General features: G+C 38.9%; 1 protein-coding gene across 2 annotated transcripts; it reads right to left on the minus strand.

Moving 5' to 3' along the window:
- Nucleotides 1-52249: 52249 nt before the first annotated feature.
- LOC136875102 (gastrula zinc finger protein XlCGF7.1) lies at nucleotides 52250-118172 on the minus strand. 2 transcript variants are annotated; one of them, XM_067148832.2, is made up of 5 exons: nucleotides 118043-118172; nucleotides 108375-108474; nucleotides 96700-96780; nucleotides 88798-88880; nucleotides 52250-52968 (listed from the first exon to the last, which is right to left on the minus strand). In XM_067148832.2, the coding sequence occupies exons 2-5, from the start codon at nucleotides 108423-108425 to the stop codon at nucleotides 52497-52499; spliced, it is 687 nt and encodes a 228-aa protein (XP_067004933.2). In that variant the 5' UTR covers nucleotides 108426-108474; nucleotides 118043-118172; the 3' UTR covers nucleotides 52250-52496. The 2 variants fall into 2 exon arrangements, with proteins under 2 accessions (XP_067004933.2, XP_068084087.1); XM_068227986.1 differs by lacking the exon at nucleotides 118043-118172 and having other exon boundaries at nucleotides 108375-108510.
- Between the last annotated feature and the right edge of the window lie 26007 nt (nucleotides 118173-144179).

The following is a 144179-nucleotide window of genomic DNA, read 5'->3' on the forward strand; positions in this document are numbered from 1 at the left end:
ATGTCATTATCTACAATCAGCTCACTAGCTTGTGATGTCATTATCTACAATCAGCTCACTAGCTTGTGATGTCATTATCTACAATCTGCTCACTACCTTGTGATGTCATTATCTACAATCAGCTCACTAGCTTGTGATGTCATTATCTACAATCAGCTCACTAGCTTGTGATGTCATTATCTACAATCAGCTCACTAGCTTGTGATGTCATTATCTACAATCAGCTCACTAGCTTGTGATGTCATTATCTACAATCTGCTCACTAGCTTGTGATGTCATTATCTACAATCAGCTCACTACCTTGTGATGTCATTATCTACAATCAGCTCACTACCTTGTAGAGTCATTATCTACAATCAGCTCACTACCTTGTGATGTCATTATCCACAATCAGCTCACTAGCTTGTGAGGTCATTATCTACAATCTGCTCACTAGCTTGTGATGTCATTATCTACAATCAGGTCACTAGCTTGTGATGTCATTATCTACAATCTGCTCACTTGCTTGTAGAGTCATTATCTACAATCTGCTCACTAGCTTGTCATGTCATTATCTACAATCAGCTCACTACCTTGTGATGTCATTATCTACAATCAGCTCACTAGCTTGTGATGTCATTATCTACAATCAGCTCACTAGCTTGTGATGTCATTATCTACAATCAGCTCACGACCTTGTGATGTCATTATCTACAATCAGCTCACTAGCTTGTGATGTCATTATGTACAATCTGCTCACTAGCTTGTAGAGTCATTATCTACAATCTGCTCACTAGCTTGTCATGTAATTATCTACAATCAGCTCACTACCTTGTGATGTCATTATCTACAATCAGCTCACTACCTTGTGATGTCATTATCTACAATCAGCTCACTAGCTAGTGATGTCATTATCTACAATCAGCTCACTACATTGTGATGTCATTATCTACAATCTGCTCACTAGCTTGTAGAGTCATTATCTACAATCTGCTCACTAGCTTGTCATGTCATTATCTACAATCAGCTCACTAGCTTGTGATGTCATTATCTACAATCAGCTCACTAGCTTGTGATGTCATTATCTACAATCAGCTCACTAGCTTGTGATGTCATTATCTACAATCAGCTCACTACCTAGTGATGTCATTATCTACAATCAGCTCACTAGCTTGTGATGTCATTATCTACAATCTGCTCACTAGCTTGTAGAGTCATTATCTACAATCAGCTCACTAGTTTGTGACGTCATTATCTACAATCAGCTCACTACCTTGTGATGTCATTATCTACAATCTGCTCACTAGTTTGTGATGTCATCATCTACAATCAGCTCACTAGCTTGTGATGTCATTATCTACAATCAGCTCACTACCTTGTGATGTCATTATCTACAATCTGTTCACTAGCTTGTGATGTCATTATCTACAATCAGCTCACTAGCTTGTGATGTCATGATCTACAATCTGCTCACTAGCTTGTGATGTCATTATCTACAATCAGCTCACTACCTTGTGATGTCATTATCTACAATCAGCTCACTACCTTGTGATGTCATTATCTACAATCAGTTCACTAGCTTGTGATGTCATTATCTACAATCAGCTCACTAGCTTGTAGAGTCATTATCTACAATCTGCTCACTACCTTGTGATGTCATTATCTACAATCAGCTCACTAGCTTGTAGAGTCATTATCTACAATCAGCTCACTACCTTGTCATGTCATTAACTACAGTCAGCTCACTACCTTGTCATGTCATTATCTACAATCAGCTCACTAGCTTGTGATGTCATGATCTACAATCAGCTCACTAGCTTGTGATGTCATTATCTACAATCAGCTCACTAGCTTGTGATGTCATTATCTACAATCTGCTCACTAGCTTGTGATGTCATTATCTACAATCAGCTCACTACCTTGTGATGTCATTATCTACAATCAGCTCACTACCTTGTGATGTCATTATCTACAATCAGCTCACTACCTTGTGATGTCATTATCTACAATCAGCGCACTATCTTGTGATGTCATTATCTACAATCAGCTCACTAGCTTGTGATATCATTATCTACAATCAGCTCACTAGCTTGTAGAGTCATTATCTACAATCTGCTCACTAGCTTGTGATGTCATTATCTACAATCAGCTCACTAGCTTGTGATGTCATTATCTACAATCAGCTCACTACCTTGCGATGTCATTATCTACAATCAGCTCACTAGCTTGTGATCTCATTATCTACAATCTGCTCACTAGCTTGTAGAGTCATTATCTACAATCTGCTCACTAGCTTGTCATGTCATTATCTACAATCAGCTCACTACCTTGTGTTGTCATTATCTACAATCAGCTCACTACCTTGTGATGTCATTATCTACAATCAGCTCACTAGCTTGTGATGTCATTATCTACAATCAGCTCACTACCTAGTGATGTCACTATCTACAAACAGCTCACTAGCTTGTGATGTCATTATCTACAATCTGCTCACTAGCTTGTAGAGTCATTATCTACAATCAGCTCACTAGTTTGTGATGTCATTATCTACAATCAGCTCACTAGCTTGTGATGTCATTATCTACAATCTGCTCACTAGTTTGTGATGTCATCATCTACAATCAGCTCACTAGCTTGTGATGTCATTATCTACAATCAGCTCACTACCTTGTGATGTCATTATCTACAATCTGCTCACTAGCTTGTGATGTCATTATCTACAATCAGCTCACTAGCTTGTGATGTCATTATCTACAATCGGCTCACTAGCTTGTGATGTCATTATCTACAATCAGCTCACTACCTTGTGATGTCATTATCTACAATCAGCTCACTACCTTGTGATGTCACTATCTACAATCAGCTCACTAGCTTGTGATGTCGTTATCTACAATCAGCTCACTAGCTTGTAGAGTCATTATCTACAATCTGCTCACTAGCTTGTGATGTCATTATCTACAATCAGCTCACTAGCTTGTGATGTCATTATCTACAATCAGCTCACTAGTTTGTGATGTCATTATCTACAATGTGCTCACTAGTCTGTGATGTCATTATCTACAATCAGCTCACTAGCTTGTGATGTCATTATCTACAATCTGCTCACTAGCTTGTAGAGTCATTATCTACAATCTGCTCACTAGCTTGTCATGTCATTATCTACAATCAGCTCACTACCTTGTGATGTCATTATCTTCAATCACCTCACTAGCTTGTGATGTCATTATCTACAATCAGCTCACTAGCTTGTGATGTCATTATCTACAATCAGCTCACTACCTTGTGATGTCATTATCTACAATCAGCTCACTAGCTTGTGATGTCATTATCTACAATCTGCTCACTAGCTTGTAGAGTCATTATCTAAAATCTGCTCACTAGCTTGTCATGTCATTATCTACAATCAGCTCACTACCTTGTGATGTCATTATCTACAATCAGCTCACTAGCTTGTGATGTCATTATCTACAATCAGCTCACTAGCTTGTGATGTCATTATCTACAATCAGCTCACTACCTTGTGATGTCATTATCTACAATCTGCTCACTAGCTTGTAGAGTCATTATCTACAATCTGCTCACTAGCTTGTGATGTCATTATCTACAATCTGCTCACTTGCTTGTAGAGTCATTATCTACAATCTGCTCACTAGCTTGTCATGTCATTATCTACAATCAGCTCACTACCTTGTGATGTCATTATCTACAATCAGCTCACTAGCTTGTGATGTCATTATCTACAATCAGCTCACTAGCTTGTGATGTCATTATCTACAATCAGCTCACTAGCTTGTGATGTCATTATCTACAATCTGCTCACTAGCTTGTAGAGTCATTATCTACAATCTGCTCACTAGCTTGTCATGTAATTATCTACAATCAGCTCACTACCTTGTGATGTCATTATCTACAATCAGCTCACTACCTTGTGATGTCATTATCTACAATCTGCTCACTAGTTTGTGATGTCATCATCTACAATCAGCTCACTAGCTTGTGATGTCATTATCTACAATCAGCTCACTACCTTGTGATGTCATTATCTACAATCTGCTCACTAGCTTGTGATGTCATTATCTACAATCAGCTCACTAGCTTGTGATGTCATGATCTACAATCTGCTCACTAGCTTGTGATGTCATTATCTACAATCAGCTCACTACCTTGTGATGTCATTATCTACAATCAGCTCACTACCTTGTGATGTCATTATCTACAATCAGTTCACTAGCTTGTGATGTCATTATCTACAATCAGCTCACTAGCTTGTAGAGTCATTATCTACAATCTGCTCACTACCTTGTGATGTCATTATCTACAATCAGCTCACTAGCTTGTAGAGTCATTATCTACAATCAGCTCACTACCTTGTCATGTCATTTACTACAGTAAGCTCACTACCTTGTCATGTCATTATCTACAATCAGCTCACTAGCTTGTGATGTCATGATCTACAATCAGCTCACTAGCTTGTGATGTCATTATCTACAATCAGCTCACTAGCTTGTGATGTCATTATCTACAATCTGCTCACTAGCTTGTGATGTCATTATCTACAATCAGCTCACTACCTTGTGATGTCATTATCTACAATCAGCTCACTAGCTTGTGATGTCATTATCTACAATCAGCTCACTAGTTTGTGATGTCATTATCTACAATCAGCTCACTACCTTGTGATGTCATTATCTAAAATCAGCTCACTAGCTTGTGATGTCATTATCTACAATCAGCTCACTACCTTGTGATGTCATTATCTACAATCTGCTCACTAGCTTGTGATGTCATTATCTACAATCTGCTCACTAGTTTGTGATGTCATTATCTACAATCAGCTCACTACCTTGTGATGTCATTATCTACAATCAGCTCACTAGCTTGTGATGTCATTATCTACAATCAGCTCACTAGCTTGTGATGTCACTATCTACAATCAGCTCACTAGCTTGTGAGGTCATTATCTACAATCTGCTCACTAGCTTGTCATGTCATTATCTACAATAAGCTCACTAACTTGTGATGTCATTATCTACAATCTGCTCACTACCTTGTGATGTCATTATCTACAATCAGCTCACTAGCATGTGATGTCATTATCTACAATCAGCTCACTACCTTGTGATGTCATTATCTACAATCAGCTCACTACCTTGTGATGTCATTATCTACAATCAGCTCACTAGCTTGTGATGTCATTATCTACAATCAGCTCACTAGCTTGTGATGTCATTATCTACAATCAGCTCACTAGCTTGTGATGTCATTATCTACAATCTGCTCACTACCTTGTGATGTCATTATCTACAATCAGCTCACTAGCTTGTGATGTCATTATCTACAATCAGCTCACTACCTTGTGATGTCATTATCTACAATCAGCTCACTAGCTTGTGATGTCATTATCTACAATCAGCTCACTACCTTGTGATGTCATTATCTACAATCAGCTCACTAGCTTGTGATGTCATTATCTACAATCAGCTCACTAGCTTGTAGAGTCACTATCTACAATCAGCTCACTACCTTGTGATGTCATTATCTACAATCAGCTCACTAGCTTGTGATGTCATTATCTACAATCAGCTCACTACCTTGTGATGTCATTATCTACAATCAGCTCACCACCTTGTGATATCATTATCTACAATCAGCTCACTACCTTGTGATGTCATTATCTACAATCAGCTCACTAGCTTGTGATGTCATTATCTACAATCAGCTCACTACCTTGTCATGTCATTATCTACAATCAGCTCACTAGCTTGTGATGTCATTATCTACAATCAGCTCACTAGCTTGTGATGTCATTATCTACAATCACATCACTAGCTTGTGATGTCATTATCTACAATCTGCTCACTAGCTTGTGATGTCATTATCTACAATCAGCTCACTACCTTGTGATGTCATTATCTACAATCAGCTCACTAGCTTGTAGAGTCATTATCTACAATCAGCTCACTACCTTGTGATGTCATTATCTACAATCAGCTCACTAGCTTGTGAGGTCATTATCTACAATCTGCTCACTAGCTTGTCATGTCATTATCTACAATCAGCTCACTAGCTTGTGATGTCATTATCTACAATCTGCTCACTACTTTGTGATGTCATTATCTACAATCAGCTCACTAGCTTGTGAAGTCATTATCTACAATCAGCTCACTAAATTGTGATGTCATTATCTACAATCAGCTCACTAGCTTGTGATGTCATAATCTACAATCAGCTCACTAGCTTGTGATGTCATTAACCACAATCAGCTCACTAGCTTGTGATGTCATTATCTACAATCTGCTCACTAGCTTGTGATGTCATTATCTACAATCTGCTCACTAGTTTGTGATGTCATTATCTACAATCAGCTCACTACCTTGTGATGTCATTATCTACAATCTGCTCACTACCTTGTGATGTCATTATCTACAATCAGCTCACTACCTTGTGATGTCATTATCTACAATCTGCTCACTAGTTTGTGATGTCATTATCTACAATCTGCTCACTAGTTTGTGATGTCATTATCTACAATCTGCTCACTAGTCTGTGATGTCATTATCTACAATCAGCTCACTACCTTGTGATGTCATTATCTACAATCTGCTCACTAGCTTGTGATGTCATTATCTACAATCAGCTCACTAGCTTGTCATGTCATTATCTACAATCTGCTCGCTAGCTTGTGATGTCATTATCTACAATCTGCTCACTAGCTTGTGATGTCATTATCTACAATCAGCTCACTAGCTTGTCATGTCATTATCTACAATCAGCTCACTAGCTTGTGATGTCATTATCTACAATCTGCTCACTAGCTTGTGATGTCATTATCTACAATCTGCTCACTAGCTTGTAGAGTCATTATCTACAATCTGCTCACTAGCTTGTCATGTCATTATCTACAATCAGCTCACTACCTTGTGATGTCATTATCTACAATCAGCTCACTACCTTGTGATGTCATTATCTACAATCAGCTCACTAGCTTGTCATGTCATTATCTACAATCAGCTCACTAGCTTGTGATATCATTATCTACAATCAGCTCACTAGCTTGTAGAGTCATTATCTACAATCAGCTCACTACCTTGTGATGTCATTATCTACAATCAGCTCACTAGCTTGTGATATCATTATCTACAATCAGCTCACTAGCTTGTGATGTCATTATCTACAATCAGCTCACTATCTTGTGATGTCATTATCTACAATCAGCTCACTAGCTTGTGATGTCATTATCTACAATCAGCTCACTACCTTGTGATGTCATTATCTACAATCAGCTCACTACCTTGTGATGTCATTATCTACAATCAGCTCACTATCTTGTGATGTCATTATCTACAATCAGCTCACTAGCTTGTGATATCATTATCTACAATCAGCTCACTAGCTTGTAGAGTCATTATCTACAATCTGCTCACTAGCTTGTGATGTCATTATCTACAATCAGCTCACTAGCTTGTGATGTCATTAACTACAATCAGCTCACTACCTTGTGATGTCATTATCTACAATCAGCTCACTAGCTTGTGATCTCATTATCTACAATCTGCTCACTAGCTTGTAGAGTCATTATCTACAATCTGCTCACTAGCTTGTCATGTCATTATCTACAATCAGCTCACTACCTTGTGTTGTCATTATCTACAATCAGCTCACTACCTTGTGATGTCATTATCTACAATCAGCTCACTAGCTTGTGATGTCATTATCTACAATGAGCTCACTACCTAGTGATGTCATTATCTACAAACAGCTCACTAGCTTGTGATGTCATTATCTACAATCTGCTCACTAGCTTGTAGAGTCATTATCTACAATCAGCTCACTAGTTTGTGATGTCATTATCTACAATCAGCTCACTAGCTTGTGATGTCATTATCTACAATCTGCTCACTAGTTTGTGATGTCATCATCTACAATCAGCTCACTAGCTTGTGATGTCATTATCTACAATCAGCTCACTACCTTGTGATGTCATTATCTACAATCTGCTCACTAGCTTGTGATGTCATTATCTACAATCAGCTCACTAGCTTGTGATGTCATTATCTACAATCTGCTCACTAGCTTGTGATGTCATTATCTACAATCAGCTCACTACCTTGTGATGTCATTATCTACAATCAGCTCACTACCTTGTGATGTCACTATCTACAATCAGCTCACTAGCTTGTGATGTCGTTATCTACAATCAGCTCACTAGCTTGTAGAGTCATTATCTACAATCTGCTCACTACCTTGTGATGTCATTATCTACAATCAGCTCACTAGCTTGTAGAGTCATTATCTACAATCAGCTCACTACCTTGTCATGTCACTATCTACAATCAGCTCACTACCTTGTCATGTCATTATCTACAATCAGCTCACTAGCTTGTGATGTCATTATCTACAATCAGCTCACTAGCTTGTGATGTCATTATCTACAATGTGCTCACTAGTCTGTGATGTCATTATCTACAATCAGCTCACTAGCTTGTGATGTCATTATCTACAATCTGCTCACTAGCTTGTAGAGTCATTATCTACAATCTGCTCACTAGCTTGTGATGTCATTATCTACAATCAGCTCACTAGCTTGTGATGTCATTATCTACAATCAGCTCACTACCTTGTGATGTCATTATCTACAATCAGCTCACTAGCTTGTGATCTCATTATCTACAATCTGCTCACTAGCTTGTAGAGTCATTATCTACAATCTGCTCACTAGCTTGTCATGTCATTATCTACAATCAGCTCACTACCTTGTGTTGTCATTATCTACAATCAGCTCACTACCTTGTGATGTCATTATCTACAATCAGCTCACTAGCTTGTGATGTCATTATCTACAATCAGCTCACTACCTAGTGATGTCATTATCTACAAACAGCTCACTAGCTTGTGATGTCATTATCTACAATCTGCTCACTAGCTTGTAGAGTCATTATCTACAATCAGCTCACTAGTTTGTGATGTCATTATCTACAATCAGCTCACTAGCTTGTGATGTCATTATCTACAATCTGCTCACTAGTTTGTGATGTCATCATCTACAATCAGCTCACTAGCTTGTGATGTCATTATCTACAATCAGCTCACTACCTTGTGATGTCATTATCTACAATCTGCTCACTAGCTTGTGATGTCATTATCTACAATCAGCTCACTAGCTTGTGATGTCATTATCTACAATCTGCTCACTAGCTTGTGATGTCATTATCTACAATCAGCTCACTACCTTGTGATGTCATTATCTACAATCAGCTCACTACCTTGTGATGTCACTATCTACAATCAGCTCACTAGCTTGTGATGTCGTTATCTACAATCAGCTCACTAGCTTGTAGAGTCATTATCTACAATCTGCTCACTAGCTTGTGATGTCATTATCTACAATCAGCTCACTAGCTTGTGATGTCATTATCTACAATCAGCTCACTAGTTTGTGATGTCATTATCTACAATGTGCTCACTAGTCTGTGATGTCATTATCTACAATCAGCTCACTAGCTTGTGATGTCATTATCTACAATCTGCTCACTAGCTTGTAGAGTCATTATCTACAATCTGCTCACTAGCTTGTCATGTCATTATCTACAATCAGCTCACTACCTTGTGATGTCATTATCTTCAATCACCTCACTAGCTTGTGATGTCATTATCTACAATCAGCTCACTAGCTTGTGATGTCATTATCTACAATCAGCTCACTACCTTGTGATGTCATTATCTACAATCAGCTCACTAGCTTGTGATGTCATTATCTACAATCTGCTCACTAGCTTGTAGAGTCATTATCTAAAATCTGCTCACTAGCTTGTCATGTCATTATCTACAATCAGCTCACTACCTTGTGATGTCATTATCTACAATCAGCTCACTAGCTTGTGATGTCATTATCTACAATCAGCTCACTAGCTTGTGATGTCATTATCTACAATCAGCTCACTACCTTGTGATGTCATTATCTACAATCTGCTCACTAGCTTGTAGAGTCATTATCTACAATCTGCTCACTAGCTTGTGATGTCATTATCTACAATCTGCTCACTTGCTTGTAGAGTCATTATCTACAATCTGCTCACTAGCTTGTCATGTCATTATCTACAATCAGCTCACTACCTTGTGATGTCATTATCTACAATCAGCTCACTAGCTTGTGATGTCATTATCTACAATCAGCTCACTAGCTTGTGATGTCATTATCTACAATCAGCTCACTAGCTTGTGATGTCATTATCTACAATCTGCTCACTAGCTTGTAGAGTCATTATCTACAATCTGCTCACTAGCTTGTCATGTAATTATCTACAATAAGCTCACTACCTTGTGATGTCATTATCTACAATCAGCTCACTACCTTGTGATGTCATTATCTACAATCTGCTCACTAGTTTGTGATGTCATCATCTACAATCAGCTCACTAGCTTGTGATGTCATTATCTACAATCAGCTCACTACCTTGTGATGTCATTATCTACAATCTGCTCACTAGCTTGTGATGTCATTATCTACAATCAGCTCACTAGCTTGTGATGTCATGATCTACAATCTGCTCACTAGCTTGTGATGTCATTATCTACAATCAGCTCACTACCTTGTGATGTCATTATCTACAATCAGCTCACTACCTTGTGATGTCATTATCTACAATCAGTTCACTAGCTTGTGATGTCATTATCTACAATCAGCTCACTAGCTTGTAGAGTCATTATCTACAATCTGCTCACTACCTTGTGATGTCATTATCTACAATCAGCTCACTAGCTTGTAGAGTCATTATCTACAATCAGCTCACTACCTTGTCATGTCATTTACTACAGTCAGCTCACTACCTTGTCATGTCATTATCTACAATCAGCTCACTAGCTTGTGATGTCATGATCTACAATCAGCTCACTAGCTTGTGATGTCATTATCTACAATCAGCTCACTAGCTTGTGATGTCATTATCTACAATCTGCTCACTAGCTTGTGATGTCATTATCTACAATCAGCTCACTACCTTGTGATGTCATTATCTACAATCAGCTCACTAGCTTGTGATGTCATTATCTACAATCAGCTCACTAGTTTGTGATGTCATTATCTACAATCAGCTCACTACCTTGTGATGTCATTATCTAAAATCAGCTCACTAGCTTGTGATGTCATTATCTACAATCAGCTCACTACCTTGTGATGTCATTATCTACAATCTGCTCACTAGCTTGTGATGTCATTATCTACAATCTGCTCACTAGTTTGTGATGTCATTATCTACAATCAGCTCACTACCTTGTGATGTCATTATCTACAATCAGCTCACTAGCTTGTGATGTCATTATCTACAATCAGCTCACTAGCTTGTGATGTCACTATCTACAATCAGCTCACTAGCTTGTGAGGTCATTATCTACAATCTGCTCACTAGCTTGTCATGTCATTATCTACAATCAGCTCACTAACTTGTGATGTCATTATCTACAATCTGCTCACTACCTTGTGATGTCATTATCTACAATCAGCTCACTAGCTTGTGATGTCATTATCTACAATCAGCTCACTACCTTGTGATGTCATTATCTACAATCAGCTCACTACCTTGTGATGTCATTATCTACAATCAGCTCACTAGCTTGTGATGTCATTATCTACAATCAGCTCACTAGCTTGTGATGTCATTATCTACAATCAGCTCACTAGCTTGTGATGTCATTATCTACAATCTGCTCACTACCTTGTGATGTCATTATCTACAATCAGCTCACTAGCTTGTGATGTCATTATCTACAATCAGCTCACTACCTTGTGATGTCATTATCGACAATCAGCTCACTAGCTTGTGATGTCATTATCTACAATCAGCTCACTACCTTGTGATGTCATTATCTACAATCAGCTCACTAGCTTGTGATGTCATTATCTACAATCAGCTCACTAGCTTGTAGAGTCACTATCTACAATCAGCTCACTACCTTGTGATGTCATTATCTACAATCAGCTCACTACCTTTGATGTCATTATCTACAATCAGCTCACTAGCTTGTGATGTCATTATCTACAATCAGCTCACTACCTTGTGATGTCATTATCTACAATCAGCTCACCACCTTGTGATATCATTATCTACAATCAGCTCACTAGCTTGTGATGTCATTATCTACAATCAGCTCACTAGCTTGTGATGTCATTATCTACAATCAGCTAACTACCTTGTCATGTCATTATCTACAATCAGCTCACTAGCTTGTGATGTCATTATCTACAATCAGCTCACTAGCTTGTGATGTCATTATCTACAATCACATCACTAGCTTGTGATGTCATTATCTACAATCTGCTCACTAGCTTGTGATGTCATTATCTACAATCAGCTCACTACCTTGTGATGTCATTATCTACAATCAGCTCACTAGCTTGTAGAGTCATTATCTACAATCAGCTCACTACCTTGTGATGTCATTATCTACAATCAGCTCACTAGCTTGTGAGGTCATTATCTACAATCTGCTCACTAGCTTGTCATGTCATTATCTACAATCAGCTCACTAGCTTGTGATGTCATTATCTACAATCTGCTCACTACTTTGTGATGTCATTATCTACAATCAGCTCACTAGCTTGTGAAGTCATTATCTACAATCAGCTCACTAAATTGTGATGTCATTATCTACAATCAGCTCACTAGCTTGTGATGTCATAATCTACAATCAGCTCACTAGCTTGTGATGTCATTAACCACAATCAGCTCACTAGCTTGTGATGTCATTATCTACAATCTGCTCACTAGCTTGTGATGTCATTATCTACAATCTGCTCACTAGTTTGTGATGTCATTATCTACAATCAGCTCACTACCTTGTGATGTCATTATCTACAATCTGCTCACTACCTTGTGATGTCATTATCTACAATCAGCTCACTACCTTGTGATGTCATTATCTACAATCTGCTCACTAGTTTGTGATGTCATTATATACAATCTGCTCACTAGTTTGTGATGTCATTATCTACAATCTGCTCACTAGTCTGTGATGTCATTATCTACAATCAGCTCACTACCTTGTGATGTCATTATCTACAATCTGCTCACTAGCTTGTGATGTCATTATCTACAATCAACTCACTAGCTTGTCATGTCATTATCTACAATCTGCTCGCTAGCTTGTGATGTCATTATCTACAATCTGCTCACTAGCTTGTGATGTCATTATCTACAATCAGCTCACTAGCTTGTCATGTCATTATCTACAATCAGCTCACTAGCTTGTGATGTCATTATCTACAATCTGCTCACTAGCTTGTAGAGTAATTATCTACAATCTGCTCACTAGCTTGTGATGTCATTATCTACAATCAACTCACTAGCTTGTCATGTCATTATCTACAATCTGCTCGCTAGCTTGTGATGTCATTATCTACAATCTGCTCACTAGCTTGTGATGTCATTATCTACAATCTGCTCACTAGTTTGTGATATCATTATCTACAATCAGCTCACTACCTTGTGATGTCATTATCTACAATCTGCTCACTACCTTGTGATGTCATTATCTACAATCAGCTCACTACCTTGTGATGTCATTATCTACAATCTGCTCACTAGTTTGTGATGTCATTATATACAATCTGCTCACTAGTTTGTGATGTCATTATCTACAATCTGCTCACTAGTCTGTGATGTCATTATCTACAATCAGCTCACTACCTTGTGATGTCATTATCTACAATCTGCTCACTAGCTTGTGATGTCATTATCTACAATCAACTCACTAGCTTGTCATGTCATTATCTACAATCTGCTCGCTAGCTTGTGATGTCATTATCTACAATCTGCTCACTAGCTTGTAGAGTCATTATCTACAATCTGCTCACTAGCTTGTGATGTCATTATCTACAATCAGCTCACTAGCTTGTGATGTCATTATCTACAATCTGCTCACTAGCTTGTAGAGTAATTATCTACAATCAGCTCACTAGCTTGTGATGTCATTATCTACAATCAGCTCACTAGCTTGTGATATCATTATCTACAATCAGCTCACTAGCTTGTGATGTCATTATCTACAATCAGCTCACTATCTTGTGATGTCATTATCTACAATCAGCTCACTAGCTTGTGATGTCATTATCTACAATCAGCTCACTACCTTGTGATGTCATTATCTACAATCAGCTCACTACCTTGTGATGTCATTATCTACAATCAGCTCACTATCTTGTGATGTCATTATCTACAATCAGCTCACTAGCTTGTGATATCATTATCTACAATCAGCTCACTAGCTTGTAGAGTCATTATCTACAATCTGCTCACTAGCTTGTGATGTCATTATCTACAATCAGCTCACTAGCTTGTGATGTCATTATCTACAATCAGCTCACTACCTTGTGATGTCATTATCTACAATCAGCTCACTAGCTTGTGATCTCATTATCTACAATCTGCTCACTAGCTTGTAGAGTCATTATCTACAATCTGCTCACTAGCTTGTCATGTCATTATCTACAATCAGCTCACTACCTTGTGTTGTCATTATCTACAATCAGCTCACTACCTTGTGATGTCATTATCTACAATCAGCTCACTAGCTTGTGATGTCATTATCTACAATGAGCTCACTACCTAGTGATGTCATTATCTACAAACAGCTCACTAGCTTGTGATGTCATTATCTACAATCTGCTCACTACCTTGTAGAGTCATTATCTACAATCAGCTCACTAGTTTGTGATGTCATTATCTACAATCAGCTCACTAGCTTGTGATGTCATTATCTACAATCAGCTCACTAGCTTGTGATGTCATTATCTACAATCTGCTCACTAGTTTGTGATGTCATCATCTACAATCAGCTCACTAGCTTGTGATGTCATTATCTACAATCAGCTCACTACCTTGTGATGTCATTACCTACAATCTGCTCACTAGCTTGTGATGTCATTATCTACAATCAGCTCACTAGCTTGTGATGTCATTATCTACAATCTGCTCACTAGCTTGTGATGTCATTATCTACAATCAGCTCACTACCTTGTGATGTCATTATCTACAATCAGCTCACTACCTTGTGATGTCACTATCTACAATCAGCTCACTAGCTTGTGATGTCGTTATCTACAATCAGCTCACTAGCTTGTAGAGTCATTATCTACAATCTGCTCACTACCTTGTGATGTCATTATCTACAATCAGCTCACTAGCTTGTAGAGTCATTATCTACAATCAGCTCACTACCTTGTCATGTCACTATCTACAATCAGCTCACTACCTTGTCATGTCATTATCTACAATCAGCTCACTAGCTTGTGATGTCATTATCTACAATCAGCTCACTAGCTTGTGATGTCATTATCTACAATCAGCTCACTAGCTTGTGATGTCATTATCTACAATCTGCTCACTAGCTTGTGATGTCATTATCTACAATCAGCTCACTACCTTGTGATGTCATTATCTACAATCAGCTCACTAGCTTGTGATGTCATTATCTACAATCAGCTCACTAGCTTGTGATGTCATTATCTACAATCAGCTCACTAGTTTGTGATGTCATTATCTACAATCAGCTCACTACCTTGTGATGTCATTATCTAAAATCAGCTCACTAGCTTGTGATGTCATTATCTACAATCTGCTCACTAGCTTGTAGAGTCATTATCTACAATCTGCTCACTAGCTTGTGATGTCATTATCTAAATCAGCTCACTACCTTGTGATGTCATTATCTACAATCAGCTCACTAGCTTGTGATGTCATTATCTACAATCAGCTCACTAGCTTGTGATGTCATTATCTACAATCTGCTCACTAGCTTGTGATGTCATTATCTACAATCTGCTCACTAGCTTGTGATGTCATTATCTACAATCTGCTCACCAGTTTGTGATGTCATTATCTACAATCAGCTCACTAGCTTGTGATGTCATTATCTACAATCAGCTCACTACCTTGTGATGTCATTATCTACAATCAGCTCACTAGCTTGTGATGTCATTATCTACAATCAGCTCACTAGCTTGTGATGTCATTTTCTACAATCTGCTCACTAGCTTGTGATGTCATTATCTACAATCAGCTCACTACCTTGTGATGTCATTATCTACAATCAGCTCACTAGCTTGTAGAGTCATTATCTACAATCAGCTCACTACCTTGTGATGTCATTATCTACAATCAGCTCACTAGCTTGTGAGGTCATTATCTACAATCTGCTCACTAGCTTGTCATGTCATTATCTACAATCAGCTCACTAGCTTGTGATGTCATTATCTACAATCTGCTCACTACCTTGTGATGTCATTATCTACAATCAGCTCACTAGCTTGTGATGTCATTATCTACAATCAGCTCACTACCTTGTGATGTCATTATCTACAATCAGCTCACTAGCTTGTGATGTCATTATCTACAATCAGCTCACTAGCTTGTGATGTCATTATCTACAATCAGCTCACTAGCTTGTGATGTCATTATCTACAATCTGCTCACTACCTTGTGATGTCATTACCTACAATCAGCTCACTAGCTTGTGATGTCATTATCTACAATCAGCTCACTACCTTGTGATATCATTATCTACAATCAGCTCACTAGCTTGTGATGTCATTATCTACAATCAGCTAACTACCTTGTGATGTCATTATCTACAATCAGCTCACTAGCTTGTGATGTCATTATCTACAATCTGCTCACTACCTTGTGATGTCATTATCTACAATCAGCTCACTAGCTTGTAGAGTCATTATCTACAATCTGCTCACTAGCTTGCAGAGTCATTATCTACAATCTGCTCACTAGCTTGTGATGTCATTATCTACAATCAGCTCACTAGCTTGTGATGTCATTATCTACAATCTGCTCACTAGCTTGTAGAGTAATTATCTACAATCAGCTCACTAGCTTGTGATGTCATTATCTACAATCTGCTCGCTAGCTTGTGATGTCATTATCTACAATCAGCTCACTACCTTGTGATGTCATTATCTACAATCAGCTCACTAGCTTGTGATGTCATTATCTACAATCTGCTCACTTGCTTGTAGAGTCATTATCTACAATCTGCTCACTAGCTTGTCATGTCATTATCTACAATCAGCTCACTACCTTGTGATGTCATTATCTACAATCAGCTCACTACCTTGTGATGTCATTATCTACAATCAGCTCACTAGCTTGTCATGTCATTATCTACAATCAGCTCACTAGCTTGTGATATCATTATCTACAATCAGCTCACTAGCTTGTAGAGTCATTATCTACAATCAGCTCACTACCTTGTGATGTCATTATCTACAATCAGCTCACTAGCTTGTGATATCATTATCTACAATCAGCTCACTAGCTTGTGATGTCATTATCTACAATCAGCTCACTATCTTGTGATGTCATTATCTACAATCAGCTCACTAGCTTGTGATGTCATTTCTACATTCAGCTCACTACCTTGTGATGTCATTATCTACAATCAGCTCACTACCTTGTGATGTCATTATCTACAATCAGCGCACTATCTTGTGATGTCATTATCTACAATCAGCTCACTAGCTTGTGATATCATTATCTACAATCAGCTCACTAGCTTGTAGAGTCATTATCTACAATCTGCTCACTAGCTTGTGATGTCATTATCTACAATCAGCTCACTAGCTTGTGATGTCATTATCTACAATCAGCTCACTACCTTGTGATGTCATTATCTACAATCAGCTCACTAGCTTGTGATCTCATTATCTACAATCTGCTCACTAGCTTGTAGAGTCATTATCTACAATCTGCTCACTAGCTTGTCATGTCATTATCTACAATCAGCTCACTACCTTGTGTTGTCATTATCTACAATCAGCTCACTACCTTGTGATGTCATTATCTACAATCAGCTCACTAGCTTGTGATGTCATTATCTACAATCAGCTCACTACCTAGTGATGTCATTATCTACAAACAGCTCACTAGCTTGTGATGTCATTATCTACAATCTGCTCATTAGCTTGTAGAGTCATTATCTACAATCAGCTCACTAGTTTGTGATGTCATTATCTACAATCAGCTCACTAGCTTGTGATGTCATTATCTACAATCTGCTCACTAGTTTGTGATGTCATCATCTACAATCAGCTCACTAGCTTGTGATGTCATTATCTACAATCAGCTCACTACCTTGTGATGTCATTATCTACAATCTGCTCACTAGCTTGTGATGTCATTATCTACAATCAGCTCACTAGCTTGTGATGTCATTATCTACAATCTGCTCACTAGCTTGTGATGTCATTATCTACAATCAGCTCACTACCTTGTGATGTCATTATCTACAATCAGCTCACTACCTTGTGATGTCACTATCTACAATCAGCTCACTAGCTTGTGATGTCGTTATCTACAATCAGCTCACTAGCTTGTAGAGTCATTATCTACAATCTGCTCACTACCTTGTGATGTCATTATCTACAATCAGCTCACTAGCTTGTAGAGTCATTATCTACAATCAGCTCACTACCTTGTCATGTCACTATCTACAATCAGCTCACTACCTTGTCATGTCATTATCTACAATCAGCTCACTAGCTTGTGATGTCATTATCTACAATCAGCTCACTAGCTTGTGATGTCATTATCTACAATCAGCTCACTAGCTTGTGATGTCATTATCTACAATCTGCTCACTAGCTTGTGATGTCATTATCTACAATCAGCTCACTACCTTGTGATGTCATTATCTACAATCAGCTCACTAGCTTGTGATGTCATTATCTACAATCAGCTCACTAGCTTGTGATGTCATTATCTACAATCAGCTCACTAGTTTGTGATGTCATTATCTACAATCAGCTCACTACCTTGTGATGTCATTATCTAAAATCAGCTCACTAGCTTGTGATGTCATTATCTACAATCTGCTCACTAGCTTGTAGAGTCATTATCTACAATCTGCTCACTAGCTTGTGATGTCATTATCTAAATCAGCTCACTACCTTGTGATGTCATTATCTACAACCTGCTCACTAGCTTGTGATGTCATTATCTACAATCTGCTCACCAGTTTGCGATGTCATTATCTACAATCAGCTCACTAGCTTGTGATGTCATTATCTACAATCAGCTCACTAGCTTGTGATGTCATTATCTACAATCAGCTCACTAGCTTGTGATGTCATTTTCTACAATCTGCTCACTAGCTTGTGATGTCATTATCTACAATCAGCTCACTACCTTGTGATGTCATTATCTACAATCAGCTCACTAGCTTGTAGAGTCATTATCTACAATCAGCTCACTACCTTGTGATGTCATTATCTACAATCAGCTCACTAGCTTGTGAGGTCATTATCTACAATCTGCTCACTAGCTTGTCATGTCATTATCTACAATCAGCTCACTAGCTTGTGATGTCATTATCTACAATCAGCTCACTACCTTGTGATGTCATTATCTACAATCAGCTCACTAGCTTGTGATGTCATTATCTACAATCAGCTCACTAGCTTGTGATGTCATTATCTACAATCAGCTCACTACCTTGTGATGTCATTATCTACAATCAGCTCACTAGCTTGTGATGTCATTATCTACAATCTGCTCACTACCTTGTGATGTCATTATCTACAATCAGCTCACTAGCTTGTAGAGTCATTATCTACAATCAGCTCACTACCTTGTGATGTCATTATCTACAATCAGCTCACTAGCTTGTGATGTCATTATCTACAATCAGCTCACTAGCTTGTGATGTCATTATCTACAATCAGCTCACTAGCTTGTGATGTCATTATCTACAATCTGCTCACTACCTTGTGATGTCATTATCTACAATCAGCTCACTACCTTGTGATGTCATTATCTACAATCAGCTCACTAGCTTGTAGAGTCATTATCTACAATCAGCTCACTACCTTGTGATGTCATTATCTACAATCAGCTCACTAGCTTGTGAGGTCATTATCTACAATCTGCTCACTAGCTTGTCATATCATTATCTACAATCAGCTCACTACCTTGTGATGTCATTATCTACAATCAGCTCACTAGCTTGTGATGTCATTATCTACAATCAGCTCACTAGCTTGTGATGTCATTATCTACAATCAGCTCATTAGCTTGTAGAGTCATTATCTACAATCAGCTCACTACCTTGTGATGTCATTATCTACAATCAGCTCACTACCTTGTGATGTCATTATCTACAATCAGCTCACTACCTTGTGATGTCATTATCTACAATCAGCTCACTACCTTGTGATGTCATTATCTACAATCAGCTCACTAGCTTGTGATGTCATTATCTACAATCAGCTCACTAGCTTGTGATGTCATTATCTACAATCAGCTCACTAGCTTGTGATGTCATTATCTACAATCAGCTCACTAGCTTGTGATGTCATTATCTACAATCAGCTCACTAGCTTGTGATGTCATTATCTACAATCAGCTCACTAGCTTGTGATGTCATTATCTACAATCTGCTCACTAGCTTGTGATGTCATTATCTACAATCAGCTCACTACCTTGTGATGTCATTATCTACAATCAGCTCACTAGCTTGTAGAGTCATTATCTACAATCAGCTCACTACCTTGTGATGTCATTATCTACAATCAGCTCACTAGCTTGTGAGGTCATTATCTACAATCTGCTCACTAGCTTGTGATGTCATTATCTACAATCAGGTCACTAGCTTGTGATGTCATTATCTACAATCTGCTCACTTGCTCGTAGAGTCATTATCTACAATCTGCTCACTAGCTTGTCATGTCATTATCTACAATCAGCTCACTACCTTGTGATGTCATTATCTACAATCAGCTCACTAGCTTGTGATGTCATTATCTACAATCAGCTCACTAGCTTGTGATGTCATTATCTACAATCAGCTCACTACCTTGTGATGTCATTATCTACAATCAGCTCACTAGCTTGTGATGTCATTATCTACAATCTGCTCACTAGCTTGTAGAGTCATTATCTACAATCAGCTCACTAGCTTGTAGAGTCACTATCTACAATCAGCTCACTACGTAGTGATGTCATTATCTACAATCTGCTCACTAGTTTGTGATGTCATCATCTACAATCAGCTCACTACCTTGTGATGTCATTATCTACAATCAGCTCACTAGCTTGTGATGTCATTATCTACAATCAGCTCACTAGCTTGTGATGTCACTATCTACAATCAGCTCACTAGCTTGTGAGGTCATTATCTACAATCTGCTCACTAGCTTGTCATGTCATTATCTACAATCAGCTCACTAACTTGTGCTGTCATTATCTACAATCTGCTCACTACCTTGTGATGTCATTATCTACAATCAGCTCACTAGCTTGTGATGTCATTATCTACAATCAGCTCACTACCTTGTGATGTCATTATCTACAATCAGCTCACTAGCTTGTGATGTCATTATCTACAATCAGCTCACTAGCTTGTAGAGTCACTATCTACAATCAGCTCACTACCTTGTGATGTCATTATCTACAATCAGCTCACTACCTTTGATGTCATTATCTACAATCAGCTCACTAGCTTGTGATGTCATTATCTACAATCAGCTCACTACCTTGTGATGTCATTATCTACAATCAGCTCACCACCTTGTGATATCATTATCTACAATCAGCTCACTAGCTTGTGATGTCATTATCTACAATCAGCTCACTAGCTTGTGATGTCATTATCTACAATCAGCTCACTACCTTGTCATGTCATTATCTACAATCAGCTCACTAGCTTGTGATGTCATTATCTACAATCAGCTCACTAGCTTGTGATGTCATTATCTACAATCACATCACTAGCTTGTGATGTCATTATCTACAATCTGCTCACTAGCTTGTGATGTCATTATCTACAATCAGCTCACTACCTTGTGATGTCATTATCTACAATCAGCTCACTAGCTTGTAGAGTCATTATCTACAATCAGCTCACTACCTTGTGATGTCATTATCTACAATCAGCTCACTAGCTTGTGAGGTCATTATCTACAATCTGCTCACTAGCTTGTCATGTCATTATCTACAATCAGCTCACTAGCTTGTGATGTCATTATCTACAATCTGCTCACTACCTTGTGATGTCATTATCTACAATCAGCTCACTAGCTTGTGAAGTCATTATCTACAATCAGCTCACTAAATTGTGATGTCATTATCTACAATCAGCTCACTAGCTTGTGATGTCATAATCTACAATCAGCTCACTAGCTTGTGATGTCATTAACCACAATCAGCTCACTAGCTTGTGATGTCATTATCTACAATCTGCTCACTAGCTTGTGATGTCATTATCTACAATCTGCTCACTAGTTTGTGATGTCATTATCTACAATCAGCTCACTACCTTGTGATGTCATTATCTACAATCTGCTCACTACCTTGTGATGTCATTATCTACAATCAGCTCACTACCTTGTGATGTCATTATCTACAATCTGCTCACTAGTTTGTGATGTCATTATCTACAATCTGCTCACTAGTTTGTGATGTCATTATCTACAATCTGCTCACTAGTCTGTGATGTCATTATCTACAATCAGCTCACTACCTTGTGACGTCATTATCTACAATCTGCTCACTAGCTTGTGATGTCATTATCTACAATCAGCTCACTAGCTTGTCATGTCATTATCTACAATCTGCTCGCTAGCTTGTGATGTCATTATCTACAATCTGCTCACTAGCTTGTGATGTCATTATCTACAATCAGCTCACTAGCTTGTCATGTCATTATCTACAATCAGCTCACTAGCTTGTGATGTCATTATCTACAATCTGCTCACTAGCTTGTGATGTCATTATCTACAATCTGCTCACTAGCTTGTAGAGTCATTATCTACAATCTGCTCACTAGCTTGTGATGTCATTATCTACAATCAGCTCACTAGCTTGTGATGTCATTATCTACAATCTGCTCACTAGCTTGTAGAGTAATTATCTACAATCAGCTCACTAGCTTGTGATGTCATTATCTACAATCTGCTCGCTATCTTGTGATGTCATTATCTACAATCAGCTCACTACCTTGTGATGTCATTATCTACAATCAGCTCACTAGCTTGTGATGTCATTATCTACAATCTGCTCACTTGCTTGTAGAGTCATTATCTACAATCTGCTCACTAGCTTGTCATGTCATTATCTACAAACAGCTCACTACCTTGTGATGTCATTATCTACAATCAGCTCACTACCTTGTGATGTCATTATCTACAATCAGCTCACTAGCTTGTCATGTCATTATCTACAATCAGCTCACTAGCTTGTGATATCATTATCTACAATCAGCTCACTAGCTTGTAGAGTCATTATCTACAATCAGCTCACTACCTTGTGATGTCATTATCTACAATCAGCTCACTAGCTTGTGATATCATTATCTACAATCAGCTCACTAGCTTGTGATGTCATTATCTACAATCAGCTCACTATCTTGTGATGTCATTATCTACAATCAGCTCACTAGCTTGTGATGTCATTATCTACAATCAGCTCACTACCTTGTGACGTCATTATCTACAATCAGCTCACTACCTTGTGATGTCATTATCTACAATCAGCGCACTATCTTGTGATGTCATTATCTACAATCAGCTCACTAGCTTGTGATATCATTATCTACAATCAGCTCACTAGCTTGTAGAGTCATTATCTACAATCTGCTCACTAGCTTGTGATGTCATTATCTACAATCAGCTCACTAGCTTGTGATGTCATTATCTACAATCAGCTCACTACCTTGTGATGTCATTATCTACAATCAGCTCACTAGCTTGTGATCTCATTATCTACAATCTGCTCACTAGCTTGTAGAGTCATTATCTACAATCTGCTCACTAGCTTGTCATGTCATTATCTACAATCAGCTCACTACCTTGTGTTGTCATTATCTACAATCAGCTCACTACCTTGTGATGTCATTATCTACAATCAGCTCACTAGCTTGTGATGTCATTATCTACAATCAGCTCACTACCTAGTGATGTCATTATCTACAAACAGCTCACTAGCTTGTGATGTCATTATCTACAATCTGCTCACTAGCTTGTAGAGTCATTATCTACAATCAGCTCACTAGTTTGTGATGTCATTATCTACAATCAGCTCACTAGCTTGTGATGTCATTATCTACAATCTGCTCACTAGTTTGTGACGTCATCATCTACAATCAGCTCACTAGCTTGTGATGTCATTATCTACAATCAGCTCACTACCTTGTGATGTCATTATCTACAATCTGCTCACTAGCTTGTGATGTCATTATCTACAATCAGCTCACTAGCTTGTGATGTCATTATCTACAATCTGCTCACTAGCTTGTGATGTCATTATCTACAATCAGCTCACTACCTTGTGATGTCATTATCTACAATTAGCTCACTACCTTGTGATGTCACTATCTACAATCAGCTCACTAGCTTGTGATGTCGTTATCTACAATCAGCTCACTAGCTTGTAGAGTCATTATCTACAATCTGCTCACTACCTTGTGATGTCATTATCTACAATCAGCTCACTAGCTTGTAGAGTCATTATCTACAATCAGCTCACTACCTTGTCATGTCACTATCTACAATCAGCTCACTACCTTGTCATGTCATTATCTACAATCAGCTCACTAGCTTGTGATGTCATTATCTACAATCAGCTCACTAGTTTGTGATGTCATTATCTACAATCAGCTCACTACCTTGTGATGTCATTATCTAAAATCAGCTCACTAGCTTGTGATGTCATTATCTACAATCTGCTCACTAGCTTGTAGAGTCATTATCTACAATCTGCTCACTAGCTTGTGATGTCATTATCTAAATCAGCTCACTACCTTGTGATGTCATTATCTACAATCAGCTCACTAGCTTGTGATGTCATTATCTACAATCAGCTCACTAGCTTGTGATGTCATTATCTACAATCTGCTCACTAGCTTGTGATGTCATTATCTACAATCTGCTCACTAGCTTGTGATGTCATTATCTACAATCTGCTCACCAGTTTGTGATGTCATTATCTACAATCAGCTCACTAGCTTGTGATGTCATTATCTACAATCAGCTCACTACCTTGTGATGTCATTCTCTACAATCAGCTCACTAGCTTGTGATGTCATTATCTACAATCAGCTCACTAGCTTGTGATGTCATTTTCTACAATCTGCTCACTAGCTTGTGATGTCATTATCTACAATCAGCTCACTACCTTGTGATGTCATTATCTACAATCAGCTCACTAGCTTGTAGAGTCATTATCTACAATCAGCTCACTACCTTGTGATGTCATTATCTACAATCAGCTCACTAGCTTGTGAGGTCATTATCTACAATCTGCTCACTAGCTTGTCATGTCATTATCTACAATCAGCTCACTAGCTTGTGATGTCATTATCTACAATCTGCTCACTACCTTGTGATGTCATTATCTACAATCAGCTCACTAGCTTGTGATGTCATTATCTACAATCAGCTCACTACCTTGTGATGTCATTATCTACAATCAGCTCACTAGCTTGTGATGTCATTATCTACAATCAGCTCACTAGCTTGTGATGTCATTATCTACAATCAGCTCACTAGCTTGTGATGTCATTATCTACAATCTGCTCACTACCTTGTGATGTCATTATCTACAATCAGCTCACTAGCTTGTGATGTCATTATCTACAATCAGCTCACTACCTTGTGATGTCATTATCTACAATCAGCTCACTAGCTTGTGATGTCATTATCTACAATCAGCTAACTACCTTGTGATGTCATTATCTACAATCAGCTCACTAGCTAGTGATGTCATTATCTACAATCTGCTCACTACCTTGTGATGTCATTATCTACAATCAGCTCACTAGCTTGTAGAGTCATTATCTACAATCAGCTCACTACCTTGTGATGTCATTATCTACAATCAGCTCACTAGCGTGTGATGTCATTATCTACAATCAGCTCACTAGCTTGTGATGTCATTATCTACAATCAGCTCACTAGCTTGTGATGTCATTATCTACAATCTGCTCACTACCTTGTGATGTCATTATCTACAATCAGCTCACTAGCTTGTGATGTCATTATCTACAATCAGCTCACTAGCTTGTGATGTCATTATCTACAATCAGCTCACTAGCTTGTGATGTCATTATCTACAATCAGCTCACTAGCTTGTGATGTCATTATCTACAATCTGCTCACTAGCTTGTGATGTCATTATCTACAATCAGCTCACTACCTTGTGATGTCATTATCTACAATCAGCTCACTAGCTTGTAGAGTCATTATCTACAATCAGCTCACTACCTTGTGATGTCATTATCCACAATCAGCTCACTAGCTTGTGAGGTCATTATCTACAATCTGCTCACTAGCTTGTGATGTCATTATCTACAATCAGGTCACTAGCTTGTGATGTCATTATCTACAATCTGCTCACTTGCTTGTAGAGTCATTATCTACAATCTGCTCACTAGCTTGTCATGTCATTATCTACAATCAGCTCACTACCTTGTGATGTCATTATCTACAATCAGCTCACTAGCTTGTGATGTCATTATCTACAATCAGCTCACTAGCTTGTGATGTCATTATCTACAATCAGCTCACGACCTTGTGATGTCATTATCTACAATCAGCTCACTAGCTTGTGATGTCATTATGTACAATCTGCTCACTAGCTTGTAGAGTCATTATCTACAATCTGCTCACTAGCTTGTCATGTAATTATCTACAATCAGCTCACTACCTTGTGATGTCATTATCTACAATCAGCTCACTACCTTGTGATGTCATTATCTACAATCAGCTCACTAGCTAGTGATGTCATTATCTACAATCAGCTCACTACATTGTGATGTCATTATCTACAATCTGCTCACTAGCTTGTAGAGTCATTATCTACAATCTGCTCACTAGCTTGTCATGTCATTATCTACAATCAGCTCACTAGCTTGTGATGTCATTATCTACAATCAGCTCACTAGCTTGTGATGTCATTATCTACAATCAGCTCACTAGCTTGTGATGTCATTATCTACAATCAGCTCACTACCTAGTGATGTCATTATCTACAATCAGCTCACTAGCTTGTGATGTCATTATCTACAATCTGCTCACTAGCTTGTAGAGTCATTATCTACAATCAGCTCACTAGTTTGTGACGTCATTATCTACAATCAGCTCACTACCTTGTGATGTCATTATCTACAATCTGCTCACTAGTTTGTGATGTCATCATCTACAATCAGCTCACTAGCTTGTGATGTCATTATCTACAATCAGCTCACTACCTTGTGATGTCATTATCTACAATCTGCTCACTAGTTTGTGATGTCATTATCTACAATCAGCTCACTAGCTTGTGATGTCATGATCTACAATCTGCTCACTAGCTTGTGATGTCATTATCTACAATCAGCTCACTACCTTGTGATGTCATTATCTACAATCAGCTCACTACCTTGTGATGTCATTATCTACAATCAGTTCACTAGCTTGTGATGTCATTATCTACAATCAGCTCACTAGCTTGTAGAGTCATTATCTACAATCTGCTCACTACCTTGTGATGTCATTATCTACAATCAGCTCACTAGCTTGTAGAGTCATTATCTACAATCAGCTCACTACCTTGTCATGTCATTAACTACAGTCAGCTCACTACCTTGTCATGTCATTATCTACAATCAGCTCACTAGCTTGTGATGTCATGATCTACAATCAGCTCACTAGCTTGTGATGTCATTATCTACAATCAGCTCACTAGCTTGTGATGTCATTATCTACAATCTGCTCACTAGCTTGTGATGTCATTATCTACAATCAGCTCACTACCTTGTGATGTCATTATCTACAATCAGCTCACTAGCTTGTGATGTCATTATCTACAATCAGCTCACTAGTTTGTGATGTCATTATCTACAATCAGCTCACTACCTTGTGATGTCATTATCTAAAATCAGCTCACTAGCTTGTGATGTCATTATCTACAATCAGCTCACTACCTTGTGATGTCATTATCTACAATCTGCTCACTAGCTAGTGATGTCATTATCTACAATCTGCTCACTAGTTTGTGATGTCATTATCTACAATCAGCTCACTACCTTGTGATGTCATTATCTACAATCAGCTCACTAGCTTGTGATATCATTATCTACAATCAGCTCACTAGCTTGTGATGTCACTATCTACAATCAGCTCACTAGCTTGTGAGGTCATTATCTACAATCTGCTCACTAGCTTGTCATGTCATTATCTACAATCAGCTCACTAACTTGTGATGTCATTATCTACAATCTGCTCACTACCTTGTGATGTCATTATCTACAATCAGCTCACTAGCTTGTGATGTCATTATCTACAATCAGCTCACTACCTTGTGATGTCATTATCTACAATCAGCTCACTACCTTGTGATGTCATTATCTACAATCAGCTCACTAGCTTGTGATGTCATTATCTACAATCAGCTCACTAGCTTGTGATGTCATTATCTACAATCAGCTCACTAGCTTGTGATGTCATTATCTACAATCTGCTCACTACCTTGTGATGTCATTATCTACAATCAGCTCACTAGCTTGTGATGTCATTATCTACAATCAGCTCACTACCTTGTGATGTCATTATCTACAATCAGCTCACTAGCTTGTGATGTCATTATCTACAATCAGCTCACTACCTTGTGATGTCATTATCTACAATCAGCTCACTAGCTTGTGATGTCATTATCTACAATCAGCTCACTAGCTTGTAGAGTCACTATCTACAATCAGCTCACTACCTTGTGATGTCATTATCTACAATCAGCTCACTACCTTTGATGTCATTATCTACAATCAGCTCACTAGCTTGTGATGTCATTATCTACAATCAGCTCACTACCTTGTGATGTCATTATCTACAATCAGCTCACCACCTTGTGATATCATTATCTACAATCAGCTCACTAGCTTGTGATGTCATTATCTACAATCAGCTCACTACCTTGTCATGTCATTATCTACAATCAGCTCACTAGCTTGTGATGTCATTATCTACAATCAGCTCACTAGCTTGTGATGTCATTATCTACAATCACATCACTAGCTTGTGATGTCATTATCTACAATCTGCTCACTAGCTTGTGATGTCATTATCTACAATCAGCTCACTACCTTGTGATGTCATTATCTACAATCAGCTCACTAGCTTGTAGAGTCATTATCTACAATCAGCTCACTACCTTGTGATGTCATTATCTACAATCAGCTCACTAGCTTGTGAGGTCATTATCTACAATCTGCTCACTAGCTTGTCATGTCATTATCTACAATCAGCTCACTAGCTTGTGATGTCATTATCTACAATCTGCTCACTACCTTGTGATGTCATTATCTACAATCAGTTTCACTAGCTTGTGAAGTCATTATCTACAATCAGCTCACTAAATTGTGATGTCATTATCTACAATCAGCTCACTAGCTTGTGATGTCATAATCTACAATCAGCTCACTAGCTTGTGATGTCATTAACCACAATCAGCTCACTAGCTTGTGATGTCATTATCTACAATCTGCTCACTAGCTTGTGATGTCATTATCTACAATCTGCTCACTAGTTTGTGATGTCATTATCTACAATCAGCTCACTACCTTGTGATGTCATTATCTACAATCTGCTCACTACCTTGTGATGTCATTATCTACAATCAGCTCACTACCTTGTGATGTCATTATCTACAATCTGCTCACTAGTTTGTGATGTCATTATCTACAATCTGCTCACTAGTTTGTGATGTCATTATCTACAATCTGCTCACTAGTCTGTGATGTCATTATCTACAATCAGCTCACTACCTTGTGATGTCATTATCTACAATCTGCTCACTAGCTTGTGATGTTATTATCTACAATCAGCTCACTAGCTTGTCATGTCATTATCTACAATCTGCTCGCTAGCTTGTGATGTCATTATCTACAATCTGCTCACTAGCTTGTGATGTCATTATCTACAATCAGCTCACTAGCTTGTCATGTCATTATCTACAATCAGCTCACTAGCTTGTGATGTCATTATCTACAATCTGCTCACTAGCTTGTGATGTCATTATCTACAATCTGCTCACTAGCTTGTAGAGTCATTATCTACAATCTGCTCACTAGCTTGTGATGTCATTATCTACAATCAGCTCACTAGCTTGTGATGTCATTATCTACAATCTGCTCACTAGCTTGTAGAGTAATTATCTACAATCAGCTCACTAGCTTGTGATGTCATTATCTACAATCTGCTCGCTAGCTTGTGATGTCATTATCTACAATCAGCTCACTACCTTGTGATGTCATTATCTACAATCAGCTCACTAGCTTGTGATGTCATTATCTACAATCTGCTCACTTGCTTGTAGAGTCATTATCTACAATCTGCTCACTAGCTTGTCATGTCATTATCTACAATCAGCTCACTACCTTGTGATGTCATTATCTACAATCAGCTCACTACCTTGTGATGTCATTATCTACAATCAGCTCACTAGCTTGTCATGTCATTATCTACAATCAGCTCACTAGCTTGTGATATCATTATCTACAATCAGCTCACTAGCTTGTAGAGTCATTATCTACAATCAGCTCACTACCTTGTGATGTCATTATCTACAATCAGCTCACTAGCTTGTGATATCATTATCTACAATCAGCTCACTAGCTTGTGATGTCATTATCTACAATCAGCTCACTATCTTGTGATGTCATTATCTACAATCAGCTCACTAGCTTGTGATGTCATTATCTACAATCAGCTCACTACCTTGTGATGTCATTATCTACAATCAGCTCACTACCTTGTGATGTCATTATCTACAATCAGCTCACTATCTTGTGATGTCATTATCTACAATCAGCTCACTAGCTTGTGATATCATTATCTACAATCAGCTCACTAGCTTGTAGAGTCATTATCTACAATCTGCTCACTAGCTTGTGATGTCATTATCTACAATCAGCTCACTAGCTTGTGATGTCATTATCTACAATCAGCTCACTACCTTGTGATGTCATTATCTACAATCAGCTCACTAGCTTGTGATCTCATTATCTACAATCTGCTCACTAGCTTGTAGAGTCATTATCTACAATCTGCTCACTAGCTTGTCATGTCATTATCTACAATCAGCTCACTACCTTGTGTTGTCATTATCTACAATCAGCTCACTACCTTGTGATGTCATTATCTACAATCAGCTCACTAGCTTGTGATGTCATTATCTACAATCAGCTCACTACCTAGTGATGTCATTATCTACAAACAGCTCACTAGCTTGTGATGTCATTATCTACAATCTGCTCACTAGCTTGTAGAGTCATTATCTACAATCAGCTCACTAGTTTGTGATGTCATTATCTACAATCAGCTCACTAGTTTGTGATGTCATTATCTACAATCTGCTCACTAGTTTGTGATGTCATTTTCTACAATCAGCTCACTAGCTTGTAGAGTCATTATCTACAATCAGCTCACTAGTTTGTGATGTCATTATCTACAATCAGCTCACTACCTTGTGATGTCATTATCTACAATCTGCTCACTAGCTTGTGATGTCATTATCTACAATCAGCTCACTAGCTTGTGATGTCATTATCTACAATCTGCTCACTAGCTTGTGATGTCATTATCTACAATCAGCTCACTACCTTGTGATGTCATTATCTACAATCAGCTCACTACCTTGTGATGTCACTATCTACAATCAGCTCACTAGCTTGTGATGTCGTTATCTACAATCAGCTCACTAGCTTGTAGAGTCATTATCTACAATCTGCTCGCTACCTTGTGATGTCATTATCTACAATCAGCTCACTAGCTTGTAGAGTCATTATCTACAATCAGCTCACTACCTTGTCATGTCACTATCTACAATCAGCTCACTACCTTGTCATGTCATTATCTACAATCAGCTCACTAGCTTGTGATGTCATTATCTACAATCAGCTCACTAGCTTGTGATGTCATTATCTACAATCAGCTCACTAGCTTGTGATGTCATTATCTGCAATCTGCTCACTAGCTTGTGATGTCATTATCTACAATCAGCTCACTACCTTGTGATGTCATTATCTACAATCAGCTCACTAGCTTGTGATGTCATTATCTACAATCAGCTCACTAGCTTGTGATGTCATTATCTACAATCAGCTCACTAGTTTGTGATGTCATTATCTACAATCAGCTCACTACCTTGTGATGTCATTATCTAAAATCAGCTCACTAGCTTGTAGCGTCATTATCTACAATCTGCTCACTAGCTTGTGATGTCATTATCTAAATCAGCTCACTACCTTGTGATGTCATTATCTACAATCTGCTCACTAGCTTGTGATGTCATTATCTACAATCTGCTCACCAGTTTGTGATGTCATTATCTACAATCAGCTCACTAGCTTGTGATGTCATTATCTACAATCAGCTCACTACCTTGTGATGTCATTATCTACAATCAGCTCACTAGCTTGTGATGTCATTATCTACAATCAGCTCACTAGCTTGTGATGTCATTTTCTACAATCTGCTCACTAGCTTGTGATGTCATTATCTACAATCAGCTCACTACCTTGTGATGTCATTATCTACAATCAGCTCACTAGCTTGTAGAGTCATTATCTACAATCAGCTCACTACCTTGTGATGTCATTATCTACAATCAGCTCACTAGCTTGTGAGGTCATTATCTACAATCTGCTCACTAGCTTGTCATGTCATTATCTACAATCAGCTCACTAGCTTGTGATGTCATTATCTACAATCTGCTCACTACCTTGTGATGTCATTATCTACAATCAGCTCACTAGCTTGTGATGTCATTATCTACAATCAGCTCACTACCTTGTGATGTCATTATCTACAATCTGCTCACTAGCTTGTGATGTCATTATCTACAATCAGCTCACTAGCTTGTGATGTCATTATCTACAATCAGCTCACTAGCTTGTGATGTCATTATCTACAATCTGCTCACTACCTTGTGATGTCATTATCTACAATCAGCTCACTAGCTTGTGATGTCATTATCTACAATCAGCTCACTACCTTGTGATGTCATTATCTACAATCAGCTCACTAGCTTGTGATGTCATTATCTACAATCAGCTAACTACCTTGTGATGTCATTATCTACAATCAGCTCACTAGCTTGTGATGTCATTATCTACAATCTGCTCACTACCTTGTGATGTCATTATCTACAATCAGCTCACTAGCTTGTAGAGTCATTATCTACAATCAGCTCACTACCTTGTGATGTCATTATCTACAATCAGCTCACTAGCTTGTGATGTCATTATCTACAATCAGCTCACTAGCTTGTGATGTCATTATCTACAATCAGCTCACTAGCTTGTGATGTCATTATCTACAATCTGCTCACTACCTTGTGATGTCATTATCTACAATCAGCTCACTACCTTGTGATGTCATTATCTACAATCAGCTCACTAGCTTGTGATGTCATTATCTACAATCTGCTCACTACCTTGTGATGTCATTATCTACAATCAGCTCACTACCTTGTGATGTCATTATCTACAATCAGCTCACTAGCTTGTGAGGTCATTATCTACAATCTGCTCACTAGCTTGTCATATCATTATCTACAATCAGCTCACTACCTTGTGATGTCATTATCTACAATCTGCTCACTAGCTTGTCATGTCATTATCTACAATCAGCTCACTAGCTTGTGATGTCATTATCTACAATCAGCTCACTAGTTTGTGATGTCATTATCTACAATCTGCTCACTAGCTTGTCATGTCATTATCTAGAATCAGCTCACTAGCTTGTGATGTCATTATCTACAATCTGCTCACTAGCTTGTGATGTCATTATCTACAATCAGCTCACTAGCTTGTCATGTCATTATCTACAATCAGCTCACTAGCTTGTAGAGTCATTATCTACAATCTGCTCACTAGCTTGTAGAGTCATTATCTACAGTCAGCCGAAAGCCGTCCCTTATAAACAGCGAGTCTGAACTTAATGGGACTGTCTTGATCTGTACCTTGTTGTAGGAACAGTGTGAGGCCTCCTCCTGGGACAGGACGGATGAGTCTCGCTTTTCTTACTCACTTGGCTTTCTGGTAACTAAATTTTAACTCTAAATTTCTATCCGGTGTTCCGGACTTCACTTTGATACCTTTCTCCTTTTAATCGCTTTGAGTATGGCTTACCCTCCGAGTCACCAGGATGTCTGCCCCATTAGGTTTATGACAAGCCCTGTCGCACCACTGCGCCAGAGGCTCAGCATTTTCTTGTTGTTCTCGGCCTTTCAATTAAACTTTGTTTTCCATTTCTTGGCCGTCGTATCCTGTTCCTTCCGATATGTTACTTGGTGTGGCTCCCCTATGGAATAGGGGTAGTGAGTGGAAAAGCTGATAAGCTTTTAGGAATAATTAGAAAAAATGTAGTATGATCTCTTAAATGAGAATTGAAGAATTTGACATGTATTCTTGGTCCATCATTCCGTTCTAAATTTTAATTTTGGTTCATTGATTTTAATTTGAAGTTATGGGTCCAATTTCCCTCTTGGAAAATTTGTTCTGAATGCTACGGCTTCTTTCGTTTTCCGAACAAATTCTGGTTCAATATTACCTGTGCGGAGGAAGCTCATTTGTATATATCAGTGCCTTATTGCTTCCTTCACAATTGAGATTCCAGATATCTGATAGACATAATGGACTGTGAAGACTTGTTTGACAAATAAGAGCCCGTTTTCTGTCGAACATCTATTTCTCATTGATGCTTTAACGGCAGTACTTGTAGACATGACATGCCGCACCTTACTCCGCGTCTTCTGAACAACAACTCGACTGCTAGAAATCTTCCCCGTGAACAGCAGATATTTTTTTGAAGACGCGCAGCGAAGTTCTCTGCGGAACGTAAAGAGTTTCACCTTGTTTCCTTCACACATCCGAACTAACTTGAGCTTGTACGGACACAAGAAAACTTTACCACTGTTCTACTACTATTTTACTATTGCGGAAGCCTGGTGTAGACCAGATAACTAAGAAATGTCACGCAGCCTGTATAAGTAACGTGAGCTACGGCCGACCTTGTCCCGACTCCACTTTGCTTGGGTCTGCCAGTCTGGCAATAAAATATCTCACCCAGAAAACCCCGCTGAGGGCACTTGCTTACTCAGAGCAATCCTCCTACCATTTAAATTCCTTTGCACATTACATTCACATAACACCTTCACTGTCCTTGCTCATTCTACTGAGCTGTGCCTACCTCACTTTCTTTTCTACTTAATGTTCCAACTCCTCGCTCATTTACACAATAAGAGAAAAGAAACACGCGCTGATTGATTCGCAATCTCCTCCAAATCAGCAGCTCACAAAATTTCTCAGTACTACTTGCGCTTATTTAAACAAATGACAGCTTATTCAAATAAACTTCCACACTATACTGCCCCCATTTTTCCCGAGCTAAGCCCAGCCATCGAGCGAGGAATCCCAAGGTGGACCGTTCGATCGTTGGCTATCACTTTCTAGAGGCATTTAAGGGTTGTTAAGGATTGATGACCAAGCAGGATAAAAAGAAATATTAAAACAACACTCTGACATTTATTCACATAAGCAGACAAACAAAAGAAATATTCTTGATGATTTTTTTTTCCTTTTAACAGAGAACTTTCATAATATTGGATTTCTTCCTCGATTTAGAGTGACACGTGTTCATATCTCCAGCCTTACTGTGCTGTAATGAAACCAAAGAAGTAATTAGGCCACTTGCCTTTCCAAACCAAACATTTGACTGAAAGAATTAAATGAATTAACATGTGTTCAAAGCTTTACCAATTTAAAGTAGTCTCAACACGTGGTTTTAAGATGTACACAACTGAATTTGTCATTTACAGTATTTAATATTGGTCAATGACACCAACATGAACCTCAGTGGAAAATGAAAATTGTTTCCAAAATTCTCAAAATTAATTAATTATTATTCTGATTATTATTATTGTTATTATTTTCTTATCATTCAATTAACCTGTTTCATTGTCACACGATCGTGTTCTTATTAATTTTCCACTGCATCATTTACCTAATGATCATCATTAGCATTTCAGAGTAATTATTTCTAATTAATTATTAATGACTTATTTTCACAATGTTTCAAAGCAATCATGCGGCTAACGAATTTCTACCTCTGATCTTTGCATTTCATTTCTATTCAAATTAATCTTAAAGTATTTCAGATTTTTAGAAATTTACATTACCAACGTGTGAGCTAGTTAAATAAATTTTATTTACAAATCGAGTGCCTTCATAAAGTAACGAGATGATCTTTCCTTTTAAATCTCGCTAATTAAGAAAATAAATTCCTTCCTAGTCTTCCTTGACTTAACTTAATTAAACTTTCCCTTAAGGGCACGAAAATATTTCTTAAGGCGACACACAACGATGAGTGTGATCTGCGTCACAGCAAGTGCGTGACCAGATCAAAATTAAATGAAATCAACATGGCACAAGAGAAATATACACATTTACACACACACACATTCACACTAGGGAAACACGTTTTTATGTACACTATTTACATCGAATCCTGATTTGGCAAATTTATTCATGATTTTTATTGGTGGTCGGGACGCGTAATGTCTAGCTGAAATAATCCGTGTACTGAAATTCTCCTACATTAATGGTGGCTAGTGATCGAAGTCATGGGTATCACTTGGTAGAAACACATTTCACATATCAATGCAAGTTCATCTAATTCATGAAATTATAATGGAAGATTCTAGTAAAATCCATAAGCACTACCATCATTTGGGCTACAGGTTGAATTTACCGCAAGCGTGAGCCTTACTCGTATTATTTTTACTTCCTACCTGTGAAATACACTCGCAACACGTGCTCCAATAATTATAATCCATCTTGCGCTCCAAATACACAAGAATAAATCAAGTATCACCATTAATTCATCAATTGCTCAATTATACAACAAATATCCCTCAGGATTGGCCATATTCCAGACCCTTCATGAACAGAGCACATTCCATCTCACATTTAGGAACTCTAGAGTAGTTTTATGGCTCACGAGCATTTACTTCTGTTTTACCCGATCTTTAGTCAATATTATAATTATTTAAGTGATTATTACATCTACTGATCCTCATGGAATATCGTAAAATTAGATGACTTCATCATAAAAACAACAAGTGATCTTAAAAGACACTAGGTTCGACCCTATTCACTCAAAATGTACACGCAAATTTCATCCGGTAACTATCAACATTACAAGGAAAGTAGATTTATCGTGTGGTCAGTGATTATTAAACATAAGCTCCTTAAGCATGGGAAATCATTCAAAGACAACCTACATGTCTACTCTAATAGATTCCAAAATTTCATTCACACGTACCTAGTCTACCACGACACCTTAAGAAGTAGGAAAAATGAAATATGTCTAACTACAGCAAACTAATAGATCTACGACTTAAGAAGAAAGACCTCTAGTTGTACAAAAGGTAAGACAGATAAATTAAATTAAAAAGGTACTCAAGTTTTTGTGAAGTTCGATTCCCGTCGACAGTCAGTTATTTCAGCATACTCCGGCCAGTCTCCTTCCAATTACCAGAGACGCCTTACATTTTTACAGCTCCATGGAGGCTCTGCGACAGGTGTCCCTCGATGAAATTGCGTTGCCGGTGGTTGCGGAATTCTTCATCTTGAAGTGTTCAATTCTAAGACGTCTTCCGTAGATTGCTGGTCACAAGCTGTAACTGAGATGACAAAATTAAGTATTTTGCACAAGCACACGCAGAATATAAACAGCTCGTCTACACTGTCACACTTAACTTGGCTCCTAGGCGTTTTTATTCCACAGAATTCACTAATTATCAGACTAAATTCTGGTAGAACGGGCGTCGACTTGACTTGAAAATTTTCTTTCCACGTGGTCCGGTAACGTGATGCCTCACACAGCGAAGAATATATTCAGAGAGCTTCAGAATAAGCGCATAAAGAGAGCGATTCACTCGAAGCAAGGCCTTTTATCTAATTAGCCAGGGAGGCGTGTTCTTCAGCGAGAACGGCAATTGGCTGATGGTCTCCTTTAATTTGCGCAGACTATTCCAGAAACAAGCTGGGTTGTGCGCGTGCGAAGGCAGTCACGTGGTTTGATCCGACCTTGGCACAGTCTCGCGGTGTATCTCACCCCTCTGAGCGACAAAAAAACTCGTTCTCGGCTCGCCACTACTCCCAGATGACACGCTGCGGTTTTAAGCAGACAATAAAATTTTTGCTTTCCACTTGTTAAAATACTCGTAATATCGCCAATTTTAACGGGGACATCTCTCCCTTGGTTGGAGTATAATTTCGTTTGCAGATGAAATTATAACATAACAGTGTCCATTTCTATTGTTCCGGAAAATTGGCTGATGAATCACCTGGTAGTAACGTAGTTGAGCTCGCGACAGGTGTCCGTCCTCCTCGAGACTCGGAGTTCTTCGTTCCGCTCCTGGCATCCAGTAGCCTAGTCTCTCCATACAGGGTGTTCCTCAAGTTTTATTTCCATCTTCAATAACTTATTTTTCCCTTTAATAGGTGGTTACACGGTGTCAGCTAGTGGTGTAGGCGTTCGGTAGTCCATGAGTCGACCTGTACCACGATATATTCTTGAAGTTTACTGATCTTGCCTTCAGGATTCATTCTATCTCTTCTCATTGGAGATGAGGTCTTTTTTTAATGGCACCTTGGCTGTGCTCCTGACTCGAGTTGTTATGTTGGCTTCCCCGAGCCTTGGCCTCTTGATATTGAAGGCTTTCCGCCCCCACGATATCAGGGTTGGTATCCTGGGTTTGGATTGCTCTTCGCCATCGTTCGTTTTCCTGGGTCGAGTTCTGCAGGTCCTTTAGATATTTTTCCTTTTCTTCTTCTCGCCAGTCTCTCCTTCCTCTTGATTGGCGGAAGTCCTGGTTTCGTTTCCAGCTCCTTCGGTAGTCTGAGTATGGACGCTTCCTCTCGTTACGTCTGGAATATTCCCAGTTTCTAATGGGTCTATTTCTGCGTACGGGCGATCGATCGCGAGGTGAATCTTGCCCTCCAGGGTTACGTTTCCACGTTCTCCCTTGGTTGACTGGTTTCGATTCCTCCTCCTTATTCGTTGTCACCTGATGGATCTGCGGTTCCGAGTTTCGTCCCTGACGAACTGGTTCCTTGGACGTCATGTCTAATTGTCTTAATAACGCCTCAGCCTGGATTGCAGATTGTGTATTTGAGGCTATCATGATCCTCTGCACATCTGGTGGTAACTGACGTGTGATCAACTTAACCAACTCAGGTTCTGATGGTGGTGAGTCTAGTTCTCTTAATTTTCTTAATTGACTGGACAGAAAATCCGCATATCTCGTGGGCGTAGATGATGCATATTTCCTAGCGTATAACTCCGTCCTAAGGTTGTATTGGACGTCGCTATTCCAGTACTTCTCCAGGAATGCTTTTTTGAAACTTTCGAAATCGTCAAACGAAAATCGAAATGCGACAAACCAGGTATGAACTGAGTCTTCCAGGAACTTTTCGGTGACTCTTAACTGCCTTTCTGGTGGAATTTTCGCATCGCGAAAGTAATCCTGCAGTTCCCGAATGAAGCCTTTCGGAGTCACGTTTCCTCTAACGTTATTGAATTTCTTGGGCTGGTCTTCGTGGAGACGAATTATATTTACTATTTGCGTCTGGCCAGTTGTATTCATTTGAGACGCATTTACTGTCGGCTCTGAAGAAATGTCAATTGTATTCACAGCGCCCGTTCCTACAGCTGCAAGTGGAGTTGACGTCTGACCCGTGCCGGTTACACGTTGCTCCAGTAACGCCTGCTTTTCTAGCAATGAGTTAGTGACCTTGCTAGTGTTCTCATTCTGGATCTTCAGGAGATGCATTTCATGTACAAGCTCCTTAATTCCATCCGTGTACTCCTTTCGAATCCCTTCGGTTTCGGTTTTTGACTCAGTCGTGACCTTGTGTATGGCATTCATCAAGGTGGTTTTGATTGTTTTTATTTCGCCCCAACTATCCTCAAGTGACTCGTGGATATAATCCATCCGCTCTGAGTTATCGACTTGGGATGTCTCGATTTTGTCGAGAATGCCCTTTTCGACTTGTAGCTTTTCGTTTAATCCAAGGAATTTCTTTGCCCAAGCCGTTTTCGTAACCTTAAGGTCCTCTGAATTTGTGTCAATCTTTTCCTCAATATTCAGGAATGATTGTTCGACTTCGCCCTTATATCTGTCGATTCCAGTTAATATGTCCTGCTGAACGTTCGCCAGTCGTTCACTGAACTCATTGGACATGCCCGCCATAGACTTGGCAATATTTTCGTTTACTTCCTTTTTCATGGTAGCGAAATCATTTTTAACTATTACGAGCTCGCTCTGCATTGAGGCTAGCTTGCCGTTAAAAAGTTTAATGTCTGAACATATCTTTCCTAAACCTTCTTCAGTCTGGTTTTTAATGTCCGTCAACTTTTCTTCAATAGCTTCCCCGAGAGATTTTTCGAGATTTATTTGTGCGTCACTGAGATCACTGAGTCCTTTCTCTAAGTGTACCTGAGTGTCACTAAGTTTCCTATCTAAGTTTTTCTCTAAGTTCACCTGATTCTCACTAAGTTTTGTTCTAAGGTTTCCTCTAAGTGTGCCTGATTTTCACTAAGTCTTTCCTCTAAGTGAGCCTGATTTTCACTAAGTTTTTGTTCTAAGCTTTTCTCTAAGTTAGCTTGACTAATATTCAAGTTGGCATTGATCCTCTCCTCCATAGCCAACAACATCTGCCTTAAGTCCTCCATAGTTACAATTATTCATTAAATGGCTATTCTGGTACTGGAAGGATTCTGATCGGAATACTGGAATATTGGGAATCGAACTCCATCAAATTTATGAAGGCAGCGATTTGTCGATATCATGAAAGTTCCAAATTTTCACCAATATCGGTCGCAATTATGAATCTAACTTTAATTAATTATCATCGCAGCAAATTCGAATTTCTAATCACCAGCAAGAATTTTTTTGTAAACAAGATTCATACGAGTTGTATTTAACATGTGCTTATGTTAGCCACAAGAATTTGGGCGAATAAATGTGTCAGAGTCAGCCTAATTTAATTGGTCATCTGATCTTGTCAATGTCATAAACACTGGACAGCACAAGATCATTTTCGAGCTTGGATAAGCCAATCTCGAGCCCCACGCTTGGATTAAGCCATCTTAAATGCCCCCATTTTTCCCGAGCTAAGCCCAGCCATCGAGCGAGGAATCCCAAGGTGGACCGTTCGATCGTTGGCTATCACTTTCTAGAGGCATTTAAGGGTTGTTAAGGATTGATGACCAAGCAGGATAAAAAGAAATATTAAAACAACACTCTGACATTTATTCACATAAGCAGACAAACAAAAGAAATATTCTTGATGATTTTTTTCCTTTTAACAGAGAACTTTCATAATATTGGATTTCTTCCTCGATTTAGAGTGACACGTGTTCATATCTCCAGCCTTACTGTGCTGTAATGAAACCAAAGAAGTAATTAGGCCACTTGCCTTTCCAAACCAAACATTTGACTGAAAGAATTAAATGAATTAACATGTGTTCAAAGCTTTACCAATTTAAAGTAGTCTCAACACGTGGTTTTAAGATGTACACAACTGAATTTGTCATTTACAGTATTTAATATTGGTCAATGACACCAACATGAACCTCAGTGGAAAATGAAAATTGTTTCCAAAATTCTCAAAATTAATTAATTATTATTCTGATTATTATTATTGTTATTATTTTCTTATCATTCAATTAACCTGTTTCATTGTCACACGATCGTGTTCTTATTAATTTTCCACTGCATCATTTACCTAATGATCATCATTAGCATTTCAGAGTAATTATTTCTAATTAATTATTAATGACTTATTTTCACAATGTTTCAAAGCAATCATGCGGCTAACGAATTTCTACCTCTGATCTTTGCATTTCATTTCTATTCAAATTAATCTTAAAGTATTTCAGATTTTTAGAAATTTACATTACCAACGTGTGAGCTAGTTAAATAAATTTTATTTACAAATCGAGTGCCTTCATAAAGTAACGAGATGATCTTTCCTTTTAAATCTCGCTAATTAAGAAAATAAATTCCTTCCTAGTCTTCCTTGACTTAACTTAATTAAACTTTCCCTTAAGGGCACGAAAATATTTCTTAAGGCGACACACAACGATGAGTGTGATCTGCGTCACAGCAAGTGCGTGACCAGATCAAAATTAAATGAAATCAACATGGCACAAGAGAAATATACACATTTACACACACACATTCACACTAGGGAAACACGTTTTTATGTACACTATTTACATCGAATCCTGATTTGGCAAATTTATTCATGATTTTTATTGGTGGTCGGGACGCGTAATGTCTAGCTGAAATAATCCGTGTACTGAAATTCTCCTACATTAATGGTGGCTAGTGATCGAAGTCATGGGTATCACTTGGTAGAAACACATTTCACATATCAATGCAAGTTCATCTAATTCATGAAATTATAATGGAAGATTCTAGTAAAATCCATAAGCACTACCATCATTTGGGCTACAGGTTGAATTTACCGCAAGCGTGAGCCTTACTCGTATTATTTTTACTTCCTACCTGTGAAATACACTCGCAACACGTGCTCCAATAATTATAATCCATCTTGCGCTCCAAATACACAAGAATAAATCAAGTATCACCATTAATTCATCAATTGCTCAATTATACAACAAATATCCCTCAGGATTGGCCATATTCCAGACCCTTCATGAACAGAGCACATTCCATCTCACATTTAGGAACTCTAGAGTAGTTTTATGGCTCACGAGCATTTACTTCTGTTTTACCCGATCTTTAGTCAATATTATAATTATTTAAGTGATTATTACATCTACTGATCCTCATGGAATATCGTAAAATTAGATGACTTCATCATAAAAACAACAAGTGATCTTAAAAGACACTAGGTTCGACCCTATTCACTCAAAATGTACACGCAAATTTCATCCGGTAACTATCAACATTACAAGGAAAGTAGATTTATCGTGTGGTCAGTGATTATTAAACATAAGCTCCTTAAGCATGGGAAATCATTCAAAGACAACCTACATGTCTACTCTAATAGATTCCAAAATTTCATTCACACGTACCTAGTCTACCACGACACCTTAAGAAGTAGGAAAAATGAAATATGTCTAACTACAGCAAACTAATAGATCTACGACTTAAGAAGAAAGACCTCTAGTTGTACAAAAGGTAAGACAGATAAATTAAATTAAAAAGGTACTCAAGTTTTTGTGAAGTTCGATTCCCGTCGACAGTCAGTTATTTCAGCATACTCCGGCCAGTCTCCTTCCAATTACCAGAGACGCCTTACATTTTTACAGCTCCATGGAGGCTCTGCGACAGGTGTCCCTCGATGAAATTGCGTTGCCGGTGGTTGCGGAATTCTTCATCTTGAAGTGTTCAATTCTAAGACGTCTTCCGTAGATTGCTGGTCACAAGCTGTAACTGAGATGACAAAATTAAGTATTTTGCACAAGCACACGCAGAATATAAACAGCTCGTCTACACTGTCACACTTAACTTGGCTCCTAGGCGTTTTTATTCCACAGAATTCACTAATTATCAGACTAAATTCTGGTAGAACGGGCGTCGACTTGACTTGAAAATTTTCTTTCCACGTGGTCCGGTAACGTGATGCCTCACACAGCGAAGAATATATTCAGAGAGCTTCAGAATAAGCGCATAAAGAGAGCGATTCACTCGAAGCAAGGCCTTTTATCTAATTAGCCAGGGAGGCGTGTTCTTCAGCGAGAACGGCAATTGGCTGATGGTCTCCTTTAATTTGCGCGGACTATTCCAGAAACAAGCTGGGTTGTGCGCGTGCGAAGGCAGTCACGTGGTTTGATCCGACCTTGGCACAGTCTCGCGGTGTATCTCACCCCTCTGAACGACAAAAAAAACTCGTTCTCGGCTCGCCACTACTCCCAGATGACACGCTGCGGTTTTAAGCAGACAATAAAATTTTTGCTTTCCACTTGTTAAAATACTCGTAATATCGCCAATTTTAACGGGGACAATACATTTATTAATTTCTCTCAAACAAACCTCCTCAGCATACATCACCTTTAATTTCACTGTACACCATCACATACCACCATATACCCAATACACCTCGTTCTCATCCTCTCTCTTACCACTACCAAGTATGACAGTTACACGCACTACAAACCATTTCCAACTTACTTAAATATACCTCCATACTAGAATTCTCCTAATTTCTCTCAGCCCAACATTCACAAGAAACATCACCTACCCACACCTACCTCTTTCCATTTGATTCACTCCTTTAAATAAACTCATTCCACCATATCCCAACTTGAATATATCCTTCAATTTCACTGTCTACCAGCACGTTCCACCATATCCCATCAACTATACCTCATTCTTATGTCTCTCTAACTACTAACAAGTGTAACAGCACCTATAATTGTTACACACATTACAAACCATTTACATCTTACTTAAATGTGAACATGACCTTCATATCCACTATCCTCTCCCAATGCCATTCAGTTACAACAACTGTAATAAACACACTACATAACACACACCTACCTCTCTCCATTCAATTCACTCCTTCAATCAAGCACATTCCACCATACTCCAACTTGACTCTAATCACACCTCCACAACACACTTCACCATTACATTCAATATGCCATACACTCCAAAGCGATTACAACTTATTTAAATATTCCTCCACACTAGAATTCTCTTAATTACTCACATTCAATTAAATACCGTACCCTTCTTTTAACCAAATCATATCCTCACCTCCAATATAACTTCTTCATTGTACACATTTTTCTACTTAAATCTCCAACTCCATACACCAATTCCACCTCAATACCATCCTTTCTCCTACCATTATCAGGCACTATTCCACACTCTCAATTCTTTACCATTACAACACTCGCTACACATTTCAATACAACTGTGAGAGTTAGAGACACAGCATACTAATTACAACTTACTCAAAACACAAACACCTATCTCTATATTATCCTCCAACTCACCAGCCAAAGATTTTCAATAAAACCTGTCCATAATTCACACACTACATCATACGCCTACCTCTCACCATTAAGTTAAATGTACCAATTCCACTCTCACTCCTTATGTTGCCACCCTGTCTTTAAAAACTATTCTCTTACTTACTACGAACTTTATTATAGTTTTGCTTCCTGTTACGATACTTTCATCATTTATTTTCATTCCCCGCATGGCTCTTAAGCTCTTGCTCCTCCCTCTGGTCATAAACAGCTCTATTCCCTTCCTGGATGCCTCTGACCATTCCTTTTCCCTCTGTGCCTCCATTTATTCCCAGCATTCACTTCTCTGACTTTCCTCTTCTATGGCTGTGTCCACAGCGTTATCCCTAGACATTCCTATTCACGCCCCTTCCTTATCACTGTTTTTGATCACACTTTCATTTGGCACATCTCCCTATCTTTCTTCATTCATCTTATTGTTTCCCTTGGTATTTCCCTTATCACCTTCCCCGTCTTCTCCAACATTGCTCTCTTTAAGTAGTCTTTCTTCCACTATAATCACCATACTCCTCTCCGTTACTTCATCTTGTTTCATCTACTCTTCTGGGCCCAGCAATTTGGTCACGGGCCAAATTCTTCTCCAGCTACTAGTTCCTGTCCCCTGATAAATGCTCTCAATCCTTGGCGTCTAGCTCGTACCATATGTTCCATGAGAAGTTTAGCATTCCTGATCCCTTAATTTCCCATATCTCTTGATCCATAGTTTATCCCTCTGAATGTTACCCGCATTTTCAATCACAATACCGGCCATCAATGTGGATAACAGTTGAAATTTAATAGGCCTGTTGCCTTTAACTTTTCTCATTCTCTCCACATCGTCTATGTCACCTTCGCTAAAATTAATTTTCATTTTCTTCTGAATTAAGTCCACCGCTTTGTAAATTGTGAGCACGTTGTCCTCCCTCTTCTCCTCCGGCACCCCATTTCTTTCTGCGATTTTGAATACTGACTTCAACTTCTGTTTAAGTTCTAGCCCTTCCTCTTATAATCGTTCTATTTTCTCCCTTAATGATGCAACTTCTTCGGTAAAGTTCCTACTTGTGACGTTGTGCCGTCTTCCTTTCCTCGGCACCATTTATTCATTTTGTCTAACTCCCTCGTTTGCTCTTGTATCATTTTTGAGTTGCTCGATAGGGCAGACTTCTTCAACCACCTCTTTTACTTTCCTCCTGATTACTTCCACGGCTTCCCAACTCAGGCTTCCATTGGCAGTCGGAGCGGGGTTCAGCAGGTTTGAAGATACCCTTGGTAACCTCATTACCTCTACCCAGGTGGAATTTTAATCGAGGAAACTAGGGCAAATTTTCTAAAGATCTTCATCAGAAGCTGTGCGATACAAATCTAGAACCAACTGCTAGTTACTATGATGACTTCGTCAGCTTAGTCATTTCAACTGCCAAATGGAGCATTCCGAGAGGTTTCAGGAAATATGTGCCCGGTTCGAATCCAGAAAGTGAGGCCCTGTATGAAGGAAATCAAACAACAGGCAGCCATGAAATAGGTTCACAGCTTCTACGGTCATTAGACTAGAATAGGAGTGAAAAGTGGGAAGCAACAGTGAAAGACATGGACTTTGCAAAATCGAACAGAAAAGCTTGGAGAGTCTTAAATCGACTTACTGGAAAACATTATTCTAAAAAGCAGTGCACTAACTTGAGCTCAGATGCCATTGCAAATAGAATCTTTGAAGTCACCCGAGCCAAGAGAGAAAAATGCCATAAGAAAACTGTGAAACGTAAACTCACCGAGCTCAAACATGGAACAAAGAAGAATGAGGAACTGTCTAGACCATTCTCTATACAGGAAGTTGAAGCTGCTATCAAAATGCTGAAAACCGGTAAAGCTGCTGGCCCTGATAATATCGTTGACGAATTCCTTCGAAATATGGGTCCACATAGCATATAATGGATCACTTCTCTTTTTACTTACATCCTTCAGACTAACAACCTGCCGAAGCAGTTCAAACGGTCAAAGGTGATCGCCCTTCTTAAACCTGGAAAGTCGGAGCAGAGACCTGAAAACTATCGCCCAATAGCACTTCTCAGTTGCACTTATAAGCTCTTGGAGCGAGTCCTCCTCACTAGGATAGCACCACTCATTGACGCTGTAATCCCCCCAGAACAAGCTGGTTTCAGAAGAAATCGCAGCTGCACTGATCAAGTTTTGTCTCTTACCACTCACATCGAGGCAGGCTTCCGAATGATGTTAAAATCAACAGCTGTCTTTATTGATCCCCTGACAAGTGCATATGATACTGTCTGGCGACATGGACTAATTCTTAAAGTGCTGGAAGTAATTCCCTGCTTGGTAATTGCAAACCTAATTTCCAACATGCTCTGTGAGAGAGAGTTTGTAGTATTCCTAGATGATTTTAAAAGTCGCAAAAGTAAATTAAATAACGGTCTGCCACACGGATCAATATTGGCCCCAGTTCTCTTCAACCTCTATATCCATGACTTACCACCAACCACAGCTACTTTCATCTATGCACATGACAGTGCACTGGTAGATCAAAGCAGAAATGTTTGAGGTTGGAGAAGGCATTCTTTCACCAGATTTGGTCAAAATGGCAATATTCTTCAAGCCTTGGCGTTTGATCCCAAGCGCTTCTAAGATCGAGGTTTCATGTTTTCATCTCAGCAACCGACTCGCAAACTACAAGCCATCTGTCTTATTCCTTGGTGAAAAACTATAGTATAACCCGTTCCCGAACAACAACTGGACAGAACTCTGAGCTACAAAGAACATCTCACCAAGCTCTCTCACAAAATCGCTACAAGGAATAACATCCTACACAAGCTTTGAGGCAGTTCCTGGGGAGCCTCGGGTGACTGCTTACGATTAACAGGTATCAGTCTTGTCTACTCTGCAGCAGAATACTGTGCCCCGATATGGCTGGAAAGTGCACATGGCAGTTCCTGGGGAGCCTCGGCTGACTGCTTACGATTAACGGGTATCAGTCTTGTCTACTCTGCAGCAGAATACTGTGCCCCAGTATGGCTGGAAAGTGCACATGGCAGTTCCTGGGGAGCCTCGGCTGACTGCTTACGATTAACGGGTATCAGTCTTGTCTACTCTGCAGCAGAATACTGTGCCCCGATATGGCTGGAAAGTGCACATGGCAGTTCCTAGGTAGCCTCGGGTGACTGCTTACGATTAACGGGTATCAGTCTTGTCTACTCTGCAGCAGAATACTGTGCCCCGATATGGCTGGAAAGTGCACATGGCAGTTCCTGGGGAGCCTCGGCTGACTGCTTACGATTAACGGGTATCAGTCTTGTCTACTCTGCAGCAGAATACTGTGCCCCGATATGGCTGGAAAGTGCACATGTGCATAGAGTGGATACTAAGCTGAATGATACAATGCGCTGCATAACAGTAGTGTAAAGTCAACACCTCGCCACTGGTTACCCGTACTTAGTCATATCCCACCAAAGGAAGCTCTTGTGAGAGAAGTAGATCTGGGCATCTCCTTCATTACCAGTTCACCAGGAGTTTTGTTACCCATCGCCACGACGACTTCGATCTAGGAGACCAACAAGTATTTTCGCCGGCCGACAGAGCTGGCGGGATGGGTGGTCAATTTCAACATCCGGAACAAATGTTCATGAACTAAATCGAACCCAGAAAATGAAGGGATTCGACCTCCCAAGGAAACTATGGTGTTGCCTCAACAGACTGAGATCTGGGCATGGACGCTGCAATGTCTTACGCAACAAGTGGGGTTGGATGGATTCTCCAATGTGTGAATGAAGTGAAGAGGAGCAGACCATGGGTCATGTCATCCTGCGCTGCCCTCTTCATGCCTATTCCGGAAGCCCCAGCGACCTATTTCATCTTTCAGAAAGTGCTGTAGAGTGGCTGAAACACTTGGACCTGGACTTATAAATTGTTAGTTATAATCACCATACGATTAAGTAAACAAATAAATAAATAAGTAAATAAATAAATAAACTGTAATCACCGCCGCTGTCAGCGTCATCTCTCCCTTTTCTATTCTACACCCTCCTAGTTTCACTACTTCTACCTTCGCTGCCATCCTCCTATGATTGTCCTGTATTGCTCCACTCCGGTCATCTTCTATAAACTCTTCACTTCTTTCCTGCTCTCCCCTCTCCCTCTACCGGGACTCTCCACTCAACACGTCCGCGCTTGTCGGTCGCTTAGGCTATACTGTGTACATGGTAATGCATATATGACAAATGAGAAGTTAGTGTGCATATGACGCCGACAATTGTACGACTGAAAACGTGCTACTGAATAAATCGCTACAGAATGTCCACAATATGGAGACATCGCAGAAAGCATATTTGCATATTGAATACAACGGTATAGCAGTTGGGGCCGATGACCTTCGATGTTAGGCCCCTTTGAACAACAAGCATCATCATCATCATCGGTATAGCAGTTCTGTGAAATGTGTTTTCAGATTGGGTAATTCTGGAAAATACCACTAAAATACACTCTATGACCGTGGTGGGCAAACATGTATTCCTTAAGAGTACATTTCCAAGAAATCTAACGAACAACAGCACATTACAACAGCATTGTTCTTAATCAGAGTAAGCTGTAGAAGAGACTTGTGGGAAAACGATTTTAGGTCATTTATTAAAATAATGCGATATTTCTGCAGTGTGAAGGATACGTGAGAAAACGTACTGCCACATTCATTAAGGAGATTGGCTGCGCACGACAGTGAGTGTGCATCTGCTTTATAACGTTAGCCTTATCAAACTGTAACAACACTATGGACGTTCTCTAGCTTGTGTTCCAAGAGATAACTTATGACAACTTTGGAAATATTTGCTTTATCGGTCAACATTTAAATCGAATCTTAGACGGGAGCAGATACGCGCATACGACGTCGTATACATACAGTTAATAAACACATTAAATTCTCTATACAAGTAAATTGGGTTCATGGTAGGACCAGAATATAAGAGGAAAATAAACTATTTAGACATCACAATTAGTAGGAATAAATACAACCTCTCATACGAAGTATACAGAAAGTCTACTCGGACAACACACACCATTGACAACGAATCGAACCTCCTTACACACACACACACACACACACACACACACACACACACACACACAAAGCAGGACTGAACACAATGATACACAGCGCTACTTCCATACCAATGAGCACAATGGATTTCAATGAAGAGCTACAAATAATCAAATAAATCGCGAAAGAAAATACCTCCCTTCGGCCACCGCACTGAAGAGGAAAATACCTTGTTCTCAATTACGTTAGGAAGAAAACATACAAAGTAGCTAATAGTTTCGAAAACAAGGTCGAAAAGTAGCACTTAGAATGAACAACACAATGCAATTCACACTACCAACTGGGACATAAACAAAAAAGGACGCTTCTCCAAGTCAGGAGTCTATGAACACAAATGCCAGGAACCTAACTGCAATGCCGCGTATATGTAGGCCAAACAAACAAACAAGGTACAAAGAACACAAAAACGCGATCAGATAAAATGGGAATTCAGCCTCCGGTGAGCAAATATTTGACAGTTCACATTTCACAGACATGAACACTGATCAAGAAAATTATACATCAAAAATAAAACTTTGATATTACGGAACCAATACAAGTTTACATCTCAAAAAGCTAACGAAACCAAACTGAATGACAATACAGAGTAAAAAAAATCCCCCTACTTATATAACATCTGGACAACAGTTTTACTTCCTGGCTTCGAGCATAACACGTCCTACACGAGGAAATCTGACATAAATGTCTGGAATGTGGGTTACTATATTCATACCGGTAATAAATACTCTGAATTAACCCACCGTGTTCGCCAGATTAGAAGATCTGGCAGATTATCATGTGTCACTGAAGTAACATATTACACAAACAATCTAATTCAATTCTTTACTCTTATTTAACCAATAATTAGTCTGCATTTCTCTCCAATAGACAAAAATGCATCAAAGTATTAGAAAATGAAGAAGTGATATACTCTTCTCCATAATACAGAAACATTGCTGACAGAAAGTTCCTCCAAATCACAAACTTCCCCTCCTCAAGAAATACAATCGATAGCAAAATCTTCGCACATTAATGAAGCAATCGAAATTTACAAACGAAAATTTGGCCAAACCAACAGATATGGTCATAAACTCATAAAATGTCCTTCCCACGTTTCATCTACTTAAATTACACCTTGAAAGTATTTACACTCTTTCAAATACTGCTTAATGAAACCCACAAGAGGCTTACTCTGACTTAAGTGTCTGGAATGTAGGTTAGGTTATTATCTGCAGTAAAATCTCCGATGTTATAGACCATTTTCTCATCTTGGCGCGATCTTTCAGTATATAATATATCATTAAACATCACAACTTACAAGATACACTCTGATTCAATTCCATACTTTATTTAACCAAAATTACTAACTTACATTTACTCCATATTACGTAAACTATATTATAACAAAAGAGGCAACTCGCCCTTTTCCTTAATCACTGAATATTTTGCAACGCCAATCAAAACTTTCCACTGAGTGTCAGTAAACTGTTTGTAAACAACGGACTATACTTACGCAGCTTAGTAAATACAGAAACATTCAAATAATTTGTTTCAGTGACGGATAAATGCTACCACAGTCATTCATTGTTAATTCATCAGATCAAAAATTAGATGGAAGGCTTCTCCGGCGTTTGCTCTATTAACCAGCGTTTCGTCTTAGGTCTGACACTAGACTCTTCAGAGTGGGATGTGTCAGACCCTACCCACTGACGCTGGGGTGTATGCAGGTGAACTTATCAGAAGCTTATTTATGAAGCACAGTCTGATAACTGCATACGGGAGATAAAACTCCACAATGGAATTAATGCCCGCCTAGCAATTCCAAATGGAAATTCTAAGTTCCCATGGAGGGAATTAGATTCTTTTCCACCAATAGAGCATATCAAAAATCAGATCAAAAATTAGATGGAAGGCTTCTCCGGCGTTTGCTCTATCTGACACATCCCACTCTGAAGAGTCTAGTGTCAGACCTAAGACGAAACGCTGGTTAATAGAGCAAACGCCGGAGAAGCCTTCCATCTAATTTTTGATCTGATTTTTGATATGCTCTATTGGTGGAAAAGAATCTAATTCCCTCCATGGGAACTTAGAATTTCCATTTGTTAATTCATGTCCATATTATCACCGAACTCTTAATCATTATGAAGTTTATACAACGTATATAATTCTGTGCATCTACATGCATGATGTAAGTGATGTGATATTATCTGGGGATAATGTAGAACGAAACATCTCATTCTCTGTTTACTACTATTTTCATACATTCAACAACATACATGACAGTGGTGAGGGCTAACACCACTGTGAATGTGATGGACTTTATTAAGACACGCCTACGAAGTAAGCCATACATTATTCAGCGGTATTCTGGTCTCGCCCTCGAGTGTGAACGACCATATGTCCCCCAAGAGAGAATTTTTGCGTAAATGTTTTAGCACATATATGACATGTGTGTGGGCGTTCTCCAGTATGGATAAGGGTATGAAGTTTAAGACTGGTCTTGGTAGTAAACGCTCTACCACATTCAGTACAATGGTGGTAAGCTTCACCAGTGTGGGTAAATATGTGAGTTGAGAGATAAAGCTTCGTCGAGAACGTCTTCTTACATATATAACAGGAATGTGAACGTTGCCCAGTATGAAGTCGATTATGTCTTTTGAGACTAGCATTCGAAGCAAACGATTTACCACATGCAGTACAAAAGTGGTGTCGTACATCAGTATGAGCACGCATATGTCTTCTAAGACTGTACTTTGTACTAAATGATTTTCCACACTCATTACATGAGTGTGACGGTTCCCTGGAATGTGTTGTATTCTCCACACTAAGATAAACAAGGGAAAGAATAAAATCAAAATATAGATATCAGAAGGTATAGGTGCCAAGATGTTTCCCATTATATTACATGTTAACTTTGCCAGAACAAGGATCTTTTTGAAATCCTTCATCCACATTGGGTAGACAAAAGGACAATAAAATGGGGTATACTGTACAAGGCTATGGTATTTATGAACATGTGTAGCTAAAGCCGAAACATAATTGAAAAATTGCATTGCATATATGAGGACTGTTGAAATATGTCATTGTTAACACAAAATACTTGATTGCAGAATTTTGAGTTGATGATTACTACCATGTTCCAACCCAAACACTCCAACTCCAAAATCAAATCCACATTTACATCGAAAATAATAGATATAAGTTTACTTTTCATTGCTCATATATTTCCCAAAGCCCTCACATATCACTTATTCAATACACGCATGATAACTACAAATAGTAAAACAGAGGCACGTTTTTCTCAATTTCTGAAAATTTTGTCAATGTGGACTTGCGGCTTTTGCATATTATGTCCTCATATAGCCATTCAGGAAAAATCGCTAACGTTCTTAAATAACAGTACGAGATCTCGGCCTTCATGCCTAGAAAATAACTCTAAAATTCCAATTACAGTTGTAAACAATGGCAACGTTGTCACTACTCAAGGGAGTATGAAATCACCTGTCACCTGTTTCAAATTCTTCGGAGCCTGAATTTAACGTGCGGGGAATATCATCAACTTAAACACATGAAGAACCTTTTAGCAAACGATCCGGGAAACCAGTAAGCTCAAACAACTTGCTGACAAAAAACTCAATATATCAATTATAGCATTTCGAGAAACCAGATTTACTGACAATGAGAATTTTGAGTTAGGAGGTTAAAATATTTAAGGGGAAACAGCGTCCTAAGACAGGCATGGTTCAAACCGCTATCATCCTAGCGATTGTCTTTCAGTGCTATCCTACAGATGTTGAAAGAAGCAATACTCTCCATCAACGGATATACTACCCTAAAGAAACTTAAATCTTCTTAAAGAAACTCGGAGACGAGAAAGACTCGCTCAGCTGCAAGGAGCCTGAGGAAGGACAACTGACAGAAGATCCACCAGACATCTACATATCATCTGAGCCACCGATTTTGCAGCAAGTTATAACCGCCCTCATGAACTACAAGGCGTCGGTCGGAGATGGCAATATTGTGGAAGCTCTGAATGTTGGTCGAGGTGCAAACATCGACACCATAAACCGGATCCCGGGCGACTCCTGCGAGATCGGCAGTAAACAAGTGAAATAGCGGGAGTGTCCGAGGTGAAGTTCGGCTCGCCAGACGCAGGTCATTTCATTTGACTCCCGTAGGCGACCTGCGCGTCGTGATGAGGAAGTAAGGATTATGAAGACGGCACATACATCCAGACCCCGTGCAAGCGAAATTAACCAATTAAGGTTAAAATTCCAGGCCCTGCCGGGAATCGAACCCGGAACCCCTATGACCAAAGGCCAGCACGCTGACCATTTAGCAATGGAGCCGGACAGATCGGCAATGATACCTGATGACTGAAGAACATCTCTTATACATGCAAGGAAGGCGATCGAAGTGATGGTAACAATTACTGCAGCATACTGCTCCTGCCGGTATCCTATTATCTACTCTTCAGGATTCAATCAGACGGCGTAGAGAGCCGGTCTGACCGGACGATTGGTGAGCATCAGGGAGGATTTTGACAAGGACGCTCTTGCGTACAGCAGATCCACAATTTTGAAACATATTCTACAACTAAAACGGGTGAGATGCACTAACACTCCTCTGAAATTCCAGGACTTCAGAAGACGTATGACTCCATCGACCACCAGACAATTTCCTCAGAGCTACGAGAACAAGGCGTGCACGATAAGCACCTTCATACCTCTTTGGTGGCGGCTGTGCCAACTAAATAGAGAACGGTGCGGTTCGCAAATTGAAACATATGAAAGAAGCTGAAAGCAGGGCCTGTGAAAGTGATTAGAAATAGAGTGACGCTAAAGAGCGTAAATGTAACGCGAACTGGTGCGCTGTTATACGCAAGAGGAATGGTGAAAACTATGGACGCAATACGCTGGTAAATATAAGTATTTTATCGATATAAATAATATACCAAATATATAATTAATAGAGACTTTAAATTAGTAGACTTTAAATTAGTTGAATTAGTGAAACTCTATAATCTGTGCTATATATATAAGTGAAAATATGCGCTATATTGTGTCCCTTAAGTATATTTTAGTAGGACAGAATCCCATTTATTAACCTCTAATAGAAGGGGTGCAAATTGAGTTATCTCAAGAAAACTATCAATACGAAATATTTTCAGTCCTGATGGCTCATCTTGGCAGACAACACCCGCGTAAAAATTATTACGACTAATTTCATTCGGACCAAAAGGTCAGGCCAATCCTCAGAATCCAGCATATTCCCTGCATCCATCCGCAGGATTATAAGACAATGACTGCTTGGCCTCAGCTAGCTTCTAAGAGATATCAAAGTCACTGCGAGAATAAAGAAAAGCGAAAATAAAAATGTTGATGCAGAATGAAGTCAGCAAGTGCTGCGCCTACATTCGTAGAGAAGTGTCATTATTAAGACAAAGACGACTGAACTTAAGTTTAGTGATTTCTTGCACAATTAGTGGGTGATAGTAGTCTACTAAAGCGTCTATCCCATTACATCTCGAACTGTAATCGCATAAGAAATGTAACGAGAAAATTGTGTCTACAGGTAATTGTTAATGCAATAATAACTGATCAGACAGAACTACTGATCAATTAGAAAATGTAGTCATAGTTTTTAAGTCGTCTGGTTCTAACAAGACATTTACAATCATCCTTCACTTCGGTTCTATTTTCTGCTTTCAATATTAGGCTATAAAGCACGAAATATTAATAAAGTCTTCTAAATTTCCAGTGTGCCATGGAGTCGTCACCGCAACAAGTTTCCAACTCTTCCCTCTCTACCATTTGCTTCACGTCGCCTCGGCACAGATTGTTTTATGGCGGCGATGTTTAAGAAACAGGTAGGTGTAGGAAAGCCCAGCATTTATCAGGTGTGAACATCGGAAATCAGAGGAAAGGTTATTAATTGATTGATATAAAGACCAAAGGCAGGCATTCAAGGAAAACTACTGCAGGGTGAATTGAGTACCTCAATAGTTGCTGTTGCCGGTCCCAAGCCCGGATAAACGGGGAGGCTTACAGCAACAAGCCGGTTGGTAAAACATCTGTTGCACTGCCTAGAAGAAATATTGAGATACAAACTGCAAAGGCACACCCCACTCTAGCAGACGCGGGTCATTATCGCCTGAACGGTATGAGAAATGGGCAAGGGATACCCGCTAGAGGACGCGGTGAGCTAAAGAAGCATGTCCAATAAATAAGGAATGCATACATCAACATTGCCACTCTGAAGTCGAGAACTTGCTGATGTACTGAATAACCGGCACACAGGCATTGTCTGCATCCAAGAAACAAAGTGAACTGATTCAAAGGCTAAAGATATTCCTGAAGGATACAAGTTGTTCTACAACGGGAAAATTAACCGTAATAACCTACCTACTGCTGTGGGCCCTAGCATATGAGATCATGTCCATTAAGATTAGTCGTTGCGCGTACTCTTCTGCTGTGCCCAACAAACGGGATGTGCAGAGGATAGAAAGGATGAATTCTGGATCAGCCTTGAACCTCACCCATAATCTCTTAACCCGCGAGTGGTCGCTAGCCAAAATGTAACGTGAGTGGTCGCGCGTGACACTTTCTCTCACATTACAATAAATACGACATTTTTTACAGTTTTGTGGGGCGTAAAGCTGAAATTTACCACTGAAATCAAACGCAAGTTCTACCTTATATATGGCTTTTAGTGCCGGGAGTGTTCGGCTCGCCAGGTGCAGGTTTTTTATTTGATCCCCGTAGGCGACCTGCGCATTGTGATGAGGATGAAATGATCATGAAGACGTCACACACACTCAGCCCCGTGCTAGTGAATTAACCAATTATGGTTAAAATTACCGACCCTACCGGGAATCGAACCTGGGACCAAAGGCCAGCACGCTAAGCATTTAGCCATGGAGCCGGACATAAATATGAAATGATTAGCTGTTTATTAACGACACAAACTGCTACTTAAAATAACATATACAATGTACATAAAAATAACTTCCGCCCTGGAGTTGTAAAAATAATAAAATCTCACACATGCATTATATATAGTAACATTTACGTAAAAAGCAAGGTTTCTGAACAAAATAATATTTTCAAAAACTAGAAGTGCTCATAATACAAATACTAACGTGTACAACAGGAGTAAGTTTTCCGCTCCGCTTCAACATAATACGAACGCCATTGGTCGCGCGATGAGAGAAACTCTCACACAGCGCGCACGGATATATAGGAACCTTTGTTCTGACTAGGGGAGGGGGTGCTTGCTCTTCAAATGTGAATCGCTCTTCTCACGACAGTTATAAGAGGGAACAGTCACCTCTCTTTCATCACTGTGAAGTAATATCACAATAAAAAATAATGTGAGAGAAAATCTCACATAGCGACCAATCGCGGGTTAAAGAAAACGAGCTCCTCTTGATTTGTGGTGACTTAAATGGTCACGTCAGGGAAAAAAGAATACGAGGCGGTCAGGGCTTTGGAGAGAGAAATGAGGATGGGAACAGAATCTTGTAGCTGTGGTGGAAGAAGTACACAGATTAACTACTGGTTAGTACGAAGGCGTGACCTGAAGTCAGTCATTGACGCTGATAATATTGCAACTCAAACATCCTCAATTTTAGAATGCGCTCGATCTCTGTTGAAAAACACTGAAGTCTACGTCTGAGAAAATTAAATGGCGGAGAATAAACTAGCATTATATCCAGCTGGAAACATCTCTCGGTCTTTAGTTAGGTCTTAACAACAATCACCGAACACATAAAGACTCTACGATTCATCCTCATGAATCTCCAATATGTTTGAGTAAATTATTTTTAAAATGCTAAAGCAGTTGAAAATGCACTGATGAACACTACTTTAGAAGCCATGAAATGCTCTAAACCAATTAATTACTTCTCTATGCAAAGCAATCCCACTGTACAAAAAACTCATTTCATAATAGCTCAGACTATGATGTTACTGGGTGAGCTGTATGGTTCATGCACCTCTCACCCAAGCATGGCACAGGGAATAACCAGCAAGTCGAGTGAGGTACGCACTGTACATGTTCTCTTTGACAGTTGAGTGTTTTCATTTGTGCTTTCCAAATTTACCAATGTGCACATTTATGCCTACCTTGCTGATTGAATCGCTAATGTACCGGTAGCAGTAATTAACAGTCATTTGTTTCAAGTGCCAATTAGGACATCCCTTATCCCAGAGCGTTCCTAATTATGGACAAGACATGAGGGGTGAAGTCTGTAAATGTACTCTGCTGCTAACTGCGCAGTTTTGTATACATATATAACTCACAAGACTTGTATACTGGTTTTGAACTACCCATACTCTAAAATATATACTTGAGAGGATCTCACATTAACCTAGACTGAACAAAATGAGCATTTCAGAGTTAAAATCACTCTGTAGCACTTGCAGGTTGCACTTATACGAGATGCAGCTTTGCACAGTGCATTTAGAAATATGATTTTTTCACAATCTGAGTAAAATCAATGAAATTAAAGATAAGCATGGTTCCTAAACATGCAGACTGAACCTCTGAACACTCTTACTTCAGATTTGTTCATGAAGGTCATTACAAGGCCAAACATATTACACAAGTCCATAAAAATTCAAGGATGGTCACTCTGATAAAAATCATTCAGATAATTACTCTATTTTGAATCAAGATGGAACTTGCAAAGATCAACGTCTAATAGAAATCATTGGCTTCTTCTGGTGGATTTTCAATTTTTTCAAACTTTGTAGCAGGGTAAATGAGTATCCATGAAGGGAAGTTAGCTCATCAACCACTATCAAAATAAGAGAGCTCATGCCCATATTTGTAGGCACTGGATCCTTTCTTCTACAAGCCGTTGGTGATGGCTGTCTTTACACTGGCCTTTCAGCACTGCATCCCAGTTACAAATCTCTTTCGGTAAACGTGAACTTTGTGCAAGACAGAGTCTTCCCTCCCCTGCCTATTTAATTATGGTAAAGTACATAATTAATTAATAATCATAGCCTCAAAGGATTGTAACAGGCTAGCATTCACTGGCTGATGCCATTTCAACAGCAACTGCCATAACTTGAGGGAAGATCTGGGCTGTTTATGTCTGGTTGCTGGTGTTGTAGATTATAACTGAAACTTGTTAAGGGTGTTCTGCGTTTTTAATTAGTAAAGTATAAATCTCATCCATTAACCTGACTGCTGCCTGAGTAGATATGCTGGTTAGTCATTCTCCTTCTGAGCCCAAGTTTGCAGGTGCAAATATGGCTCAGGTTGATGGTTTTTTAAAAGTTGCTTAGTAACAATTACGTGTCATTAGATTCCAGTAAGTTAAAGAACTCCTGCGGGACAAACTTCTGACACTCAGTGTCTGTTAACAACTAGCATTTAGGAAATACGTAAATTAAATAACATTATTAAGTCCACTCTGACTGCTTTTTGAGCTCTCCTACACAAGTCCTGTGTACAATTCTGCATGACAAAAATTCATTACAGCTATTTCAATGATCAATGACCTGTTTATTCGTACCTTTGTTAAGAACAAACAGGAAGTTCCAGTAACACTGCCGAATAAGAATCCATAAGATACTGCAGAGGAAAATTGTCCATAAATTCATAAAAACTGAGAGCTACAGGAAAAATTAAATAGTATTAACTGAGTAATGTGTTTGACAAGATAGTTTTGGTAATAAGCAGACAAGACTACACAAACACAACTTTTAAATGTCACTTAAATTTTATTGCCTAAAAATAAGCAAATAAAAAGAATAGTTGGTGTTTTAAGAAAAGTTCCGAACCAATGACGAATGCCCTTTAAACAAATAAACATGCTCAAATGTAATGTACTTATTTCTTTATCAGTAATTGTTACAAGAATTTTCCAAAGAGAATTCCAAACTGCAGTAAAGTGATAGGAATCAGAAATTAAAAATGCATTATTTCCTCACTAATTCAACATGGAAATCAGGTCCCCTCATACATGTTCACACATTCTGATGTAGTTCCTTATTGACGCTACAACATTAAATACGCACATTTAATGTACTTAAGAGTCATGTACTTCTCTGCTGTATACTAGTTCCTACATATGGTCCTAGAAATAAAAATACAAAGGATTTACTCAAAATCTTTGGGCTGGCCATTGAAATACATGATTTCAACTAATGGAATGGCTCGAGAAAGTTATGCCTAAGTACTCCCGCACGACCGGGAGATGTGAAAGGGCTCGCCATCATGAAGGAACAAGATACCTCTTTGTATGTGCAGAGGAATGTCTTCTGGAGCCCCTGTCAAAGTTTCAATTAAGAAATGTGAATACTGTTGGCCAGTCAAGTGCAGTATGAAAGGACCAATGATTGTGACCCTGATTGCTAAAATTTTGAAGTCTATCACACGTGAAACATGATTTATCAGCAGGTAAAAGCTTGGTTGTTGCTGTTGACTTTTCAAGAACCATTGGCAAAATGGTAGGCTATGGGGAGTATCTGATGCTTGGAGGTGTCTAACACAGTGCACATGGTACGGGTACAGTGTTCGATGTGAAACATGCCTATCATACGGCCAGTGCCGCCACATCTAGCATCTCTCCCTCAGCCTTGATGTTGTGAGCAACTTAAACAATTTGAAGTACAGTAACAATACACATGGATGTCTTCAATTTGGAAATTATTCTCAGTGCAGCTGTACTGCCCTTCCGCTGCCACATCGTGGTTCACCGTTAGTTAATAATTATGTCACATACCTCATGATTTTAGAAGCCTGCCGCTTAAAATGGTCACCGTGTTATCTGACCTGAAGAAGCCTGATGGTGACAGTGCATGTCTGGTGCACGCATGGCCAAATGTTAGGGGAGAAAATGGTGATAAAATTTATTCACTCAAGTTACTTACTTACATCAAGACGATGACATCACACACTATCTTATCCAGTCATGTCATTACTCTGAACTTGTCTGCACTAATTATACATTGGTAGCTATCATAATGATGATGATTCTTGTTGTTTAACCCTCAAATGATCCATTTATACGAATGTTATGGTCAGACAATTTTCTGGATTTCTGTATACTTTAAGAAAAAATTCTTAAAAATAGGTTTTAAAAGAAAAGCGTGCATTGTAATACATTTTACTAAATTCTAATATCATAGGCTATTGATATAAACATATTTTTGTTTCGTACCTTTCATTAAACATAGGTGGATCAAAAGTTTAGTTGCACTAACGCACCGCAGCAGCGCGCTGTGTGTCGCAAACGAGGGCACAGGGGAGAAAGGGACAGACACAGCCCACACGTCTGTTAGGCAGGTCGCTGTGGTGTCTCGTCTAGTATTGTGTGAATAGCGGCCAAATGCAATGGCGTTCACTCCAAATATGAGGTGCATGCAACAATCCGATTCCTATGGGCCAAAAGGAATAACTGCATGGACATTCATCCTGAAATTAGTGCTGTGTATGGAGAGCGGATGATTTCCCGGCAAGGTATTGTAAAGTGATGTCAGCAATTCGAAGCTGGACACAAGGATATCACAGACAACCACCGCGAAGGCAGGTCCGCAACGTCCAGGACCCGTGCAACAGTCAACAGTGAGAATGCGATCAGTAGACAGAACCGGCGCATTAAACTGAACATGTCATATGGCAGTGTTCACGAGGACCTTGGATATCGTAAGCTGTGTCCAACATGAGCACAAGGGACAATGTTTCCAATCCTGCCCGGCAGTTTTGCAAGGCTATGCCACATACGGCAACGGAATCGCCATAGGCGATGAAACGTGGGTCCAACAATTCACCCCCGAAACAAAGCGAACATCAATGGAATAGGTGCACCCCTCATCATCACAATGAAAGAAGGCCAAGGTTCAACCTTCAGCCGGTAAGGTTATGGCGACATGCAGGTTTTGCTGCACGTGGAATTCATGCCGAAAGGAACGACGATCTGCGGCATCGTATTGTCAAACGTTGCACCAGTTCCATAAAGCAATTAAAGAGAAGCGCCAGGGGAAATTGAGCGCCGGTGTGATTTTGTTGCACGATAATGCAACACCTCACAAGGCCCGCCAAACGAGAGAACTGATGCAGCATTTCAAGTGGGAGGTCTGGCAACATACAAGCCTACAGTCCCGACCTAGCGCCATGTGACTTTCATCTGTTCGGTAAGCTCATAACGGAGTTCCAGGGTCGACGTTTCCAGACCGATGAGGAGGTGAAGGCCGCTGTCTCCGAGTGGTTGCAGAACGCTGGAGGAAATTTCTATGCATCCGGCATGGACAAGTTGGTTGTGCGTTCGCAGAAATATTTGGAGTCTCTTGGAAACTATGTGGAAAAGTGACGTTACAGTGTATGTCGTTATAGTCGTGTTGCTATTGTATGGCAATAACTAGGAAGTACAACTTATTTTCTGATCTGCACTCGTATATTTACAGCCATCCTGAGTTTCCAGAAAAGTGTTCCAAAATATTATTGTCAAAATGTTTGCACCCATACCAGGCACGAAAATACTTGACTTAGGCGAGAAAGTCAAATCACAATGTTGTTCACTTCAAGAAAACAAACGCTTCAGATGTTTTATACACAAATATATATCTAGAACGTCTCAGAGGAGCTACCAGAACTGGAATGCGCTCTCTCTTTTCAGGTCTCCAAAAGTGCTGTAAATTGTGGTAACACTCCCTGTGAACTGCGGCCACCAATACCGGGTCCTTCCCCTTTCTTTGTAGGTCCACAGATTATGCATGAACGTTCCAGCTTTCCAGGAAGTTTGTCAAACTTGTGTGCAGGGCCTAGAACTTGTGGAGGAATATGGTCAGTTGAAGTTGATAAGACATTCAACAATACTAATAATAAAATCTCTTCTTCTTGTTGGCTTGTCATTGTTCAAGGTGTACAGAACAAAAGCATTGAACAGTGCCAGGTCAATCGAATTGAAAAAGATTTTCTTCCAGTACTTGTGTGTATTTCTGTTGCAAGTTGTATGATAAACGCACTTATCACTGACATCTACACCTCCCATATCCTGGTTATAAAGATTGATAAGTAGAGGTTTCACTGCCTCTAACCGTCTCGTACCTCTTCTGCATGGCACACACTTGATAGAAGAAGACTGGTTTTCTTCCTGCCCTTTGCTTGTATTTCACAAGCAAAAGCTCCCCTTGCATGAAATAAACACTCTCTCTAGGCTGAATTACTGCTGTTTTTATCTATACTGGGAGATGTTTGGAACTTTTATATATAGTACCAGTCAAGTATGTGTTCTGAGCTAGCAGGGGGCTCTTTGGTATAAAACTGGTCTGTATAAAGGTGATGGCCTTTATCCAGTAAGTTGCTCTTCTCCATTACCTCCATGACAACACGTTCAGTAAATAACGTACTTGGATCACTAAATCGTACAGGTAAATAATCCCTGTCACTATATAGTTCCACATAGTTTTACTGTCACAAAACTCAAACTTTTTCAATCCATACTGCTTATGTTTTTATATTGGGGAGGTACTGTATGAAGGAACACCTATTTTTCATACCGATAAGTGATTCATCAATACACACACTATGAGAAGATACAAAATGCCTAGTAAAAGCTGAATTCTGTAGGTCTAATAAGTACCTAATTTTTTGCCAGGGATCGTAACTAGGTCCACCTCGACCGACAGGATTTGCAGAAGACAGATGAAGATAGGAACTAATGAGAAATAGCTTGTTTGCAGGCATCAAAGGACTAAAAAATGGAACTTGCTGTGATCCCCTCACATCCCAACAACATCCCAACAATGCCTTACAAGCCTTTTTTTATAATAATGACCATGTTTATTATCAAACCAATAAATTTTCTCACATCTGCCACAGTTAGAGGTACTCATCTTTTCGACCTAGCATTGAGTTTCTGGTTCTGATTAGCTGAGATTTTTCTGTCAACATAGGCATTTGTCTCTCTGGTAAGTACTTGCCAAAAGGCTGTAGTGAGAAGTAAATTTAAATAACTCAAACGGGCACTATTTCTCGGGGGACAGTTTCCGATGCTACGGTTTCTGACAGAAAAGTTGGCTTTAAAGTTTTAGGGGCTCTGGTGGGTAGACTCTAACCCATGGATTTTGCGGTAAGATATTCCTAGGCCTAGGCGTATTATCGTAATCACTGTCTGAATCCTCATTATTGTTTGCATTATCATTGTTACCTTCTAATTCATCTTCATCAGGGCAAAATCCGTATCATCACGTGAACCAGATGAGCAGTCTGTCACTCATAACACCAGTGTCCATGCCACTATCACCGTCATTATCACTCATATCACTCACGTTACTCATTGTTTCATCCAACATCTTCCAAATGGGACTTGAACCTAAATTACTCGCCATTTCAGCAAAATAACTGATAAAAACAACGCGTACAACAGACCTACTCCGTCACGCGGCAAGGCATCAAACTGTACTGCGCAGTCTAGCGCTACGCAACCAGAGTCAAAAGAGAGACTGTCATCTGCTGTTTCGAGCACATTTGTCGGTTATCATGCACACCGTGAGTGTGCTTAATGAAAGGCTGCAAAACAGTCGACCACAATGACGTGTACATCATCCTTTAACCATTTGAGGGTTAAAGTGGCCTAACATCTAGGTCATCGGACCCTAATGGTACGAAATGAGCTGAAATCTAATGACAATTTCAAAGTCCAAATTCATCAACTGACCAGAATTCAAAACATGGTGATGAAAATTGAATGGATTAATACAGAATTTAAACAATCAGCAGATCCATCTTACAATATTGAAAGTTAAAAATAATTCTGAAATTAATCAACTGGCTATAATTCAAAAAGATTACAATGAGCAACGATTATGAACTTAAAACAATGAGTGGATGTGACCCACAATGCCCCACCCTCCACTGCCTGCTTCCTAAACACAATCTTGAATGGATAACGCTTGTGCCCGTTCACACCTCCGCGACAGCTTTCAAAATGGCGCCGAGAGAAGGTATGGCCCATTTAATCTATAGGAAGCAAAGAATAGACACCAGTTGCGGTGACGTAGGAGGCCATACCCGTCATGGAACGGTCGAGTATTGAGGGTGAAACGGACAGTGGACTATCTACTGTATTGTTTTACGAAAAAAGTAGAAAACTTGATTGTTAAGAGATCTCCATCTAAATTTTTCTCAACGAAGAGTGAAGACGGAACTACCGACCGCGATATAATGTGTAAGGAGAAGAAAGGATCAGAAGCTATAATATAGGAAAAAGCGTCGGAAACGAGAGGAAAATAAGTCAAGTTATCAAAAAAATAAGCAGAGTTGATTAGAGATATTAAAAGGAATCAGCTAAGTACCACGAGATACGCGTGGGTGGATACGGAGCGAAGTTGATCGAGACTCTGCAAAGGGAAACCAAACCAGCATAAAAAAAAGGATCTCATACAAGAAGAGATACATCTCGAATTATCGAATCAGAATAGAAATTAGTTTCCCAAGATCTGCGAGAAGCGGCCGACCGAGAAACATTCACTGGAAACAACACCAACGAGGTCGAAGATATACGTCAGAGAGCCACAAAGGAAATAATATATTTAAGGATTACGGACGTTAAAAAGAATTATATAATGGCTGTTCACCGCACTATAATCCTTAATTTAGTGGCTGATAAGAAGACTATGAGGATGATGTGCTAAATATACATGATGGGCCAAGCTGGGGACCAGTACATCTTGCTATACGACCGAGCCATGAAGAGGAAGGCGACGGGAAGCCATACGACCGAGGCATCATGAGGAAGGCGACGGGAAACCATACGACCGAGCCATGATGAGGAAGGCGACGGGAAACCGACAGCAGTCCCGTGATGAGGAAGGAGATGATGTTCCAGATGTCCAACCCATGAGCTAACAGCAGACCCAACTACATCTATTTGGGAGCAGAACAGCTGGACCAGGACCAACCATGAGCGAGCTAAGTCATTTACAATATTTAATCGCATAATTTTTGGTTTGCCTACACATGTGCCTTAGGCATGTGCCGATGGGCTAAGTATAAACCGATATATAAGAAATGCAAGTGAATGTTACCAATGAGTGTGAGATATTTAAGTCCGTAGTTACGTGATCTAGCGACATAGCATAAGATTCTAATGTGTTGGATATACTCGCCATCGTATATCGGTCAAAATACACGTATGCTGCGTGAGGTTTGGAAATGAATATGTGAAAACAGCTGATAGTAATGACATACTGGCAGATTGCAGAGATTTCGTATTGGTAATGCTACAAGTCGACGTCACGATTGGTTGCGCGCGGTGTAAAATAAACATATAGAATCACGCATTATTTTTATTCGCAATAAGGGCATTGAACTCAATCATAGGTTATGAGCTATAGCAACTTTAAAATGTTGTTTTAAGAAACATAGTGTGGTAGTTTGACATGGTTAAGTATTTGGGAACGCGACGAGTTAATATTGAGGCTACGATGTTAAGATATTATATGGATGTGAAGTAAGGTTTCAATTGTGTTAGCTGGAGGAAAGTATGAATTATATAGTGATATGAGAAGTTTTATACGCAATACGTAAGGGCCATTGAGTGCCTGCAGTTTAAGATATGCCACACTACGTTCTTTAGATTCGTATACGTGAGATTGCCCACACCGCTGGAGTAACCTAAGCCAAGGTATGAACAGAATTTACTATTGTAGAATTATGCTTGTGACGGGATCGTATGTCAACTTTAGATGTGTTGTGTGAATATCGGAATACAACGATACGTTTATAGCTGTATTTGACCGAAGGCATTCACGACACCGATAAATATGATATTATGCATCTGAATACTGCGACATAGCGCTTGCATTGTAACTGCGTATGAATAAAATAGCTTGCATTGAAGTAAAATGTTATGGAATATAACGAAGGAAAGGGACATTGAGCCTAAAAGACATGTGTATGACAGCCAAAGATTATGTTGAAGTTAGTTAGATAGCTGAATAGATTAACATATTCTCTGTTTGAATTTGCATTTTCTCAACGAACTACAGCTAGGGAAATGTCAGAGTAGGAGCCTAATTTGACAGGCACTAGGAACAAATGCCTTAGTTCGTAAATAGTACCCATGCGCAACGAGAACGTGGCAATAAAGCATGAGTTCGGATTTATTAGTACAAATTTATTAATACAGAATTATTAATACAGACTTATTCATATGGAGTTATGCATTCGAATTTATCCATTGGGAATTATTCATATGGATTTATGCATTTAAAATTATGTATCTAGATTTGCTTAGTCGCGTTTACTTATATGGATTTCCTTACTAGTGAATCGTCATTTACTGAGTATCAGCTACAATTTACTGGAATATTCCCAGCGCTCAACTCTAATATGATTGGCAATTAAATATCTGTGATATACAGTTTAGTCCTGCAATTTGAAGTTGTGATTTGGTTCAATTACAAGTTTGAGTTTATTAGTGGACCTTATAGACATTTCAGCGTAACCGTGTGTTTAATTCAGACTTGTTTAATTAATCTTAAAGAAAATGAGCTCTTGTAACAACTTGATTATGTTGGTGTCATATCAATGACTAACTTCAGTATGGACCTAGATGTCCAGTGATCGATTGTAAATATGTACATACGTAAATTTTATTTCACGAAGGAACTGATCTAGATAGTTTACGACTACATATTATTTCTTTTTCTACGAGCCAGCGCTGACTCATAATCCACATTTGTAATATGAAACGTCAAGTAATGCCTTGCATTCCAGTTTAATAGTCCAAATATTTAATCAATAAATATCTTGTTTATTTTCTACAATACTATGTATCATGAATTCTTTCATTGTAGCCTAGTTCGTAAGTTAGTTGCTTAGCTAAGAGAATTTCTTGATTAAGTAAGTACTCCATTAGCCATGACCAGTTCTCACGTGGTTGAAACTCTGATTTAAAAAATTTATCGACGGTCATTATATTGTGTCATGTGTCTCTATATGCGTCACCCGTGAGTCGTTAATCTCTTCGTACTCACGTTAAGCGTATCTTGAAGTAGGATTACATGTCTTACTTGGCCTTTGAAAACCTTGAGGTATCCGCTGAGCGACCCCATTTCATCTGATTAGGCAGCCCAACGACGAGTTAGAAATGGAGGTATCGGGTAAAGAATGTTGACGTTCGAATTGACGCACGACGTTACATTTAATTGCCGCTCCAACGTGGCGCAGAAGAGAAAGACACTGCGGGAATGTGATACATTTAATTGACCTTCCAAAGGGGGACTAGAAGAGAAAGACACCGCGGGATCGTCAAGAAAGAGATTGACTATTGGTATATTTTAGCTAGCTCCCATACTTGAGGCGAGAATAGAAGACACCGTAGGAACGTATTACAATGGAGTAGTATGAGAACTTATAATTGTACAGTTTGAGATAAAATCTGGCTGAATATAGATAGTCATGTAGAGGTATTGCTTGGAAAGGATTCCTTAGGAATGTAACATTTGTACGACACATGATGAGATTTAGTGAAAGAGAGGAAGGTGTAGTAAACATGAGTATACAGTTATATCAAATGAAATGGACAATGTTGTGGAGTAATTGATAGTTGTCAAATGATTTCTCCCTGGTTATGTTAACAATGCAGGTTAATTTTAAGCTATTTTTAATCGTTACTGAGCAGACATTAAAGACTCTATAGGCTTATGAATATTTGAATGAAGGTTAGATGCCACATAGAAAAAATTTAGTTGCTTCTCTTGAGATCAGTTCCGGAATGAAATCAAAATGATAAATCCGAACTCATGGTCTAGTTGTTCATGGTCTACCTGGTAAGATGATGCTGTTCTCCACCAAGGTCCGTCCATATCATAAGTGATTGGAAACAAGAAACTTTAAACTAGTGTACAATAGTGATACAGTGGACTATTCTAGCATAAGTAGATTGTGTTTATATCTTGTGAACTTAGAGAATCACTAGGAAACTTAGAGAACCGTAGGAAAAATAGAGAAACTGTTAGGAATTTAGAGAAATCATATTAAATAGAGTTATACTTAACGGAAATATTGCGATGCAAGGAAGAGTACAGACCAGAAGGGGACAGGAAGAAGAAATGAGAGAAATACAGGAAAGACACGAGGGAACCCCGATATGGTTCCTAGAGTATTTGAAAAAGCAGGAGGAAGAAAAACAGAAGGAGAAAGAGGAACGCGAAGAGAAAAAGAAAAGGCAGGAAGAGGAGAAGGAAAGAAGACGAGCAGAAAAGGAACGAAGATTGGAAGAATGGCAACAAAACAAGTTGAGGATAGAGGAAAGGCGATACAGGAATTATATGAGAAGCAAACTGAAGAAAGGAGAAAAGAACGTCACGAGCTAATACAGGAGTTGGATAAGAAACAAGAAGAGTTTCAACTGAAGCAAAAGGAGACTTTGGAGGAAATCGTTAGCAGAATAGAAAGCGAACATAAAGGGATGATCCAAGAATTAAAAGGGAAACAGGAAAAGATGACTGAAGAATTTTTTGGAGTCAGGAATGAAATACAAGGTTTGCGTGTCGAGTTGACCGAAACCATGGAAAATAAAAATAAAGAGATGCGAGAGGAGATAAATAGAATGAGAGCAGAAGTGGCTCAGAATCGAAATATCATCACAGCACAGGTGGATAAAGAAATTGCCAAGCTGACTACTAAGCTGGAGGAAATCAAAGGCAGTAATGAGAGGAAATGGGAAGAAGTAAACGAAATTAAAAAAAAGATAACGGAAAGTCAGGAGTCCATCAAGAGGTTAGAAGAAGAGAAGATAAATGAAATAACGAAGGGTATGGAAGGACTAAGCATGAAACAACAAGACTTAGTAGGAAAATTTAATCGAGCTTCAGACCAGGTAGCTGACAAAATAAACGAGCTGAAAGAGAAAATAGAAAGTGATAAGGCTGATTCGGAACGGAAGATGGAGAAGAGCGAAGAGGAAATGAAGCAAATAAGGAAAGAACTACAGGAGATGAAGGTGGAAAACCAATCAGCGAAATCCGTGATTTCGAACTCCAGCGAACGGCAAAGAGGTATTGAAACGCAACTACATGAAAGGGAAAACACACCTTCGGCAATAATAGACCCGAGTAGGCGAGATATGGAAATGATGAACGGAAGCAATCAGAGTGATAGCACTCCCATAATTAACATCATCAAGAATTGTGATGATCAACCCAAACATTTCGACGGTTCAGCGAAGACCTCTCCCAAACAATTCCTCAGGGATATCGAGGAATACTTTAAAGAAGGGAGGAGACAAGAGGATAAGAAATTACGCATAATTGAAAAGCACTTAGACGGGAACCCGAACATATGGTTTCAAGCATTTAAGTACAGCTTTCACACTTACGATGAATTCAAAGCCGCTTTTCTGAGAAAGTTCTGGGATCCAGAAATACAGCAACAGTTGAGGTTGGAACTCTACTCTAGAAAATTCTCCACTGCAGGGCAAACACGCTACAGTGATTTCTTCTCTTACCAATTTCATCGTTTCCAAGATCTAGACTGCGCGCCGAGTGAGTTAGAGGCGATCAAGACCATACAGAGACAACTCCCGTTAGAGGTACAAAGGTTGTTAGCCGCCACAGACATCCAGACCGCTATAGACATGGAAAAACGGCTGAGGCAGATAGATTTGACATCATCATGCCTGGTTGAAAGAAATCCCAGCAATATCAGGCAAGTAGAGGCGATCAACACCATGAGCCCTGAAAACACGAGCGGTAGAGTAAGCAGGACCGATCATCTTAGCACTCAAGCTAAAGGACGAAAAAGATATTGTTGTCGATGTAGCGGGGAGCAACCTGCGAGATGGGAACAAAGAGATAACAGGAGTCACTCACAGTACAGAAACAACATCCGTCATAATAGAAATAGGAGCCAACTGTATAATGGTATAATGAGAAACGACGGCCTAACGAGTATAACAAAAACGAAGAAGATATATACAAGAGCTCAGGGAGCAGACGCAAAATAAAACCCGGTGGGAGGAAGCCATTAGAGATAAAGACATCAATGGTGACCTCGAAGGGGCAGAGAGTCTCGAGCTCCAGGCTTACAAGAGGAGAAAAGAAGAGGAGAGATGGAGAGAGAACAACGCAGAGGGGTACGACCGACTCCGAATCATCGGAAAGAAAAAAAACGCTGATGGAACATTAGCTCAGCAGAAAAGTGTAAATAGTCAAGAAAATAAAAAATTCATCAAAATTAGCAGTTGGATAATAACACAATTTGATCACTGGGACATCCGACCAGAACACTTGGTTCGAGATGATACATGCGACACCAAGGAACTAGTATTTAGATTGCCAGTAATACTAGTCAGTGTGGCTGATATCAGGATATATTGTTTGGTTAATTCTGGGGCCAGCATCAGTGTCATGTCAAGTACGTTGTTCCGAGAATTGTCAAAGAGAATGGAAATACCAATAATACCCGTATCTGGAGTTAAGATCAGGGGTGTCATACCAGATAAATCAGTGGAGTGCAAGACCCAAGCATATCTAACCATAAGAATAGGCAGACACGAGTTCGAACACCCATTCCTGGTAATGAAGAAGATAAAGTACAGTATAATATTCGGAATAGACTTCATGATGAGTTCCCAAATGACTATAGATATGGAACGTTGTGAAATTCGATTCCCTATCATAGAGAATGATGGGAATAAAATAGTAGAAACGATCCAACTTAAAAACACGTTGCAAGCTGAGGAATACTTGAAGATTGAGGGAAAGGAAGTTGACTTATTAAGTAGACAGGACCTAGCCTCGATAGAGAAAGATGGTGAGCAAGAATTAGACACCGAAATGACTAAAAGGATTGAGGAAATCATAACCATTAAGGAAGAAAATGATGAAAAAACAAAGATCTGGGAGGCTATTGCTCAAGCCGACGTACCACCAGAAGGAAAGCGAGTACTGTGTGGGTTTATCAATAAGTATATCGACGTTTTTGATGACAAACTGGGGCAAATACCGAACTTCAAGTACAAGCTAATAGTAAATGAGTGGACTCCATACAAGGGCAAAGTATATGACGTACCAGAGAAGTACTTCAGTGAAGTGAAGACGATTATCCAGCAAATGTTAGGCGATGGAATAATCATGAAGACCATCACACCCTACGTGAATCCGATTGTAATTGTAAGGAAACACAACGGGAAACTGAGATTGTGCCTAGACGCACGAGGTCTCAACGAAAAGCTAATTCCTGGGTATAATAGGGCTCCCAAGACCAATGAGATAGTAAAGAAATTTCGAGGTCAAAGGTACTTTTCGACCATGGACTGCACGGCCTCATTCCATCACATTGTCCTCGAGGAAAGGTCACGGTTATTAACCGGGTTTATGTTCAACAACCAGACTTATGCCTACTGTCGTCTCCCATTTGGATTGAAAAATAGTTCTGGTGTTTTGGTAAAAGCATTGGACAGGAGCCTTACCAGTGAAGTGAAGGAATTTATTAACTGTTACGTCGACGACATAGTCTTCGGGAGTTCCACCTTTGAAAAGCATTGTGTTAACCTAGAGAAATTGCTGAACAATATCCAGGAAACTGGCTTCAAGATAAATATGTCAAAATCAAAATTTTGCCAAAGCTAGGTACTTTGTGTCGGACACGTAATCGATGGCGAGGGGATAAGACCTAACCCTGTCAAAATTAAAGCTATTTGCGAGTTTCCTCGACCGACAAAGGTCAAGCACGTCAGACAATTCCTAGGAGTGACGGGATTTTTCTCAGACCACTGTGAGGGGCATACTGAGACAGCCGCACCACTACACAATTTATTAAAAGCCAATAACAAATGGAAGTGGAGTGACGAGGCTGAACAGGCTTTCAACAAGATGAAAGAAATGATGAAACAGAGCATAAAACTGGAATATCCAGACTATGAAAAGAGATTTATAATTCAGGCAGATGCATCGGGTGTCGGTGTAGGGGCATGCTTGTATCAGGAAGACGAAGAAGACCAGAAAAGAACATATCTGGCATTTACCAGCAGGAAGTTAAGGAAACATGAGATGCACTACACTACCACCGAACTCGAACTTCTAGCGATAATCCACGCGCTACAACAGTGGAGACGGATCATTTATGGATACCCAGTTACCATAAGAACTGACCATAAAGCGTTGACTTTTGGGTTGAAGGCAGTCATGGTAAGCGAAAGGATAACACGCTGGATACTATACACGCAGCAATTTGACTTGAAGATAGAGCATTGCAGTGGAAAACAAAACATCCTAGATGACGCATTGAGTAGAAACCCTCCAGAACAAGAAGAACACATCTTAGAGATCGAGTTGGATATTCGAGACCAAGAACTACTGAGAAAACTCGAAAATCTAAAGGAATTCCAAGAGTCTGATAAGGAATTAAAACTTATCATCGACAGGTTAACAGACAAGGAACCGGAATCTGAATGGCAGAACTATGAGATTGTAGATGGAATACTGATCAAAATAATGGACAGAACTGAACGAAAGAAAAGGATTATAATACCACAAGTACTGCAAAAGGAGCTGATTTGGCACACCCATAATATTACGGGACATGCAGGCATAGACAAAGTGAACAGTACGTTAAAGGAAAAATTCACTTGGAAGGGATTACGAAAATCTGTCAGGAACCTAGTTAAAACTTGTGACATATGCCAGCGAGTCAAACACAACAACTATGTATGCGGGCATAAACCAGTACCAATCATTCCATCAAGAGCGCATGAGATATATGCAGTACATATCTTTGGCAAATTACCGGCTGCAAGGAGAGGAAAAAGATACATACTGGTGGTTGTTGACATATTCTCCAAGAACATTTCACTCCAAGCGATACAGAGAGCCAACGCTAAACAAGTCATACGGGCCCTAGTGGAAAAAGTCTTCCCGGAGATGGGAAAACCAGAGAAAATACTCACAGATAGGGGAACACAGTTTACATCAGAGATATTCCACGAGCGTATGAAAAATGAAGGTATCAGACACACGTTGTGTTTGGTACGTCATCCAGAAGCGAACCCTGTAGAAAGATACATGAGGGAAATCGCCAAGTTCGGCAGGATATACTGCAACCAACAGCATTGGAAATGGGTGGATATACTAGGTATCATTGAAAGGAGCTTGAACAATACCATTAATCAATCCATCGGACAGATTCCCAGCATAGCTCACAAGAATATACATCCGGAAAGGAGTTGGGACAGAATATTCACTATGCCCTTGGAAAGAAAGCCAGATCCACAACAAATAGAATCAAAGATACGGGAACAACTACAGGAACAGTCACAAAAACGATTAAAGAGAATACAAAACAAGAAATTCCATGCACCGTACGAGCGAGGTGATCTGGTATTAATTAAAACTGTACCGATGTCTAGTGCACCGAATAGAGTGTGTGCGAAGTTCCTACCATTGTACAATGGCCCGTATAAAATTGAGCGTGTACTAGGAAAAAATGCGTACGAATTAGCAAGCATGAATGGAAAGTACCGTAATATACACAATGCTTGTAACATCAAGCTTTATCACCAAGAGAATGAGCCTAAAGGAACGGAACTAGAAGAACAAAGGGGCCAAGAATGAATAAACCACATACCATTAGGATATTTGCATTTAGAAGTCACTTGAAACTTTCATTTATTATGTATATACGAGGAAAGGATCAGCTGATTATATGCACGGTCAAGCAAAGCAAAGAGCATCTCTAAAATCAGGATCGATAACAACCACTTGATATTTTCGAAATCGATTAGCCAGTCTATATACGACAAAGAACCTATATAAGAAGCAAAGGCACATTTATAATTCGAGTTCAAGAAAGGAAACTATATTGTGACCAATATATTTTGTTCGTGACGGGGGACAATAAATGTGCCCGTTCACACCTCCGCGACAGCTTTCAAAATGGCGCCGAGAGAAGGTATGGCCCATTTAATCTATAGGAAGCAAAGAATAGAAACCAGTTGCGGTGACGTAGGAGGCCATACCCGTCATGGAACGGTCGAGTATTGAGGGTGAAACGGACAGTGGACTATCTACTGTATTGTTTTACGAAAAAAGTAGAAAACTTGATTGTTAAGAGATCTCCATCTAAATTTTTCTCAACGAAGAGTGAAGACGGAACTACCGACCGCGATATAATGTGTAAGGAGAAGAAAGGATCAGAAGCTATAATATAGGAAAAAGCGTCGGAAACGAGAGGAAAATAAGTCAAGTTATCAAAAAAAATAAGCAGAGTTGATTAGAGATATTAAAAGAAATCAGCTAAGTACCACGAGATACGCGTGGGTGGATACGGAGCGCAGTTGATCGAGACTCTGCAAAAGGAAACCAAACCAGCATAAAAAAGGATCTCATATACGAAGAGATACATCTCGAATTATTGAATCAGAATAGAAATTAGTTTCCTAAGATCCGCGAGAAGCGGCCGACCGAGATATATTCACTGGAAACAACACCAACGAGGTCGAAGATATACGTCGGAGAGCCACAAAGGAAATAATATATTTAAGGATTACGGACGTTAAAAAGAATTATATAATGGCTGTTCACCGCACTATAATCCTTAATTTAGTGGCTGATAAGAAGACTATGAGGATGATGTGCTAAATATACATGATGGGCCAAGCTGGGGACCAGTACATCTTGCTATACGACCGAGCCATGAAGAGGAAGGCGACGGGAAGCCATACGACCGAGGCATCATGCGGAAGGCGACGGGAAACCATACGACCGAGCCATGATGAGGAAGGCGACGGGAAACCGACAGCAGTCCCGTGATGAGGAAGGAGATGATGTTCCAGATGTCCAACCCATGAGCTAACAGCAGACCCAACTACATCTATTTGGGAGCAGAACAGCTGGACCAGGACCAACCATGAGCGAGCTAAGTCATTTACAATATTTAATGGCATAATTTTTGGTTTGCCTACACATGTGCCTTAGGCATGTGCCGATGGGCTAAGTATAAACCGATATATAAGAAATGCAAGTGAATGTTACCAATAAGTGTGAGATATTTAAGTCCGTAGTTACGTAATCTAGCGACATAGCATAAGATTCTAATGTGTTGGATATACTCGTCATCGTATATCGGTCAAAATACACGTATGTTGCGTGAGGTTTGGAAAAGAATATGTGAAAACAGCTGATAGTAATGACATACTGGCAGATTGCAGAGATTTCGTATTGGTAATGCTACAAGTCGACGTCACGATTGGTTGCGCGCGGTGTAAAATAAACATATAGAATCACGCATTATTTTTATTCGCAATAAGGGCATTGAACTCAATCATAGGTTATGAGATATAGCAACTTTAAAATGTTGTTTTAAGAAACATAGTGTGGTAGTTTGACATGGTTAAGTATTTGGGAACGCGACGAGTTAATATTGAGGCTACGATGTTAAGATATTATATGGATGTGAAGTAAGGTTTCAATTGTGTTAGCTGGAGGAAAGTATGAATTATATAGTGATATGAGAAGTTTTATACGCAATACGCAAGGGCCATTGAGTGCCTGCAGTTTAAGATATGCCACACTACATTCTTTAGATTCGTATATGTGAGATTGCCCACACCGCTGGAGTAACCTAAGCCAAGGTATGAACAGAATTTACTATTGTAGAATTATGCTTGTGACGGGATCGTATGTCAACTTTAGATGTGTTGTATGAATATCGGATTACAACGATACGTTTATAGCTGTATTTGACCGAAGGCATTCACGACACCGATAAATATGATATTATGCATCTGAATACTGCGACATAACGCTTGCATTGTAACTGCGTATGAATAAAATAGCTTGCATTGAAGTAAAATGTTATGGAATATAACGAAGGAAAGGGACATTGAGCCTAAAAGACATGTGTATAACAGCCAAAGATTATGTTGAAGTTAGTTAGTTAGCTGAATAGATTAACATATTCTCTGTTTGAATTTGCATTTTCTCAACGAACTACAGCTAGGGAAATGTCAGAGTAGGAGCCTAATTTGACAGGCACTAGGAACAAATGCCTTAGTTCGTAAATAGTACCCATGCGCAACGAGAACGTGGCAATAAAGCATGAGTTCGGATTTATTAGTACAAATTTATTAATACAGAATTATTAATACAGACTTATTCATATGGAGTTATGCATTCGAATTTATCCATTGGGAATTATTCATATGGATTTATGCATTTAAAATTATGTATCTAGATTTGCTTAGTCGCGTTTACTTATATGGATTTCCTTACTAGTGAATCGTCATTTACTGAGTATCAGCTACAATTTACTGGAATATTCCCAGCGCTCAACTCTAATATGATTGGCAATTAAATATCTGTGATATACAGTTTAGTCCTGCAATTCAAAGTTGTGATTTGGTTCAATTACAAGTTTGAGTTTATTAGTGGACCTTATAGACATTTCAGCGTAACCGTGTGTTTAATTCAGACTTGTTTAATTAATCTTAAAGAAAATGAGCTCTTGTAACAACTTGATTATGTTGGTGTCATATCAATGACTAACTTCAGTATGGACCTAGATGTCCAGTGATCGATTGTAAATATGTACATACGTAAATTTTATTTCACGAAGGAACTGATCTAGATAGTTTACGACTACATATTATTTCTTTTTCTACGAGCCAGCGCTGACTCATAATCCACATTTGTAATATGAAACGTCAAGTAATGCCTTGCATTCCAGTTTAATAGTCCAAATATTTAATCAATAAATATCTTGTTTATTTTCTACAATACTATGTATCATGAATTCTTTCATTGTAGCCTAGTTCGTAAGTTAATTGCTTAGCTAAGAGAATTTCTTGATTAAGTAAGTACTCCATTAGCCATGACCAGTTCTCACGTGGTTGAAACTCTGATTTAAAAAATTTATCGACGGTCATTATATTGTGTCATGTGTCTCTATATGCGTCACCCGTGAGTCGTTAATCTCTTCGAACTCACGTTAAGCGTATCTTGAAGTAGGATTACATGTTTTACTTGGCCTTTGAAAACCTTGAGGTATCCGCTGAGCGGCCCTATTTCATCTGATTAGGCAGCCCAACGACGAGTTAGAAATGGAGGTATCGGGTAAAGAATATTGACGTTCGAATTGACGCACGACGTTACACGCTTATAGTCTAAAGAGACCAACATCAGCTCATAATGTTACTAATCTCCAGTAAAATAGAACTATGGTGTTTCTCACTGTGTAGACTCACGGTGCTGTTCACAAGTATTGCATGTTGAACACGTAATGCAGACCTATGGTGTTTCTCACTGTGTAGACTCACCGTGCTGTTCACAAGTATTGTATGTCGAACACGTAATGCAGACCTATGGTGTTTCTCACTGTGTAGACTGACGGTGTTCACAAGTATTGCATGTCGAACACGTAATGCTGACCTATGGTGTTTCTCACTGTGTAGACTCACGGTGTTCACAAGTATTGTATGTCGAACACGTAATGCAGACCTATGGTGTTTCTCACTGTGTAGACTGACGGTGTTCACAAGTATTGCATGTCGAACACGTAATGCAGACCTATGGTGTTTCTCACTGTGTAGACTCACGGTGTTCACAAGTATTGTATGTCGAACACGTAATGGAGACCTATGGTGTTTCTCACTGTGTAGACTCACGGTGTTCACAAGTATTGCATGTCGAACACGTAATGCAGACCTATGGTGCTTCTCACTGTGTAGACTCACGGTGCTGTTCACAAGTATTGCATGTCGAACACGTAATGCAGACCTATGGTGTTTCTCACTGTGTAGACTCACGGTGTTCACAAGTATTGTATGTCGAACACGTAATGGAGACCTATGGTGTTTCTCACTGTGTAGACTCACGGTGTTCACAAGTATTGCATGTCGAACACGTAATGCAGACCTATGGTGCTTCTCACTGTGTAGACTCACGGTGCTGTTCACAAGTATTGCATGTCGAACACGTAATGCAGACCTATGGTGTTTCTCACTGTGTAGACTCACCGTGCTGTTCACAAGTATTGCATGTCGAACACGTAATGCAGACCTATGGTGTTTCTCACTGTGTAGACTCACCGTGCTGTTCACAAGTATTGCATGTCGAACACGTAATGCAGACCTATGGTGTTTCTCACAGTGTAGACTCACGGTGTTCACAAGTATTGCATGTCGAACACGTAATGCAGACCTATGGTGTTTCTCACTGTGTAGACTGACGGTGTTCACAAGTATGGCATGTCGAACACGTAATGCAGACCTATGGTGTTTCTCACAGTGTAGACTCACGGTGTTCACAAGTATTGTATGTCGAACACGTAATGCAGACCTATGGTGTTTCTCACTGTGTAGACTCACCGTGCTGTTCACAAGTATTGTATGTCGAACACGTAATGCAGATCTATGGTGTTTCTCACTGTGTAGACTCACCGTGCTGTTCACAAGTATTGCATGTCGAACACGTAATGCAGACCTATGGTGTTTCTCACAGTGTAGACTCACGGTGTTCACAAGTATTGCATGTCGAACACGTAATGCAGACCTATGGTGTTTCTCACTGTGTAGACTCACCGTGCTGTTCACAAGTATTGTATGTCGAACACGTAATGCAGACCTATGGTGTTTCTCACTGTGTAGACTCACGGTGTTCACAAGTATTGTATGTCGAACACGTAATGCAGACCTATGGTGTTTCTCACTGTGTAGACTCACGGTGTTCACAAGTATTGTATGTCGAACACGTAATGGAGACCTATGGTGTTTCTCACTGTGTAGACTCACGGTGCTGTTCACAGGTATTGTATGTCGAACACGTAATGCAGACCTATGGTGTTTCTCACTGTGTAGACTCACCGTGCTGTTCACAAGTATTGCATGTCGAACACGTAATGCAGACCTATGGTGTTTCTCACTGTGTAGACTCACCGTGCTGTTCACAAGTATTGTATGTCGAACACGTAATGCAGACCTATGGTGTTTCTCACTGTGTAGACTCACGGTGTTCACAAGTATTGCATGTCGAACACGTAATGCAGACCTATGGTGTTTCTCACTGTGTAGACTCACGGTGTTCACAAGTATTGTATGTCGAACACGTAATGCAGATCTATGGTGTTTCTCACTGTGTAGACTCACGGTGTTCACAAGTATTGCATGTCGAACACGTAATGCAGACCTATGGTGTTTCTCACTGTGTAGACTCACCGTGCTGTTCACAAGTATTGTATGTCGAACACGTAATGGAGACCTATGGTGTTTCTCACTGTGTAGACTCACGGTGTTCACAAGTATTGTATGTCGAACACGTAATGCAGACCTATGGTGTTTCTCACTGTGTAGACTCACCGTGCTGTTCACAAGTATTGCATGTCGAACACGTAATGCAGACCTATGGTGTTTCTCACTGTGTAGTCTCACCGTGCTGTTCACAAGTATTGTATGTCGAACACGTAATGCAGACCTATGGTGTTTCTCACCGTGTAGACTCACCGTGCTGTTCACAAGTATTGCATGTCGAACACGTAATGCAGACCTATGGTGTTTCTCACTGTGTAGACTCACCGTGCTGTTCACAAGTATTGCATGTCGAACACGTAATGCAGACGTATGGTGTTTCTCACTGTGTAGACTCACCGTGCTGTTCACAAGTATTGCATGTCGAACACGTAATGCAGACCTATGGTGTTTCTCACTGTGTAGACTCACGGTGTTCACAAGTATTGCATGTCGAACACGTAATGCAGACCTATGGTGTTTCTCACTGTGTAGACTCACGGTGTTCACAAGTATTGTATGTCGAACACGTAATGCAGACCTATGGTGTTTCTCACTGTGTAGACTGACGGTGTTCACAAGTATTGCATGTCGAACACGTAATGCAGACCTATGGTGTTTCTCACTGTGTAGACTCACGGTGTTCACAAGTATTGCATGTCGAACACGTAATGGAGAACTACGGTCTTTCTCACTGTGTAGACTCACGGTGTTCACAAGTATTGCATGTCGAACACGTAATGCAGACCTATGGTGTTTCTCACTGTGTAGACTCACGGTGTTCACAAGTATTGCATGTCGAACACGTAATGCAGACCTATGGTGTTTCTCACTGTGTAGACTCACGGTGTTCACAAGTATTGCATGTCGAACACGTAATGGAGAACTACGGTCTTTCTCACTGTGTAGACTGACGGTGTTCACAAGTATTGTATGTCGAACACGTAATGCAGACCTATGGTGTTTCTCACTGTGTAGACTCACCGTGCTGTTCACAAGTATTGCATGTCGAACACGTAATGGAGAACTACGGTGTTTCTCACATAATGAAGCCACTCATAGCCAATGCAAACCCATGGTGTTCCTCACCTAGGTGTACTAATCTAGGGCGCTGGTATTCTGATGCCATTCCCTATATAGAGGGTAATCACATGCAATGCACACCCACGGTGTCGATCATATAATGGTACTAATCTCAGCCAATGCCCAGACCCGAGATCTTTCTCAATAATTGTACTAATCACAGGCAACATAAGCACGTGGTGTTGTGGATATAGTGGTACTAATCACAGGTACTGTAAACCCACAGTGCTGCTACTAATCACACACCTATTACGTACCTAATACAGTGATACTACTAGCAACTAAAGGCGACCCATGGTGTTCCATGCATGATGGTACTAATCACAAGTAGTTTCATTGTTTAATTTAATCATCAATTTGTTGCCCCTTTTAGTCACCTTTTATGACAGGCAGAGGATACCGTGGGTGTATTCTTCATCTGCTTTCCCCACCAACAGGGGGTAACTGTCACAGTATCAACTGATGTCACACACTGCCACACCCCTCTCAGTACTGTTGGCCTGTCAAAAGCTGTGCCACTAACAGTAGAAGTGAAACAAGTTCTTAGGGGGACTAAGTAGCAGACTAGTGAACAAAGTGCCCATGCGTGGGTGTAGACTAGACAGACCATAACACAACTGGGCTTAGTTGCAGGTCACTCACTGAGGCAATTTAAGCCCATCCACAGTCGAAAAGAACAACAAGCACCTCACTAGGGGGACGGTTAAGGGACAAGTACATCACTGTGCTGAGGAAAAAATGGTGAAAGAAAATTATAAGATGAGGGCCAACAATGAACTTGACTTAGAGGAGGTGTACGAAGTTACCATCCTGCTCATACGTTTAATTTAAAAGATGCCTAAATACAAAACCACATTCAATTATTTCTCAGTGCTTGAGATGGAATTATTATCCCCAAAACAACACTCTTGTTAGCAGATGTACACAAAAAGGGAGAGCTGTTTATTACCCCAGCATTGTTGGTGTGGTAGTGACCAGAGTCTGCACCTCTTTTAAACTGAACACACTGTACCTGTCTGCTGGTTGCAGTACACAACATTCACCTATAACACTGCACAACCGTGGAGGAAATGGCAATGTGGGGAAATCAGCCGTGTATACGAGGAGTATCCAGACTTTTAAAAACAATGAACAAAGTTTCGTGATTTAATTTCTCCTCCACTAATTAAGATAGAAGCAAAACTTTGAAGATGCTTGCTTAAAACACCATCTTCCACCATCAGTTTAAGGGACCTCACGTATTTTAATTGCATTTTTTTTATCTAATTAGTACATGATTTTGGTTTCATTATTCAATTACTGAAGGAATTTATTAACTGATTTATGTTATTGATGAAGAAATGGAAACACTCCAGTGTTTTCTGGTTATTTCATTGTGATGAGTCACAGATTTAAATATTTGAAATAATATTCTTACAAAACCAAACATTCTAATCCTTCACTTTCAACCAACACAGCCAATCAAAAGGCAAAGCTCTACCTAAGCCAGAGGAGTGAACATCACAGTAGCCCCGACGTGTTGCTCTCAATTATTCTCCTTTTGCTTTTACTTCTTTAATTTAACCATAACAAGATGAAACAGGTCTGTTCATGACTGCATTTCAGTTCTATTGGTTTGGTGGTTCTTGAAGTATTGTGATAAGTGAGTGAGTAGTTTTTGTAATTATAACATAGATTACCTGTGATCACCAGATGGTGCTCTTACTTCCAGGACTAGTTGGGAGAACAATGATTATGAAAGAGCAGGAGGAGCTCAGGTTAACTGTCAGAGGAATAAAGGTTTGACACTCAGACAATTAAATGTCTCCAAACTGCGCAGAGCAGTATTTATAACGCGGTAATAAGAGGTGAGGAAGAACGATGAGGGAATATAATATATCAGCCTCTGTGGTACAGAAATAGAGTAGGCGAAGCTTTATCTGACATTGTAATAATGCAGTATTGTAGGACCTTTATGTTTCCTTACACATACAAATAATATGAGTAAAGAAGCGGAATCAGAGATAAGGATTTTTGCAGATGATGTTATTCCATACAGAGTAATAAATAAGTTACAAAATTGTGAGCAATTGCAAAATAACCTCGATAATGTTGTGAGTTGGACAGTAGGCAAAGATATGATGATAAATGGGGTTAACCCATATGCATCCACCCGCCCTTTCCTCTGACATTGCTAGGAATCCGCCAACTTTTTAGTATGCAACCTGGGTATTGCGAGCTTTTGGTTAAAACAGTATAGTAGGTGATCGACTGCGCATATTATCACAGGACCTGTTGTATATTATTGAGAAATTCCATACTATTGCTCATGACACCAAAAACAGAACTTTACAGAAATATAACACATAAAAAATCCCTTTGAAATCTTAAATTTTTCATTACATTATTTCACCTCGGAAGTTCTTTAGTGTGTGTTATGGCCTTAATTATATGGCACGAGCCTAACATTTGCCTGATTTGAAAATAAGGGACTAATGGGAAATAAATCATGAGTAAGAGAATGATGAGATTCGAACCTATCTCCCAAATACAAACTTACAGCCGTATGTCTCTCTCGGTGTATTATTATTATTATTATTATTATTATTATTATTATTATTCACTCTGAGGATCAATGGTAAAGTGTTCACATCCAGGTACCAAGATCGTAGGCTCAAATCCGGCAGTCGCAATCGAATCTTGAGGGTCGGGAGAAAGTTCATTCGGCATTCCATGTCGTACGATATTAGTACGCAAAAGATCTCTGGTGATATATTTAGTTTTCATTCATGCACGGGATCATTAATAACTTCTTCCTCACTAATACTGCTGAAATCAGAGTGTAAAACATCAAATTTGCTTTGAATTTCGCTATTACTGAGCATTTTGCACAAGCAAGCAACTTCCTTTTCAGTCAGCCATCTTGTCAACAACAGAATAAAGATTTCTCAATCGATATTTTAATCAATTCTCTTTGTCAAATTTGCATACCAGAGCACTCTGGTGACACTTTGAGACACAAAGAACAGATTTCAATTAGAAATGTTTCCGGAAAATGCCAACAGATGTCACAAATGTCTCCAATATGCGACCTTGCATCCCGGTGTACCAGTCCGCTTGCGGAGTCCTGGCCCAGGCGCTCGAGCACGTACCAGTCTCCTTACGGGTGCATATTGTACTTCCTCTTAAAACAATAATCACCACCACCACCTTACGGGTGCATAGGGGTTAAAAGTCAGGTTCTGAGTTTCACAAAATAGGAAAAGTTGCCTCACTTTTTAATTACTGCATTGATTGGGTAGATGTTCCTAATGTGGATCATTGTAAGTATCTAGGTGTTAATATAAGGTAAGATCTTCATTGAGGTAATCACATACATGGGACTGAAAATAAAGGGTACAGATTCCTGCACATAATTATGAGGGTACTCAGGGGTTATACTAAGGATGAAAAGAGACTGCAAATAAGTCTCCGGTAAGACCCCAAATAGAGTATGGTTCCAGAGTATGGGACCCTCACCAGGATTACTTGATTCACGAAGGGGAAAAAATCCAAAGAAAAATGGCTCAATTTGTACTGGGTGATTTCTGAAAAAAGGGTAGCATTACAGCAATGTTGCAAAGTTTGGGATGAGAAGACTTGGGAGAAAGGAGATGACCTGCTTGACTAAGTGGTATGTTACAGGTCATTATCCTCATGGTTAACCTGTATTGAATGCTGTTATTAACAACAATTACTATAGAACTTATTTATTGTTCAAATATTCAATACTATCCTCCTTTAGGTGAATACAGTTTACATACAATTATATCTCATTGAACATGTTTTGCTCACTTAATGAGCATCTTCAGCCTTAACTTAATCTTAAAATGATGACCTTGAACAATAGTGAACATACTAAAAAGTCATACTGTCATACTGGTCTGGAGTTATTAACGTGTCTGTCAGTGCAGCTCCTAGTATTGTACCTGAGTGGCAGAGGTAGTGGGGAACCTGGAAGGGGAGAGGAGATAGGTGGACCCTTTTGCATCATCACCATATAGGAGGGGCATTCTTATGAGTGACAGGAGGATGTTTAATGTTTGGAGCAGGGGTGGAAGCCTTTGTACTTAACAACTTAAACATCTGTTTGATTCCTTTCTGACCTGAATTAACTGTATTTAATAATTTGGGTGTTAATGCATGTAATACACTTCTGAATTCTGTAACATCATTGAGGTTTTGATTTTTATTTCATTCTGGTCCAAAATATGCACAGACTTTCTAGTTTATTCCAAGTCTTACCTTTCCCTCATACTCCTAATTATTTTTGAATATTTTCCAATGGAAGTAAAATGGTGTCCTGTATCCCTCATGTGTATACTCATTGCTGAGTATTTATTATGCTTTTCTGCATTAAAGTGCTCACTATACCTCGGAGAAAAACTTCTCCCAGTTTGTCCTATATATGAAAATCTGCATTCTGAGCATGTTAATCTAAACTCCTGATCTCAAGTAATGATGGTTTCCCTGATTGACTTTACCATGTTTAAAAATATACTTTGGTTCATATTAGTTGTTCTAAAGGCTATGTTCATATCATGTTTTTTGAACGTATTTGTTATTTGGTGAATTACCAGGTTATAATATGTAAATGTGTCATATTTTGTTTTTCTGGTCATGTCTGGTGTCAGATTTGTAGACAACCTATTTCTGATTCTGTTAGTCTGTTGACCATCTCAACTTAAAATCCATTCATTTTTGCTAAACTCCTTATGTAGTTTAATTCTATCTTTAATATACTAGGGGAGAGCGGAATTCTCAAAGCTCTATAAATCAGACTATGAAAAGATGCCTGTTTTTGTGAACTGGGATGCAATGACAAATTATTTATGCTTATTGGTGCCTGTGTAGGTTTCCTGTATATTTGAAATTCAAAGCATTATTTGACCTCATAACTGTTATGTCAAAAAAATTTAATGACTTATTAGATTTGTCCTCTTTAGTAAATTTCAAGTTGGGGTCAATCCTATTTAAACTTTCTAACATCTTATTACTATCAGTGATATTTTTATCAATAACAACGAACCATAAATATATGCCTTTGATATTATCCTTCATCTTTGTGTGCTCGATCGTGTCCATGTATATGTCTCCCATTGCCAGTCCTCTTTGTCATATAAGCTTTGTATTCAGTTTCGTTTTTGTAAGATTGAAGTTTACCATTGGAGCTGTTTAAGATTATGAAAGCTTACTACTCGCTATGAAGATATATCATTAGTTCCAGACACAAGGCTTTAGACTGACAATGTGGTAATTTTAATCACTCAGGTTGTCACATTTTAAGCAGTGTTGTCGTTTTGTCGTTTTTTAGATGTAACGTAAGTTATTTTCAGAGACTAGGGTGCAATTTTAATACTGACAGTTGACTTTTTAATATGTTCACTATTGTTCAAGTTCACCATTTTAAGATTAAGTTAAGGCTGAAGATGCTCATTAAGTGAGTGAAACATGTCCCAGGAGATATAATGGTATGTAAACTGTAACTACTTAAAGGTGGATAGTATTGAATGGGTGGACAATAAATAAGTTCCTATTATAATTGCTGTTAAGTGGTATGATACAAGCTGTCAGTGGAGAGATGGCAGAGAATGACATAAGTAGATGAATAAGTTTGAGTGGTGTCTTCAAAAGCAGAAAAGATCACAATATGAAGATAAATTTGGAATGCAAGGGGAAATATTGTGGCCAATATTTATTTACAGGAAGGGGTGTTAGTGATTGGAATAACTTACCAAGGGAGATGTTCAATAAATTTCCAAATTCTTTGCAATCATACAAGAAAAGGCTACGAAAACAAAGGTATGGAATCTGCCCAAGCAGAGGTGATGATTACCATGTGAGTTTCCACCGCACTAAAAAGATGGATCATAGCTCACATGAAAAGACTAGGTAAACAACATCTGCCACCTGGGCAATTGTCCTAAATGCAGATCAGTGGGTTTGATTGATTGATTGATTGATTGATTGATTGATTGATTGATTGATTGATTGGATTGACAGTGCTGGAGTTTCAGCCACGGAATCCTATGATCATGGTTCATAAACAACAGAGATACTGAGATTTTCAAATGCCAGAATAATTTTCAGTCTGGAAAGCAAGTTAAGTAAAACATAACTTGGTCAACTAACTGCAATTAATCAGACCTTGGAATATTGGAGAGAATCCAGGCAGGTGTCTGATGTTATACTTCTCCTCCCTAAACAACTTTAAAAAATATTTTCCCTACAACAGCAGGACAGATATCTACTATGACATCATTTTTTTTTTTTTTTTTTTTTGCTAGTTGTTTTACGTCGCACCGACACAGATAGGTCTTACGGCGACGATGGGACAGGAAAGGGCTAGGAGTGGGAAGGAAGCGGCCGTGGCCTTAATTAAGGTACAGCCCCAGCATTTGCCTGGTGTGAAAATGGGAAACCACGGAAAACCATCTTCAGGGCTGCCGATAGTGGGATTCGAACCTACTATCTCCCGGATGCAAGCTCACAGCCGCGTGCCTCTACGCGCACGGCCAACTCGCCCGGTACTATGACATCATTTGAGCCAATGAATTCTACAGCTATGAAACATGCAAAGCCATGGCAAATGACAGTAAAAATATAGATATCACATAAATAAGATATTTGCAAACTGTCACTAATGAAAGAAAATGGTGTTCAATAGAAGAATGCAGAGATATGAAAGGAGAGAGAAACATGCATCTAATTTGAGGCGGATTGATTCACTGGACTTGTTGTGATTGGAAATGGAGGTGGAATTCCTGCTGGATGATAACCGTAATTATGATTACCGGGTACAGAATTTGGAGCCAATGGTCATAGACTTCTGGGACCCCATGTGCTTGGAGTGGTCTCTAGATAAATTCATGGGGTATCCCATCAAAGGCTTTCTACAGCAAGGCCATGGTCAAACAGATTGCCCAGGAACACCTATTACAATATGGAGAACAGAACTGGGATGGTAATATTAAGTCATTGTACTGACTCAGCTACAAAGTGGTGCCATCTTGGCGGCCTGCTCATCACTAGATACTACTGCCAAGTTATTTTAATTTTGCATGATGACAATGGGTATGCCACAGGGGATTTGTAACAACCCAGGATTGAACAAACACCTTCAGACTATGAGTGAACTGCAGGTGGCAGAACTCAAGAATGATCTTGATGAACCTGTGCTCAAATCAAACCTGCGATGTTGGAATCCAGAGGCCAATACTCTGCAGTTGTCCACAGAAGGAGCTAGTGACATATAAACAGCTAATTCCATATTGTTGAGTGTTAGGGCTCTATAATATAAACTGTACTTACATGTCTTCTTCTTTGATACATGGAACCAGTTGCCCAACTGTGTGTTCATCTATGCATACTTCATCCTTCACAACTGTTAAAAGCTGTTAGGAACAAATATGGAAAGTAAGAAATGTAGAGTAAGCAGGTAACGAGAGAAATAAACATTGCGTAGCTAACAAAATAAATTTCATAGAAGTATCAATTTATTGCTCCAATGTAAAAATGTGCAAATGAACCAACAAGTGTCATGTGATAATTATATGATGAGACAGGAACAAGAAAATGAACACATAAATGGATAAAGAGTGCAGCACTGGAAGAGAGAGAAATAGAAAATGAGAGACTTGAAAGGACATGCACAATCTCTAAACATGTTGTCTTCTCTTCCACTTAAAGTATGTTCTTAAATGACTGGTTGCTTGCTTGTTCTGTGTGTTCCCACAGATGACTCTGACTTTTCAAACAGACACACATTGGATCTAAACCTGAAGAAAGTCAATGTGCTACTTCAGTCAACAAATTGCTGCCTGGGAGACTGATTACCTGGGATCGAGTAGGGGTATTTCAGTCGCCCTGACAAAGAATACTGCACTGTATTCGAAACATCGGAAAAATTTATGGAATGTATAGAAAGCAACAACACGGTTTAACCCAGAAAAAGAACTAAATGACTCCTTGAAATTATTTCCACCACAACACTCTATACATTACTTCACAACACTAAGTTTTCCTTCACAGTTAAAATAAGGAAACTTGTCTCCTCTTCTTTTACATCATGTCCTTCTGAATGCAGTCCTGAGCCTATTACAAGTAATGAACATTTTGGTTCCATATTGACTTTAATTGTGTAGTAAAAATTCTAAAAAGAATTTACCTGCATTAAGTTCCCCTATCCAATACAAATGTTTGCATTTAATAAATGGTCTCTCTAAACATGCTACATAGGACATGTTTCAACCTATCCTGGAGGTCATATTCAGCTTATAATAACAGAAAGGTGAAAAACATATATATAAACTGTGATACATAAAAACTTAAACGACATATAATACAATCAGTAACTGGAATAAAAATCCATGTTTAAACGTTCACTGCTTCAATCTTGTTGTAGGATTAATGTAATTCGAACAGGTGCAGGTCCAACTGTGTCTGCCACAACAATAGATTGGCTGGAGGAATCCTCTAAAATAATGAAAACTGTCAAACGCTTCTGGAACGGAGTGAAGTTTTGAGATTCATAAATTCCTTCACAGAAAATAAAAATGTAAGCAAGATCTAATAGTGAAATCAAAAAGTCAAGTGTGAAAATGAAAAACATATGAGGTTGTAATAAACGTTAATAAGAAAATCTGTAAACATTACTCACTTCCTCTTTCCTCCAGCCCTGTGCTAGTATACGGGTCAGTTCTGACCTTCACACTGCTCTGAGATCGAGCCGGTTAGGGGAAACAGTGGGTGAGGGGAGGGAGAGTGAGTAGAAGGATGGGAGGACGGACCTGTAATTGCAACAGACTTGTAATGAATAGGTGGATATAATATAATTAAATTCTTTTTAGAATTTGCTCCTGAGCTGACGCCATTAATTCAATAAGCGTGGAAGAGTTAGATGTGCACTGTAGGGCCTCTTTGTCTAACTCTTCCTCTACCTTTCTCAATGCTAGAAAGGCTGTACCTGTTTTGAAATTTTCAAGTGTCGTAAATGGTTCACCACTTTGAATAAAGTTCCTTGATTCACATGGAATGTTTCTTGCTTGACAGAGGTCAGATATTGCCAATTCTTTTTCAAGTGCTTCATTTGTTCCATTATCTGTATTGTACCTGTTTATTTAAAAGATATATTACTGGCCTTTCCCTCACAGTAATTCCTCAAGTGTCACAGTGAAGAAATAGGAAGGCAGATGTTCTGGTGACTGGGATGTCCAAACATGTGTTTCAGTTCGTCCATACAATGACATTGATCATATCACTAGCAGCAATGCAGAAATATTATATGTAGGACTACATCCTTTCACAATACTTTCCAAGTTGTACAAGCAGATATTTAAAATGATTCATCATCTATTTCTGCATTGATGATAAAAGTAAAAACATTATAATGTTGTAAGCTTTGCTGGGACCAAGAAAAAGTGTTTAAGTGGACAAGTTTCCACATTATTCAAGTTTTGTTTTGAACACATTTTACCGTATTTCCATGAACAGATTCAGAAAATTAAATCAAACTCAAGTATGGAACAAATATGTCCAAGAAGTTTTCAAGGACAACCAACATCTTAGACATCCAGAAATACAGGCATTTGAAGGACCAGCAATCACAGTAGAGGAGATGAAACTTGTTATTATACTGACAAAAGAAAGATATGTGTCCAGATGAAATACAAGCAGAAATGATTAAAATTATAGGTGAAAATGGCTTAGAATATTTACGGTACTGAGTAATAAGCTCAGGAATTAAAGTATAATAACCGAAGACTGCCAAGCATTAAACTTCAAGACTCAACTCATAAAATGCCAGGGTCATAAAATTTGAAGACTTCGGGGTAATCAACCCCATGAACCATGTACTGAAGATATTCTTCAAAATCATCTATTGTGGAATCCATCAGAAATCCAAGAACATCAGCAAAACACACCTTGGTATCTATAAGGGTCATGGAATACATGAGGCACTGCTTGCTATTCAAGTGTTTCTCCAATAAATCAGAGATGTCAGTCACAATGTTTATGATTGCTTTGTGGTCTGACAAAAATCTGTGGATCATTGTCAGCATGGTAAAACTAGAACAGATGAGAAAGACATCCAGATTATTACCAATCTGTTCAGAGGCCAGAAGGCTGGCGTGAAAGTGGATCGCTAAATGTCGATGTCTACCTTCTACTGACCTCCACCCGAAATCCCATAAATAAGCAACCTTTTTCGGTATGATCTACAGAGCTCATAAAATACCCTTATCACCCATGAATTTCATGAAAGAAATAAATTTTATAAAAGAACTAGCACTTATCAACGGATATAAAGCAGAAATGGTGAATCGAATCATCAACAAAGTAAAGCTCAAATTAGCCACAAATCTCGCACCGGAAAAAAACCAAAAATCAAAATACGCAACCTTTACTTACACCAGTTCAACAATTCACCAAACAGCAAACCCACTCAAAAAGTAGGATATGCAAGTAGCCTTTAAAACACATAACACTAATAAAAACTTATTTTTTAATCATAACACAGTAAATTCCTACAATAACAAATTTCAAAGTTCCGGAATATATAGACTAACATGCACACAGTGTAAATCTTCATATGTTGACCAAACTGGCCGCAGCTTCCTAACTAGTTACATGGAACACTTTAACGCCCTAAAGCATAATAAATACTCCGCAATGAGTAAACATATGAAACAAACCAGCCATCATTATACCTCAATAGACAAAGACCTTACAATAATCAAAAGGATCGAAAAGGGGAAGCTAATGACAGAGTTTGAAAACATATATATATATTTGGATCAATATTTTAATAAAAATAAAAATTTGAATGACACGGCCTAAATAAAAAGCCTGTTAATACAACAGTTGCCAACATTGTTACAAACTTTCAAATCAGATAAAAGCAAATTCTTTAGGATATTTAATCTAAAAACACTCACAACAGAAACTATTTTGACAACGAATCCCCCTCTGCATAATACTCCAAAGCTTAACGTCCCGCCTGCAGGATCGTCCCCTACCCCCACCTCGACAACAGATAAGAACTCCTCACCACATGGTACGCCAATAGCAAACACCCCGCCTAACATCTATCCCCCTCAACCCCCTACTTGCCCCTTACAACAGCCCCTCCACACGTACAACACAAGGAGTAGAACCACAACAGGCATTAGTCACAGTAACGTAAGAAAGACCACAAGACCTTGTAGCAGCAGTCAAAGGGGTAAGTGAAAAAAAAAAAAAATATATATATATATATATATATCACATTACAAGCACAACAACACATAACAGTATTCAAATTAATCTCCATTTGTTCCAGATGCTTCACTCATTCTATTACCTCGAAAGAAACCTAAACAGCTATTCAAGATTTGAATAGAAGCCCCTCCTTTTAACTACAACTACGTTAATACAATCTGCTACCAATGGATATTCAAGTCGCAATAAACAAGAACTAATTATTCTAATACTTCACTGATCATATCACCAAACTGCAGCAATCCTCGAAAATTCTAGAAGCTGGTCTCCAACGGTTCCAAGAATTTAATTTTTAGAATATCATTTCGACTCAAAGTTCACATGGAGTCAAATCATAGTATTTTTTAAACAATTGTATTGGAGATCACAATTAGTATCCAAATTCTCAATATCAGAAGTTACTGTGTTCCAGAAATCAATGGATTTTAAAAATGGCTCCTATATATATTTTCACCTTCAATTTATATTTAGGACTCAAATTTAAAGCCATATTATGGTTGATTCAATCAACTACAACATTGTGAAAACAACTTTAGCCAAATTTTCAAATTGTAGTTACTATGTTTTGGACGTCAATGTATTTTAGAATTAAGGGTTACTCCAATTCAAAACTTTAATTCATATTGTCATACTTTTAATGTGTACATAATTCCTATGTTTTTTACATATTATTACTAAACATGGATTTATACTCAATGCAAAATAATTTGTAAAAACAATCCAAATATGACAGGTCTTAACCTTGAGACAAGTATGTAGGCTGAAGATGCTTGTAAATGAAGCGAAACATGTCCCTGTAAATTCGTGTTGTAATATTATGAACTAGCAACACAAAAACCAATTTGTATTGAATAGGTGGATTAAAATAATCACTATATTGTGAGCATTTATAGCAAATTTCAATACGGATCTAATCATGAGATTAGTTACAAGTAATGAGTCCGTATTGTCATAATGGGACACTTCTGCTTCTCTGTCTGTATTTCTCTTCAATTTCAATCATTTAAAAAATACTTTTAACTGGAAAGCAAGCAGATATTTTTTAGTGTAACAGAGTTTGGAACTTTTAACAACTACTATTCAAATGAATAGATACAGTTTCTTAAGTAGGCTAACTATGTATTCATCCTGTCTCATGTCATCAAGCCATTAACCACCACATTGTTTTATTATCATTTTAATCCAATTTATATTCAAAGAGTTTTTAAGAGGAACAATGTACCTGAAAATAATGTACTCAAAACTTAGTAATTCACCTAAGCTAAACAACAGCTGAATATGTTCTCAAATAAGAATGAAACATGTACTGTTTATAATTAATTAATTGGCTAATAAGCAAATAAAAAGTATCAAAAAGGTGGAAGATTTTCAATTATTGCAAGTTTTTGTACTTAGGTAATGTTGGAAATGATTTGTCTGACTCATTGGCTGAATGTTCAGCACTGAGGCCTTCAGTTCAGATGACCCCGTGTTCGATTCCCGGCCGGGTTGGGGAATTAATTCGGGTCTGATTAATGCTTCTGGCCCAGGGACTGGGTGACTGTTTTGTCCCAACATTCTCATCTTCACATTCAGATAACACACTACACTACCAACCACCAACAAAATCTGCAATAGTAATCACATCTCTGCATGCAGGGTTGGTGTCAGGAAAGGCATCCAACTGTAAACCAGGGCCAAATCCACAAGTGCAACACAGTTTACAGCTGTGATCCCACAGATGTGGGAAAAGTGGTGGTGGAAGAAGAAGAAGTGTCAAAAATTATTTCCTCTCAACATTCCCAATAATTTTGTCTACAAACTGCCTATTAAACACATTGCTCTTTCCTGCTAAGAAGATGACATCCAGTTTGTTCTTTCGATCAAAGTTTGACATAGGTATACTGCATACCCTATGGATCAGACTACAGAAGGATACCTCCTACTGACCTTCCAGGTGCATGGAATCTTGTCTGATTGCATCACTGTCTAAGTGGGTTACCTGAAAATTTTATATTTAAGCTTATTTGAGTCATTAATGACCGTAATGTCTAGAAAATTTACTTCCTTATTATTGTTGCTCTCAGATGAAAATTTGATCTGTGAGTCCATATTATTTAATTGCTCCAACACATCTTCCCTATTAGTAATACTGTGATCGATATTGCGAATATGTCATCCAATCAATCACTACTGATCTGCATTTAGGGCAGTCACCCAAGTGGCCGATTTGTTATCAATGTTTTCCTAGCATTTAATACCTCTCCTTCTTAATTAAACAGCCTCATTACAACCTAGAAAAATTTGCAAAAACTGTATGCTGGCGTTAAGTGGTTTGTGTTACAGTTTCCACTTCAATACCAGTGGTGGTGAGAAGATCCATTTAGAAGTTAGCAGCCACTGTCCTGGGTCCATTAGTTTTTGCTTTAAACTCCAACAAACTCCATCTGGCAATGGTTCTTGGGATCGAGGAACCTCCTGGAACTTCACCTCAGCACAACCACTTCTTTGTTTGTATCTAATGCCATGGTCTTTGCTGCTGACCAGTCTTCCTGCTTACTTCCATCCTGAACGTATCAGAGATTCTTTATCTGAGGGTACTGGAGGTGTCCGCTCTTGACCTTGAACCTCTGTGACGATGGCTGCTCTTGCCATCAACATCAAGACTACTCCACAGACTTGAACTTCTTTGGTGCAGTTGCCAAAACATATCCTCTACCTTACATAAGTCATACCATAAAAATGGACATTCTGCTACAATGTATTCAATATCCAGTCATGTTTTCAAACTTTTTCCATATTTTTATTGCTGTTTAGAAGTTCTTGGGGAACTGTATACTTCTGGAGGGGGATAATAATAGGAATCTGCACCACGACCAAAATATGGTTAAAATAACGAAGCAGGAGCAGTGATAACACTAAATGCCGCAAGCCACGCAATAGAGGGCCTTAGGAAAAAAAAAAAGCTGCTATACCTTACCCAGCATAAGACATTTTAACTACATGAAGAAAATATGACCCTTTTTTAAAAGCTTGGCAATCTTACTACAAATATCATATCCCCAGAAACCTTAAAACTGTATGCTTTAAATTGAGGGGTCAATTACTGAATTCTATTCACCGGTTTTCTCATTATTTCCATTATCATAAAAATAGTTATCACAACATCAGATTACCTCACATATGTTTACCAGTGTTTGTCCTGGCTCTGCAAATTCTAGTTTGGTTTCTTCTTTCAAAAGTGCCTCCTTTGATACAAGTTCGTAATCCTCCTATGGAAAAAATTTATTAGGCACGTTCCTCAGACACATCTGGCAATTTATTCACCAATGAAATGAAATGGCGTATGGATTTTAGTGCCGGGAGTGTCTGAGGACATGTTCGTCTCGCCAGATGCAGGTCTATTGATTTGACGCCATAGGTGACCTGTCCGTCATGACGAGGATGAAATGACAATGAAGATGACACATATACACCCAGCCCCAGAGCCAGCAAAATTAACCAATGATGGTTAAAAATCCTGACCCTGCCAGGAACCGAACACAGGACCCCTGTGACCATAGGCCAGCACGCTAACCATATAGCCATGGAGCCAGACCAATGAATGAGGTTAACAATATGTGATTTCCTAGTAAATGAATCATTTTGGAAACATGAGAAGACAGGATGTTTCAGGAGGGAAGAAGTGTAGTGTTTGAATGCTCAATAATAGTTTTGAATTATGGAGAAATTATACAATATATAATATAAAATAACACTGCATGATCGGGAAAATGTACAGACATTCTGCTCATCATAAACAAACCAATACTGAAATATTCAGAACTTCAAAATTTCAAATGCTGTATGGGCAAATACAGCTTCAAACTGTGTTCTTTGAAATGAAGGGTTAATCACTGAAATCTATACAGCAGTTTTCACACAATTTCCATTATCATGGTCTTCACAATATTAGACTACCTCGAATGTGCTCACCTGTGTTTGTCCTGACTCTGCCAACTCTGATTTGGTTTCTTCTTTGCAATGTGCCTCCTCTGATATAAGTTCATAATTGTCCTGTGGAAGAGTTAATATATCAGGCACATTCAGGTAAAATGGTATACTGTTGAACAAAAAGTTTTAAAAAGAAAGCACTACGTAAAGTCAAGAACACATTAAATGCCAAAAAGGCATATGAATTCATACAGAACAAATACAAACTGGCATTTAGAGAAGAAAGTATTAATTTTATACAAAATTCTAAGCATTCGCATAAAGCAGCTTTGACAGTAATTTAAGGTGTCACATCTTCTAATGCATAAGCTGTGACAATAAATGACCTTAATTTGTTAAATAATTACTTCATCCATTCAGTCAAAGTCATGTGATTTAAATTTTAACAAATCAAGTAGTATGGCTGTTAAAAATCTGACGAGCTTAAATTTTAAACTGACCCCATGTAAGTCACTATATGAGCAACAATTTCACACCTTCTGCTACAGGATCTGGCTGTATTGGGAATGGTGTTACTAGCACTGCTCATATCTAAGTCACTTTCATATTGTCAGACCCAAGGATAAGACTCAGACACAAAATACAAGTGCAAACTTGTTCTAGGCCAATACAGAAGACATCAGGCATTGACGGTACAGAATCTCACTGTGAAACAAGGCTACAGGCTGAAAATATAATAAGGCCAAGGTCTGTGCTGACAATGGGATACCTTAAAATGTTTAGGGTAACTGATGCCTCTCCCTACCATAACTCTAAGAAAAATATTGCAATGAATATTATCATTTCTGATTTGTTAAGTGTGCACGGACTTGCAGAAACCCGTGTACCAAAGTACGATCCCACACCATAATAAATTCTCACATTCAGATTAAGCCTGGATCATCTGGAATTATTCTTCTTATATGTGAGAAGCAGAGGGGGACATAAAATGCTACTCAATTCAAAACTATATGTAGGAAGTGTCTCATCGGTCAGGTTGACTCATCTTGTAATTCTAATGTGCCTTTCAATGATACAATTTCACAACAAATTTATTTTACCACATTTGATCATGATTATGTAAGCAATTACAGTGCCCCTTCTTTCCATAGTGAACATAACTAGTAGTGTGCAGTGTTTATTGTTTTGCTGTGTGTTAGCACAGATACAAATGACAACTGGGAAGGTCATGTGAACAACAAAAAGCAAACAAGTTCATATCAGAAAGGCAGCTGATTCTAAAAGTGATAAAACCAACTAGAAGAAAGAATACTCTGGATGTCGAGCTCTATAGATGAACTCTTTAGAGAAAATGAAGTAATAGATGGCATTAGTGATCACAAAGCTGTTTTTGTAGTAGTTAAAAATAAATGTGAAAGAAAGGATGGAATTAAAATTAGGGCTATTAGGTGGTACCATATGGCTGATAAAACAGACATGAGGGAGTTTTTAAAAAGCAACTGTGATCGGTGGAAAACAGTACATAAAAATGTAAACAGATTCTGAGATGCGTTTTAAGCAATTGTTACAGATGTTGATTCCCATAGGGAATCTGAAGTATTTGTTCCAAATGAGTAAATTTCAGATTCCCTACGGGAATCAACATCTGTATCATCTGATGGCCAAGCAGGCATCAATTTTTGGTAATGAGACAAAGTCTCTCATAGTGCATTAGCACCGCCGGTGGCTACAATTAGCCTACGCAGTGGCCTCCACAGTATGCACTAGCCATGCGTCTTGGTAGGTGTGCTAGGTACCAACTGATGAGCCCAGCCTAGCACACGGGGAAGAACCGGTGGCAACCAGGAACAAGTTAGCTGGAAAGTTGATAATGTCCAATAACGGACCATTATTGTATTGGTATTATAAAGCAATTGTTGACAAATGCAAAAATCGATTTGTATCTTTAAAGGTGGCAACAAATGGTAAAGATCCACTATATTATAAAAGGGAAGTAAAGAGAGTAAGAAGGAGGTGCAGAAAGGAAAGAAATAGAGTTGGAAATGGCTGTGGAAGTAAGGAGAAATTGAAGTAGCTTACTAGGAAATTGACTCTAGCAAAGAAATCAGCTAAGGATAACATGATCACAAGCTTAATGGGCAGTCATACAGATTTCAGTGATAAATGGAAGAGTATGTATAGGTACATTAACGCAGAAAGAGGTCCCAAGAAGGACATTCCAGGAATCCATAATGAACAAGGGAAGTGTGTATGCATGGATCTTCAAAAAGCAGAAGTATTCAGTAATGTCCAGATAGAGGAGGTGACTAATACCAAAGAAACATTAAAATTTACCTATCATAACAGTGACACCTACAGTAAGAAACAAAATTTGAAAAGTAGAAAAACGGCTGGAACTGATAAGATTTCTGGGGATATACTAAAGACAATGGGTTGGGATATAATACCATATCTGAAGTAATTACTTGATTATTGTTTGGTTGAAGTAGCTATACCAAATGAATGGAGAGTTGCTATAGTAACCCCTGTGTATAGAGGAGAGGGGAATAGGTGTAGAGCTGAAAGTTACAGGCCAGTCAGTTTGACATGCATTGCACATACGCTTTGGGAAAGCATTCTTTCTGATTATATCAGACATCTTTGTGAAACTAATAACAGGTTTGATAGAAGGCAGTTTGCGTTTAGGAAAGGTTTATCCACTGAAACTCAACTTGTAAGATTCCAGCAAGATATGGTAGATATCCTGGATAAGGAAGTCAAATGGACTGTATTTTTATTGACCTATCTAACACATTCGATAGGGTGGATCATGAGAGACTACCGGCAAAAATGAGTGCAATTGGACTAGACAAAAGAGTGACTAAATGAGTGGCTACATTTGTAGAAAATAGAACTAAGAGAATTAGAGTAGGTGAAGCTTTATCTGACCCTGTAATATTTAAGAGGGGAATTCCTCAAGAGAGTATTATCAGACCTTTTTGCCTTTTTATATATATGAATGGTGTGTGAGGCAGTGCAATTAGAGATAAGGCGTTTTGCAGATGATGTTATTTTTTAAAGAGTAAAAAATAAGGTTCAAGATTGTGAGCAACTGCAATATTACCTTGATACGGCTGTGAGATGGAGAGTAAGCAATGGTATGATGATAAACAGTGTTAAAAGTCAAGTTGGGAGTTTCAGAAATAGGAAGGGTCCTTTCAGTTTTAATTACTGTGTTGATGGGGTGGAAGTTCCTTTCGGGGATCATTGTTGCAAAGTTTGGGCTGGGAAGACTTGAGAGAAAGGAGAAGAGCTGCTGAACTATATGATATATTCTGAGCTGTCAGTGGACTGATGGCATGGAACGACATCTGTAGATGAATAAGTTTGAGTGGTATCTTTAAAAGTAGGAAAGATCAAAATATGAAGATAAAGCAAGAATTCAAGATGACGAATTGGGGTAAATATTTGTTTATAGGAAGGGGAGTTAGGGATTGGAATAACTTACCAAAGGAGATGTTCAATAAATTTCAAATTTCTTTGCAATCATTTAAGAGAAGGCTAAAAAACAGATAGACATCTGCCACCTGGCTGACTGTCCTAAATGCAGATCAGTAGTGATTGAGTGATTGACTGTGGATTGGTGAAGTGTAAGGAGTCTACAGAAGGTCGTTAGGGATTTCTGGGGATGATGTTTGAAGGGTAATTAGCTTATAAAAAGCCATGTCTCCACCCACAATTATGCTCAACGGAAACCCTGCATTTCTAGCTACAGCCCAACAACATAATTTCCATTTCAATAGACTTTTTCACAGAGCTAGCATGTCTATGTTTGCCTACTCCTCCTAACAGGCTTTCAGAAGTCATTGATAGTGGATTCATCTCTATTTCCTAAGGCCCATTTCAGGAGTTCATATGGGTGTCCCATTGGGTGCCTTCACTGGAGTTCCATGGATCTCCATTCTGTCTATGAACAAACGAATCAAATGAGAGGTGTGGCTGGATGCTTTATCAATACTGCAAAAGTGGATTTGATCAGCTCATCTCATATTTCTAGGCCAATAGGAAGTAACTAATCACTCACCACCAGTAATTTTCCCATAAACTGTAATCTAAATGTCACTACAGTAGTTTTACCAAATGAAGAAGTCTCAACTCACTGGGAATCAAACTGGAGCTCTGTGGGTAAAAACAAGGCACTCGCTAATTAGAGCATAATGCTCACTCAGTTATTTTCACACTGAAGCTGTTAAGTAAGAAAACATTAAACTAACCCTGGAAAAACTGGCATGACATGAATGTTCAGATGTCAGACACTAACCACCATGAATGTCATGATGGCCATCGACAGTGCCATACTGACAGGCTCACACTATGAATATAACTCCTGCTGGTGTTCCATTAGCTGCATTTTCCAATAATGGCTTCTGTGGCTTCAGAAAATTAGTTAACTTTTCCCTATGCCGACAGGTGGCAATCTCATGTCACAATCAATCACTACTGATCTGCATTTAGGGCAGTCGCCCAGGTTGCAGGATCACATCTACCAGACAGCTGCCTCTGTGGATCAGCGGTAGAGTGTCGGCCTCTGGATCCCAAGATAGCGGGTTCAAACCCGGCAGAGGTAGTCGGATTTTTGAAGGGTGGAAAAAAGTCCATTCGACATTCCATGTCGTACGATGTCGGCATGTAAAAGATCTCTGGTGACACATTTGGTGTTTACCCAACAAAATTCATTAAATCTCAGCCATAGACGCCCATGAGAGTTTCGGTTTACTCGGCCTGCCATCTAGTGGGGGTCTAGAGTAAAACGGAACGTCGAAATTGACGAGCAGACAGCCAGATGGCGTCAAATTGAAATGTCTGCACGCGGTATGCTGAGACCATACGATTATTATTATTATTATCTACCAGACACATAACTTTTATTCCTCTTACCATGTTTTCGCAGAACAGAGAGGTGAAAGAAGGTGCGGGCATGAATAGGTGGATAGAAAAAAGATCAAATTTTAATAAAGAACTTTAAAATTAGGAATTTTATTTCTTCCCTTCTTTTTTCTTTTCAAATTTTAAACTTTGCTAAGCAATAACAAACGATCAGGTTCAAAAGTTTAGCTCATGATCTCGAGAAACAATGTTAGAACAATTAGACAACATAATTTAACAACATGAGCTAGAAGCTTCCATCTGACTATCGGCCGGTCTGTATACTTTCTTCACTTTTGAAAGTCTTAGAAAAACACATGCATTAACAATTGCTCCAGTATTTGATGCACCATTCGTTACTTGATCACTTCCAATCTGGATTTAAGAAAGGACATAGTACATCTACTGCTCTTCTAAAAATTACAGATGACGTAAAAATGCAATGGATGAACGTAAAATGACCGTGCTCATTCTCCTAGACTTCAGCAGTGATTCTGACACAATCAGTACAGTCATATTAATAGCAAAATTGCATTCCTTTCATCTTAGCCATGCTGCTCTCAATTTGTTCGCTTCCTACCTCCATAAACGACGACAGTGTATTGTCGTGAATGAAAAGAGAATGGACAGGAATTACAAAGTTAATGGTGTGCCACAAGGTTCTATACTCAGCCCCCTGTTATTAATTTTATATATGAATGACATCTTATCTAAGTTGGAAAACTGCAACTACCATCTCTATGCCAATGACCTTAAATTTACTGCCACACAAAAGTGAATGACAAAAATGCAGCTATTGAAAATATGAACCAAAACTTAGAGCAGATCAGCTGTTATGCAGCTGAAAATTCTCTCTCCATCAACCCTACAAAAACACAAGCTATCATACTAGGGCAGAGAAAACTGCTAACCAATTTACACAGTCTATAACTTCCAGTTATTCAACTAAATGCCATTAGTACCCCATTCTGTAAATCAGTAAAAAGCCTTGGAGTCACTATAAATGAAACTTTACACTGGGATGAGCATGTCACTAATGTATGCAGGAAAGTTCATTCATCACATCATCCCCTTAAAATTTACCAGACCGTATTACCTCTCAACTTAAAAATAAAACTGGTTCAAACATTGATACTTCCAATTTTTAACTATTGTGATGTTGTGTTGCTGTATGTACCAGTGAACAAAATAAGAAACCGCAGAGAGCTTTAAACTCCTGCATTAGATTTATTTTTCCATTGAATTTTTTCTCACATGTATCCCCTTTTTATGCACAGCATTCTTGGTTAAAAGTAGAGCAGCAGAGAAATCAGCATGTATCAACCTTTATCTATCGACTCTTGACCGAAAATATACCTGAATATTTCTCCAGGAATTTCCGTCTCCTATCTTCTTTTCATGGCCGTGGCATGCATTCTGGGTCAAAAATTGCAATAACTCCACATGATACATCTGCCATCAGTAATTCTTTCCTTGTGTCGGGCGCTAGAATATGGAATGCTTTACCCATCGAAATTATAAAGTGTTCCTCATTAATTACCTTCAAAAGACAGTCTAAAGATTTCCTCTTGAATATGTAGGCTACATTTTGTAGTTACGCGTGAATGCATGAGTGAATGTCTTGAGTAAATAGAACCCAAACGTTTATATAAATTAGTGTTATATTATATGAATTCCACGTAGAGTAGTTCATATTGAATTTATTTTGTTCACTTTAGACTTAGGATGTAGATTTTTTAGTTTTAGTCTATATTAAGTCATATTATTATATTATATACAGTATATTAAGTTTGTATTCATTATCAAGCTGCATAATGCGGTTAAGTGTAAGAGAAGGCCAAGAGCCTTAATTTTGCTACAAATAAAGACGTTCATAAATAAATAAATAAATAAATAAATATATATATATATATATATATATATATAATTTTAATTTCCCATCAAAAATTCAGTTGAATTTTGCCAAATTTCTCCATTATACAATACATTCTTATGACATAACTAATATGTATTGTAAGGTACCTGTCAAAAAATTTAAAATAATTAAAAACAAACTATACAAACACAGCTCTTTAAGCAGATATGAAACAGAAATATTTAATTAATATCTTGATATATGTCCTTTTCTATAATAATATCTCATTTAATAATATAATTTATTCACAGGAAGGCCTCCCTATGGGATCACCATCCTTGGGCATACTTCCAAAGATCTAGAAAATAAGATCTTGAACAAAATAGAGGGAATTGTCTTTTGGATGCATTCTGTAGATGACATTTTTACTATAATCAACCAGAAAGCCTCCAGTGGCAAAACAATTCTCAATCACTTGAACCAAATAGGTCCTTCCATAAAATTTATTCTAGAATCAGAAGTTCACAAATCACTGAATTTCCTTGATTTAACTGCCACTAGTACTAAAGAGAAACTTACCTACAACATCTACAGAGAACCCACACAAACAGATATTACCATGAGATGGGATTCTTTTCACCCTGAAGCCCAGAAAGTGTGACTTTCTTTAGTTTCTTCCATAGAAATTTCAGGGCCCAGGAACTGAATATAATCTACAGTCTACCTATCAAGAATGGTTTCAATAAACCATTCACTGGCCAAATTGTCAATAAAATAGAAATAAGCCTATGACTACTCTTAAAAGAGAATCAAAAACAAAAACAAGAGAGTACTACATCACATTTACTTGTATATATATATATATATCAGATCACAAATATTTTTAAAAGACAGGATTTTAATATAGCTTTTAAGACCACTTTATTTTTAAACATCACAAAATCAACACTGGATCTAAATTTTCAAATTCTACTAACTGACCTCTATGCACTGTTCTGCTAGTTACATAAGGCAAACAGCATGCAGATTCTCTACTCATCATCTAGAACATGTTAACGCCAGGAAATATGGTACATTCTCAGCCTTGAGAACAACTATAACCTTTGATTTCCCCACAATGACAAAGATCTTTCCATCCAAAACAGGTGTTCTCCTCAATATATATGAAAATATTCTTATTAACATCAATCCAAGAATTAACCCCAAACAGTAACCAAAATGAAAACTATGATACTTATAACAATCTCTTTGAAGAAATCATAAAAAAAATTCCGAACAGAACATTTGTAACACTTCTTGAATTGTTTTGTTCCCCTCCACTTGACTCCCCCTACTGCCACTCCCCTCACCCCTCCTCTGGAACTCGCTGCTCCTAGTCTACAACCAACAGTAAACAGCAGTCCCACTCAGAACTGCACACAAGGCAGTCAGACAAGAGAAAGAGATAAACAGGGTGGGGAAGTAAGTACTCAGACATCGTAAACACCCCATTTACCTTAGAATTTTGTACAAGTCTCTTACTTTTTCTTTGTTTTACTTTCTAAAACCTTTCATATACCAATAATATATGGATTGCATGAATTGTCCAGCTATATAAGCAGCATATCAAGTAATTCCACCCAGAAATACAAGCCCTATTTAACCAGACACATAGGTACTCAAGCTTCCAACTTGTGAAGATAATGACCTAATTCGAGATTACTTCTGATTTTAGGACATTGTGATCATCACATTCGTTTTTATTTTGAGCATCGAAACTCAATGGGACTTTCATCGCTTACTAATATGGCCTTATGACGATTTTTTTAACAACATGAACTATTTTGAAAACTGTGTTTACGTATGACAGATTGAGTTATCTTGACTCTTAAATATTTTAAGGGTAAGTCATTGTTTTTTAGTGTTATTAACCCTTGAAGTGGTAGCCGACGATAGATCGGCAGGTGTGCGCCTATCTCAACCGCCACTGATGATAGATTATCAGGTCTACTTTACCAGTAAATAACGGCAGAAGAAGTTGTGAATATTTATGTTCGATGGCAGAATTCATCAGGCATGTTTTCTCCTTGGAATGTGGAACGTTTTGGTGTTCAATACATCCGTTTATGTGTGATATCTTTGAAACAAATGAAGGTCGCAATCCGTACAGCTTTGAAACTCGTGTTGACTTTGTTGTGACATGCTTTCATTGTTTACTGTGTGTTATGCACACACGATGGCTACATTTTTGGATTTAAATGATGAAGATATTTTAACAGAATTAAATGCATCTGTATATTCAAGGCCTACTACAGCAGAATGGATAACTGTTGTGCCACCTGAGGTAGGTTACGAACACCCACCGGTTAGAACTCAAGTAACATACTTTTTATTGAAAAATTCCTAAGGCATTAACACTATTCACTTAAAATTTGCGTGCCTATCATCAGAATTAATTTCTCTAAAAAAATTGTATGTTTAGAAAGATTCAGAAAAACTGATTAGTCATTTATATTTGATGTGTAATTAAAAAATATTTTTGATTTGATGAGGGTGCATTTAAAGGGGCAGAAAATTTTTAAAAATATTACATTGAGGGTAAATGGAAACTACTTTTCAAATAGTCCAGTTCATGCTCAATGTTTCGGTGTATGATATGTGCATATTCTGTGAATAATACATCTGTCAGAGTGACATACATCAAGTGCTGCAAATGTGTGGTGAACACCCACCGGTTAGAGCTACTTCAACTACCGGTTCGAGGGTTAAGAATATCATGTGTTTATTATTATAATACTTTTAGGCTAAAGATGTCGCATAAAGAAGAGACAGAACATGTCTCTTTATAAAATAAAATAGAAGGAAATAACATTGTACTGTACTGTACAGGTGGAGTCACTCATTTATTAAGGCCTTCTATCTTGTTGAGGCTGACAATACAATATGTAGTTAACTTAGTATCTCTAGGCCTAGACAGTAGACAAGAAGTACATGGATATGATTAGTGAAAAGTTCCAAACAGTGTACAGTAAGCAGGTTCGGGATGCTGTAGTAGATACAGCCAGGAAATGTCTAGGAACAACTCTGTGTAAGGATCAGAAAAAGCGAACAACTTGGTGGAATGATTAAGTCAGAGCAGCTTGTTAACCTAAAAAGAAGGCGTATCAGAAATGGCTCTAAACAAGGACTAATGCAGACACGGAATTGTAAATAGAGGGATAAAACAAAAGTAAACAAATAGTTGTCGAATCCATAAAGAAGTGTAGGTCAAGTAGCATGGAATCCTTACTGGGCAGTAATAAAGACTCTTAGGAAGGGAAGGAAAAAGAAATGAGTAGTGTTTTCGGTAAATCAGGTGAGCTCATACTAGATCCCAGGAAATCACTGGAGAGGTGGAAGAAATATATTGAAAATTTTCTCAACATAAAAGGGTATATTCCTTGTGATGTTGCAAACAACCAAGCTCATGGGGAGAAGGGCAATGATGTTGGTGAAATTACAATTTATGAATTGGAAAGGATGGTAAATAAACTCCACTGTCACAAAGTAGCAGGAATAGATGAAATTAGACCTGAACTGGTGAAGTATAGTGGGAAGGCAGCGATAAAATGGCTTCATAGAGTAATAACATTAGCATAGAGTGTGAATAAGATACCTTCAGATTGGACAAAAAAGTAATTGCACCTATCTGTAAGCATGGGAACAGCAAGGATTGCAACAACTGAGGTACCTCATTAATCAGTTTGCCAGGCAAAGTGTTCACTGGAATATTGGAAGCGTTGAGAGAAAGTTGGATGAAAACCATTGTAGTTTTAGACCACAGAGGGGCTCTCAGGATCGAATTTTCAGTATGTGGCAGATAATTCAAAAATGCTAAGAGAGGAATAGACAGTTATGTTTATGTTTTGTAGATCTAGAGAAGGCATACGACGAAGTACCAAGGGAAAAGATTTTTGCCGTACTGGGGTAATATGTGTTTATGTCCCTTATTATGTTTTCATTCTTTGAGTCATCAGTCCATAGAGTGGTTTGATGCATGCCTCCATGCCACCCTAATCCTGTGTTAACCTTTTCATTTCTACGTGATTACTGCATCCTACATCTGCTCTAATCTGCTCGTCATATTCATACCTTGGTCTACCCCTACCGTTCTTGCTGCCTACATTTCCCTCGAAAAACAACTGAATAATTAGTGGATTGTTAAAATATGTCCTATCATTCTATCACTACTTCTCGTCAAATTTAGCCAAATCAATCTCTTCTCACCAATTTGTTTCTGTACCTCTTCATTCATGATACCATATATCTATTTCACCTTCAGCATTCTTCTGTAACATCACATTTCAAAAGCTACTATTCACTTTCTGAGCTATTTATTATCCATGTTTCCTTTCCAGACAATGCCTTACTAAACACAAAAATCTTCAAAAGCTTCTTTCTGATTCCTACATCAATGTGCAATCTTAAGAAAGGCCTTTCTTGCTTGTGCTAGCCTGCATCTTATGTCCTCTTCTGCCATCATCAGTTATTTTACTACCCAAGTAACAATATTCATTTACTTTTTTCAAGACTTCATTTTCTTACCTAATATTTCATGAATCAACCGACTTCATTCGACTGCACTCCATTACCTTTCATTTCGATGTACAAATTCTGCAATATCTCCAGATCTCCTGCAGACTCTGACGTCACAACATTAGCATCGGAAAATCTCAGAGTTTTCATTTCCTCTCCTGGGATTCTGATTCCCTTTCTTGCAACGCATCAAAAATTATCACATATAAAATAATTCATAAGTTATACACTTTTGAATATAATAAACCTTTTAGAATAATGCTGTGTGTTCACAGCCTAAGAGAGAAGTACACAATGAGAGTTCACTACTAGTTAAAACTTATTTTTTATAAGTTTTAAACATGAATTGAATTCCAGTCACTATAAAGTAATCTGGAATGATACTTATGAAAGATGTACTTACCGTTCCTTCAAGCCAGACAGGTTCCTCTTTGATCTCTATTTGCTCATTCATTTCTCAGAGCAACTGGAATATTTACATCAACTTGAGCACTGACTGTCTACTGAAATGAGGAACATAATATAGATTACTATTAGAGCCATAGTTTAGAGACCAACCAAGAAATCAGGCAAGCGGGTCTGTGTCATTCTTTGATTATACATTTCCCTATCACAGCCCCATAGCCTCTAGTCTTGAACGGAATCCAAATTTCAAACATCTCACATGCACTGATTTTGAGTGAACCATGGGCACCTAGGTAAGAAGCCCCTAACAATACCAGTGGCCCCTCCAGGTCCCTAGACTTGTTTGATACAGATCTTCACATCACAGTATCCTGAGTTTTCCTACTCATTTCTATGCAAATATTATATCCTCCACCTGTTCTAATATATGCCATTGCCCTGCCAAATTCCTACCTCATATACTTCCTTTTGAAATCAGCTGAGTAAGTTCTGGGTTTCTGAACATTCAACCTATCAATTTCTTTTTCAGGACAACTTCTGCCAAGTCATCGTAATATTTCTTTACTTCTCATCTGAACTCTCCAACTGACTTTCAACACATTTTGGCTATACAACAATTGAGAGGTTTCTATTCTCTCTTCCTCTGTGTCACCTGTTATCCATGTTTCACTTCTGTACAGACTGCTCCAGCGTAATATGTTCAAAATCCTCTTATAATATTTTGTAACTGTATTTAAGGTGAGCAGTATTTGCCAACTGGGAACCAGCTCCACATCCTGCTCATGAACAGTGTACTAAGACATTTTGTGTGTTTACTAGAGTACAAGCATACTTTTGATGTCTCCCTTTAGGGCTCCCATACGCTAGCTGGAAAAGGAAGCTAGAAAGATATTGTTAAAGGAAGTTAACAATGATCGTAAAGTACATATACAATGGAAACAGAGTCACTGGACTTATGTATTCACTATTTAGTAATCTCATTGGTAGACAGCACACAGGTGTATTATTTGGTTCAATGGACGCATGGTGCAATAAGAGTTGGAGAATGGGTGTTACTGACCAAGTGCCTGTGAGAGGAGGTCTGCACAGAAATCAATTTTCTGAGGAAATGCAAGGACTTGGACGATGTTTACATGGGAATTATATGCAAATAAAGGAAAGAAGAGATGTCTGCCCAGAATGTGCAGATTGATGAAGTGAATGTACAAGAGGTTGGAAAACTGTTTGAAATAAGTGTGAAATGCTGTGCATCAACATCACATGACTTGAGAAAGTGCACAAGAACAGACCAGTGCTTACAAGATTTAAAAAAAAACTTATATATGCTATGACAAGTGCTTTAATAAATTTTGTGAATAATTTCAAAAGTACCTGAGATCTGAAACAAAACAGAAACGTTCGCCCTGACCTATCCCGACCTTGTACCACAATGAACTGGAGAAGCTAACTTTTGTGAAATATGCTTTGTAGCAACAAAATGTACTCAGTGCTGGATGCATATTTTTTGATGTATGCTAGATAATGGATCAAACTGAGAATGTGGTGGTGAGTTAGTTGTTAGGATTGTTGGATGCGCTTGAGAACGGTTGGCTGTTGAGAGAGCTCTTGCATTATTGTAGTGATAAAGTAGTGAAAACCTATTGAAATAGCTTAATTTTGTGTATATCTGATTCATTTAGTGCTGTTTATATAGTGGTGTTTAGTGCTTGTTGGTAGAAATTGGGAGTAGTAATAATTATTTAAATTTTGTAACAAGTAATTCAGTTGGTCTTCAGTAAATTACGTTTTCTAGGTTAAGTAGGCTAGCTAGGTGCACCTTGTTTCGAATTTAGGTTTAGGTAATACTTTAGGTAACAATATTAACTTTTAAAATATTTGTAAATATCTGTAGATTCGTTGGTTGTACTTACAAAGGCAGATTATCATAAGGAATAGTACCGTAACTTCTGCAGCAACTTCTCCGGTATTTCGTATAGATATACGTTCAAACTATCGCGAAGGTAATAATTTACTACATTAAAAAACACGATACGCCTGTAAACTTCCATTTAAAAAGAAGTTAAAGAGATTACACGGTAATAGTTAACAGTCGTATTGTTTGTGATTATTGTCGCTCCCCATATTCAAATATTGCATTGTTAGCTACAGTCGTGAACAAAGGGTGTAGTGTAGTGAAGTAAATATAAATGAAAATCAGCTGACCTTGTATTCCATTCATTTGTACTTCTGAGTAGGTAGTTAGTATCCGTAATTTATTATTTCGCTCCCTCGATCTTTCACTATTTATGAGCGGTTAGCTAATAATAATAAAGTTCATATATCCCAGTAATTGCAGTTCAAGTCCCTGGAGTAGTAGTAGTAGTAGTAGTTTTGATAGAAATATTTGAGAAATTATTGTAGACAACTTCATATTTTTCAGTAGGCCTAATTAAGGACACTTTTTTTTTTCTCCGTCCCATGGAGTAGGGAAAATAATAGTAATCCACCAGCTGTAATAATCACATAACCACATTTCAGTAGAATTGTAGTGAAGATAAGGTATAATATATTAGATAGTATCTTGCCAGTTATATTCGTGTTTTTCTTCGTGTACGGCAATCCTTTTGATACTTAAGCATTCAACCAAATGCAGTGTAGTGTAGTGTAGATACATTGTAGTATAGATACAGTACATTTAGATAGTGCCGTATCATGCGTGCTATATTCGTGTGTTATCTTTCGTGTATATCTATTAGACCATAATACTAATAATAATTTGTCTAAGCATTTAGCTTCGTTGGTAATCTTTGAGTACAGTAGTCCTTGCAAATTTCATTTCTGTTGTGCTTAGTAGTGACATACGGTACGGTACCGGTATCGTAATTAGGATACGTCTGAAAGTAGTTTAAAAATTATTGTAGTGTACTGTACAGTAGTATACGAGTAATATCCTATTAGAATTTAGTGTGCTTATTTTATTATTGTAAAATATTTGTGTAGTACTGGTGTGGTAGAGGTATCCGTAGAAATCCTCACTAAAATATTGTTGAAATTAGGATAGGCTTAATTGCAGTTTGGAATTGTGTAGTTCTTGTGTATTACTTTCAATGTTCAGTAATTAACAGCAGCTTTTATCCTGTTAGGGGTTGTAGGATAAAAAAAAAAATAGAGCACGACTAAGTAGTATTGTAGTGTAGTCGTATATTAATTACCTTATTGCTGTGTACTATCCCAGACAATATATCCCTCCGTTCATTTTTTTTTTTTTTTTGCAAATAAGTTCTTTTATTTTTTAATTTAAAATTTTTCCCCCGTAAAGAATGGCTAAGGAGCGCGAGTGTACTTATTGTGGGTGTGGTGAGGCATTGAGGGGTATGAGGGAGGAGTTGGAAAGTTTGAGGGAGATAATTAGGATTCTCACAGAAGACGGGAAGGAAGATAGGACTCCCTCAAACAATGTACAGGTTACAGTAGGTGCACAAGAGGGAGGGGAAGGAAAGGGAGGAGTTGTAGAAGACAGGTGGTCTAATGTTCTAAGGGGAAGGAGATTGCAGGCCAAGGGCTCTATTCAGGATCAGAATTCAGGACAGGTGTCTGTGCGAAATCGGTACGAGTCACTCCAGGTAGAACAACAGAGGGAAGATGAGACACAGGGAACTGTTGCTGAGATGCGTGGAAGTAGGAGGAAGGGAAAAGGTAGGAAAGGGAAATGTAGAGTAGAGGATAGGAAAAGACAGGTGGAACAGGGTCATGGGAAGGAGAAAAGGGAGGAGGAAGTAGCTTCTGCAGCTATCAGGAAAGATAGGGGTGACCAGGAGGGGAGGGGATCAAATGAGGTGGGTAGGGTTGAGGCTCTGGTCATGGGGGATTCCATCGTTAGACACGTGGGGAAAAAGTGTGGAGGAAAGGGAACCAGGGTAGAATGTTATCCAGGAATTAGGTTGAGGCAGATGTTGAGGAAAGTAGAAGAGAGGGAGGAGGGGAAGGAGAAGGTGGTAGTGTTTCACATTGGTACCAACAATGTAAGGCAAGCTGATATAAGTACCAACATAGTTGGAGATGTGTGGGATCTGGTAAATGCAGCACGGGTGAAGTTTAAGAAAGCGGAGATTGTTATTAGTGGAATACTGTGTAGGAGGGATACTGACTGGAGGGTGATTGGGGATTTAAATGAGACTATGGAGTGGGTATGTGGGAAACTGGGAGTGAAATTTCTTGATCTTAATGGGTGGGTAGGAGAAAGGGATCTGCACTCGGATGGCCTTCATTTTAACTGCAGTGGTACGTATAAGTTAGGAAATTTGTTTGGAAGGGTAATAGGGAGGTACATTCAGGGAAACGGGATGGCCTAGGGAGCGGTGATAAGGGAACAGGGAACTGGAAATCAAGTAGGGATGACATAAAATTGTTAATGTTGAACTGTAGAAGTAATGTAAAGAAAGCAATAGAATTAAGTAATTTAATAGATATATATTTACCAGATATTGTAATAGGAGTTGAATCATAGCTGAGAAATGATATAATGGATGCAGAAATTTTTTCACGGCACTGGAGTGTGTATCGTAGAGATAGGATAGGAAAGGTGGGAGGGGGAGTTTTCATTCTGGTGAAAGAAGAATTTGTAAGCTACGAAAAAGTTAAAGATGAGACACACGAAATTCTAGGTGTAAGGCTCATTTCTAAAGATAATAGGCAACTTGATATATTTGGAGTGTACAGATCGGGAAAGGGTAGCACTGATGCGGATTCGGAATTATTTGATAGGATAGTCAGCTATGTGGGAAACGACATGGAAAGAAATGTGATTGTAGCGGGAGATCTGAATTTGCCAGATGTCAATTGGGAAGGAAATGCGAACGACAGGAAGCATGACCAACAATTGGCAAATAAGTTAATATGGGAAGGACAGCTGATTCAGAAAGTGATGGAACCAACCAGAGGGAAAAATATTTTGGATGTGGTGCTGATAAAACCAGATGAGCTCTATAGGAAAACTGAAGTAATAGATGGTATTAGTGATCATGAAGCTGTTTTTGTGGTAGTTAAAAATAAATGTGATAGAAAGGAAGGTCTTAAAAGTAGGACTGTTAGGCAGTACCATATGGCTGATAAAGCAGGTATGAGGCAGTTTCTAAAAAGTAACTATGATCGGTGGAAAACGGTAAATAAAAATGTAAACAGACTCTGGGATAGGTTTAAAGAAATTGTTGAGGAATGCGAAAACAGGTTTGTACCTTTAAGGGTGGTAAGGAATGGTAAAGACCCACCTTATTATAATAGAGAAATAAAGAGACTAAGAAGGAGGTGCAGACTGGAAAGAAATAGAGTTAGAAATGGCTGTGGAAGTAAGGAGAAACTGAAGGAACTTACTAGAAAATTGAATCTAGCAAAGAAAGCAACTAAGGATAACATGATGGCAAGCATAATTGGCAGTCATACAAATTTTAGTGAAAAATGGAAGGGTATGTATAGGTATTTTAAGGCAGAAACAGGTTCCAAGAAGGGCATTCCAGGAATAATTAATGAACAAGGGGAGTGTGTATGTGACGATCTTCAAAAGGCAAAAGTATTCAGTCAGCAGTATGTAAAGATTGTTGGTTACAAGGATAATGTCGAGATAGAGGAAGAGACTAAGGCCAAAGAAGTAATAAAATTTACATATGATAACAATGACATTTACAATAAGATACAAAAGTTGAAAACTAGAAAAGCGGCTGGAATTGATCAGATTTCTGGGGATATACTAAAGACAATGGGTTGGGATATAGTACCATATCTGAAGTACTTATTTGATTATTGTTTGGCAGAAGGAGCTATACCAGATGAATGGAGAGTTGCTATAGTAGCCCCTGTGTATAAAGGAAAGGGTGATAGACATAAAGCTGAAAATTACAGGCCAGTAAGTTTGACATGCATTGTATGTAAGCTTTGGGAAGGCATTCTTTCTGATTATATTAGACATGTTTGTGAAATTAATAACTGGTTCGATAGAAGGCAATTCGGTTTTAGGAAAGGTTATTCCACTGAAGCTCAACTTGTAGGATTCCAGCAAGATATAGCAGATATCTTGGATTCTGGAGGTCAAATGGACTGTATCGCGATTGACATGTCTAAAGCATTTGATAGGGTGGATCATGGGAGACTACTGGCAAAAATGAGTGCAACTGGACTAGACAAAAGAGTGACTGAATGGGTTGCTATATTTCTAGAAAATAGATCTCAGAGAGTTAGAGTAGGTGAAGCTTTGACTGACCCTGTAATAGCTGAGACGGGAGTTCCTCAGGGCAGTGTTATCGGACCTTTATGTTTTCTTATATATATAAATGATATGAGTAAAGGAGTGGAATCGGAGGTAAGGCTTTTTGCGGATGATGTTATTCTCTATAGAGTGATAAATAAGTTACAAGATTGTGAGCAACTGCAACGTGACCTCGAAAATATTGTGAGATGGACAGCAGGCAATGGTATGTTGATAAACGGGGCTAAAAGTCAGGTTGTGAGTTTCACAAATAGGAAAAGTCCTCTCAGTTTTAATTACTGCGTTGATGGGGTGAAAGTTCCTTTTGGGGATCATTGTAAGTATCTAGGTGTTAATATAAGGAAAGATCTTTACTGGGGTAATCACATAAATGGGATTGTAAATAAAGGGTACCGATCTCTGCACATGGTTATGAGGGTGTTTAGGGGTTGTAGTAAGGATGTAAAGGAGAGTGCATATAAGTCTCTGGTAAGACCCCAACTAGAGTATGGTTCCAGTGTATGGGACCCTCACCAGGAATACCTGATTCAAGAACTGGAAAAAATCCAAAGAAAAGCAGCTCGATTTGTTCTGGGTGATTTCCGACAAAAGAGTAGCGTTACAAAAATGTTGCAATGTTTGGGTTGGGAAGAATTGAGAGAAAGAAGAAGAGCTGCTCAACTAAGTGGTATGTTCATATAAATGTTGATTCCCCTAGGGAATCTGAAATATTTGTTCCGAATGAGTAAATTTATAATACCAATATAAATGGTCGGTTATTGGACATTATAAATTTTCCAGCTAACTCATTTCCGTTCGCCAGCGTTTCGCCCTCGTGTGCTAGGCTGGGCTCATCAGTTCGTACCTAGCGCACCTACCAAGACGCTGGCTAGTGCATACCGTGGAGGCCACTGCGTAGGCTAATTGTAGCCACCGGCAGTGCCAATGCACTATGAGACACTTCGTCTCATTATCAAAAATTGATGCCTGCTTAGCCATCAGATGATATAAATGTTGATTCCCCTAGGGAATCTGAAATATTTGTTATAGCTAGCTGGAAAATTTATAATGTCCAATAACAGACCATTTATATTGGTATTATAAATTTACTCATTCGGAACAAATATTTCAGATTCCCTAGGGGAATCAACATTTATATCATCTGATGGCTAAGCAGGCATCAATTTTTGATAATGTGACGAAGTGTCTCATAGTGCATGGGCACTGCCGGTGGCTACAATTAGCCTACGCAGTGGCCTCCACGGTATGCACTAGCCAGCGTCTTGGTAGGTGTGCTAGGTACCAACTGATGAGCCCAGCCTAGCACACGAGGGCGAAACACTGGCGAACGGAAATGAGTTAGCTGGAAAATTTATAATGTCCAATAACGGACCATTTATATTGGTATTATAAATTTACTCATTTGGAACAAATATTTCAGATTCCCTAGGGGAATCAACATTTATATCATCTGATGGCTAAGCAGGCATCAATTTTTGATAATGAGACGAAGTGTCTCATAGTGCATTGGCACTGCCGGTGGCTACAATTAGCCTACGCAGTGGCCTCCATGGTATGCACTACCAGCGTCTTGATAGGTGTGCTAGGTAACAACTGATGAGCCCAGCCTAGCACACGAGGGCGAAACGCTGGCGAACGGAAATGAGTTAGCTGGAAAATTTATAATGTCCAATAACGGACCATTTATATTGGTATTATAAATTTACTCATTCGGAACAAATATTTCAGATTTCCTAGGGGAATCAACATTTATATAATCTGATGGCTAAGCAGGCATCAATTTTTGATAATGAGACGAAGTGTCTCATAGTGCATTGGCACTGCCGGTGGCTACAATTAGCCTACGCAGTGGCCTCCACGGTATGCACTAGCCAGTGTCTTGGTAGGTGTGCTAGGTACCAACTGATGAGCCCAGCCTAGCACACGAGGGCAAAACGCTGGCGAACGGAAATGAGTTAGCTGGAAAATTTATAATGTCCAATAACGGACCATTTATATTGGTATTATAAATTTACTCATTCGGAACAGATATTTCAGATTCCCTAGGGGAATCAACATTTATATCATCTGATGGCTAAGCAGGCATCAATTTTTGATAATGAGACGAAGTGTCTCATAGTGCATTGGCACTGCCGGTGGCTACAATTAGCCTACGCAGTGGCCTCCACGGTATGCACTAGCCAGCGTCTTGGTAGGTGTGTTAGGTACCAACTTATGAGCCCAGCCTAGCACACGAGGGCGAAACGCTGGCGAACGGAAATGAGTTAGCTGGAAAATTTATAATGTCCAATAACGGACCATTTATATTGGTATTATAAGTGGTATGTTCCGAGCTGTCATCGGAGAGATGGCGTGGAATGACATTAGTAGACGAATAGGTTTGAATGGCGTCTATAAAAGTAGGAAAGATCACAATATGAAGATAAAGTTGGGATTCAAGAGGACAAACTGGGGCAAATATTCATTTATAGGAAGGGGAGTTAGGGATTGGAATAACTTACCAAGGGAGATGTTCAATAAATTTCCAATTTCTTTGAAATCATTTCGGAAAAGGCTAGGAAAGCAACAGATAGGGAATCTGCCACCTGGGCGACTGCCCTAAATGCTGATCAGTATTGATTGAAGAATTGAAGATTGAAGTCTGGTTCAGCTACTGTGCAAAGTGATGACAAGACTTACCTGGCTATGGCGAAACCACAATACTGCGTTTATCTCCCGCATACAGAGGGAAGAAATGAAGCAAGTTTACACAATGGATATAACATAATAACTTAATGTGGTGTTACAGAAGAATGCTGAAGGAAAGATCAGTGGATCAAAACATAAATGAAAAGATAATGAACTGAATTGCTGAGAGGAAAATGATTTGATGCAGTTTGATGAGAAAGGGATAGAATGATAGGACATAAGACACCCAGTACTGGTTCAGTTGGATTTTGCTAGTGGTTTTATATCGCACCGACACAGATAGGTCTTATAGCGACGATGGGATAGGAAAGGCCTAGTAGTTGGAAAGAAGCAGCTGTGGCCTTAATTAAGGTACAGCCCCAGCATTGGCCTGGTGTGACAATGGGGAAACTACGGAAAACTATCTTCAGGGCTACCGACAGTGGGATGAACCCACAATCTCCCGGATGCAAAGCTCACAGCAGCGCGTCTCTAACCGCACGGCCACCTCGCCCGGTTATTCAGTTAGTTTGTGAAGGAAGTGTAAGTGGTAAGAACAATAGGGGTAGACCAATGTATGAATATGACAAAAAGATTAGACTAGCTGTAAGATGTATTTGTTAGGTACAGAGAAATGAAAAGTTTGGGAGAGAATACGGTGACATGGATCGATGCGTGAAACGAGTCTATGGAATGCCAACAGAAACTACAAATCCTCCAAGAAAACGACCCTTCAAGCACAATGAATAAAAGATACATACCCACAAATGCTTGTCTGAATAATATTTAATATATCTGAAATATACTCTTAGGTTATTAGGTTGTGTTGAATACATCTAGTACAGGCTATATAAACTACAGTACAAATGTAGTCAACTACACGCCTGTGGCATTCAGCAGTCAAAACAGTGTTAAATTAAAATTCCTGCACATGGTAGCTGGGGTGGTTTGGCACGTTAGACGTTATAATCGTGGTGAAACGTAAAGATTTGATAATTCCTTGATGAGGCGAACCGTACAGAAATAATATATCCAACGGCATAAAACTGCACAAATTTTACTGATCCGTCCCAAATACTTAATATTCAAAGACATATCTGCCACTTCGAACGTGAATCAATATATTGAATTGTCTTATTTGAACAAAGACTCATTGTCCTAGGAATATAACGGCGAGAATAATGTGAGGTTCAGGGAGATCAGGAAGGATCTGAAAAAATAGGACTAAATCGTGAAGACATTGTTAACAGAAACAAGTACCGACACCAGATCTATAACTTCGTAGAGAAGAACAGAACAGCAGTAGATGGACACAACTAAGTTATTTTGTAACCAAATCTTGTGTTGGAGTTGTGACTGTCCAGAAATAATGTGTCACTGCTCCAACTACTCCAGTGACACGACTGGAGCAGTGACACGTTGTCGGTCCAGTGACAACCGGTACAAGCATAAATGGAGCTGAGAAACATAGCATAGTAGCCTTACGTAGCCAAGGGATGCACGATTTGCTGTTTTTCGATTATGTCTTATCTGACTGGTAGGTTGAAAGACTCGAAAATATTTTTTATCTTCAATTAATAAATACATACATAATAATGTTATTTTGTTTAACTTCCCAATAACTACATTTACGGTTTTCATTTGAGACACCGAGGTGCCGGAATTTTGTTCTGCAGGAGTTCTTTCACTTGCCAGTAAATTTACTAATAATAATCTTATTTGCTTTACGTCCCACTAACTACTATTACGGTTTTCAGAGACGCCGAGGTGCCGGAATTAAGTCCCGCAGGAGTTCTTTTACGTGCCTATAAATCTACCGACACGAGGCTGACGTATTTGAGCACCTTCAAATACCATCGGACTGAGCCAGGATCGAACCTGCCAACTTGGGGTCAGAAGGCCAGCGCATCAACCGCCTGAGCCACTCAGCCCGGCAGTGTAAGTAAATCTACTGACCGAGCAACTGGCTATACGGTTTGGGTTACGTATCTGTCAACTTCCACTCGTGAGATAATTGGTTCGAACCCCACTATCGGAAGCCTTGAAAGCGGTTTTCCGTTGTTTCCCATTTTCACACCAGGCAAACGCTGGATACGTTCTTTAACTAAGGCCACGGTCGCTTCCCACGCCTAGTCCTTTCCTATGCCGTCGTCACTAGTCCATGTCGGTGCGACGTAAAGCAGATAATAAATAGAAAAAAAAGAAAGAAGACGATACCGTACGAGGCTGACGAATTTGAGCACTTTCAAATACTACTGGACCGAGCCAGATCGACTCTGCCAAGTTGTGGCTAGAAAGCCAGCGCTTTACTGACCAAGCTACACCGCCCGACACAATTTTATTTCTAGAAGTAAATGACAAGTAAGAATTACTTCTTTTTGTAACACGTAACGGTTACAAGTAATCCGATTACTTCCCAACTCGGAAAATGAAAGCATTTTGTGTGCAATTCTTACCTAAGATTCTGATAATATTGTTTTAGAGATCGCCGAGAATCATTTTGAACCATCTGACGCTTTAAAAAGTATTCAGTGCTGTGAATTTAAAATGTTCATTGATCATATTCGCCAGATTAAATGTTTAGTTATAGTACGGTATCAAAAATGACGTTTAACTATGTTAAGGAAAACAACCGTTAATAATAATCAAAATAATAAAATAATAATAATAAGGTATTATTGTTATTGTTATTATTATTATTATTATTATTATTATTATTATTATTATTATTATTATTATTATTTATAGAAACGTTTTAGTGTTGAAGTAGATTACTATGTATTTCTTTCGTATACCCACCTTATAGAGCCTTAACTGGACCGTTTGCGAATAGCAGTAACAACACTTCCCGGTACAGCAAACTGCGAGTCGCAGCGCAACACAGTCACAGACGTCACAGTAGCAGTGGACCGGTACAGCAAACTGCGAGTCGCAGCGCAACACAGTCACGGTAGCAGTGGACCGATACAGCAAACTGCGAGTCGCAGCGCAACACAGTCACAGTAGCAGTGGACCCGGACTGGTACAGCAAACTGCGAGTCGCTGCGCAACACAGTCACAGTAGCAGTGGACCGGTACAGCAAACTGCGAGTCGCAGCGCAACACAGTCACAGTAGCAGTGGACCGATACAGCAAACTGCGAGTCGCAGCGCAACACAGTCACAGTAGCAGTGGACCCGGACTGGTACAGCAAACTGCGAGTCGCAGCGCAACACAGTCACAGTAGCAGTGGACCCGGACTGGTACAGCAAACTGCGAGTCGCTGCGCAACACAGTCACAGTAGCAGTGGACCGGTACAGCAAACTGCGAGTCGCAGCGCAACACAGTCACAGTAGCAGTGGACCGATACAGCAAACTGCGAGTCGCTGCGCAACACAGCCACAGTAGCAGTGGAACGGTAGCAGCAAACTGCGAGTCGCTGCGCAACACAGCCACAGACGTCACAGTAGCAGTGGAGTGGTACAGCAAACTGCGAGTCGCAGAGCAACACAGCCACAGACGTCACAGTAGCAGTGGACCGGTACAGCAAACTGCGAGTCGCAGCGCAACACTGTCACGGTAGCAGAGGACCGGTACAGCAAACTGCGAGTCGCAGAGCAACACAGTCACAGTAGCAGTGGAGCGGTAGACAAGAGACTCCTACAGCAGGTTGTCACTGCTCCATTCCGCGAATAGGTGACGCGTACCGGTACACCTCTATCTTGTGTCATTAGCTGGTTTTGTTATTCCAATGCTGATGTGGATCGTGTGCTTAGTAAAGTAAACAGGGGCGTAACGGTAGACGTGCAGTGCCTTTAAGGGGCCCCACAGATTCCTAATACCACCCTGCACAGACATGATCAGGGCGGTTATGTGGAATCAATCTATTTTTAATTTTCTATTCTCACAATTTGTACGTTGAGGTATTGCCACTTGGTTGCACCTAGAAGCAGTTTCTTGTACCGAGAGTAACACAGCACAGTTATGAACAGTGCTCGCCCCTGCTATATCTCGCAACACCATGACACGCTCCCTACCGGCACCAAATTATTGAAAAATAATAATTACAACAATGAAAGTTGATGCCCAAATGTCATATTTCAGTTAGAAAATTATACTTTGTTAATGCGTAATGCACCTGTGACCGTATTGTACGCAGAATTTGCAGAACATTGAAGTTTTGTCACACATTTGAGGCGCATGGAATCAAAACCTGCCAAGACCAGAAAAGAACCTTTGTAGGAAAATGACGAAAACTGTTTAGATATGAATAAAAGAACCTTGGATATGAACGTTTCGTATATTAATTACTTTGTCATCAAACGATGCATTCCAACTAATTACAGGATTGTCCCTTTATCCCTTTCAGACCTAGTACGCACAATTTTGCGGGTTCGTATTTTAGTTATCCCTGGCCGTATTTGATGTTTTTTCGGCGCTACACCGGACTGCAGTGATTGTGCAGGACACGTGGCATGTATTTCAATTGATTTTAGTATGCGCTTGACCGCCAGGGCGAAGGAAGAAGAGTTTAAAAAGCACAGTTGATCGGCGAGATGGCAGGAAGCAGTAGTGCCGAAAGTAAGTATTTATTTACTGCGTTTATATTAATCTAGAAGCTTTACTGAATACCGGAATATATTCAATGAAGTGTGTACATTGGTTAGTGAACGTAAATTTTGAAGCTACACCATCGTACGTGATACAACGAGGTTTTGAATTTTGATACGCACAATTGTGTGGGTCCTGTTTTTAGGATGTTAGTTTTTATTTTGTAAAATAAACTATTAATATGTGTATTGAGCAGCATTTTAGTCAGTTCTTGACGTACAAACAAAAATTCACACCTCCAGTTTTCTTTCAGGTCTGAAAGGGTTATGGAAAGTAACAACATTCTTAAGATTACTTAGAATTTAACTGTTTTTGAAAGATAATGTACGGTCCAGACGGACGCTTTTGAAAGTAAGAAAAGCAGTTTTAAGAATAAAAACAAGGTAAGAAGGAATGCATTTTAATGTGGACCTTCAAAATTATGTGTGAAATGAAAATCTGACCTGAATTATGATTGTGCGTATATATCAAATATAACAGCAGTGCAGTTTGTTTGTTCAGTCCTCATTCTCAACACACACAATTTCTTCTTGACATCTTCCCCTCCATTGTTTTTTATTGATCTGATAATACCCACATGAAACTGCAGCGTTGGTAGCTTTTACCAGTCTGACCCGAAGTGTCCGGTTGCAGAAAGGTCCTTCATGGCAGATCAGCTGTTTGCCAATCTACTTTAATTTCGGAGTGCGTTGCAGAAAACCTAATCCCCCAACAGCTTTCTCCAATTTACTGACTGAAAGTCCGAGAAGGAAATATGTATATCTGGCAACAGCACAATTAGTGACCACTGCCGTGTTGATTCCTTAAGGTTGGTGTGCAGCAGAGTCATCAAAGTGACAGTGAACCAGGGAACAGATGAATCCGATCGTGTTTGGGAAAGGTGAAAAAGAGCGGATTTGAGGCTATTTAAGTTAATTAATTTTCGAAATAATGAGTGATATCCCCATTAAAAAAAGTGAGAGGGCCAAATTTTTCATTGAATGATAAAGCCCTCTTACTTAGTGTAGTTGAGGGTTACATGCATATCATTGAAAATTTAAAAAAAGACAGATGCTGTGTGGGCAAAACAGAAAGAGGCAGCTTGGAAGGAAATTGCTTCTGACTTCAATGAAGCCAGTTGCGAATTCTCCAGGATCCCAAAGCAGCTGAAAATTGCGTACGAAAATTTTAAAAGAAGAGCAAAGAAACAGGCTGCAGAGAAGGTAAGTTTAAGTTTTATCATGTCGTTGGTTAATTAAAATTTTGACTGTACAGGAGTTTAAATATGCCAGAGATAACTACCAATACTTATTTCAAGGAATTTCATTTGGGTTAATTTGTTAAAAACTAACTTCTTCTGAGTCCGAAACCGGTAGAAATTGAGGTTATGTTAGACTACGGACAACAGAACATCATATGACTCTTTTTAAGATAATTACATCTTGTACACATATATTGTTCACTTCGCCATCACTGAAATGGTCAATTAAATTTATATATTTAACGAAGAATAAACCTCTGCAGATTGGTTTTTGAAATGAAATACTATAGAACTTGGACAACATAATGAGCAATTGGAATGCTACTTCTTCAATTCTCTTATCATCTTTCCAGGTTGAACTCTACGAAACTGGTGGGGGGACATTCAGAAAAAGATTGGATGCAGATGGGGAGAGACTGGTGTCCAGGCTAAACTCCCATTTTGCACCGTTAACCAATCCCTGTGATAGCGATGGCCAGTATCAGGTGTTTGAAGGAAGTCCTGAGGATAGTTCCAATCTTGAGGCAAGTATAAATAAACTTTCCATAATTTAGGTTGTAAAATATATGTACCTATCTACATACATTAGCCTACTTGTTAATGACTACAGACAGATGAGGTGTAGATGGTTAATAATACCCTCTGGAGGGTAAATGACATTATAGCAAAAGTAAATAATGGAAATCTTCCCAGAAACAGAAAAGATATATTTCATTTCTAACTACTGTACAATAAAAAGTCCTCTATAAGGCCGACATGAAACACAGCCACTCACTGCCTTTGAGGGCTATTTGCTGAATATCCCTGACATGTTATATCAATATGTAGACTAATAATAGGAAAGTGATATGAACCAATGGCTGACACAAAATCAGTGTTAGACCAAAACTAATTTTTGTCTCTGGCCACAAACCAAAAACAGGAAAGCTGTAGACCCATTTGTTGAAAGATAGCCTATGTTCCAGACATTCTCACCTGTTTCTCCCCCACGCAACTTCTGGAGTTGTGCAACTGGCATCAGTTCACTGCAAGTAAGCCGATATGAGTGCTGCATGTGGATCATCTAGCAACTAGCCTACAGGAGACTTTTGTACCATATGGTTTGGAAGATCAGAAATATGTAGAAAAGTCCATATTTTAAATTTATTTTATGCTGAAAAGAAATTTTTAGTACTTTAGGCCTATAATAATCATGTAACTTAGCACATATTGCCTGAGTGCACTGAATTCTTAAATAGTTTTGTAGTTTATTTCCATAACGATTTTCTGCACACTTGGAGAGAATGGAGCTCTATTTTCAGTAACTTATAGTATTTTCATGGAAAAGAACATCAAATATTTCTATTTTCAGTATACAGTATATACATTAAATATTTCCTAATAATGAAGCTTCATGATAGTTTGTGTTTCTTTGTGACATAATAAACAAAGATAAGCTGGACTGCACACTAGTGTACAACAGAATCATTGTCATTTTTAAAAGGATCTTATACTAGAGTGCTACATCATCTTGTACCATAATTTTTTTTAAACTCATCTACACAGGTGTTATAATGTGTTTTAAATTGTTTCAAGATTGTCTGTGATTGCCAAATTTGACTCTGTGGCTGATGATGGCACGATATGTGCCAAAACTTGTACCTTATGTAAACGACATGTAATTAATTCACACTAATAAATGTCATTGTATTGAATAGGTGGACCCTTAATAATTTCAATTGATGTTATCCCACTGCTATATGGATCATGAAGAAATTTCTAAATATCAACATCCATATTGGTCCATTAGGAAGATATTAGCGGGTAGATACCTCGTTCATATTTCACGCCAGATGATTACATGACAAGAATCACTCTTGAGAGAATACTTGGAGTAGTCAGTGAAGCGAACCTGGGTTCACTCTGTATTAGCCATTACAGGCTCCTGTGTGGCATTGGCCAGTGAAATGCAAATTGTAGGCTTCCATGCCTGTTAAATTATCTGTATAATGTATGTCAAAAACACCTGTTCCAGTGGCAGCAGCAAGGTGCCTCTTCAATACTCAGGCACTTATGATGAGATACCTTTCTTTTACACTGTAAATATTCTCTGCTGTATTGCAAAGAGATGTTTTCTGTCTGGTGAGATGACACTTCATGGCATGTATAGCTTCCATGATTTGCCCTTCTGCATAAAGTTCTGACCACTCCTTCTTGGTGTTGCATTTGCAGTGTATTTTCATTCTGTCACTGACTGCGTCCTCTCCACTGCAAATTTGCAGTTCAAAGCCAGTAAATATGACTTTCTCTCTTGTGTGCTATCTCAACATAACAAAATACACAACATGATAAGAACTTCATCAGATCAAAAGTTACATTAATTTAACATCAAAAAATGTATGAATACTACTGGTTTTGAAAGAGAGTCTATCCATTCGTAATTAGATAACAGTAATAGGATACAAAAGTGATGGTGGAGATAACCTAAAAGAGAATAAATAACCAATGAAAGAAAGAGTTTATACATCAAAATTTTGAAAAAATATAACTGAATTATTTACCAGTACATGCAGAATGTCAAGCAAGGTACTGTGGTACAATCTGGTGTGTGTAAAGAAAAACAAGTTGGCAAACAAAACAAAGTTTCTGGTAGTTGAACTGCAGTGCCTGGTAAACTGAATGATGAACTTCAGTGGTATGTTTTCACAATGTAGTGGAGTGTGTCCTAGACAAAATAACTTATTTCAGTTTAAGTTTAAAAATATCAAAGGTACCTTTTGCCCTGAGAATAACAACCTGTTTGAGATCACAATTTGGATATTTCACATGCTGTAGAAAACCCTCACTTCCTGCAAAACAAAAATAGCAAGTGTACCAGTAGGTACACCCACTCCATTTAATCGAATGAAGCGCCTTGAAGAATGCCATCTTAAATCCTAATCTTGCACTAACTAATACGAGAAGTTTGCATTTTCTCTACAGATGTCTCTACTAAAAACTTATGCCCTCTGGTGTGAAGAGGAAATATTAAAATTCTGAAGTAAATTTTTATTTTAAGGTATACTATGCTGAATTGGTTATTTTTTGATTTGGTGTGTTAAAGTTTACTACATTTTTGTCTCTTCCCACCAACTTAAGATGTTGGCCAATAGGAAACTTCATATATTTATTTTTCAGCCAATCGACTATGAATTGTACTTATTTAATTACCCAATCAAATTGGGGGGGGGTGTTAGGCCTTAGCCCAGGATTTTCTGGAACCCTCCTCTCAGGTATATAAGCTGGCACATTTTTGAGTCAGATTGTCTTATTCTTTGCTCCAGTCTAGTGTGTGTGTGTTTATAAAGGAGGCAGGGTGCCTCATCCATCACCGAACAGTCCATCAGCTCAAGGTAATGGCAGTTCTGGTTTAACTAAGTGATAGTCTTTGACAGCTAATTTGAGGGGAAAGTTTCTAATCATTAATAATGTAAACTTAATTTTCCCAAATGTAAATTTCAAACTCCTAACGTACATTTCAAACAACCAAAGAAACTTAACTATAATTGGGGAATAGAGAGTGAGTAACCCTCTCGAGTTCCCTACCAAATTGATTTTGAGGTGACTATGATTTGTAATATTTTCAGTTGGTATCTAGTGACCCCAGTAGCACAGGGCAAGTGTCTGCCTCCGGTAGAACGGGTAGGCTATTCCATACCCCTGTTAAATACGATTTAATTTCTTTTATGTAAAGATGTAGGCTCTTGAGCAGACTGGACAGTGAAAACTGCTTGAATTTGTAAAATGTAGGTTGTGGCTCTGATAGGCCTGGACGTTAAGGGTAAATTTTATAGAGCAAAGAAGCTCTGGTATTTATTGAAAAAGTTGGCATTGGGAGGCTGTATTGTTATAAGGTTCGGAGGGCAAAGATGCTCTGACCATGGTCTAAAAGGTGAAAGGAGCCACAGCGCTCTTGCATAACATATTGAACCCGTAGGGTCCGGAATCATTGGCATAAAATATTATAAATTAGAGAATATTACAGGAGAATGGAGTGAAGTTACAGTAGAGACCGGATGTGTGTTGAAATACCGCGTGCCTGAGCTTGAAGCTAGAGTCCACGTGCCGAAGTCATTGGATGGCGCAATATAGAGGCTATGGAATCTTCCACTCATAAAAGAAACGGAAGCGTGATCGAGCTACTTGGATTTAAGTTGGCAGCCCTTCTGTGCAGTAAATCAGCGTACAGCAAGTTTGATGTGATGGGAAAAGGAATATGGCCGCCAGTGTAAAAGCCCTCCAATAATGGATAAAATTTCACCAAAGACAGTGTAGACTCAATTTTAGGCTCTTAGTTAAACGAGAATTTAAGATGATATTCTCCCCATAGGCTATTGCAACCAATAAATGTAGTTATACCCAAGAGGATATTGCACCATTGATAAGGGGATTTCCTTGTGTGCCGGCGTGCCGGAAGATAGCCACGCGCTGCCTTGGAGAGGCACTCTGCTACGCGATTCGGTATGGGTCAGGACGACAGTGCATGGCGCTCGCCATTTATAGTAATCTTGAGCTTTTCTCAGCCTGATAACTGTAATAGTATCAAAGTGTAACTGAATCCGACGCATGGGAGTGAAAGGGGTAGAGAATTTGAAGGAATATTAACTTTTAACGAAGCAATAAGGACCGGAGCGATTTCGAGCATTGGGACGCTTTGCTGTGTCGCAGAATATTGCAGAGACTGAGTGGTTTTAACTTTGTTATTGTGAAAGTGTGTTTATAAGTAACTCACGTATATGTTTTAGTGTGATAATATGTGTGAAGCAGTGTAAAATATAAATGCCAGCAAGTATGAAGAACATGAATACCCAGGAAGGCATTGGTGCAAATGTTAATGTTACCAGTACGATGCACTAAACTCCACCATGGAGCCTGCCTGAAGGGCCCAGATGTAGTGTAGCTGAACGGGACGCCACCGAAACCGATAAGTACTACCTGATTCATTATATGTCGCTTATGCTCGTCTCACTGTTAACTTGTAAATAATCTTTCTTTTCCTTGCATGAAAGTTCATTTTTATATTTCTTTTTCCGCTGTAGCAAAGGGTAGCTAGTTGTAGGGAATAATATTATATACTGATGCCTGGGGGAAAATAATTTTGTGTAGAATAAGATTCGTGTGTGAATATGATCTTCTTCAATACCATGATTATGTGCGTAGAAATACGATCTTTGATAGTACTCAGATACGTGTGTGGAAAGTTGATTTGCATATTGCGTGATCTTCAGATGCGGTATTCGGGTGTGTGTAAATATTTAAGTACGATAGACGGCATTCAGTATGGGTTAATAATCCTAGGAATGGGGTAAATAGTTATGGCATGTTCATGATATTATGTTAAGATCATCGAGAAAAATCATTGACGTTGTGAAGAGTCGAACCTGGGCCACCTGCGCACATTACGGTGAAATTTTAGAGTCCATTTTTATCAGTCAGTAACCTGTATATTTTGACCATTACACGGAATGTGCTGTTAGGAGATAAATAATCTGTTGTATAATTCAAGTGAGATTTAGGAAGATAGTTTCGAAGTAAGGCCTTTAAGAGACACATTACCAGTCGTGGGAAACGAACCGAGGATATTGTGAAGTGTAATATGAAATATATAGTGCCGGCAAATTGATAAGTGTTTCTTGAGATGATATGAAACTCAGGAGAAATGTACGAGTAAGGTACATTGAAAGCGCTAAATGTTTCAGAATGATTGTTGTAGTTCGCCCGGGAGGCCAAGACGATGTAAAAGAGATACGGATTAAATTAGAACGGAGAGATTCATTTTGCCGTGTATCGTACCGGCTGGATATGTGTATTAGAGGAGTTCACTGCGTTGGCTAAGGTCTTATAAAATGAAAGAATTAATGTCATTTATTATACAATTCTACTTGAGAGATTTTTAGGAACAGCACATTGATATTTAAAATACTAATTACACTTCGTGACTGCCCACATTGTGTTGTAGGAAAGGATAGGTCATTGTAATGTTGCGATGCTGAAGACAGTTTCGCGGTTCAGTCCCGTTTTCCCGTGTTGTACATAAATAAAGTAGGACGTGAAGCAATGTAAGATGAATTAATGAAATGTTGCGGACTTAATAATTAATTGAGGTAGCGAAATTAAATGATTGAATAATTGTAATGGTTTCGGACTTGATAATTTAATGAGGTGACGGCCTCAAACTTCATGGTCACTAATGATTTAACGATTTCAACTTCATACTTGTAAAGTTCATAAATTCAGTAATGTGCTGGGATTTTTTATTTACAAACAGCTTCACGATTGAGTAGTATAATAAGCGGGTTCTGCGGCCTCCTCCGCCGCCCGCGGCGCGGGAAATTTGAATTTTGGCGGGAAATTTGAATTTTGGCGGGAGATTTGAATTTGTAAACAAAGCCACGTGCTTTTTGACAGCTGTCATCGACAACAACGCATCGCTAACCTCACTGCCGCCATCCTGACGGGCCTAAACCTCACTAGTGCCAACTTAACCTAAGTAGCGTGAGGTAAACAAAGCCACGTGTTTTTTTGACAGCCACGTGCTTTTTGACAGACAACAACGCATCGCTAACCTCAGTACTGCCATCTTGACGGGCCTAAACCTCAGTAGTGCCAACTTAACCTCACTAGCATGAGGTAAACAAAGCCACGTGTTTTTTGACAGCCACGTGCTTTTTGACAGGTTTGTAAACAAAGCCACGTGCTTTTTGACAGACAACAACGCATCGCTAACCTCAGTACTGCCATCTTGACGGGCCTAAACCTTAGTGGTACCAACTTAACCTAACTAGCGCGTGGTAAACAAAGCCACGTGCTTTTTTGACAGCTGTCATCCGCCATCTTTAAACACTGTGCTGCCCTCTTGCGTCACCTGTCATCGGCAGTGCTGCCATCTTGGCGGGCCTAAACTTTAGTGCTACCAACTTAACCTCACTAGCTCGAGATAAACAAATCCACGTGCTTTTTGACAGCTGTCACCCGCCATCTTTGAGCATCGTGCTGCCCTCTTTAGCTACTTACCTTTGAAATGTGGTACATCATCCGCCATCTTGCATCCGAAACCTCAGTGCTGCACTCTATGTAGTGACGGCAAATTCCACGTGCTCTTGTTTGGAAACAAAGCTACGTGCAGCTGTCATCCGCCATCTTTGAGCACCGTGCTGCCCTCTTTAGCTACTTACCTTTGACAGTTGTCATCCGCCATCTTGCATCCGAAACCTCAGTGCTGCACTCTATGTAGTGACGGCAAATTCCACGTGCACGTGTTTGGAAACAAAGCCACGTGTAGCTGTCATCCGCCATCTTGCATCACAAACCTCAGTGCCACACTCTATGTGGTGGCGGCAAATTCTAAATGCTTTACAAACCTATGCCCTTTTTTGACAGCTGTCATCCGCCATCTTTAATCACCGTGCTGCCCTCTTTAGCTTCTTACCTTTGACAGCTGTCATCCGCCATCTTTAATCACCGTGCTGCCCGGTGGCGGCAAATTCCACGTGCTCTTGTTTGGAAACAAAGCCATGTGCAGCTGTCAACCGCTATCTTTAATCACCGTGCTGCCCTCTTTAGCTACTTACCTTTCACAGCTGTCATCCGCCATCTTTAAGCTGTAAATCCCCGATTCTCGACAGATTCTTAATCCTATTTCTTTGACGTCAGGAAGGGCAACCGGTTGAAAACAATAGTGTATGATGTAAGAGGCTAGATACTGCCAGTTTTGCGTCAGGAAGGGCAACTCAACAAATTCTTGCGATTTAAAATCTTAGTCAGGAAGGGCATCCGGCAGTAAAACAATAGTTCGTGATACTGCGATTTAAAATCTAGCTGTAAAACCCCCGATTCTCGACAGATTCTTAATCCGAGTTCTTTGACGTCAGGAAGGGCAACCGGTTGAAAACAATTATCCAACACGCATCGCGAAGGCAAGAGTGTGCAGCGATATGCATGTTTAGACTTGCAGATTACGAAAGAAACATAACAAGACTTGAGTCTTAAAACAAATTCTTGCGATTTAAAATCTTAGTCAGGAAGGGCATCCGGCAGTAAAACAATAGTTCATGATACAGCGATTTAAAATCTAGCTATAAAACCCCCGATTCTCGACAGATTCTTAATCCGAGTTCTTTGACGTCAGGAAGGGTAACCGGTTGAAAACAATTATCGAACACGCATCGCGAAGGCAAGAGTGTGCAGCGATATGCATGTTTAGACTTGCAGATTACGAAAGAAACATAACAAGACTTGAGTCTTAAAACAAATTCTTGCGATTTAAAATCTTAGTCAGGAAGGGCAGCCGGCAGTAAAACAATAGTTCGTGATACAGCGATTTAAAATCTAAGAAGAGCATCTAGCTGTAAAACCCCCGATTCTCGACAGATTCTTAATCCGAGTTCTTTGACGTCAGGAAGGGCAACAGGTTGAAAACAAAAGCGTATGATGTAAGAGCGTAGATACTACCAGTTTTGCGTCAGGAAGGACAACTAGTCTTAAAACAAAACATATTCTTAATCCGAGTTCTTTGACGTCAGGAAGGGCAACCGGTCGAAAACAATAGTGTATGATGTAAGAGGTTAGATACTGCTAGTTTTGCGTCAGGAAGGACAACTCAACAAATTCTTGCGATTTAAACTCTGTAAAACATATTTTTAACCCCAAGAGAATCGAACGCGAGACTACCGGGTGAGAGGCATGCATACTGTAGGCTATGGGTTTGTTCTACAGTCTTTGAAGTTATATCGACGTAGTCATTCTGAGCGAGTTGTGGAATGCATGTGTTAGCTGAAATTGTACACGTATCTTCCGGCTGTAGTAGTAACCTTGAACGAAGACACGGTGAGCTGATAAGCGACTTGTCACTCACGAACGTCTTCTTAGCTGAGTAGCATTCAGCTCTTAACATATTATGATTGTACGGAGAGGTTAAAACACAGTACCAATTAAGGTTGTAAAATATTCTGAAATAGTCCTCCTCTGTGGTGTAGTAGTTAGTGTGATTAGCTGCTACCCCCGGAGGTCCGAGTTCGATTCTAGCCTACTCCTACCGAAGAAGCCTGCGCAAGGCTTATTACCTCCATCCGACAGATGAATCACCATCAACACTCTTGTACTCACAATCATTTTCGAAGGAGTCTGCACAAAGTTTAACGCCCCCATCAACAACCCTTACTTAATGCTGGCTTTTTTGCTCACCCCGCCTCTTAGATCATACACCATAGTTTTACGACCGGTTGCCCTTCCTGACTAGGATTTTAAATCGATAACTAGATATCCCGACATAGCCTACTCCTACTGAAGAAGCCAGCACAAGGCTTATTGCCTCCATCCGACAAATGAATCACCATCAACGTCTTGTACTCAAAAATCATTTTCGAAGGAGTCTGCACAAAGTTTAACACCCCCATCAGCAGCCCTTACTTAATGCTGGCTTTTTTTGCACACCCCGCCTCTTAGATCATACACCATAGTTTTATACGACCGGTTGCCCTTCCTGACTAGGATTTTAAATCGATAACTAGATATCCAGACATAGCCTTCTCCTACCGAAGAAGCCTGCACACATCTTAACGCCTCCATCCAACAAATGAATCACACTCAACACTCTTCAATCATTCTCACTACTTCGGAAGATAGCGGGTTCGAACTGGAAGCTGTAAAAAATAGCAAATGCTAGGCGAGGGACCTGCGCGATCGTCATTACATGATCTAGCCGGATGCCCTACCCGACGGCATAAGTTGCCAGGATTTGAATCGCGTACCCTTCCTGACTAGGATTTTAAATCGATAACTAGATGTCCCGACATAGCCTACTCCTACCGAAGAAGCCTGCACATAGCTTAACGCCTCCATCCGACAAATGAATCACCCTCAACACTCTTCAATCATTCTCGCTACTTCGGAAGATAGCGGGTTCGAACTAGAAGCCGTAAAAATAGCAAATGCTAGGCGAGGGGCCTGCGCGATCGTCATTACATGATCTAGCCGGATGCCCTTCCCGACGGCATAAGTTGCCAGGATTTGAATCGCGTACCCTTCCTGACTAGGATTTTAAATCGATAACTAGATGTCCCGACATAGCCTACTCCTACCGAAGAAGCCTGCACATAGCTTAACGCCTCCATCCGACAAATGAATCACCCTCAACACTCTTCAATCATTCTCGCTACTTCGGAAGATAGCGGGTTCGAACTAGAAGCCGTGAAAAATAGTAAATGCTAGGCGAGGGGGCCTGCGCGATCGTCATTACATGATCTAGCTAAATGTAGTTTTAGCTCAATACCTACAGGTAAGGAATACCGCGTATGTAGCTTAGTACCCTCGAGAAGTCGAGGATCGCGCGCTAACTTTCCAAGGCTCGAACTCCTAAATTCTGACACCTCGGCATCAACAGGAGGTTCGATTCCGGCTTAAATACATCAGCCTGCGGGACTACAGGAAAGCTCTTGTTGCATAAACACTTCGTTCCGACTGTACTGCAGTTGTCAGCGATTTTTTCACATCCGCTTGGTAACAAGCAGCATATTTTCTCGCTGCAGTCTGCGCGAAGTGCTCACAGTTCTCTGTATGCGTTTATTACGTGCACACATCTCCCGTCTGCTGTGAATATTATTCTTCAGCCTTTATCTTAAGGTAAGGTAGAACTGTTAGTTAATTTTTTTTTGCAAAGCAACTTCTACACTAGACATCTACATTCATATATGTTTGTTCTTTTTAGGTACCGTTCGAAAGTACGCAATTTTATTCATCCGAGTAACAGTCTGCAGCACGTGCATTTTTAAGGTATGTTTTCGAACTTTGAGTTCTAAAGATAACTAGGTTAGATGATGTACCCTACACTACATTCATATATGTTTCTTCTTTTTAGGTACGACCAGAATATTATCATTCGAGTTTCAGGCTTGAACGCACGCATTTTATTCATCCGAGTAACAGTTTGCAGCGCGAAGATTTTAAGGTATGTCCGACCTCTATTCGTTGAAACTTGGTTTCTTCTAAAACATCGTAACTTTAGTCTATTGATAAATAGTTGTTCTCTTTAATCCTCACGCTATAGACGAGGTATAATTTCAAACAAGCGCACATAGCTATGTCTGTCCTCAACAGGCTGAAAATTGGTTTCTTCTAAAACATCGTAACTTTAAGCTATTGATAAATAGTTGTTCTCTTTAATCCTCACGCTATAGACGAGGTGCGCACATAGCTATGTCTGCCCTCAACAGGCTGAAACTTGGTTTCTTCTAAAACATCTTAACTTTAAGCTATTGATAAATAGTTGTTCTCTTTAATCCTCACGCTATAGACGTGGTATAATTTCAAACACGCGCACATAGCTATGTCCGTCCTCAACAGGCTGAAAATTGGTTTCTTCTAAAACATCGTAACTTTAAGCTATTGATAAATAGTTGTTCTCTTTAATCCTCACGCTATAGACGAGGTATAATTTCAAACACGCGCACATAGCTATGTCTGCCCTCAACAGGCTGAAACTTGGTTTCTTCTAAAACATCGTAACTTTAAGCTATTGATAAATAGTTGTTCTCTTCAACCCGCATACTATAGACGAGGTATAATTTCAAACACGCGCACATAGCTATGTCTGTCCTCAACAGGCTGAAACTTGGTTTCTTCTAAAACATCGTAACTTTAAGCTATTGATAAATAGTTGTTCTCTTTAATCCTCACGCTATAGACGAGGTGCGCACATAGCTATGTCTGCCCTCAACAGGCTGAAACTTGGTTTCTTCTAAAACATCTTTACTTTAAGCTATTGATAAATAGTTGTTCTCTTTAATCCTCACGCTATAGACGAGGTATAATTTCAAACACGCGCACATAGCTATGTCTGTCCTCAACAGGCTGAAAATTGGTTTCTTCTAAAACATCGTAACTTTAGTCTATTGACAAATAGTTGTTCTCTTCAATCCTCATACTATAGACGAGGTATAATTTCAAACTCACAGCAATGTCCGACCTCTATTCGTTGAAACTTGGTTTCTTCTAAAACATCGTAACTTTAAGCTATTGATAAATAGTTGTTCTCTTCAACCCGCATACTATAGACGAGGTATAATTTCAAACACGCGCACATAGCTATGTCTGTCCTCAACAGGCTGAAACTTGGTTTCTTCTAAAACATCGTAACTTTAAGCTATTGATAAATAGTTGTTCTCTTCAACCCGCATACTATAGACGAGGTATAATTTCAAACACGCGCACATAGCTATGTCTGTCCTCAACAGGCTGAAACTTGGTTTCTTCTAAAACATCGTAACTTTAAGCTAATCATAAATAGTTGTTCTTTTCAATCCTCATACTATAGACGAGGTATAATTTCAATTACGCACACATAGCTATGTCTGTCCTCAACAGGCTGAAAATTGGTTTCTTCTAAAACATCGTAACTTTAAGCTATTGATAAATAGTTGTTCTCTTTAATGCTCATACTATAGACGTGGTATAATTTCAAACACACACACATAGCTATGTCTATCCTCAACGGGCTGAAACTTGGTTTCTTCTAAAACATCGTAACTTTAAGCTATTGATAAATAGTTGTTCTCTTTAATCCTCACGCTATAGACGTGGTATAATTTCAAACACGCGCACATATCTATGTCTGTCCTCAACAGGCTGAAAATGGGTTTCTTCTAAAACATCGTAACTTTAAGCTAATCATAAATAGTTGTTCTCTTCAATCCTCATACTATAGACGTGGTTAATTTCAAACACGCACACATAGCTATGTCTATCCTCAACGGGCTGAAACTTGGTTTCCTCTAAAACATCGTAACTTTAGTCTATTGATAAATAGTTGTTCTCTTTAATCCTCACGCTATAGACGAGGTATAATTTCAAACACGCGCACATAGCTATGTCTATCCTCAACGGGCTGAAACTTGGTTTCTTCTAAAACATCGTAACTTTAGTCTATTGATAAATAGTTGATCTCTTTAATCCTCACGCTATAGACGAGGTATAATTTCAAACACGCGCACATAGCTATGTCTATCCTCAACGGGCTGAAACTTGGTTTCTTCTAAAACATCGTAACTTTAGTCTATTGATAAATAGTTGATCTCTTTAATCCTCACGCTATAGACGAGGTATAATTTCAAACACGCGCACATAGCTATGTCTATCCTCAACAGGCTGAAACTTGGTTTCTTCTAAAACATCTTAACTTTAAGCTATTGATAAATAGTTGTTCTCTTTAATCCTCACGCTATAGACATGGTATAATTTCAAACACGCGCACATAGCTATGTCTGTCCTCAACAGGCTAAAAATTGGTTTCTTCTAAAACATCGTAACTTTAAGCTAATCATAAATAGTTGTCCTCTTCAATCCTCATACTATAGACGTGGTTAATTTCAAACACGCACACATAGCTATGTCTATCCTCAACGGGCTGAAACTTGGTTTCTTCTAAAACATCGTAACGTTAAGCTAATCATAAATAGTTGTTCTCTTCAACCCGCATACTATAGACGTGGTATAATTTCAAACACGCACACATAGCTATGTCTATCCTCAACGGGCTGAAACTTGGTTTCTTCCAAAACATCGTAACTTTAGTCTATTGATAAATAGTTGTTTTCTTTAATCCTCACGCTATAGACGGGGTGCACACATAGCTATGTCTGCCCTCAACAGGCTGAAACTTGGTTTCTTCTAAAACATCGTAACTTTAGTCTATTGATAAATAGCTGTTCTCTTTAATCCTCACGCTATAGACGAGGTATAATTTCAAACACGCACACATAGCAATGTCTGACCTCAACAGGCTGAAACTTGGTTTCTTCCGAACATCGTAACTTTAGTCTATTGATAAATAGTCGTTCTCTTCAATCCTCATGCTATAGGCCTAACTCACAGCCATGTCCAACCTCTATACGTTGAAACTTGGTTTCTTCCGTAACTTTCACCTAATCTCGTTCTCTTTTCAGATGTTCCCCTGCTGCGAGGAATGTAACGTAACGTTTGCAAGGCGTGATAAATTCATGCGCCATATGAAATCAAAACACCCTAGCATAACATCTGCTTTATGTAAAGTTTGTAGTGTGTATTTCGCTAACGTAGAGCGATACGAGGCTCACTTAGCAGAGGTACATCAAATATCTACTTGCCCTCAGGTAGTAGTAGGGAAAAAGCGTGCAGCTACTGATGTAGCTGTAGAAAGTACTAGTAGTAAAAAACCTAGAAAAAATCATGAACTTCAAACTATTCACTGCGAGCACTGTAATACTGATGTACCATCTTCGCATTTTCAGGGACACTTACGGAGTAATGCACATAAAAATAATGCGTGTAGAAGTGGTAGTAACGCAAACATCGAGGAAATTAATACAGCATTTAAAAGTAGGATTGCTAGTTACAGAATTCGCACCAGTCAAAAGTTTCAGAGCACTTCAAACTTTTTAAATTGCGTTCAACCGGATGTACAACAGCTTCTTGCTAAATCTTTGTCCAATCATAATTTATTTAAAGTTAATTTTGAACTTTTCGCCTTGTACATTAAAAGCACGGATGAATCCGAAATAACGGACATTAAATCATTTAATACGAAGAATTTTGTCATAAGTCAGTCGACTAATTTTGGTGATGTACTTAGGGATGTCTCTAACATTATTTCAACTAAGAGCGAGGAATTTCAGGAAAAGGAATCAGGGTGGGCTTTAGTTGAGATAATGTATCTAGAAGTTAACATCAATAAGTACAATCCCATGCGAGGTTCATCGTACATCGAGCTGCCGACATGGATTCAGCAAAGAAAAGCTGTTGTAAGCATCCAAAACAATGACGAAGCATGTTTTGCATGGGCGGTGATGTCAGCTTTAAATCCTGGGAAATCAGACGTAGCTAAGAGAACATCATCCTATCCACACTATTCAACGCAGCTAAATTTCGATAGTGTAGAATTTCCTGTGCAGTTAAAAGATATTAAGCGCTTTGAGGAACTAAATAACATTAGTATTAATGTGTACCGGGCGAGTTGGCCGTGCGCGTAGAGGCGCGCGGCTGTGAGCTTGCATCCGGGAGATAGTAGGTTCGAATCCCACTATCGGCAGCCCTGAAGATGGTTTTCCGTGGTTTCCCATTTTCACACCAGGCAAATGCTGGGGCTGTACCATAATTAAGGCCACGGCCGCTTCCTTCCAACTCCAAGGCCTTTCCTATCCCATCGTCGCCATAAGACCTATCTGTGTCGGTGCGACGTAAAGCCCCTAGCAAGAAAAAAGTATTAATGTGTATGGTGTAGAGAAAAAGTCTGTAGTAGGTCCTCTGTATTATACATGTCATAAGAAGAGTACTCATGTTAATTTACTCTATATTGAAAACAGTGAAAATAGCCACATTTGCTGGATTAAAAATCTGAGTAGACTTGTTAGCAGTCAGTTGTCAAAAGATAAGTGTAAAAAGTGGCTATGTGATGGATGCTTGCAGTATTTTAGAACTGAAGATCAGTTAACGAAGCATTCCAAGAATGACTGCAATCATGTACGTACAGAGATACCTACTACAGGCAATAATGTTTTAAAATTTACAAATTTTCACAAGCAGATGTGGGTACCGTTCGTGATTTATGCAGACTTTGAAGCCATCCTCACGCCATGCAACACATGCTCACCTAATCCTGACAACTCTTTCACTAATACTACGCACATGCATGTCCCGTATAGCTTCGCGTATTACATCAAGTGTAGTTACGATAGTACGCTTAACAAGTTAGAGCTGTATCGAGGACATGATGCTGCTAAAGTATTTTTAGAAAGACTTGAAAGTGATGCAGTTCGTCTTGGTCGTATTCTAAATAGTAATATTCCTATGAAGCCACTCACCGAAATTCAGTTAAATGATCATGAACGTGCTACAAAATGTAGCATTTGTGATGGGGAATTTTCGGAAAATGACCCTAAAGTTTTTGATCATGATCATTTAACTGGTTTCTACAGATGTGCCGCTCATTATAGATGTAATCTTAAGTATAGAGTTTCTAAATTTATCCCTGTAATTTTTCATAACTTATCTGGTTACGACTCTCATTTCATCATTTCACAATTTGGAGCTTCAGATGAAAAAGTAGATATAATCCCTCAGAATAAAGAGCGGTACATTGCGTTTGCAAAGTCTGTAAAAGTAGATGCTGAGCATTCTATAAAACTGAGATTCCTTGACTCGTTTCGCTTTATGGCGAGTAGCCTCGATAAAATTTCTAGTCATTTACAGCCTGAACAATTTACGGAAATTCGACGCGTTTTTCCCGAAGAAGCGCAGTTTAATTTACTTCGGCGTAAGGGTGTTTTTTGTTATGAATATCTCGACTGCTTAGACCGCCTCGAAGAACGCGCCTTACCATCGAAACAATCCTTTTACAGCTCGCTGAATTCAGCAGATATTAGTGATGATGACTATTTACATGCACAACATATCTGGGAGCAGTTCCACATTCAAACGCTGGGTGAATACTCCGATTTATATTTAAAGACAGATGTACTTTTGTTAGCTGATGTTTTTGAAAATTTTCGCTGTGTTTGCATGAACACCTACAGCCTTGACCCATGTCAGTATTTTGCTGCACCTGGGTTAAGTTGGGATGCTATGTTAAAACACACACAGGTGAATTTGGAACTGCTGACTGATATTGATATGGTGCACTTTATAAAATCATATATTCGAGGCGGTCTAAGTCAGTGCAGCGGGCGGTATTCGAAGGCGAATAATAAGTACATGCCGAGTTTCGATTCTAGTCAGGAGTCTCGGTATATCGTTTACCTCGATGCTAATAATCAGTATGGGTGGGCAATGAGTCAGCATCTACCGGTGAGTGGTTTCCGCTGGCTAACGCAGTGCGAAATTGATGCTTTACAGCTACACGCCCTAGGTGATGAAGCTGATAAAGGCTATTTCCTCGAAGTTGACTTACAGTATCCTAAAGAGTTACACACTTCTCATAATGACCTACCGTTCTGCCCTGAAAATATGAAGCCCCCGTACATTGCATCAACGACGAAAATGCTCGTTGCTAATTTGTGCGATAAATCTAAGTATATCATTCATTACCGAAATTTAAAACAGTGTTTGCAGCATGGTTTGAAGTTATCCAAAATTCATCGCGTACTAGAATTTAATCAGTCACCGTGGCTAAAGCCATATATCGATCTGAACAATAATTTAAGAACGAATGCGGTTAACGAGTTTGAAAAAGATTTCTACAAGCTCATGAATAACAGTGTGTTTGGTAAGACTATGGAAAATGTTGACAAACGCGTTGATGTAAAATTGATTACAAACTGGGATAATATTAAGAAAAGGTATGGTGCTAACTATTTAATAAGTAAACCAAATTTCCACAGCTGCACCATCATACATGAGAATTTAGTTATTATACAGATGAATCGTGTTAAGGTTAAGTATGACAAACCTACCTACGTCGGCTTTGCAGTACTTGAATTGGCTAAAACACTCATGTATGAATTCCATTACGATTATATGATGAAGAAGTACGCGCATAATGCACAATTGCTCTACACAGATACCGATTCGTTTATTTATCAAATCAAAACTGATGAATATTACAATGATATAAAGCCGGACTTGGGTAGGTTTGATACAAGTAACTATCCTGCAGATAATCAATATCATCTACCGCTAGTGAACAAAAAGGTTCTAGGTAAAATGAAAGATGAATGTGCTGGGAATATTATCGATTCATTTGTAGGTACTAAATCCAAGTCATATTGCATAAAACTCTTAAATGAATTACAAATAAAGAGATTGAAGGGGGTTAAAAAGAATGTCGTTCAGAATCAGCTAAGTTTTGAAAACTATAACAATTGCATTAAAAGTAATCCACCTGTTTTGCATAAGCAAATATCTGTCATTAGAAGCAAGAAGCACCAGTTGTACACTCATTTAATTAGTAAGGTAGCCCTTAATAGCGATGATTGTAAACGGTTTGTCATTCCAAATTCTACCAACATGCTAGCCTGGGGGCATAGTAGTATTGATAGGTACTACTTTACATAAAAATTATGCTAGAGGTGTGTACTTACGTTACGCTGTCTTACATCACAATTCACTGTAGGGGAGAGGTACGCTGAGAGCGTAGTACGGCAAGTTTAAACTTGTACATTCAAGAATTGCATCGAGAAGTACGCAAACATCACTAGGGTAAAATGATTCAAGATAAAACATGTACATACAAGATGTAAATAAATAATGTAGAATTGGCATATTCTTTTATTTTAGGTTAGGTATTACCTTCCTCCCGCTCCTTATTTGCAAGATAAATTTTTTGTTTATTATTCATAGAAAAAAGAAGGTGATGAGCAGATTCGTAAGTATAGTTCGGTAAGTATCTCGAGAGCAGAATTTTTTTGTCAAAAAAGCACGTAGCTTTGTAAAGCACGTGGAATTTGCCGCCACCGGGCAGCACGGTGATTAAAGATGGCGGATGACAGCTGTCAAGGGTAAGTAGCTAAAGAGGGCAGCACGGTGATTAAAGATGGCGGTTGACAGCTGCACATGGCTTTGTTTCCAAACAAGAGCACGTGGAATTTGCCGCCACCGGGCAGCACGGTGATTAAAGATGGCGGATGACAGCTGTCAAAGGTAAGAAGCTAAAGAGGGCAGCACGGTGATTAAAGATGGCGGATGACAGCTGTCAAAAAAGGGCATAGGTTTGTAAAGCATTTAGAATTTGCCACCACCACATAGAGTGTAGCACTGAGGTTTGTGATGCAAGATGGCGGATGACAGCTGCACGTGGCTTTGTTTCCAAACAAGAGCACGTGGAATTTGCCGTCACTACATAGAGTGCAGCACTGAGGTTTCGGATGCAAGATGGTGGATGACAACTGTCAAAGGTAAGTAGCTAAAGAGGGCAGCACGGTGCTCAAAGATGGCGGATGACAGCTGCACGTAGCTTTGTTTCCAATCAAGAGCACGTGGAATTTGCCGTCACTACATAGAGTGCAGCACTGAGGTTTCGGATGCAAGATGGCGGATGATGTACCACATTTCAAAGGTAAGTAGCTAAAGAGGGCAGCACGATGCTCAAAGATGGCGGATGACAGCTGTCAAAAAGCACGTGGATTTGTTTATCTCGAGCTAGTGAGGTTAAGTTGGTAGCACTAAAGTTTAGGCCCGCCAAGATGGCAGCACTGCCGATGACAGGTGACGCAAGAGGGCAGCACAGTGTTTAAAGATGGCGAATGACAGCTGTCAAAAAAGCACGTGGCTTTGTTTACCACGCGCTAGTTAGGTTAAGTTGGTACCACTAAGGTTTAGGCCCGTCAAGATGGCAGTACTGAGGTTAGCGATGCGTTGTTGTCTGTCAAAAAGCACGTGGCTTTGTTTACAAACCTGTCAAAAAGCACGTGGCTGTCAAAAAACACGTGGCTTTGTTTACCTCATGCTAGTGAGGTTAAGTTGGCACTACTGAGGTTTAGGCCCGTCAAGATGGCAGTACTGAGGTTAGCGATGCGTTGTTGTCTGTCAAAAAGCACGTGGCTGTCAAAAAAACACGTGGCTTTGTTTACCTCACGCTACTTAGATTAAGTTGGCACTAGTGAGGTTTAGGCCCGTCAGGATGGCGGCAGTGAGGTTAGCGATGTGTTGTTGTCGATGACAGCTGTCAAAAAGCACGTGGCTTTGTTTACAAATTCAAATCTCCCGCCAAAATTCAAATTTCCCGCCAAAATTCAAATTTCCCGCGGAGGAGGCCGCAGAACCCGCTTATTATACTACTCGATTGCATGATGATAATATTGTAATAATTCTAAATAATCGTATAATTATAATATTAATTTTTATAACTTATTCATTAAATGATTTTGGGAGTGCGAAGAGTGGATACTGACTTCGAACTTAGGACTGGTTGAATGCATTGAGAATTTAAATTTTTTTGAATTTCAAAAGGTCACCTTGACAAACAGGTGATGGTCAACTACATTAAAATTATTATTATTATTAATATTTTGAAATATGGTGTTTACCAAATATAATGGAGATCACATAATGAATTTAAATAAAGAGTTAGTGGAGTAAAGCAATCTTGGTAAATGACAAGGAGATGTAATATGAGCTAAATTCAGTAATGTGTTGGATAAATTTTCACTCAACTGTTAAGATTGATGGTTTTATGGTCATAGTTGACAAATTGGAAATATTGAGGTTGGTAATTGGGTTGATGAATTTTCAATAGATGATGATTTATGTAGTGACCTAATGTAGATTAATTTGTAAAATTTGAACAAAAGAAATTCATATGAGTTGACAAAGGTATGACGTATCCATGTACAGTCCGAACATTGTTTATTGATGTAGGAATGTTTACTTTGCCAGAGTTTAATTTTTTATTTAGTAAATTTATTGTTCTCCTGAAAGGTTCTCATTCAGATCTTCTTATTTAATTTTATCTTCTCTCTCATCCTTCCCGCTTAGTTATTTAAGGTTAATTTGTAATATTCGAAGATGTCTCTGTGGGTAGTACCCAGTCAGCGACCCTGTGATAGTCTCATGCCGGTGCCACATTTCAAAGGCTGGAAGGGTGGAGGGTTGAATATCATTAGGACGTTTCAAGCTCAAAGTTGTTGTTATTCAATTTTTCTAAAATTCTTACACTATCTTATGAACTTTTGTACATGAATTGCAAAGTCTTCTTTTTTGAAAAGAAATTAAGAAATAGCAGAGAAAGGAAATATAGCTATAATTTTAAAGTTTTAAACATGGCAACAGGAAGAAAGCAGAATGCTGATGGTTTGGAAGGGAGCCTGATATACAGGAGAGTAATATCAAGGAGAATGCAAAATAAGAAAGAAATAAATACAGATTTTAGTTTTTAACTTAAACTAAATTCAAATATATTATCTTCAATTATGCAACAAATTATTCTATTGAAAGTGTTGCACAGTTTTGACATGGAATTAACTGAATGTATTTCTTCATTACAGGATATGTAGGAAACCCTGTTAGATGTTTCTGTCCCTGTTGTGTCACATCTCACTGCAACTTCTGGCTGTGATGATCCTGCAGATAATGCGCAAGGTGAAGTTTC

This window comes from Anabrus simplex, chromosome 5, assembly GCF_040414725.1.
Source record: "Anabrus simplex isolate iqAnaSimp1 chromosome 5, ASM4041472v1, whole genome shotgun sequence".
NCBI classification, from domain to species: domain Eukaryota; kingdom Metazoa; phylum Arthropoda; class Insecta; order Orthoptera; family Tettigoniidae; genus Anabrus; species Anabrus simplex.

Bases quoted from the DNA above. Each gene is read 5' to 3' on its own strand.
- LOC136875102 (XM_067148832.2), bottom strand. From the start codon at position 108,425: ATGAATGAGCAAATAGAGATCAAAGAGGAACCTGTCTGGCTTGAAGGA. The intron at 88,881-96,699 runs GTGAGCACATTC...TGTTCCTAACAG, and splicing joins CAGAGTCAGGACAAACACAG to CTTTTAACAGTTGTGAAGGA. The intron at 52,969-88,797 runs GTAAGTACAGTT...TGTTTATCTTAG, and splicing joins TGTATCAAAGAAGAAGACAT to TGTGGAGAATACAACACATT.